The sequence below is a fragment of the Uloborus diversus genome, chromosome 6 (assembly GCF_026930045.1).
Source record: "Uloborus diversus isolate 005 chromosome 6, Udiv.v.3.1, whole genome shotgun sequence".
NCBI classification, from domain to species: domain Eukaryota; kingdom Metazoa; phylum Arthropoda; class Arachnida; order Araneae; family Uloboridae; genus Uloborus; species Uloborus diversus.
The window spans coordinates 2312214-2456392 of record NC_072736.1 but is presented as its reverse complement, the minus strand read 5'-3'; the positions used below and the strand labels follow the sequence as shown (position 1 = coordinate 2456392).

The 144179-nt window shown below is 35.7% G+C and overlaps 2 protein-coding genes across 3 annotated transcripts in view; one reads left to right on the top strand and one right to left on the bottom strand.

Annotated features, from left to right (window-relative positions):
- Positions 1–80123: 80123 nt before the first annotated feature.
- LOC129224146 (rhophilin-2-like) lies at positions 80124–139860 on the top strand. Its single transcript, XM_054858561.1, has 15 exons — positions 80124–80293; positions 81878–82006; positions 89590–89665; positions 94564–94641; positions 103612–103736; positions 104200–104308; positions 108180–108329; positions 110869–110964; positions 113904–114060; positions 121423–121539; positions 125601–125798; positions 129309–129385; positions 132173–132325; positions 135477–135725; positions 137193–139860. The coding sequence occupies exons 1-15, from the start codon at positions 80124–80126 to the stop codon at positions 137307–137309; spliced, it is 2001 nt and encodes a 666-aa protein (XP_054714536.1). The 3' UTR covers positions 137310–139860.
- Positions 139861–143249: 3389 nt separating this feature from the next.
- Positions 143250–144179, bottom strand: part of LOC129224736 (leucine-rich repeat transmembrane protein FLRT3-like) — a 12752-nt gene continuing 11822 nt past the window's right edge. For both annotated transcript variants that reach the window (XM_054859284.1, XM_054859285.1), the window contains exon 5: positions 143250–143488. In XM_054859284.1, the coding sequence (XP_054715259.1) occupies positions 143346–143488 (143 nt within the window). In that variant the 3' untranslated portion in view covers positions 143250–143345. The remainder of the gene's footprint in view (positions 143489–144179) is intronic.

Here is a 144179-nt window from a genome sequence, read left to right as displayed (position 1 = left end):
AATTTAAAAAAAATTTTTTTTAAATGTGTTTAGACTTGAGGGCGCAAAAGCGCATAGGCGGGAGGACGCATCGGCCTTCGGGTGATGGGCCGGCGGTCCAGTCCGCCCCTGTTTCACGCTTTCGTACGTGCATATGTACAAACGTTTATGCAAACGAAATAGACATTTCGACCATCTCCGTGTTAGTTGATCCGTGATCAGATGTCTGTCTGGTCCAAACTCTTGAGTGTTGTGGAATCTTCCCATAATTCGAACTACCAATAACTGGAACGTTTTAGCCGGTCCCTTGGGACTTCGCGTTTTTGAGAGTTGACTGTATTTACAGAGCATACCGTGATGGAATTTGTATTTCTTATCAATCTTAACACTTTGAGGTCTATGCCCGAGCGTCACTCGGGTTGCCGTTTTTGGTGAAGGGAACTAAGCCCGAGATTCTCCCGGGGTCAAATTTTTCCTCTCTTAGCTATAAAAGTACGAGTTCTATACGTTTCTAACCTTTTTAGATACTAATTACGAACCTTTTACTTTCAAAAAAATATATAGATGATAGCACCAGACAGAAATAACTACATGAATCGTGATGGAATAGGGGTTTAAATTCGAGTTTGTGCTTTGAAATGTGTCATACAAATGCAAATTTTAATAAAGAATGTTTATTTTCAAATTAAACCTATTTTCAGATATTTGTTCAAGGTATAAATAAGTTTTTAATTTAGTCTGGGTAAACTTTTATCGTTAAAAAAGATGTTTTCCTATGCGTAACTTTTTTTTTAGTTTCAAACATGCTTTTTTCGACAATTTCTTGCTAAATATTGATATTTATTTCAGTTAAATAGTTCCTTTATTACGAAAGAAAACATCTTGAGGTATGTTATACAATAAAAATTACTATAATACACATCTTCTAAGTATTTTTTAAAAAATCATGCAAAGAGCCAAAAAAACCCAGTCTGGTGGGAGATATGCGGTCGAAATAGCTCAGACCTGAAGTATTAAGTGGTGGGAATTATTAATTTGGAAATGTATGCAGTCGAAATTTTTCTACTTAGATTCATCTATATAGGCGTTTTTCCTTTCTCAGTATTTTTTCTTTATCAGATGGAGCATCAGGGGGGAGGATTCTTAATCGTCCGTCTGCGGCCTAAATTCTTATTTTTACCTCCGGCTCTGCCCCAGTTCGATCATTTTATAGGCAGATGGTCATTTGACGGCTACGCATTAAAAGTGGCCTGCGCGCCCATGCGCGGCCTTATTCAATTACTTTGGTGTGCGGATAACCGTGACTTTAACGGTAGCTTATTAAAATGACCGCATCATCTCACTCCAGCTCCCCGTCGTCCACATTTAAAAAGAGGAATTTTCTGTTGGCGTTGAACATTAACGTAATGGAAAAAACTGATCGATTCGATTGCTTTGCACTTACGATGAATCCTTGATTTCTTTGTTCGGTCAGTTTTTTTTTTTTGAGCAATCACGATTGCTTATTGTCCTCATTTGACTGTTTTCGATGTCCTATGATTTTATTCCCCCCCCCCCCGCCTCCCTCTGCAGCAACACCGTCGACCGGCCCTTCCCGATGCTGATGCTCCAGCGAAAACTGTCTCCTGGTTGCGTCTACATCGTACACACACACGGATACATACACACACCTACACACACACTGAGGCCTGCACACACACTTACACACAGATACACGCACACCTACACACACATACACACACTCCTACACACATACACAAACACATACCCACACACACACACACACACACTCATGCCTGCACACAGATACAAACACATGCGCCTACATGCACACACGCCTACATACACACACACCCACACACTCGTGATTGCGAAAAACATAATTTGAATTCAAGATGTCAAAATTCAAATTAATTTTTAATTTTTTTTTAAGCTTGACAAAGTCTACGGGAGCCTCATAGTTGACATAGTTGATCCCTGAAGCTTTCAGGATGTATTAGTAGTAGTAGTGGTACCCGCAGGGCTTTGGCCTTATTAGAAAATTAAAGGGTCATTTGGTTCGCCTGTATATTTACAAATAATGGATGATGAATTTCTCGCCAATTTGCCTTGTTAATTTTCTCGTCCACGGTCGCGTATGGTAGTTTGCTCGCCCACGTTATGGTAATCTGCTAATCCACGTTATGGCAATTTGTTCGTCTACGTTATAATAATTTCCTCGGTAAAATGTTCTTAAAATTGGAATACAAAAAGAACGAAATCGAATTTTCTAAAAATCGCTTCGAGGTGCTCACCCCTATGCTACGAACTAATTCTGTGCCAAGCTTCATGAAAATTGGGTGAACGGTCTAGGCGCTATGCGCGTAACAGACATCCAGAGACACAGACTTTCATTTTTATTATTGGTAAAAGAATGTTCCATGAGAAAAAGTGAAGCGTCTTTTTTTTTAATCCGATTTGTTTGTCCTTGAGTAGAGGGAGGTCAAAATTAAAGTACTTCGAATGTTTCAAAGCTTGTAAAAAGGTGTCATTTTATAGGATTGTGTCTGCTCTTTTCAGATAAGTACTTGTTTTGACTTAAATCTCAGAAATGTCCTTTTTGACTCATTTTTCTTCTTTCTACCGTAGTTCGGTTGCGATTACGAATTGAACAGGATAACGGGTGGTTCTATGCTCCGCTCGAGCTCTTCTAACACACTCTTTCGTTTGGCAGATTAGGTTAAATTCACCCTGTATAGACAGATAAATATACAAGGTCCTCCGGTTTAACATGCTTGAACTCTATTTTTGCAACCATTAGTATTAGATGCATACTTCCAATTGCAAAAATGTTCAAAATCAGATTTTTAACACTGTTTTAACACTGAAAATAGAGTTGTGTGTTTTCTAGTGAGCAGTTTTGACCTCCCCCCCCCCCTTTTTTTTTCTTCTTTTTCGCCTTTTCTTTTCTTTTTTGTCTTTTTTTTTTTTTTTTTTTTTTGAAGGGGGGTGGGAGGGGCCGACGACATAACTGACAAGGGGCTCTCTGCGGCCCTGACCAGTGCTGTGAAACGGCGGTGCCTGTCATAGTCTGCAGAGAGTGCTCAGTCACGAATATGCGTCCACCCTCTCTTCTCGTTTGCAAACCAGATATGTCTGACAGATTGGTCGAACGTGTCATCTCCATCATCCTTCATCAAAACGCTACTTGGCGAGATCGTCACTCATTCATCTTCACGCGCTCGTCTGACCGACATCTCCTCCCCTTTTCCGAACGAACGTCACGAACGTTCCATTGATGCCTCGGACGTGAAATGTGTCATCCTTTGTCCGCGTGGAGGACACGTGTCATTTCGCTGACTTTCAGAAGTTAATTTTTTTTTTAAATCCAGTGTGTCTAATTTTTCTGCGGATCGGCACCGCAGAAAAGCTGTTTAAGGCTGGGATCCCGGTGATCCGGCAGGCCGGTACCGGTTCGCAGAAAAATTTGAACTGTCCATTTTTGCTCGATCACGTTAAAAAAGAAAAAAAATCCTTACTCAAAAAAAAAATAATAATAATAATAATAATAAATAAATAAATTAAAAAAATAAATAAATAATAATAATAATAATAAAACCGTCACATTAATATCCTACACAACCGATTTTGTAATTTGTTTTCGTAATTTTCTAAGATTGTTCAGAGTGTTTATTAATTATTTAAAAATTATTATAATAATTACCTGCCCTACTCTTAACCTTTCGATATTTTTGCAACAACTCTTCCACACCAACAATTCTATATTTATTAATTCATTTCTTTTAAAGGAAAAAAAAACGCAGCCGTTCGCATTTTTTTTAATTTTTTTTTTTACTGGTGTTTAGCAATTCTAAAGTTGAAAGTCCCTTTTTTCCCCTAGGAAAAAAAAGAAAGAAAAACAGGGGGGGGGGGGGGAACCTCACCGGTCCGTAACAGCACCTTCTGGATTAAGGCTGTCCTTAATCAAAGATCACAAGATTTTAACGGACTGCAAATGCAAGGTTTTTTTTTTTTTTTTTGAAAATTAAAAAAATCAAAGAACATCAGCGGTCTACGCGAATTTTTTCCAAAGCTCTTATCGGTCTGCAGGTCAAAAAAGGTTGAAAAATACTGCTTTAAGGTCTACCTGTCGATAAATTTTTGTTTGATTCCTTTCATTACCTCTCGAGAGATTGCATTCGCGAGAATTGAGAAAAAACGTTCGATTTATATACTACCTTTTTGAGCCATTGGTACTAAAATGAAATCAGCAACTGTACCCTTTGAAGTCAACTTATTGTTACAACTTTGTTTGATTCTGCCAGCTACTTCCTGAGGTATAGCTGGCATGCATAGCGACTCATTCCCATTTCATTGCTCATTTCCCCTTGGACGAATATTTCTTTCGATTTCATGCAGTATTTTTGTTCTCCAGAGCGGCCAAAAAAAAAAAACCGGTCGCACACGTACACAACTACAGACATCTTCCAAAAATGCTCGAAATAGACACATCAAAACACACAAATCCGTCAAAATTAGAAAATTTTCACGAAACCAATATTTTCTTTTATGTATTAGAAAAAGAACAAAGTAAAAATGAAAGTAAAGGAAGGGGAATTTACTTCAAAGCCAGCTCAATCCAAATTTTATAAATCTAAATAATGGGACAAAAATGCTAGTTCAAAGAAGAAAACAGAAGTCGCGTACCTAATCTTTTTTAAAGGAAAAAAAAAAATATATATATATATATATATATATATATATATATATATATATATATATATATATATATATATATATATACTGGGTGTTCCGTTTTAACAAATTTGCTTTAAGTTTAGACAGTTACTGTAGTCGAGGATGGACATCCTTACCCACTTTTTAATTTGAACCTAAGCTAGCCCCTCCCCCCTCCCTCCCTTTTTTGAACTTTAATAATTTTTGTATTTCTATATGTGTCTTCCAACCTTATTCTTCCATGGACTACACTATACTGCTACGATAATACATTACTATGACTTAGAACAGTGGTTTTCAACCCTGGGGGCTAGCTCAAAAATGGGATGTGTAATACTTTAAGGGTGCGATAAGTTCGAGAGGGGCGATAAGGGGCGATTAGTATTTAAAAGACAGAATAAGGGAATGCGGGAGGGGGGCAATTAACTCCCTTCCCCCCACATGACGGGTTTGGGGGGAGGAATGGCTTTTCGATTTTCAACCGCCACCCCCTTGAACAGACTGTAATCCGGGCCTGCAGGTGGGAGGGGGGAGAGTATTGAAAACATTCAAACGTGAATTCAGAACTTCTGAGGGAAAAATGTTAGCATGAGTAGAAGAATGGGGAAAAAACAAGGCCGACGCAGTTGTGTGGGCTGGCCAATGAGAAGTCAATAAGCTATTACAATGTCCTTAGATGAGTAAAGACTGTTCATATGCGTCCAGAACCGATGCTGCGGTTTAGCAAGACATCTTAATGTGATTTCACATTCTTGACGAGTACTCCTTCCATGCCGGATCTCCAAGTGTTTCTTTTAAGGTTTGTTTGATGAAAATCACTTGGTGCGAGGTCGGGACTTAAGTTAGCTTGATCCCATACCTCCCAACGTAAAAACCTTGTCACACTTCTTGTTCCACTGGGCGGGACATGCTTCCGTCAACGCAGCCATCTTCTAACTGACATTTTGTCCTGTTAGTTAGAGATCCTAAATACGGAGAGATTGGACAACTTTGGAACGGCGCACAGTGTGGCATAGTGGGCAAAAATCCACCGAACTCGCGGGTTTTGAGCTAGAATCTTCTATTATGGCTCAAAATGCGGCAAAATTCTTCGACTATTTCGTAGTGGTGCTACAATTTTGAATTTCTTAACCCCCTAAGCCCCGCGGAGCTCAGAATGGACCCAAGTCATGATTTTGAAAACTAAAAAGTATGACCATATTTTTTCCCTGATATGTGGCTCAATGCTTAGTATAAATCGAGGAATCGGATGATAAAACACAACTTCTGATAGCTGCCGGGTGTTTAGAAATGCCTTTTTTCACCGTATAAGTCATTAAAAACATGATTTTTTAGGTTTTTCCGTTGAAAAAATCAGTTTTAACGGTCTTCACAAATCTCTCGCGCAAGAACAATTATATATTTTAATTCTAAACTACTACTTTTCCATCATTTTTCAAAGTTCAAAAAGTAAAAACCTCCCTACAACACCGAAAAATCGCTCAAAGTCCGAATTTCAGCTCGAGATCCTACCATTGTCAGTGTGCAATAGCGACAAACAGCTTATTTTGTATGTATATATTTATGTGTATACATTTCGAGAATAAATCGTCTGCGTTCAAGTAAAGACCTTTACATTCAGAATTTTCAAATACTTTAATTTTTTTTAGAAAATTTAACGTATTAAAGTAACAGTTGAGCAAATGTGTAGACGCAAAATTGGAATGTTTGTCTGTTTCCTTGGCATAATCGTAATAATCGAATTGTAACAGGTATTTTCACTCTTTTACGTAAGTGTTTTTGTTGAAATTCTAATTTAAAATGTAAAAACACATGTTAAAATTTTTATGTTTTTAACTAAACAATTAATTCTCAGATGAACCTTTTTAGCCTCAGTGTTATTCCTAACAACATCATTTATAGGTTATAATGCAACTAAATTTAAAGTAGTACTGAAAGGATAAATGACAGTATGATTTTACTTCATTTTATTTAATTTAAAAAACGAATATTTACAAACATATGTCCATTAGCTTTCACTTTAGAAGTATGAAAAACAGTAAAGACATGTTATTTTAACTTTATTATAAAGTTTGATTGAATTTATATTAAAGTTATTGTTGTTTTGTTAATCTAACACGCAGATACAAATTTTAAAAAAATGTAATTTACATAATTTGTTTAAATACTTATTTATGCAACAGAGGACAAAGTTTTCCATTTTGTATACTTATGTAAAAGAGTAAACATACCTGTTACAATTCTAATATTACGATTAATCCAAGGAAACAGACAAACATACCAATTTTGCGTTTACACGTTTGCTCAACTGTTACTTTAATGAATTAAATTTTCTTAAAAACATCAAAAGCATTCGGAAATTCTAAATGTAAAGGTCTTTATTCGAACGCAGACGATTTATTCTCAAAATGTATTACACATAAATGTATATATATAAAATAGGCTGTTTGCCACTATTGCACAGATGTATTCTCGTGGGCAATGGTAGGATCTCAAGCTGAAATTCGGATTTTGAGCAATTTTCGGTGTTTTAGGGAGGTTTTTACCTTTTGAACTTTGGAAAATGATTGAAAAGTTGTAGTTTAGAATTAAAATATATATTTGTGCTTGCGCGAAAGATGTGTGAAGACCGATAAAACTCATTTTTTCAACTAAAACACCTGAAAAATCATGTTTTTAATGACTTATACGGTGGAAAAAAGTATTTCTAAACACCCGGAAGCGATCAAAAGTTGTGTTTTATCATCCAATTCCTCGATTTGTACTAAACATTGAGCCACATATCAGGAAAAAAATATGGTCATATTTTTTAGTTTTCAAAATCGCGACTTGGGTCCATTCTGAGCTCTGCAGAGCTTAGGGGGTTAAGAAATTCAAAATTGTAGCACCACTACAAAATAGTCAAAGAATTTTGCCGAATTTTGAGCCATAATAGAAGATCCTAGCTCAAAACCCGCGAGTTCGGTGGATTTTTGCCCACTATGCCACACTGTGCGGCGGCCATCTTATGTCCAAGGATGCTCACTCCCCGTAGGCCGTAATGCATCTTCTGCCCCAAATGTCACTGTACATTGTATCGAAAAAAAATGGAAGCTAGTTATGATATTATGAAATGCAATGAGCAGATCACAAATATCTGTTTGTTTTCTATCTTTATGAACAAGTTTTTGAGAAAAAAAAACTTTTCTTTGTAAGCGATATGACGATACGAAATGTATGGCGCCGGATTGACAGACTTGGCGCTCACTCCGTTTAATGAAAATACGAGGAGAAAAAAAAAAAACAGTCTGTTCTTTAAAGATTTCATGTCCTATATTCCGCGAGAAAGCTAAAAATTCACACGGTGCAGCATTTCGAGCTGACAACACTTGGACTAAGCATGGCGGAGATCGGCGCGCCGTTGTCCAATCTCTCCGTATATAGGATCTCTTCTGTTAGTGGACACCCAGCTCTACCTACCGGCTCCGATTGAAAACTCTGACCATCTTCGTTATTTTAATTCATTCAGAGTAACTAAACTACCGTCAGAGCTCTTGTTACCTTTCTTTTTGAAACACCCTCGTATATATATTGTAAAAATAAAGTGGGTGGAACGTGAAATATTTTTTATTTCTCTTTTGCACCTTTTTATGAAACGAATTGACCGGTTTTGGTGCCAAAAGTTTCATAAATGTAAATGATTATCGGTAGCTTTCGAAAGAAAAGGATCCGAAATCGAAAATCGAAACTAAAGTTCGTGACCCCAGACATGTTCGGAAGTTATCACTGGCCAAGAGAAACAGAAGCAATTACGAGCAATCAAGGGAAGCGGCGGGTAACAAAAGACACAACCTGGCTTCTGCACGTCGAGATCTCAATGCACGTTTTTTCACTGCCATTGTCTTTTGCAATGACCTCTGGGATGGCCCGAGGTCAACGCGTCGTGCCAAACAGCTTCCGGGTATCTGAGAGAGGAATGGAAAAAAAAAAATAATTTAGGAATTTGCTTTCTTTCAAGACTGTAAGTTGGAATAATGCAGCCGATGGACGTGAACCCACGTATTTTCAGATTGTGATCTTGCTTGTTGCTGACGTGAATTAACGTTATCTCGAGTAATGGCTGCAACAACTAAAGCACTAGTAATAACAACAGGAATGATGATAATGGGAGGTGAACATTTATCTTTGCGAGAAAGGAAATTGTATGAGAAAAAAGACAATTTTGATGATGGGGATGAAAAATAACATTTTTAGTAAAAGGATAGGTGTAATATAAAGAGTAGCAAAATGATATTAATTATGAATGCGTGCTCAAATAGTAATAAAAATATAATAGTTTTAAATATGAATGTTAAAATTAAAAAATGTAATACTTATAAAGTGCAAATAATAAGTAATAATAGTTGAAAGATAACGATTGTGAGTACGAATCGTGAATGTAATAGTAAAAGAGTAATAATTATACATATGAATGACTAAAAACAATAGTAAAAAGACAATAATTATAAATATGAATGATAAAAAGCAATAGCAGAATGATAATAATTACGAAGACAAATGATTGAGAATAACAGTAAGAGGATACTGATAATTACAATAGCAATAATCATCATGAATATGAACAATTAAAAGTAATTGTAAAGGAATAATTATCAAAATGAATACTAAGATAAAATTGGAGAAATGATAATACTTACTTATAAGGATTAATGATTGAAAATAATTGTAAAATGATAATAGTTTCAAATATGAATAATGAAATTAAAATAATATTTATAAATACGAATGATAAGTAATAATAAGTTGAAGGATAACGATTGTGAACACGAATCGTGAATGTAATAGTAAAAGGGTAATAATTATACATATGAATGACTAAAAAGAATAGTAAAAGGAACAATAATTCTGAATATGAATGATAAAAAGCAAAATAGCAGAATGACAATAACTATGAAGACAAATGATTGAGAATAACAGTAAAAGCATAATGATAATTAAGATAATAATATAAATCATGAAAATGAATAATTAATAGTTATTGTAAAGGAATAATCATCATAACGAATAATAGAATAACAATGGAGAAATGATAATACTTACTTATAAAGATGAATGATCGAAAATAATTGTAAAATGATAGTAATTGTAAAGATGAATGATTAAAAATAATAGTAGAAGGATAATAAATATAAATCTGATGGATAAAAAACAACAGTAAAATAACTATTACAAATACCAATGATTGAGGGGGGGGGGAAACTTTTTCTAAAGATATTCGAAACATACAATTCAACATAATGAAAAAGATTAATAAAATTCAAGAAATGAACATTTTCATGATTTCTTCGATATATTTTGATAATGCATAAGAAAGAGAGCGAAAATTAATAACACTAAAATATTGATAATAATAAATATTAATATTTAAAAGAAAAACATCCAGGATTCATTTGAATTTTCACGTCGTGAGTTCAAGTTATGTTTTTCACAATCACGAATTGTGATAGAACTGTACTTGTAGGGTTTCTTGCTTTTACAAATAGAATGGAAGGAAAACGGCCAAGAAATTTGCACCCGTCATATTATGACTGGTGAGTTTCTAAAATAGGTAATACGAGGCATATCAGTTTTTTTAAAAAAAATTGTTATTAGGGTGCGGTAATAAAGATAAAGATTTTATGGTCGATAATCGAGATCCACCATACGCTTTTTGTAAAGATTACTTGCAGCGTACAACGTAAAGTAGTATTTCTACTTCTTATTAATCTTAAATGATTGGAATAAGTAATCTGGAAATTTTGTATTTAGATGAAAGTTTTGCTGTTTAAGTTCATCTAAGTGTTTTTTCCTAAAAAAAAAAAAACGTAATTTTGCAAATCTTTACTAATAATAAAGCTGAAAGACTCTCTGTCTGGAGGATGTCTGGATCTCTGTGACGCGCATAGCGCCTAGACCGTTCGGCCGATTTTCATGAAATTTGGCACAAAGTTAGTTTGTAGCATGGGGGTGTGCACCTCGAAGCGATTTTTCGAAAATTCGAGTTTTTTCCTTTTCTATTTCAATTTTAAGAACATTTTCCGGAGCTAAATTATCATAAGATGGACGAGTAAATTACGAAATTATCATGACGTGGAATGGGAGAGCGAATGAACATAGCCAATTGGCGAGAAATTCGTCATCCATTATTTGTAAATATACAGGCGAACCGAATGACCTTTTAATTTTCAACTACGGGCAAAGCCGTGCGGGTTCCACCAGTAAATAAATAAATAAATGTAAAGTCTGCTTGAGGTAATCCCTTTAAAAATATGAATAAAATCAAACCGCAGACGATTTTTTACTATGACAACAAAAATTTTGTTCTCTAAATAAACATTAAAAACAACCGTCGTCATGGTAATCTGAAAAATCAGAGCAACATCAACTTTGGTCGAGTGAAGATAATAATCAATTCGTGATTGCTGAATTATATGTAAAATTTTTGAAAGTCAATAATTTTTGCTTTTATTTTATTTGAGGAATGTGAGAGTCGTTACGGTCTTTACGACGTACTTTTGATTCTTGTTACGTCTTCTCCTCCTACGAGAGAAAGAGTCGCCTACGAGATGATGTTTCAAGTCTGATGAGTTTTTTTTTTTTTACAATACTCCTCCGCTTGGCAGAAAGACAAATTTTTTTTCGCCGCGCCCTGTCGTATTTTATACTTTACGACTATTTATTTCCAAGAGATTTTTACCAAGAGAGAAAAATAATAATTTTTCTTGTATATTTCATGCGTTTTAATTTTATCTTTACTAATAATAAAGCCGAAAGTCTCTCTGTCTGGATGTCCGGAGGATGTATGGATGTCTGGATCTCTGTGACGCGCATAGCGCCTAGACCGTTCGGCCGATTTTCATGAAATTTGGCACAAAGTTAGTTTGTAGCATGGCGGTGTGCACCTCGAAGCGATTTTTCGAAAATTCGATGTGGTTATTTTTCTATTCCGATTTTAAGAACAAAACTATCATAAGATGGACGAGTAAATTACGAAATTATCATAACGTGGAACCGTAACATGGGCACAAGCCGATTGGCGAGATACGAAATTATCATAAAGTGGAACCGTAACATGGGTACAAGCCAATTGGCGAGAAAATTCACCGTACATTATTTGTAAATATACAGGCGAACCAAAAGACCTTTTAATTTTTCTATTACGGGCAAAGCCGTGCGGGTACCACTAGTAATTTTATGAAAATGTTTTCTGTATTGTAATTTTATAAATCAAATTATTTATACGTTTTTCAAAAATTTTCTTATTGTGCTTGACTTGTCCATAATTTTTGAGCCCCGACTATTCGAGGACGGAGGTAATAAGTTCGACATGCAGGGGCGTGCAGGGGGGGAGGGACACCTGTTGGCCCAAGCCTGAAGGAGGCCTAATATTTTTAAAACTAGGTATGAAATATAGAGGTAAACAACGTGAAGGGAGGCCTGGAAAGGTCATTTGTGACGGGACCCAAAATTTCTGTGCACGCCCCTGTCGACGTATCTGTGTGTATCTGTGGGACAGATGCTCCAGAACAGATGAACCGATTTGGATAATTTTTCTTTTGTTAGAGAGGAGAGTTGGTTAAGAGTGTTTACTAATTGCACTAGTCTACATTTCTTATTTATTTATTTATTTATTTATTTTTGCCTCATGTTGAAAAATAACTAATAATAATCTTTCTGTAAAATGATGCACTGAAACCAAATATTGCAAACAGTTTTTCTCTATCGCCCGCAGATTTTTCTGAAATACAATTGAAGTTTTAAGGAAATGTGTATATTCACATGCATGATTGATACTAAAAAAGTATCGAGAATTTAGTAACTGTTCATTTCTTTCTGTATTTGGCATCAGGAACATCCTTTTTGAAGAAGCTTGCCAGACGTCCCAGATTTCAGACAAAACTCCGGTGTCCTGGTATGTTTACTTTATGCCCCGGGAAATGATAAATTTGATAAAAGAGGACCAAAAAAGTTTAAAAATAAGAAACTGAAGGATTATTTAGGATAGTTAGTTTTTCATTTGTAACATTGACATAAAATATAAAAATTAACATTGGATTAGCTTGTGAATATTTTTACAACAAGATTAAAATCGAAAAAAATCCTGGTCAGTTAAAAGTAAATGAAAATATTGTTCAAATTTTTATTCTTCATTCAAATAGTTTCTACTTACTTAAGTAAGAAATAAAATGTTTAAATTTATTTGCTTGTTTCCTGGGTTTTGGTTCACCTCTGGTTTTGGTTCACAGTTAGTAACCATTTATTCATAGCATTAAGAAGGAACTACCCTCTAAAATCTATATATATAAAAATGGACTTTGGTAAATTTGTTCCCTAAGATCTCAGAAACTACCCGGCAGATTTTGCTGAAACTTTCACCGTTTGTTCTTTCTGGTACTGGGGAGGTTTGTAGACCAGTTCGATAAAAATCCGATTGACAGTTCCTTTTTTATTCTAATTTGTCCAAATTTTCGCATAAATGCCCCAATATGACGGTTAAAAAATACGTGCACATATTAAAATTTGGTGTCCATCGAAAGCGCTTATTTTTCTGCTGAAGATGGTATCTGTTAAAAAGTTCTAAGTTGTATGAAAAACGAGTTATGGGCTTTTTTTGTTCCATGTTCGAAGGCTTTCCTCAACCCAATTCATTATTTAGTGTATCATCTCAACTCCCAGTTCATAGTTAGAATTGTTGAATGTTTTTACTTTCTTCCATATCTAATACATAGAAGAAAGTATTGGATTCGTGCAAATTTTTGAATTTCGAATTTTGACGGATTCGAACGTTTTGAGGTGTGCTGAGTCCATTTCGACTATTTTTGGAAAATGTCTGTCTGTCTGTGTGTGTGTATGTATGTGTGTGTGTCACGTCTGTGTGTGACCAGTTTTTTGTGGCCGCTCTACAGCAAAAACTACCGCATGAAATTGAACGAAATTTGGTACACATATGTGCCCCTATGTGAACTTGTGCCCATTGGTTTTTGGCGCGAATTCCTCCAAGGGGGGTGGAGCAATGGGACGTTTTTTGAGTTACGCGTGCTTGCTATTCCTCAGGAAGTAACTGGCGGAATCAAACAAAATTTGGTCCATATGTTGCCCTTAACAGGAGCAGGTGCTGATTCAATTTTGGTGTCAATAGCTCAAACGGGGGTTGAGTTATAGAACGTTTTTTGTCGTCGATTGTGACTGCTGTATCTCAAGAAATAGCGAACGGAATCAAACAAAAATTTTTTGACAAGTAGCCCTTAGTGGGTATAAGAGCTGATTTTATTTTGGTGTCAACAGCTGAAAAGGGGGTAGCGCAATCACCCGTTCTTTTTTTCTATTGTGAGTGCCCTATCTCAAGAAGTAATGCTACGTTCTGGTGGAAATTTGGAATATATGTGAATCCATACGTAAACAGGCTTTGGGTCAATTTTGACTCCAATCGCTCCAAGAGGTGTTGATTTTTTTTTTTTTTTTGCGAATAAAAATAGCTTTATTAATGCAACAATAAGAAAGATAAATCATAATAGATTGTCGTCTGCGTATTTCTCGGGATTTTAATCGTATGGAAATGATCGGAAATATTATCTCAATGATTTAAAATTTTTAACTGTTGCCATCTTATGTTTGTTAATAAATAAAATATTTGTAATTAATTCAAGTAAGGCTTTTAAAGTAACTTTCAATTTTCGCTCCTTGTTTTGTTTTTACAATAATTCAGACATTGGGATGGTCGTCAAGTTTCTGCATGTGTAATTTTGTTTTTGGTAGGAATATTGCTTCCTCGTCAAGCATGGGGAGGGATCAGAAAAAGGAAAAATATAGAAGAAAGTTTCGTGATGGCCACAACATACTAGTTGTGTTTCGTCTGACTGTTTGAGGCTTTTCTCAAGTCAAATCTTAAAGTAACGTTTTTTCAACAAGATTGGCTAATAATAACTATAGATTTGTTTGATTATTTTCCATTTAAACGGAACTTTAGGGCAATTAATGGGGTTTTTTTATTATTTGTGCTGATTGGATTTTTTAATCATTATCCAATCTAACAGCAAAAACCTCGCCAAAATTTATGCAGAAAGATTTCAGTAGCGGATGCATTTGGCAGTTTTTTCAACTGTCACGGTTTTTGAAGTCAAAGACTACGTAATAATGTTTGTCAGCTTTCACCATGTAAACAAAATATCGTCAATCAAAGAATCCTTAAAAACTTTTTTTACTGTAAAATAATCCAGCAACTAAATTAAGCAAATCCATAAACAGCACAAAAACTTCCATTAATGTGACTTTGTGCACAAATTCAAACCATCGCCAAATTTTACTACTTATTTTGGAAACATTACGGATGAAATAGTTTAGCGCCATTTTACGGTGACCAAAAGTATCTTAGCATATGGCGACAATATCTCTTTAACAAAAATTAGTAACATACCGTTTTACAGAGTAAGGAGGGGGAGCATTATCGAAAGTGTCCCAAAATGATTCTCGCAAATTTGGTAAGGTTTTAAACCGCACCAAGTGTTCACAAAAATTGAAATTTCCCAAAAAAAAACTAAAGCAAGTGTAAGGGGAACACGGGCGGCTACATTTTTTAAAACAGTTCGTACATCAATAGCCATACAGAGAAGGTTTTAGATTTAAAAAAAAAAAAGTACTAACAGATAAATCTTTTTAAACATGTAAAGTTTAATTTCATATTTCGGAAATTCTCCAAATTTGTACATGCTTAAATGTCGTGCTTTCGTTTCTAATTGAATACTATTTTGTTCTTTATACTTATTGCTATTTTAGTTTAATGAGTAAGGAAGAAGCTCGATTTTTTATCACGTCAAAAAGGTTTGTTTTAAATTCTTTCGCTTAAAACATAAAACAAGGACTAGTAATAATCTAAAAACCAACCAAGAATTTGTACCTTTCTGAATACATGCGACACTGGGGGAGAGGGGAAGAGATGTCCCACTTCTCCTGTCCCGGTTGAACATTTCAGAAATCTGGCAAGCCTACTCTTAAATGTCCGACAATAATCGACATTTCTTCACTTGGACAACAAGAGGCCCTGCAAATGTGTCTTCTTTAAGCTCTATATCACTAAATGTGGAAGTTCTGGAATTGAAATCCAGTGCCAGTGTTTTCAATCGTCTTAACAAAATTTGAAAGTGCCTAATTCAAAATGAACTTCCGGTGGAATAATGGAGCTTCTATATTCTTCTTTTCATTGCTGTCCCATACGCACGGGAAGCGGTGAAACTGCGCAAAGCCCCGGAAGTTAAACCATTAATACATTTCATTTAAGCAAGACTTCATTTTATGTCAGAAATAATTGAGGGACTGACATGGGAACAGGGGCGTGCACAGAAATCTTGGAGAACAGGGGCGTGCACAGAAATCTTGGAGCGCGTCAGAAATGACTTTTCCGAGCCCCACTCCATATTGTTTACCCCTATATTTCACGCCTAGTTGTAAAAATATTAGGCCCCCTTCAGGCTCGGGTCCGGGCCAACAGGTGTACCTTCTCCCCCCCCCCCCCGTGCCCGCCCCTGCATGGAAAAGAAAGTAAGTTACAAATTTTGAGTTTCTCGTTTTTTTTTTCACGGAAAAAACAGTAAACGCTCCAGGCAATGGCATGGAATAAACAGTAAGCCAATTGGCAAAATGGTGAAGTTTCGCCGAGCGAAAGAAAATGGCCCTTGCATGTAGTCCACCATACTTTTTCTTGCATTTTTTGCTCCCCATGTAAAATTTACTGTTTTTGACTTACTGTCTTCCCCTTCCTGTCCTAAATTTCATCGAAAAAAGCTTTTAAATCTTCGTATATTTGCTTCATTTTAACTGAGGCTCGTTATAATGACCCCTGTTGTCCAATCAAAATCGGTCGCTATAACGAGAGGTCGTTATTACGGATTACATTTTTTAAAATACAAGAATAATTTCTGTTATGTTTCGTTTTAATCAAGAAACTAACAAAATAATTTTTTTAAAAATTTGTTAGTTTCTTTCATTATTATTATTTTTTTTTTTTTTTTTTTGCAATGGGGTCGCTTCCAAAGTTTTAAAAGTATTTTTTTTCTGAAAGAACATGCTTAAAAACATAGGATCTAACCATTTTTTAAATAATTTGTTTAAGTTTAATATTTAAAAAAATTACTTAAAACGTTGCGCTTTCATATTTTATAATTCTTGCCGATGACATCACAAATTATGAAATGCCATTCTGTGTTGCTATTCACAGAGCAAAATATTTAACTCGCATCTTTACTCACGTGTATTGGCAACGATATGGTTAATAGAAAGTGTAGAGCGCAATTTTAATTCGCTTTTTGATTATCATAATGTGGAAACGCGGTACAAAATGCGCCAAAGAGCATCGTTTGTGACGTCATCAAGGCCACGCCTTGTTTTCAAAATTGGACATTTAAAAAAATAATTAAAAATAACTGTTGGGAAAATGAAAGAATTTTCTGGGTCCATGTTTTTTTTTTTTTTTTGCTTTTCAATTTCAGTGACTAAAAGTAGTAACTTTGACTGATGGAAGCAACCCCATTGTAGAAGCTTTCCGCTTTTTCGGCTTTTTCAAAAAAAAAAAAAAAAAATCGTAGCGTCTACCATTTGTGTGCGGTTTTCATCACTTTTTTGACTCTATACCAACAAAAAATTCTTTTCAATGGAAAAATTTTACCTTTAGAAACATAAAATGTTTAAACATTAGTTTTCGAATAGTTAATCCTGAAGATAACTCAAAAACTGAAACTTTGTTTTGGACGTTATATTGGAATGAACGGTTCAGTCTGGACGTACTAATGGATGGTAAAATGACGTAGCATCTATGGAATAGGAAACGGGACTTTATGCATCGCTCGCTATAACGGAAAGGTCGCGGTAACGGGAGGTCGTTCTAAAGAGCGTTGACATAACTGTTTTATGTGGCAAAATCTTTGTTTACCAGTGTGATGAAGCAAACTGCAGAGAGCAAATCTCGAAAAAATTTTGAAAAAAAAAAAAAAAAAAAATAGAACCGACTTCAAAATTGCTCTAAAAAGTGAAAAACAATTTTATTCTTTAAATACCATCGACAATGCTTTTAAACATAATTTTTGAAGTTGGCGCAAAAACAAAACGTAAAATCCAGTGTAACCATGCTTTGTTCATATTTTTTTCAGAAAAGCATCCAAAGTTACGAACGAAACATTTATATCGTTATTCAAATATGTTGTCATCAATGCATAATTTATGTGATAGTGAAGAAACTGGGCCTGGTTAAATTTATAGTTGTAGTTGAGTTATGACTGTGAATGATTTTATCTATCGTTTTTGCGCCAACTTCAAAAATTATGTTTAAAAGCATTGTCGATGGTATTTAAAGAATAAAATTGTTTTTCACTTTTTAGAGCAATTTTGAAGTTGGTTCTATTTTTTTTTTCAAAATTTTTTTATTTCATTCTTTTTAGTGTAAATGTAGATATTTCAGTAAAAGTAAGAAGTTACCTAGTAAGAAGTTCGGCTCTATATGTAGAAGTTCGGCTCCACTGTATTGCTTTAGAAAAGCTTTATTCAAAATTATCATTACAATTACTATTAATGTTATATGACACCAAACTTTTATAACAATGAGTTTCATATTGTCGCGTAGATGAAGATAGCGAAGATAATGTGAAAGCGAAATGAAGCGAATACTCGTTAGTCTCAACTCGAGATCTTTATTCAGAACCACGAATGCATGTTACATCTCCTTATATACAACTTGAGAAAATGCTGGAACTTTCCAGACTTGGAAAGATACAGAAATTAATAGAACATTCGAGAAAATACGGGAAACAGTAGAAACGAAATTTTAGTAAAATTCACTTTGTCCTAGTCGGGATTTGAACCCGGGTCGCTCGTGTGGGAGGCGAGAATTCTACCACTGAGCCACCGTTATCCACGGATGAAAAGTGCGTACTTCGCTATAATATCATTTTAATCATTTAATAGGGAAATTGCATAAAATGTACTGTTTTTTGCCCATAACTTTTTTTCTAAAGAACAAATTTGTTCAAACAAAGTAATGGGACCTAAGTTGAGCCATCCCCTATCCATTAAAAAAAGAATCATCAAAATCGGTTCACTAGGTGAGACGCTATGAGTGGACAAACAAAAAAAAAACATACATACGGTATGAATTGATAACCGCCTCCTTTTTGAAGTCGGTTAAAAAAACGGAATCCAGCCGAGCCTCCGTATATCGAACTTCCACATATAGAAATTTTCTATGTATCGAAATCCCAGCAAATTTCAATGTTCATTACATAGGAAAATTGTTTCTATATATCGAAAACATCTCTATATATCGAACTTTTTTTCGAGACATTTGTAGATTTTTTTTCCACTTTAGACTGTTTGTCTCATGAAAAATGAAGGTTAGGGGAGAAAATTATGTTTACTAAAGATTGCTAAAAAAACTCATAAGAAACCTGGGTTTGAGGGATGTGTAGATAGGTCGTTGTTCCGTTCTGGAATTTTTAAATTCCCTCAAGTTTATTTCAAATCTTAGTTGTAACCAGTAACACTGTAAAATCAGTTTCTAGTTATCCTTTTTGTGTGTTGATTATCATTTCTAGTCTTTTTAGCTTCAGTAAAAATCATTCAAGTTAAGTAGATTGATTTTTTACTTTTCTCTCGATTACATTGTCAAAACGAAAATCCCCTCATGTTGCGAATCAAGTTGAACTGCCGAAGAATGAAGATGTATGAAGGCACAAAAATGCAATTTCTGTTAATTTTTCAGTTATTAACTTTCGTTTAACCCGATGCTCGTATAAATTAGAAATTGGGTTTCATGCACGAAAATTAGCTTTAATTTTAATGTTTTAGGAGATTTTTATGATAAAAAGAGATCGTTTCAATATATCGAAATTTCTATATATCGAATTTTTTCCCGGCAATTTGCTGCTTCGACATATGGAGGTCCGACTGTAATTAAAGCAAGAAAGAGTTGTTGCGCATCAGAGGTGTGTCGTGTCAGGGGCCTTTCAACCCTTTCTCCTTTCCACATGCATATTAATAGAGCGGAACGCCCCACTTGTTGACGATCGAGCTGCCCCCATTCACGATGTAGATGGCGTCTTTAACACCGCACGAAAACACGAGGTTGCGTCAGTAATAGGGTTACCACCTCCATTGGCAAGTTCAATAACGAGTCACAACTCGATGAATGGAAATCATCACAATGGAAAACTCAATTGTAACAAAGTATTGAAGCTAAATCGATCGATTTTTATCCCAACTCCCAACTATCCCTGCTAATTAGAAATCACGTGAAATCTAAAAACATGGATAGCCGAACGACTACCTCGTAAACCGCTAACAAGTTCAAAATAAAAAAAAAATCCGAATTTTTCTATGTTCTTGCAGATAAAATTGGATATTGGAACTGTTCTCCTCTGTCTTGAAGCAAGAGATAGTACTAGAAGTCCTGGTAGGTTCTGTTACACAGCATGATCTGGAAAAAAATTTAATGAAAGCCTCTTCAAACGCGTTTTGTTCAAAACTTTAAAATGTCAATTTTTATCCCTTTGCTTCTCGGTGCCTCATATGCCCTTCTCTAGGGACCTATTCAATTGATGATTTTCTTTTAATCTGAAAGCTTAATTTTAAAATTTTTGTGTAAATATAAAGTATATGAATATGAGCTTATTCATTTTATTTTGATACTCAGTACGCGTGACTTGAACTGATAAATTTATCACATTTCGTGATTCGTTTATTGTCACCAATTGGTTATTGTAATCAAAATCGTTGTGCTCGAAAGCAACTACTTAATTCCAAGCGCAGACTAATGTATGTGAATAGAGCGGTTAAAAACGCAGAAATTGTGGTAATCAGAGTTACCCTGGATGACTGTATCACTCAGGTAGGGTGGCAGGAGATGTCACGAAGAGTTCGAAATGTGTCACGACCCCAATCGTCGTTTTCGTTTGGGACACACATGCTTCTCTAAATGGTGACCTTGTGTCGGACGCGGCGCGCGATTCCTGCTCCCCCCCCCCTCATCTTCCCGCCTTTTTACGGTGGCATTGCGTGGGTGAGCGATTTAGAGCCCCGTCGGAACTGGGGACACTGGACAATCCAATTTTCTGCACACGACAGGAGAATTACGGCTATATTTGACATGCGTCAAAGGTTATGGAAAACGAAGATTCATTTGAGGCTTATTAGGCTCTTGTTAATCCGGAGCCTATTAAACCGGACTTCGCTTAATCCAGACAGTCATTTGGGGGGACATACTGTATAAATAAAAGGCGAGTTAGTGTAGTAATGTGTTTCGGTAGGCCTGTGTTATGCACGGCGAGCGAAATTACCGTACACTGTTTTAAAAAATCCCGAAATTTTACGGTACAAATTACTGGCATCCATGTTGCCATTAACTTTTACCGTAAAATCCTATTTTACTGCAAAATTTTACGGTTATAATTAACGAATTAAAAAACGCAAAATGCGAGTTGCAGGTTTGCCTTTTTTCTAAAACGAATTATAACTGGAGAGCCAACAGTCATAACAGATTGATGCTGCTCCCTAGCAAATATCCACACAAGTTTTTGAGCATCAGTCGAGCTTCGGTGAAGCATGCAGAAAGAATAATCTGTTTCTTACCAAGTCGAGTAAATTTTGAGTTGAACGTTTTTAAGCTTATTGTGAATAAATAATACTTAGTTAAGAAAAAACAAATATGTAAAAATTAGCAGAATTTTATCCTTTTTTGAGAATAGTATTTGTATGAACTGAAATGTTATTAATTTTTCTGCACGTTAAAAAAAATTCCAAACTTGGCGACGAGGCAAGTTTACGCGTTGACGTCTGAGCACCTTTAAGCACGTTCTGACTGTTTCTTACTTCTAAACGTGCCCTGACGCCTTTTTCGCTCCGAACTGTCTCAAAACGTTTTAGTACTTTTAGGCTATTTAGTTTTGAAAATCCCCATTTAATTTTTAATTGAGTTACAAATTTGTATCTTATATAGCTTATAATCATGTAGTGCCCCGTGTCCGGGGGAAGTTTACGCAACCGTCTTCGACCCAAAAATGTTTTTCTTAACGGTTAAAAACACAAACTGAGCAACAACTGGATATACCAATTTTGACTCCATTAACTGCTCCATAAAACCTCAGTGTCTAAAATTACCTAAGTTAAAACATAAAGTTTAGAAAATTCATTGAAAAAAATCCGCGTAAACGTGCTACGGTCTACCCTATACAAATTTAAATATCATTGCCAATTTTCCAAACGTGTTTAATAGAAATATGTTTTCAGTAGTTTTTCGCTTGCATGTCCATATGATTTTATCAGAAAATCAGATGTTTTAATATCGTCTCTCATCTGCTCAGCAAGTGCGAGCGGTTAGGTGCCCATCCTCAATCTATGGCCCCTTTTTGAAATGGAATCTGTCTTGAGTGGTAGTCTTCGCTTTCGAGAACGGACAGTACACATATTGTATATCCACTTTATTTGGTTAAACGGCTGGCATGTTCTTTTCCTCGGTATTTTGTTGGTAATTTTTGAAAATCCGAATAATTTGAAATTCCGAAATACCTATGGTCCTAATTAGTTCGGATTTTCAGCGTTCTACTGTGTTTTAAAACCGTGTCTAAGAAGGATATTTTCACAGCTAAAACATAAAAAAGCTAAACACCACTGACGCCAAACTTTTAATCCTAATTTTGAATTCTGTAGCAACTTTGTCCAACCATGTCGGTTAAAATTACCCGAAACCAAAGTGGTCGTTCGGGTAATTTTTGTAAAATGAGTTTTTCTAGGTGTATATTGAAAAATCATATCTAAACTAGGTCAGTTAAAGTAGTTTAATCACTAGTTGTGATGTCTTTACATCGATTGCAAGAATTCAATAACCTGCAAATCCTTAGTTTGCCCACTTTATCCATCTCTTCCATATGTATAAAATTCCTAATTATCGTCAGACATACTCCTTCTTCTTGCTTATCCCTCTGTTCTGAATCAGATCAGATCCATGAGGTTGTTCGCCTTAATCAACTTCAAGACAGAAGCAGGTCTCTTCAGTAGATCCTCGCGTACCAAACCAACACACAAAATCAGATGTTGTGCAGTGGCCTCTTCAGTATGACATTTGGTGCAAATTAGGAAAGTCCTATTACCATGGGAAAATCAGAGGGTTTTTAGATGACCTGTGTTCAGGCGAGTGAAAGCAGTTTGATCTCTCCTGTCGCCCTCAAATCCAAGGGAAGCACCAGGACCCTCGCAAAAATACCATGGATGCTCAGGAGGACATCTCCAAGAGCTGTTTATAGTAGCCTTACATCTGGAGTATAGTTCAAGGTACGTGAGAGGATCCCCACTATTCTGAGTCATAGTAGAGCCCTCTTTCGCCAGTCCATCCGCTATATCGTTATATCTCAAATTCACATCAGATGGAATCCATCGTAAATGGAGGTCACAAGAACCGGACAGACTCTTGAGGTTTTTTAACAATTCTTATTCCCTTTTGATCTGCAAAGAATCTCCAATTTTGCAAGTATTGGAATGAACTGCGGCTGTCTGATAGGATCCATGTCTAGACATACTAAATATTCCGTAGAATCAAAAAAAAAAAATTCTTCCGGTAGCAGTAAATACATAAACAGTCGAGAAGTCATCTTTAACCGACTCATCTTTAAAGTACATAATTTCTAATTATTGTCAGACATATAAACTATTCAACCCATTAAAATAAAAATCACTCAATAATGAAATAAATAAAGAACCGAGAAGGCCCCAGCAGTGTGTCTGTGTGAATTTCACAGGTTTTTTTTTTTTCATCAATACCTTCTGTCACACTTTGAAAATGACGACCCTTTGTCTTGCTGTTGAATTTCTAACCCAAAACTACTTCTCAAAAAGTAAACTCGATCTCACAGTTTTTTTACGAAAAAGTGACGGTCAAGAGCGCAGAGCCTCCGACTCGTGACTGGCTCATTTGCATGTGCTCCTCCTCCAATCGGATGCTTCGACCTTGGCTGCCCGCATCCGACTGGAGGTGGTCATTGGCACGAAATTGCAGTGATTTTTCGCCGAAGAATGGAAATGCTGAGTGGCCGAGAGCTTTCGTCACACGCGGTTGGAGATTTCCCACAAGCAGATCTTCCTTTTGATTTGGATTCTGTTTTTTGTTTATCTTTTTATCTTTTGATTTCTTGATTCTGAGGGTTTTTTTTTTTTTTCTTCTTTTTGTGTGACCACAGCTTATCGAACTTGCCATTTTTTGCGACAGATGTGTGATAACATCTCTGAGAAAAAAAAAACATATGGTTGATGATTCATCTTCAGAAGCTCGTCCGAAAAGTGCGGTAATGTGCCCTGGTGGATGATTAAGACATCAAAAAGGCTGATGAAGCATTAAGTGCAAAAATTTAAATTTTTTAAATTCTAACCAAGCCCCCACAATCTTTTTTTGAGCAATCACGAATTGCTTATTGTTTTCACTTCATATTATCATGTCGGTCAGTTACCGTGATTTTTTTTTTTTAATCATCCAAAATGTATTTCAATAACTCAATGCTCAATGGGGTCGTTTCCAAAATTTTAAAAGTATTTTTTTCTGAAAGAGCATGCTTAAAAATATAGGATCTGACTATTTTTTAAATAATTTGTTCAAGGTTAATATTTTTAAAAAGTACTGAAATCGGTGAGCTTTCATTGTTTACGTTTCTGTCGTGTGACATCACAAATGATGAAATGCTATTTAGTGTTGCCATTCATGGAGCAGAATATTTAATTTGCATCTTTACTCACGTGTATTGGCAATGATATGGTTGATAGCAAGCGTAGAGCGCAATTTTAATTCGCTGCTTGATTATCATAACGTGGAAATGTAGTAGAAAGATGAGGCAAAGTGCATCATTTGTGACTTCATAAAGACCACGCCTTGTTTTCAAAATCGGACATCTTAAAAAAAATAATTAAAAAATAACTGTTGGGAAAATGAAAAAAAAATTCTGGGTCCATGTTATTTTTTTACTCATTCTATGAATTTCAGTGACTAAAAGTAGTATTTTTGATTGAAGGAAATAACCCCATTATGCTATTGAATTCAACTTAAAAAATACTCTTACCCAGTAGAAAAGATGGTTTGCACAACGTATATTTTGAGTTGAATATTGCAAAATGTTATTGCAATTTACGTTCTTTTGCTCCAAAAATGTCAGGGTAACCGGAGGAATTGCCCTGTTATAGTTTTGCAACTTTAAAATCTCAACTATTCAGATCTGCAAAACATGTTTCAGACGCATACTCTGTTTAAGGGTCTCACGCTGATCTTTGAAAAAAAATTTCTTATCCTTTTTGGCTCCCAGAAGATGCTGTATGCCTTTCTGCATATCCACAAAGTGGTTTTCCATGTGAAATGAACAAATATCCTTTGGCAATAATGTAACAATAGTAAACAGTAGGACTCGACCGATTCATTGGCCTGGACGATGCATTGGCGCCGATGGTTCAACAATTTAGCCATCGGCATCGGCGGCCGATGCTAACTTGCAGGAAACATCGGCCTTAAAAAACATAAAAAAGCCGATGGAATTGGCCGATGTTTTCGAAAAAAAAAACGACTTTTGCTGTTTTACTTTTTAATACAAAGTAAAGGGAGTTATTGTTTTCATAAAAAAATTTTTACTTAAATTTCAGTATGAATTTCTATTTTAGTCACCCCTGAAAGAATTTTTAGAACTGCATTCAGGTACAAACAAGTTAATTATTGCGTTTTTTGCGGCAGGATGTACGTATGTATCTCTCATAAGTCATAACTCAAAAATGGTAAACTGTAGAAGATTAAAACTTCGTGTGTGGGGTCTGCGAACGTTCCACTTGTGCACTTCCCTTTTTATTTTCAGTCGGGTGTTCTAAAAGGCCTATTTACTCTTTTTTTTTTGTGGCTTTTAATTACTTATTTCAATGCAAAACTAATGTAGCGTCTTAAACTGACGATCATTTGGTGATATATTGCCGAATTAGAGACGAACTTGAAAACAAATATGAGATGGTGAAACCGGTTTTTGTGTTATTTTGTTAGATTCCCGTTGAACCGACGGTAATTTTTAATTTTTCGAAATTTGTAATATGAATCACAGTAATGCAGTCTTTTCTGTATCGCTTTGGTGGAGTACAAGTTTGGGGACCGTCGAAATTCATTTTGGGACCCTATTTCTCTATCACGGAAGTTGTAAAACATTTATCATAAGCATTTTTGTAACTCCTACGGTGCCCCTATGGTTATGGGGATTATCGCGCTATTGCAACATTTGCGATATTTTAAATCCGCCACTGCACGTCAAAACAAACTGGGTTGCAAGTTTTAAAAGGGTTTTTCTACTCAATGTTTATGATTATTTTGAACTCTAATTTTTACGACTATATATATATATATTTTTTTTGGTTTGTTTCCGAGAACACATGCGCTCCCCCCTCCCCCTCCCTCTAATTCTGAAATTAAACTCTAGTAGTATTTCCGAGTTGTTTAAAACTAACACCCTTCATAAAATTAGATTTTTTTTTCAAGCTTTATCTATTGTTTAGGAAGAATTCAGAGCATTAATGGAAGAAATTGATTAAAGACGTTTTGGATGGTGACATAATTTGGAAATCAAAGAGACTTTTGAATTTTTTCGTTGGAAGTGCTGAAGTAGATTCAGAAACTCTTCCGAAGCGTTGGTGGTAGCAGTTATTTTCTAAAAAAAATGAGGCCGAAATTAGGGCCGAAGTTTCATTTCGCGAATTACTCCAAAATCAGAGGGTGACCCCCCCCCCTCCATCCCTCGTAGTTTCAAACTAGCCATTGTTACCATTTCTGAACAAAATTTTCGACAAAGATTATATTCTAATTTTAGTATAAAAAGCCCAAACAATAAACTGCCAACAAAAATAATTTACACACAAGCAAAAGATGTCCTTTGACAAAGTTCCGCCGATTCTCTAACTGCAACTGTACTCACACCACTTTCAACCTGACGTCGGAGACCATTATTGTTTACAGAGCTCTAACCTTTGAGCCAATCATCCCTTTCTATCAAAAAATGCAGCCTTCTTTTACACGTAAGAGGTCACCTTTTGACCCTTGACGACTGTTTTATTCTGTTTAAATAATAGCCATGTTATTAGATTGTTCTGACCTTTTGTAAACAGGGGTTACGTAACAGTTGTACGTTGGAGAACTGTTAAGTATTTTATTATTCTAGTATGGGGGGGGAGGGGTTGCTCAGACATTTTGTTGCCAATCGCATGCTTTAACGCCATTTTTGTGGAGCAGAAAGCCGAAATTTGGCGCTCTGAAAATGCGTTTCAAAACATAAAGATTAATTGTTTTACTATTACAAAATAATGATTTTATTACGCTCTTTCTGTCATGAACCAGAAAATCATTTGCGTTACTCTTTAATAATTACTAACGGCCTTTACTAATTATCTCTACTTTTTATTTTAATGGAACAATATCTTGATTCGCAACTTCAACGAACTATAGGGGGCACTGCAGTCACTGTCTAATGGCGGACGAAAAAACTAAAACAAACGCATGTGGTAACGAAGAAAATGCTAAAAGTGTTGTGATTTTTGTTCGTATGAATGATTTTTTCGCTTTATTCTTTTTAAATTAATTTTCAAAGTCTTGTGGATATTCTGGCCCACGTAGAAAGAAATGAGAATTCAAGAAGCATTACTAAACGTCAAAGATTAGTGCAAACTACGTAGTTCTAAGCAGCTATTTCCACGATGTTGACTTCGATATTTATCAATTCTTGATAAAACTAAATAATAATTGTGCCCTGACAAGAATAACAATTAATGCTAGAAAATTCAATGTGACATTACAAATTATTATCGAAAGAAGATGATACTTTTTTGCCTTGCTTGGCTAGCGCTTATTGTTTTGCATTTGTAGCTGAGTTATTGCTCTCGAATTCCCAAATCGGTTAATTTAAAATTCTTCTGTTTCGATTTTTCTAATTTCTGAGTTACGATTTAATTATGTCATGTTATGCAAATCATCAACAAAAATTCTCACGGACATATGGTGATAATTTTCTTTTCAGTTGATTGACCATTATTTCTTTTTACTTATCGAATTCTGTAATCTTACTACCATTTTATTCCACTCATGATAAAAATAAAAAATGGTTTAACTAAAAACACAAAATCTCGCCAAGGCTACTTTGCTCGCACAATACTAAAACTATAACCCTAAACAAATTTGGCGAAACCTTTCATGAGCTGAGAATAAAAGGAGAAAAGTAAATTCTTTCTCGGTTAAACATTTTTCATTTTGTTCTACGATAATATATTCAAGAAAATATATTGCATACTGTCCATTCCAACTAAATGCTGCTGTAAAATATGGTTAGTTTAATTAATTTAAGATTTAAAAAAAAAACCATATTCTTACAAATTCATACAAAACAATAAAATTTTTTACCTTGTATAACGTTATCCAAGTTTGCTAATCCAGAATTTTCACTTTCACCATTTCTCAACAACTCATATTTTAGAAGGAAATAATAAAAACTAGCATTATTTTGAGAAGCTCGAGAATACTACTAAGGGACGAATTAATTTCCGTAGGTGAAAGCAAACTAAGACACATCGATTGCGTTAATAAATACTCAGAACAAACTGCCTGTGTTTACGTCAGCACACATACGTGGAACGCAACGTGGCAATGTTTTAGTTTTCCCGGCAGTTTTATAAATCACCGCAAGGTAGCGTATTCGAGCGCTGGAGTTGCGAATAACTGTATATAATTAGAAATAACAGTAATAATAGTAATGGTAGAAAATATTTTAAAAAGATGAAAATACATTTTCTTCCTCATTATCAAGCTTGAAAAAATTAATGTAATTAATCAAGGTAAATGAAATATTCTATTCGTATTTTATGTTTAACTTAAAAATAGATAATTAGCTCCAATGGGGTCGTTTGCAAAATTTTAAAAGTATATTTTTTTTTGTAAGAGCATGTTTCAAAACATAGAATCTGACCATTTTTTTAAATAATTTCTTTAAGTTTAATATTTTTAAAAAATTACTTAAATCGGTGCTCTTTTATCGTTTAACGCTTCTGCGGTTGACATCACAAATGATGAAATGCGATTCAGTGTTGCCATTCACGGTCCAAAATATTTAATTTGCATCTTTACTCGCGTGTATTGGCAACGGTATGGTTGATAGCAAGCGTAGAGCGCAATTGGAATTCGCTTCTTGATTATTATAACGTGGAAATGCAGTAGAAAGATGCGCCATAGTGCATCATTTGTGACGTCATAAAGACCACGCCTTGTTTGAGGAATCGGACATTTCAAAAAAATTAAAACATAACTGTTGGGAAAATGAAAGTATTTTCTGAGTCCATGTTATTTATTTATTTTTTATTTATTTATTTATTTATTTATTTTGCTTATTCTATCAATTTCAGTGACAAAAGGTACTGCTTTTGACAGAAGGAAACAACCCCATTCTTAGGCTCAATTAAATTAGAAAAGTGGATTAAGTTTGAATTTAACGTTTTGCTCTGAAGTGAAAGTTTATGGTAATGAGCCCAGTGTGCGTCCACTACCCGTATTAAAGAAATTTAAACGCCCCGAAAAATTATTTTTATTGTGACTTGTCAAACGACGACACGCCCGCTACTTCCATTAACTACTGTTGGAGGCCTATAAAAGCAGTTTGAAATCCCTTGGAATGAATATTCCGCTTTGACGCAAAATGCTTTGGTATTTTATTTCATTTTCTTTTTCTCAATATGAAGTAGCATACCAAGCGAAATTGAAATAAAAACGTTGAAAGAAGGCTTAACCGGTGAAGCTTATTATTGCATAGAACTTATTTACTTTTAAGATTATTAGAGAGCAGGTAGTTCTTTGGGACCACAAAATGAACTAGCGAATGAACATTTTTTTTAATCTATTTTTTTTATTATTATTTTATTTCATTTTTCATCAGAGGTGGACTAGAGTCCACCGGGATACCAGGGCTTGTCGCGGTACATGCCCATTAGGGACCATTCATTAATTACGTAAGGATGATTTTGCCAATTTTTGACACCCCCTCCCCCAATGTAAGGGTACGTAAGATTTTTCAAACCTCTACCCCCAATTCTTACGTAAGATTCCATTTCGTTTTTCAAAATAATAAAGTAACGAACCTTACATTACTGGAATCGTTATTAAATTCACCTTTTTGTGTCAAGAAATATTTACTAAACAGTTAGAAATTAAACTGAATATTTTTTCGATATTTTTTTTCTTTTTTTTTTTGTATCTGATGTGACACAAATTAAAAATAAAACATGCCATACATAGTGCAATTCTTGTATTACATTTTACACTATTCATTCTTTCCGAAACAAATTTTAAAAAACCGCTCATCGTAATACGGTTTTTTCCTTCCATACGCAAATGAAATACTGCCAAACTACTTGACCGCGTGAATTCTAATGTAAAATATTGACTCGGAATATATTATGTAAGAATGGGTTTGACCCTCGCCCCCGTTCAACGTAAGGGTAAGTAGAGATTTTACCAACGCGGCTCCCCATCGGGGGACCCTTATGTAATTAAAAAATGGCCCCTTAAACACCTCCACTAGGCCATCCTCCGAAAAAGACCTTTCGGGCTCTTTTTTATGCATAAAAAGAATAATTAAGTCAAAAAACCAAGCTTGGACCCTTGACGTCGAACTCGAGCTTTAAAATTATGCTAAATATCGTTCCACTTAACAATTAAAAAATAATAATAATAATTTGAATTTTGACTTGAATTCAAATTATGTTTTTCGCAATCACGAGTGTGTGTATGTAGGCATGTGTGTCTGTGTGTGGGGGGTATGCGTGTTTGTGTGTGGGGGGTATGTGTTTGTGTGTAGTGGTTATGTGTATGTGTGTGTAGGGGCATGTGTGACTGTGTGCTGGCCTAAGTGTGTGGGTAGTTGTGTGTATGAATGTGTGTGGGGGGGGGGGGTTATGTGTATGTGTGTAGGCATATGTGTTTGTGTCTGTGTGCAGGCATGAATGTGTGGGTAGTTGTGTGTATGTGTGTGTGTATGTTTTTGTGTGTATATGTGTGGGTGTCTGTATGTATGCGTGTGTAGGTGTATGTGTGTGTAGGTGTGTGTATGTGTATGTAGGCGTGTGTGTAGGGGTTATGTGTATGTGTAGGGGGGGGGCATGTGTGTTTGTGTCTGTGTGCTGGCATAAGTGTGTGGGTAGTTGTGTGTATGAATGTGTGTGGGGGGGTATGTGTATGTGTGTATAGGCATATGTGTTTGTGTCTGTGTGCAGGCATGGATGTGTGGGTAGTTGTGTGTATGTTTTTGTGTGTGTATGTGTGAGCGTCTGTATGTACGCGCGTGTGTGTGTGTATGTGTTTGTGTGTGTGTGCGTGTGGGCGTCTGTATGTATGCGTGTGTGTATGTGTTTGTATGTGTGTTTGTGTAAGTATGTGTGTATGTGTTTGTGTGTGTGTGCGTGTGTGTGTGTGCGTGTGTGTGTGTAGTTGTGTATGTATGCGCGTGTAAGTAGGATATGGATGCAACCTGGAGACGGCTTTCGCTAGAGGAGCAGCATCGTGAGGAGCCGGTCGACGGTGATGGTGCAGAGGGTGGCGGTGGGAAAATAAAATAAGACGAAAAAACAGACAAGTGAGAAAAATAAGCAATCGTATTTGCTCAATAAGGGAAAATAATTTGGTGGAAAACTCATTTTTGAGCAATGAGAGTTTCTATTTATCCTTACATGGACCTTTTTGATTTTCCTTTGATTTATCATATTATCGTGACAATGAAGATATGTCTATCTCGTTGCGTTTAATATTTATTTACAGAGACCAGTATTCGTCTTCATGTTTACAACCTGTAACAAAGGTTCACTTTTGTCGGCTCGAATGTCTTTTCATCCATAAGCTCACTTATTTTGCATTGAAAAAGGGGTTTCTTGTAACACCAAAACACGTGTCTGTTGTAATCTAAAATGTGTTTCAATTATACGTTGTCATTTCTTATTTTTAAGAAAACACAATGTTTAGGCAAAGACAAACTGTTTAGTTTATGTATTTATTTGAGTTTAAAATTTGTAAAGTAAGTGGATATTATGTACTTCAATAATTCATGAGCATTTTGATTCGCTTGATAATGAAATAACATACATAATGAGGGGAAAAAAACTCTTGTTAGAAACTTCAAATTCGTAAAGAATTAAAATATCGATTTTTCAAATTTTGTAGTTGGGAGTTATTTGAATTCGAAGATGGGCACTCGAACAAAACTATGTAAAGATCATTTTATATTGTACATTGTTTCTGATAAATTGACATATTGCATGTGTCTTTAGAGTAACGGGGAGTTTTATTACTTTTCTTCCACCTGAATTGCAGGTACCCCACGTGCAATTTAAAAACAACAATTTCAAAAATGACGAAACAGCACTCAAATTTGAACATACCGCAGAGTAAAATTGGCTTCGACTATGTGGTATTCAAATTTGAACCATTCAAATGCTCATCAAATACTCAAATCAACATGTGCTCATTTTTGAGGTATTTATGCTCGTTTTTGAATGTGTAATAATTTCAAAATTGAGTATTAACCGAGTTTTGTACTCATTTTTGAGTATGAAATAATTCTCCAGCTCAAATCAACATGTGCTCACTTTTGAGGTATTTATGCTCGTTTTTAAATGTGTAATAATTTCAAAATTGAGTATTAACCGAGTTGTGTACTCATTTTTGAGTTTGAAATAATTTTGCACACTATTTGGAAACATGGGTACTCATATTTGAAACAAAAGATTTTAAGAAAATTTGAGATCATGAATGTACTTATTTTTGAAAACTTCATTTTCCTCAGCGTGGATTTTTGGTACTCATCCCGCTTTGCCCCTCAAAGCTTCCAAGATCTTTTTTCAGAGACAGCTTCAGAATCACTTATTCCATCATATCGGAAGAATCGGCATTCAATTTGAGGTCACCTTTTAGCCTTCTCCCGCCGCTTCATTCAATTTGAATAGTAGCCGCAGTGATTGCATTTACTCTGTCCACAAAAACTACAAGGCTCTTATCGCAGAGGGATGCGTTTGCGGTGGTCAACGGTCAACACCTCCTCTCTCGCGGTGTTCACGGTCGAATCGTTTTCATTGTGTCCTTTCATAGGGTGTATGGTTTGTTGTGTTTTTGAGAGACAAAGGACCGTCTGCGCTCACTCGAGATTTGGAGATCAGCAGCCAATTAATGTTCGTCTTGTTCGATTGCGAAATGAAACACTTCTTGTAGGAGGTGGATGGGTTCACGACCCGCATTTTCGACGATAAAAGTGTGGTCCGACCATGTCGAACAAAGATGACTTTTTGAAATGAAACTTTTTATGGGACTGCTTTGAAATTCTGATCCGCAACCTTTTTGTGTGGCGGAAGTGACGTAGTTGTTGAGCAATCACGATTGCTTATTGCTTTCATTTGACTGTTTTGATGTCCTATGATTTTATTTTCCCGCCAGCACCCTCTGCAGCATCACCGTCGACCGGCCGCCTCACGATGCTGCTCCTATAGCGAAAACCGTCTCCAGGTTGCACACTTAAACGCATACATACACGCACCTACACACACACAAACACATACACACATACATACACACACATACACATACACAGACAAACACATACACACACTCAAACACACACACATACATACAGACTCCTACACATACATACAGACACCTACAGATACACACACACACACACTCGTGATTGCGAAAAACATAATTTGAATTCCAAATGTCAAAATTCTAATTAATTTTTAATTTTTTTTAAATTATTGCCAATAAAAATGAAAAATAATAGTGATCATGAAGTTTTGTTAATAAATTTAACAAATGGATTTCCAGACTGAACCTAAGCAAGAATATATTTGTGGACTTCTGGCAATTTAAACTTTTCGAATAATGCAGGTTTTTAAAGATTTCTTTGATTCAAGTCGTCAGTTTAAAACACCGTAATACACATTGCTTAAGTAATACCTGTACACATTACCTTGGAATAAATTTGTTAACTTTTATCAACAAAATAAACTTCATAATAACAAATTTTTGATTGTTTTCGCAAAAATTAAAAAAAGGATTTTGAGTTTTGTTTAGTTTTCCGGTTGTATGTAATCTATTTTCTTCATTAAAATATACAATTTTGTTGTGAATATGCCTAATTTAGGCGCAGAAAGAAGAAGAACGTGGTGTGAGAGCAAATGCGGGGGGGAAGTGACAGTGCAGAACTAAAAAAAAAAAAGAAAGATAAAAGTTTCATTTCTATCGTTTGTTTGTACGGTACACATTTTTTTTTTTTTTTTTTTTTTGAGCAATCACGATTGCTCATTGCTTTCATTTGACTGTTTTGATGTCCTATTTTTTTTTATTCCCCCCCCCCCCCGCCTCCCTCTGCAGCATCAGTGTCGACCGGCTCCTCACGATGCTGCTCCTATAGCGAAAGCCGTCTCCAGGTTGCATCCATGTCCTACACACACGCGTATACATACACAACAACAAACACACACATGCACATACACACACACAAACACATATACACACATACACAAAAACATACACATACACACATACAGACACCTACACATACACACACACAACTACCCACACATTCATGCCTGCACACAGACACAAACATAAATACCACCCACACACAAATACACACGCCTACATACACACACTCGTGATTGCAAAAAACATAATTTGAATTCAAGATGTCAAAATTCAATTTTTTTTTTTTTTTTTTTTGCCTTAGAATGATTCGGTTGTTTTGGGCTTGGTCTCGTCCATAGCTGCAAATCTGAGCACTTGTTTGGATCAATGCCCATCTAGCACACCTTTAAAAAATATCTAAACTTAATGATATCCAATTGATTGAGCACGCGAAAATAGCGATGAGCATAAGCATCCTCATATAAATAGTAGCCAATGATCGAGTAACCGGCGTGTTTCAACCGTGAAACTCGCGCCACGGCGTGATAATTTGATAATGTGTTTTGGTAATGCTTAACATACAGTGAAATGCTTTATTGTGACAAGGTTCAACTCGATCCGGTAACTTAACCCCTTCAGTCGGAATTATGAAATTTTGGACCGAAAATGTTGATATTTGGTACACATTGTACTATGGTAAAGGGTATCTTATAGACAAAATGTTGAGTTTGTAGGAGAAAAATAAAAAGAGTTATGGCACGTCCAATATTCCGGACTTATATTTTTGAAATCAATACTTCATATACAAAGACGATAAAATACCGAACAAACTTCATTATAAAATGTTCTACAAACAATTATAAAACATAAAATAAGCGTTTGAAACGATTAATTAAAGATTAACTATTTTTTTAAAAAAATCAGGAAAAAACCTCGCTTTTCAGATGAAAATCCATGGTTGGAAAAAATGAGCCACTCCCTATCTCTCAATCCTTATATGTCAGTGTTGTCAATCCCAAAACGACAAATTATTTCACAAATTATAATAAGCAGAATGTAAAGAGTCAACTACAAAAAAAAAAAAAGAAAAACAACTAATTAAATCAATTATTAAATGATTAGCAGCTGTTTAAAGTGTTTGTCCGGTATACCGGACACCAGGTTTGAAGGGGTTAACTGTTTTACTGGTAAGACAGTCATTTTAGGGGAATGAAGAAACGAAAAAGGGGTTGAAAATTAACGCAATCCACTGGAGTTTAAGGTTACTCCACTGGAGTTAAGGTTAAAATGTCAAATATCAAAATATCACCAAACAGGCAATTGCTTCGTTTAAACGTGAAAGCAGAGAAGCAATTTTCACACGTCATACCTTGACTGGCGACTTTCTAGTTTGTAAGAAAAACGGAGCTAATTACAGATGGGCGAGGAACGATTACTTTCTACTGCAGCGAGCGAGGACGAGTGGTTTTCTCTGCATTGACACTACACTGGCAGTAGAGCAACTTTTACAGAATTCGTTCGTTTTTGCTTAATTTTACAAAAAAGGAAGTATTGTATTCGCGAAAAAAAATTTCACTCAAAAATCGGCCTTAATTTCCATTTTTCTCACCCCCGAATGAATGTTGAGTTTTTTTTTTGGCCCGACCACACGTGGATATATGCCTCGGAACGTACAGACACCCGAAATATCCATTTTGACGACCCCCGAGTTAATTTCAACGAATTTTCTCGTGACGGCCGTATGTGTGTATGTATCTCGCATAACTCAAAAACGGTATGTCCTAGAAAGTTGAAATTTGGTACGTAGACTCCTAGTGGGGCCTAGTTGTGCACCTTCCCTTTTGGTTGCATTCGGATGTTCCTAAGGAGGTCTTTTGTCCTTTATGGGGGGAAATCATTGTTAGTTTCGATGCAAACTCAAGTGGTGTTATAATTTGTCGGACACTTGGCGATATATCGCCAGTCTCTTGGTCGCCAAGTTGTCTCGCCAACTTAGCGGCAAATTTGGAGACTTTTTTTTCTTTTTTTTTTAAATTTGGTTTCAATTTGGTCACAGTTGGTGCTATTTAGAGGGTAAACAATTGAATCACATTAAAATTGCCAATAATGGGGAAATGACATTAAATTGGAGTAAGAGGAAGTCATGTGATGCACACATCAGCTCGTTCTGAGGGTATACTCCAAAGTAATCCATTATGCACAATATGTGTATGCGATCCTTACATTATGTCGCAATATGAAATGTTTTGAAGCTGGAGGGCATACGCTATGTGTCTAAAAAATTTTTGAGAGTATACGACGTACAGTGGCTCCCAAAAGTGTTCGTACACTTTGAAATTTTTTAGTAAAACCAAAATAACTCGAAACTGAATTCGAATACGGAGTCCAATATTTTTTCACATCATTCCTATGTCATTCTAAATACAACCCATTGGTTTTTTCAAAATATTAACGGATCTACTTTTTTGAAATGGGTCAGAAAACGAAGAGACAGAGAAATAACACGCCACAAAAGTCATCGTACACTCAAATATTTTCGAATAAATTCATGATTAAAATTATCATATGCCGTTTTATTATTATTTTTGCATTGTGTTGACCCTTATAAGTCATTTGGCTTTAATTTTTTGTTTATTTATTTCTTAATATTGTGCTTATTGCTACAAAATCGCTGGTATTCGTAAAATACCGCAAACACCATTCAAAATTCGAATTTGTTTCCCGCAGTGCGGTAAATTGGTTTGAAATGACTCTAAATTAGTTAATTTATTTGTTTGTATAGTAGATTGCTTGATAAAATGCTTTAAACAAAGGAATCGGACCGAAAACAACGTAAGAAAAGGTCAACTGGCAAAGTTGACAAAACGTGATCAGAGATTTAAAGTTGAAAAAATTATAAAAAATACACATTTGAGTACTGTAAAAGTTTTTACAGAGTTAAATTAAATATTTTACATTTAATTTTCACCTAAAATTTTTCGCCAAGTTCTCTGATTAGCTGGATTAAATGGGGCCTCTTCCCGCAGAAATTTTCTTGTTCGCACGAAAAACACAAAGTTTACGCTTTTCGTCGCAAAATCGAGGATAAATAAGCTAAAAACATTTTAGAATTACGTCTTGTTTACAGATAAAAATGAATTTAACATTTTTGGTTAAATTGCATAATTGTCAGTAGAAGAAAAAATTAGGAAATTAATCTTAAGAACTTAGTTAAATCAGTTAATCACGACGGTGGAGGTGTTCTAGTGTGAGGGTGCATAACAGCATCAGGACTTGGTAGTTTGGAATTTTTTGATGAAATAATGAATCATACTGTTCCTTTAAATATTTTAAAAACCAATTTTGAAATCTTAACCAAAAATTTGGTTATTGGAAACAACTTTGTTTTTTATCAAGATAACGATATGAAGCACTCGGTTTTCAACGTTTGCGTCTAGTGCCTCAAAAATCGTCCTAAAATTCAGAAAAAACCCCTCAATCTCCATATTTGAACTTAATGTAACGTATTTAGAGATATCTATAGGCTAGATTACGAAAATACGGCTTTAAAACGAAAATAGAGCTAGAAACAGTAAGACTCGAAGTGTGGTAGAACACTTACTCAGAAATTACGCAAAAAAAAAAAAAAAAAAAGAAAAAGAATGAAATCTATTCCCAGACGTTTAAAAGGTGTTATGAATATTGTATGATATTCTACTAATTAATAACTTAATCAAAAGTTAGATTATTCAATAATAAATAGACATTTTATAAAGTGTACGAAGACTTTTGTGACATAGAATTTCCGGCACTTTTTGGTTTTTGATTTTTTAAAAATTAAGTTTTAATATTTTTAAAAAACTTTTCATGTAGTTTTGTTAAAAATTAATCATAGATCTTATAATTAAATACCTATTCCGAAACTTTAATTCTAACCAATGGATTGGGGCCTATTTCGTTGAAAGTCGCAGGTGTACGAAGACTTTTGGGAGCCACTGTATATGGAGTATACCCTCGCAGAGTGTGAACATCACTGAGTAGTACTAAATTAAGGGTAGGGAGCAACATAGCCTGCCTCCACGTCGTGTATCCTGGGCAATGGTAAATCTGCTACAGAATTGCTGCTCTTCTTGTTTTTAATGATATCAGTCAAAAATATTGGGTAACTAGAGAGTTGATTTCATAAAAGTCAATAAAACTCGACGTTTGTCAACAATAGCAAGGTTTGGGTGCATTTGCTTAATTTCTTTATGTAGTCATGAAAAAATATTGCTCTATCTCTTTCTTAGTTGTTTCAGAGCAGATAAATTTGCGAGAGGATTTATTTTCCTTAGATAAAAGAGAAAAAATGATTTTTTTCGCAGGTAAAAAATTACGTAATTTTTGTAAGTATGGATGTTTTCTAAACTTCGCGAGAAAAAATAGTATTATCAGACCAATGAAAAGAACTTATTATAAGCATTTTTTTAAATGAATAAAATCAAACCTATCGGAGATTACCTTGCGTGTCGGAAACTAATATACAGAGCTCTTTATTCTTAAAATTGAAATAGCGTGAAGATTTATTTCTCGAAATGCCATGTACAATTTCCGTGTTTGTAGGACGATGGTCGAATTCCACCGGTGAAAGTGAAGCTCGCAAACCGGACATCCCGCGTCGCAAATCAAGGATCGCTTGCACTGTCAAGGACAAATGACAACAAAATAGCAGCTTAGAAAGAAGAATTTTCGATGCTCTTTATTTGTAGAGAAATTCTTTTGGAAAACTCTCCCCTTTATTTTTTTTTTAAATTTTTTTATTATTTTTATTTTATTTTATTTATTTTGAGATTTTTTTTTTTTTTTGAATACCCCCTCATTCATTTTATACTTCCTTTTTTGTAAAAGGAAGTATTGTATTCGCAAAAAAAATTTTCACTAAAAATCGGCCTTAATTTCCATTTTTCTCATCCCGTATAAATGCTGAGTTTTTTTCCCCGACCCGACCACACGTGGATATATGCCTAGGAACGTACAGACACCCGAAATATCCATTTTGACGATCCCCGAGTTAATTACAACGAGTTTTCTTGTGACGTCCGTATGTACGTATGAATGTGCGTATGTGTGTATGTATCTTGCATAACTCAAAAACGGTATGTAATAGAAAGTTGAAATTTAATACGTAGACTCCTAGTGGGATCTAGTTGTGCACCTTCCCTTTTGATTGCATTCGGATGTTCTTAAGAAGGTCTTTTACCCCTTTTTAGGGGGAAATCATTGTTAATTTCGATGTAAACTTAAGTTGTGTTATAATTTGTCAGACACTTGGTGATATATCGCCAGTCTTTTGGTCGCCAAGTTGTCTCGCCAACTTAGCGGCAAATTTGGAGACTTTTTTTTCTTTTTTTTTTTAAATTTGGTTTCAATTTGGTCACAGTTGGTGCTATTTAGAGGGTAAACAATTGAATCACATTAAAATTGCCAATAATGGGGAAATGACATTAAATTGGAGTAAGAGGAAGTCATGTGATGCACACATCAGCTCGTTTTTTTTTTTTTTTTTTTTTTTTTTTTTGGAAAGTAAACATTTCACAAAACTATAATTCACTGGAAAATATTCTTCAAAAGTAAAAATAATCTCAAGACTGAAAACTAAATGTTGGCAAGCATCGTGGTCGTGGTACACTACCTTCTTTTTTTACGTCACGTCTTGGTGACAGGTGACGGGTCTTAACATTCCTTTTGTCTGATAAATATACAGGGGAATGTATGGCAAAGTGAAATAGTTAAGATAACTTCCTTTTTTCAAAATAAACAAATTGGGAATTTGTTCTTCAAATTACGGTACATAAAGAAAGATCATTGTATTTTATAATAAAACTTGCATTGGAGCATTATATTACTCCAATGCAAGTTTTCAAAGTGAAAAATAAAATATTTTTCTGACGAAATATTTTCTATTTGATCATTTAAGATATTTTTGATCAAATAAATCAGTAACTAAAAAAATGAATGAATGAATAAATGAAAAGGAAATTGAACAATAAACGAAAATATAAATAAATGAAGCTAATACAGTTAGACCTCGATATATGGTCACTCGCTTATAGGTCACCCCGCATATAAGGTCACTTTTCTTAAAGTCCCAGCTAGCTGAATAGGAATTCTATGTCATGTATTATCGGATATATGGTCAGGTCATAATACATTCATCGCTTATAAGGTCACTTTTGTCTGACTTCTTTAAATGATTTCATTGCCTAATCGATTCACTGCCAAGAATTTTCCGCGATATACGATCCTTAAAAAGTGAAAAGTCATTTTTCCTATTAACGTAGTAAATTGACACTAGAAAGTGAGTGTTACGACAGTGATACTAAAATATGAAGCACTTAGCGTGGACATATCGCATTTTTTTACCAGTTATTAGAAGCCGAAGAAAATTTTCAGAAGATACTTAGAAACCATTGTGCTTAAACTAAAGAAAAAACGCGTCAGTCCCTTATTAATGTAATTTTAAGTAAGGTAAGTTGCTCATAAGTTCTTTGCTTGGGCATATTTTTTTTTTATTAGACACAAAAAGAAACTCCCTATGCACCACATAGTATGTTTTATTCAAAATGGAAATTTTAAAAAAGCATTTCAAAATTTCCCATTAATTCCAAAAAATTCAATTGGTTCAAATCGATTCAACTATTTTAGTTTAATTAACTAATGTTTTTGGACGTATTAAATTTTAAAAAGAATTAATGTATACATCTTTTTAAGTACATCTTTATTTATCAATAAATATATGTATGAATCGGTTATAAGGTCACCCCGCTTATAAGGTCAGTTTTGTGAAGTCCCGTGGAGTGACCTTATATCGAGGTCCGACTGTATATGAGAAAAAGTAAATGAGTGAACAAAATAGGGATCGAATAAGAAAATAAGTGAAAGGAATGAATGAATAAGGGAATTATTAAACGAAGAAATGGTAAATGAACTAATAAATAAGGAATACGTAAATGAGTTGATAAGAAACGAAATAAGTAATTGAAATGAACGATTTCACTTTGTCCCGTATGCACTTCACTAACTGTACAAAGCAATTAAAATACAAATAAACTTAATATTAAACAAATAAATACTGCAGTGTATATTAGTAAGTCTCAATAGGTGTCTTAAATGTTAATAAAAACAAACTTTATCATTTAATAATTCCAAAAATAATTTTTGAAAGATCAAGTTTTGAAAATTGCTTGTATTATCATATTCTTGGATTTTCAGAGGTAATTTTTTCTTGACTGGAATAGACTATATGTGTTACTACATAGTTAAAATATTACTCCGCTATATAATACTAGTGGTACCCGCACGGCTCTGCCCGTAATAGAAAAAATTAAAAGGTCTTTTGGTTCGCCTGTATATTTACAAATAATGTATGGTGAATTTTCTCGCACATTGGCTTGTACCCATGTTACGGTTCCACGTTATGATAATTTCGTAATTTACTCGTCCATCTTATGATAGTTTTGTTCTTAAAATTAGAATAGAAAAAGAACCACATCGAATTTTCGAAAAATCGCTTCGAGGTGCACACCCCCATGATACAAACTAACTTTGTGCCAAATTTCATGAATATCAGCCGAACGGTCTAGGCGCTATGCGCGTCACAGAGATCCCGACAGACAGAGAGAGATCCGGACAGAGAGACTTTCAGCTTTAATTGTTAGTAAAGATTACAATTACTTCGCTTTTCTCTTTCTGACTTAAGACCTGCACAGGCGGAAGTAAAGGGGGATATTCGAAAGTGGGCTCAACTGGTTGAAATGTTTCACCGCATGCCTCAGGTAAAACCTTAGACATTTAAGTTGACGTCACGCACTGACGTCTTAAGTTGATGACGTCACACGAAACAACATTCACAGCTGATGATCAATGTGTATTCGATTTTTTTTTTTTTTTTTTTTGAAGAACACTGATTAAGTGCGTTCATGAACTCTTTGGTAAGAAGCAACCTTGAGCGCTTGCTCATTCATTTTCAAATGATGACGATGACTATTTCTTTAAAAATGGGGAAGATTTAGTTATCTTTCGTTCGTCCACCACCACAATGATTGCTACATTTAGTTTGCTTCGAGAATTTCAGTTTTTTCTGACAACGTTTTCTGGAGATGGTGGATATAGTTTCAGATCCCGCTGCAAATTTCTCTTTCTACCTGTATTTTAAAACAAAAGGCAATTTTCAAACACAGTTATGACTAAGGGAATATACTTCTGCGGTGTTGCCTTTTAAAATATGGCCGGAAGTATCCTGGATTTTAGGATCTTTTTGTCAGTTTTCGCTTTTTAGCTCTAAAATCACAGTAAAATCATCAGTTGATACTATTAAAGAGCATAAAACTATCATGGGAAAGAAGTTTTTATTTTTATTAAAGCTGCAGGAGGTGCGGAAGTATTTAATTCAAACGCTTGTGAATTTTTGAAAACTAACTATTTTTACGATCTTTCTAATGCTCTTTAATGCATCAATTAATGATTTTATTTGCAAGTAAATAGATTTGAATTGTGAAACGAAAAAGGAATCTGAAATCTAAGAGAGTTTCCAAACTTCCGGTCATATTTTTATCTGCAACCCAGCTGAAAACCTATTCTTTGAATCAATCTATGTATAAGCGAGCTAATGTGTGCATCACATGACTTTCTTTTACTCCAATTTAATGTCATTTTCCCGTTATTGGGAATTTTAACGTGATTTAATAGTTTCCTCTCTAAATGTCACTAACAGTGGCCAAATCAAAACCAGATTTGAAAAAAAAAAAAAAAAGTCGCCAAGCTGGCGACAAAACTTGGCGACCAAAAGACTGGCGATATATCGCCAAGTGTCCGCCAAATTATAACACCACTTGAGTTTACATCGAAATTAACAGTGATTTCCCCCCAAAAAGGGGCAAAAGATCCCCTTAGGAACATCCGAATGCAACCAAAAGGGAAGGTGCACAACTAGATCCCACTAGGAGTCCACGTACCAAATTTAAACTTACTAGGACATACTGTTTTTGAGTTATGCGAGATACATACACACATACGCACATACATACGTACATACAGACGTCACGAGAAAAATCGTTGTAATTAACTCGGGGATCGTCAAAATGGATATTTCGGGTGTCTGTACGTTCCTAGGCATATGTTCACGTGTGGTCGAGTCGAAAAAAATTCGGGGGTGAGCAAAATAGAAATTAAAGCCGATTTTTGAGTGAAAATTTTTTCGCGAATACAATACTTCCTTTTTTTTAAAAGGAAGTAAAAATTGCTGTATGTGGGTGTGTATATGTGTATATTTCTGATACAAATCCAGTTTACGACGGATCTTTGCCATTTTTGGCACAGAGGTCATTTGATGTTCATATATATATATATATATACATATTTTTGGAATTTTAGAAAAATCCAAAGAGGTCTAAATTTAAATTTTAAGTCATACCACAAGTGCTGCCGTCTATTAGCCAAATTCAAAGGATTGTATTGTGGAAAAAAGAATGATAAGTTTGCGTTGGCTCTTTGGCACATAGCTCCATTGATGCACGGGAATTCCCAAAGGGAGGGGGAGGGTGTTCTAACAAACCAAAGAGTTCAAAATTTAGCTTTTGAGTCATAAAATTGTTTTTGTATGCATGTTTCCGGGAGATTTTCAACTATTTTGTTTTCTTTCATTTAAGCCTGATTGTTGAACATGCGTCACTTGACGCAACTTTTATTTTCGAGGTAGAGCAAGCAACGCCGGACAAAGCAGCTAGTTATGTGTAAAATTTGTGTTTTGTTTTAAAAAAAAGATGGAGGTTTACATCACCCCCGTGGGCCCCCTGTTCCTACAGTAGAATCTTAGACTAATCTATATATATAAAAATGAATGTTTGTCTGTATGTCATCCATGAACTCAAAAACTACCCGGCAGATTTGGCTGAAACTTTCACCGTTTGTTATTTTTGGTACTGGGAATGTTTATAGACCAGTTCGAAAAAAATCCGATCGATAGTTCCTTTTTTGTTCCAATTTAAGTCACAATCCATTGGATAAATACGAATAAAATTATCGGCTGCAAGATCTCATTGATAAGAAGTTAGCTGTTGCCATTTTTCTTGAGTTTGAACAAATAAATTCTTTCCTTATTGTTTTATGGCAACGGGGGGGATTTAAAACTTTTTCTATTTGATATTTTTAGCGATTGATTGATCTTGCAAACTGCGTGAGTACAAAATTTGAGTATAGTCGCGGCTTCACTTGATACCTGAACCGATTATTATGAAAATTGCTATATATATATGTATTTTTCCACGGAGAAGGTGCATAATATGCTCATTGAAGCCACTCGCCACCAGGTGGCACTGCAGAGTAGCAACTTCTGCCCCTTTCAACCGATTGTCATGAAAATCAGTATAATGATGTATTTTTTTGTTGGCGTAGCAACGCGCTTCGGGTACAGCTAGTAGTTTATATTCGTTAATTGAAAGTAAACAGAAGGATACTTGCAAGATGACCTGTCATTTAGCAGGATCAGGATGGAGCAACTTCCCGTCCTCTGGCTTTGAGAAATTAATTTATTTACATACATGTGGACGTGTTTTTTTGAGCAATCACGATTGCTTATTGTTCTCACTTGACTGTTTTGACGTGCTATCATTTTATTTTCCCGCCAGCACCCTCTGCAGCATCACCGTCGACTAGGTCCTCACGATGCTGCTCCTCTAGCGAAAACAGTCTCCAGGTTGCGTCACTTTCCTACATTTACACGCATACATACACGCACGTACACACACATACATACACCTACACACATACACAAACACATACACACAAACACTCATACACACAACTACCCACGCACTCATACTTGCACACAGACACAAACACACATGCCTACACACACATACACATACCCCCTACACACATAAACACACATACCCCTACACACAAACACACACTCGTGATTGCAAAAAAACATAATTTGAATTCAGGAGGTCAAAATTCAAATTATTATTTTTTTTCCAACATAATGTACACTTAGCACGTAGGGTAACGGCACCAGTAACAGACAAGGGTCCAGTAACAGACAGTCGTAAATTTCGATTTAAATAATGAGACTTTTAAAGCGGGTAAAACTGACGTTTCTGCGACCCATGAATACGGTGCAATCATCTAGTGTTGTCAGAGTGAATTTCATGAATCAGTATAGGTATTTACAAAACAGCGGTGGAAGTTTATATGAACAGCCACCACGAGGTCTGCTGGCGTTTCATGTTCATTTCAATTTAATAAGGTTTTAGACCTAAAAATAAATAACTTTTGCACATTTTGAAGAGAAAAGGGGAACTCTGTCCATTACTCATCCTTTCCTCGTCCTATCTGTTACTGGGTGTCATCGGAATCGTCGGTGTCTGTTACTGGGGGGTCGGACCTTTTTTCGAATTGAGCAAATAAGAATAGAATTGACTAATTCAGAGGCTCCAGAAGCAGCCAAACGTTAGATGAGATGTAGTTGCAGGAGAGAAAAATGGTTTAAAAATGCTAAATACATTAAAAGGCTCTGAAAATTGAGTTAACCTGAGAGCGATGTCTTAAGCATGTCTGTTACTGGTGCCGTTACCCAGTGTTGGGCATTAATCAATTATTTTTCAATTGCCTTGTTAATTGATTAAAAAAGTAATTGCAATTAAATCAATTGCAATTAATTTAATTGGATTAATGTACGTTAATCGTTTTTCACAATTAAAATAATTGCAATTATTCTTTTAAATTGTTTTATGAAGCAATTAAAACTAACAATTAACTTTGTATTAATAGGTACAGCGCAGGGTACAGAATCCAAAGTATTATTCAATTTCGTTTTTTTCGTTCAGTGCTGATTTCTTGCTCGCCGCGTGAACTAGTCTCGTCTAGGCAAGCTTTTTCCACACGTAAATGTTCGTGTTTTAAGTGTTTTAAGTTTGTGTAAATCAGTTTTAGTTTAACTTATAAAAGGGAAGGTGAGAAAGAAGGACATAACAGGGGACGTGAAGTCTCAGAGACCGCTCTGTTTCATTATTATTTTTTTAAAATCATGTACTAATAGATACATTTCTGAAATTTCTCTTAGATATTATTTAGACTTTATTAGTAAAAAAAAATTAGGAAAAAGATGGTTTTTGAATTTTTAATTGAAATATACCTTTTCTGAGGAAATTTCGCTCGAGATTTTTGGAGAAAAGTCATATGCTGCAGTAAATAATTTATTGCTCGTAATAAAGTTACTGTTGAGCATTGATCTTTTATTTGTTGCTAACATGTGAATTTAAATAGATAATAATATGGTACCCGTCCAGCGTCCACATTCCAAGAAGACCTGTCGCCTGTACTGTATATTATACAAAACCAGTAATTTTTTTAAGAGTTAGTTTTAATTAAAATTCACAAAACAATTGACAATTGTTAATTGTAACAAATTACAATTAACAATTAATTAATTGTTAACTGCAGTAAACCACAATTAACAATTAATTAATTGTTAGTTGTTGTGGTTACGTTTACCAATTAATCAATTGTTAATCTTTAATTGTTCATGCAATTAAAATTTGCCCAATTCCGCCGTTACCCTTCCCTTTGACACCCCCTTCCCTGAAAAAATATGAAATGACGGACCTTCTTGCATGTAGAACTCTAATAGTTACGGTTTCGAGTACAACTGCGTGTAAAAATGCGCGTGTCCGCCACACGAGATGGAACCAAATCTCGCGTCTCCACGAGTGGCGGCTTTTGAAAGAAATAGCTCTTTTTAAAAAAGGCTTCTCTTTCACTCTGCCCCCTCACACATGTCGGAATGCCACGGAACGCGATCTTTTTCTGCCGCGACTAATGCTCGGCGATCCCGTGGCTTCCAAAATGACCGCGTGCCACGCTCGCTTGCATCCGAGACCGTCTGGTGAAAGTTTGTTGCGAAGACGCAGACGATTTTCTCATAATGGGTTTCGCCGCTCCTCTGCCCGCAAACGATCATTAGGAGCTTTCTATTCGATTGTTTACGTGAGCCATTCGCAGTTCGTCGCAAAATGTTTTGACCACAAAGCAAAATGTGTTGGAGGGGGGGGGGGCATCGGCAAAGGAAAAAAAAGTTCTAATGAGGACTAAGATCCTGTGGTGGAAGAGGTGGATCAAAAGGAATGAAAAAGACGAAACCCATAAACTAAGAACAATAGTTATTTACGAAAAGTTTGTATTTTGCTGCTCTTCAAACTCGGGATGGTATTTGAATCGTAACAGGCTATAACAATCGCAGAAGGGAAAATGAACTTGCTGCTTTATAAAAGCTTTAAATAGTCATTGAAATTGGGGTTATGCATTGCATATAATGGCGGAAATGAAGCGAAGGTAGTTATTTTCTGGAAAATATTTAGCATCATTAAGTATAAACTACAAAAGGTCACCGTAATAGACAATCACAAATAACCCTTGCTTTGACTTGATTTGTGCCTATTACGTACAAAATTACAGATAATTCTTTGTGACAACAATATCATTAATGTGAAAAGATTCAAGAAGTAATTCTGTCACAAGTTTTGCTTAGTGCCATCTAATAATGACGGACATTTTAAAAAATTAATTTAAAATGAAGCGTTGGGAAAATTAAAGTTTTTTCTCGGTCCATGTTTTTTTTTTTTTTTTTTTGCTTATTCTATCAATTTCAGTGACTAAAAGTAGTACTTTTGACTGAAGGAAACAACCCCATTCTTGCAACCTAATTTCTAGAAACTAGCCAAAAATCTCACCCATCATTGTGCCTACTCTTAGGTTATAGTACTTCTAGTACGGTTTCAGGAAAGTTCATGGTTTCGAATAAAACTCATAAGAGACGAAGAGAAGAAAAAAAATTTAACAGATGAAGTTTATGAGCTAATTTTTGTCAAATAAAAATCATCGAGAAAGAACTCTTCACTGCACCATTTCGGCGAAAAGGTCTCTTTTGTAGTATTAAATCCACTCGAGCGTTTCGTTTGAGAGCCGCGTAAAAACGTTTTGCACCATTGACTTCGATGCTCCCAAATAACTATTTGTTCGTTTGGAATGTTTTTATTCCAACTGTATTAACCTCCTGCTCTGGAGACTGATATTTGCGCTCTAAATAGTCCATTCCAATATTGTTTCAGAACAGCAAGCGTATTTTCCTGAAATAATTTGGCAAATATTGTTATAGCTCTCGAGACCCGAAACTTCATTCTGTGCGAGAGGAAAGAGCTAAAATTGTTTTTGCTATAAAAATTGAAGTCACTTGGCCAATATCCTGTTTTTAGATCTAAGTTGCTGGCAAAATACATAAGCAGAAAATGGTATTGCACTTAGTTCTACCATAGTAGTACAAATGTGTTTATTTATCTATAGCACACGGTAATTAAAGGAATAAAATGGACTTAAAAATAAAGTTCGGGCCTCGATTTTATTTAGGCAGCGTTTGAACTACAGACACATCAAATGCAACAATTGTTCAGGAATGATATGGACACAATAGTTTAATATTTCTTCAAAGGGTCTTCTTCGAGTTGAAATGAAATAATCCCTTTCAAATGTCAATGGGGTCGTTCCCAAAATTTTAAAAGTATTTTTTTTTTCTGAAAGAGTATGCTTAAAAACATAGGATCTGACCATTTTTTAAATAATTTGTTTAAGTTTAATATTTTTAGAAAAATACTTAAATCGATGAGCTTTCATTGTTTACATTTCTTGGCGATGACATCACAAATGATGAAATGCCATTCTGTGTTGCCATTCATAGTGCAAAATATTTAATTCGCATCTTTACTCACGTGTATTGGCAACGATATAGTTGATAGCAAGCGTAGAGCGCAATTTTAATTCGCTGCTTGATTATCATAACGTGGAATCGCGGTAGAAAGATGCGGCAAAGTGCATCAGTTGTGACGTCATAAAGACCATGCCTTGTTTGAAAAATCGGACATTTAAAAAAAATAATTAAAAAAAAAAACTGTTGGGAAAATGAAAGTATTTTCTGGGTCCATGTTATTTTTTTTGCTCATTCTATCCATTTCAATAACTAAAAGTACAGTAAAACCTGTAAAGTTGACCACCTGTCTATTTTGACCGCTTTTGCCAGGAACGGAATTTATCCTATCTTATATAATGAGGGAAAACCTCTGTAACTTGATCACCTCTCTATCTTGACCACCTGTTTATCTTGACCACTGATGTACACCAAATTTGGTTTGGAGTATTGTAAAAACCCTTTGTAAGTTGACCACTTGGTTTATTTTTTAAAACTTGATGTAGCAAATTATTTTATTTTATATTATTATTTATTTTATAGCTTTCCAGGAATATTTTCGATGCCATACCAGCATTTTACCAACTAAATAAAACAGCAGCATAACTAGATCTCCTTGTGAGTTTAACAACATGGGAAAACTACTAAGAACCCTTTCAGTCTCCAAACTTGTTTTTCTTTTCTTCTATTTGAGATTGCCTTTTGTACTCTCTGCTCAATGAAAACATGTGTCAATAGAAAAGTACAAAGTCTTTTTTTCCAGTTGCAATATTTTGTGGCAACACTGGAATTGTGCTAAAGAGTCAAGTTACTTGCATTGCAGTATTCCTGGTACAAGGGATTAAGAGATAGGACATTTTCATTTTCAACTGCCTTTTTGAACTATGAAAGTCCATCTTGTTGTTCTTTGTGTTATAGTTTTACATAAAATGGTTTCAAAAAGAAAGATAGTTGAACTTGAGATTGATAAAAAGTATGAAATATTAAAATTAATTGAAATGGGAGAAATCCAAAGAAAATTAGCTGACACATATGGAAATTCTAAAACTAGTGTCTAATAAATGCGCAAAACTTCAATAAGGAATTATTTTGTTGAACAATAGATCATCATTGTTATAAATGTATATGAGAAAAAAATAAAGCAAAATATTTGTTATTTTTGAACAGCTATGAATTTTTAGGAACTATTAGTATCAAACAAGTAACTTTTCATAAACAATAAGATATAAAATTTTTTTTTTTGATCTATTTACTGAAATTTTAAATTTGCATGACACATTATACGCCATTCTGGGAAAATTATCTCTAAAAATATTTGAATAGCATTTTATATTTTTGTTTCAAAGTAATGTTGAACAATGAAAGTGAGTTGAACAGAAAGAGTAAGTGTCAGTTAGTCAAGAAATGAAAAGATGGTGCAAGAAATGACAAAAAAAAAAAAGTTACCCCCTTTATAAGTTGACCAGCTGTCTAAGTTGACCACGAAAGTACTGCACCGCAAGTGGTCAACTTACACAGGTTTCACTGTAGTACTTTTGACTGAAGGAAACCACCCCATTCACACAACCAGCCGTTTTCAGCAAATATTTGAGGAGTCATTCATCAAAAGGGAACATATCCACTTTTTAGAAAAAAAATCATTTTATGACATTTTCTAAATCTTTCAGATGACCTTTATCAAATCACTTGCACTCAAGAATTCCAAACGTGGAAAATATTTTTTTATTTAAGGGTGGTAAAGTGTGGCTTTTTGATGAAAAGGTAACAAATCCGTGCTCTGCACGATTTATTTTGAACAGAAGGGGACATATCCTGAAAGAATCAAGTACGAAGACTTTTAGATCCAGAGGAATGCATGTCCAAAATCCTCAAATTTTAATCCACTACTTTTTCGTTCATGTACTTCAATAAGAGAATATGAGAAGGTGAAATATTAGGATTTTGGTGAAATTGGAATTCTAAACATTCAGGTTTTCGTTCAAAAGGGCACGTATCCAAAAATAAGATGGCGATATCTCCTTGTTTTTTTACCCAAACATTTCTTATTCTGGGCCATAATTTGCTATCCTTTTGTGCTCAATTCTGTACCCTGATAAGTTGATAAAACTATTTTTCTCTTACCTTTATTGTTTTTCTCACCTCTTGAACATTTTTGGAAAACTGATATGATCCTTTTTGATGCATTAGTCCTCATTTTTATTGAGAAGTGAGGAATTTTAAAATGAGTGATTGATATTTTTGCGCATTGTATTTTTACTGCCACGGATACTGCTAGAAATGTTTTTAAACGTAAAACTTTTTTAAATGAGTTCTTGAACATATCGAAACATCTAGTTTTGATTAAATTGGCAAACTTTTTCTCATTCACACGGCAGATGTAAAGATCGTTTTAAACAACATAGCAAACCTGGAGGGGATTAAACCTTCCATGAAATCCTCATATAAATAATAACCTTTGATCGAGTAACCCGCGTGCTTTTCAGCAATGAAACTCGCGCCACGGCATGATAATTTAATAATGTGATTTGGTAGAGTTCAACGTGCAGGGAAAGGCTTTATTGTGACAAGGCTGAACTCGATCCGGCAATTTAACAGATTTACTAGTAATACTGTGTCATTTCGGGGGGCTTTTGAGGGGTCTTCAAAACCCCCCTCGCGACACCCTTTGGATTTTTTTCCTTTCATAAACGCCATTTTCAGTTTTCGATGCTAGCGCCTTCTACATGTCTTTGTGTCGTATTCTACCAGTTGGAAAACAACTTGTTGACAGAAGAATCAAAATAAAAATTAGTGTATAAAATCATAGTTTTTTTTTTCAATTGAATGTTCCTTATTAGTGCAAACGATTATAAAATCCCTATGTATTCCTAGAACAGCAATCAGAAAACAACAAATAACAAAGTTGTCAAATCACAAAAAGGAAACTTTAAAATAATTTGGACGGTGCTTGGTTCTAACAAACGCAAAACAGCATTTAACTAAGGAATGGGTTGTTCCCTTCAGTCAAAAGTACTACTTTTAGTCACTGAAATAGATAGAATAAGCAAAAAAAAAAAACATGGACCCAGAAAATATTTTCATTTTCCCAAAATGTGTTTTTTAATTAATTTTTTTAAATGTTCGATTTTTTCATACAAGGCGTGGTCTTGATGACGTCATAAATGATGCATTTTGGCGCATCTTTCTACCACGGTTCTACGTTATGATAATCAACAAGCAAATTAAAATTTTGCTCTACGCTTGCTATCAACCATATCGTTGCCAATACACGTGAGTAAAGATACTAATTAAATATTTTGGTCTGTGAATGGCACCACTGAATGGCATTTCATCATTTGTGATGTCATCGGGCTGAAACATAAACAATGAAAGCGCACCGATTTAAGTAATTTTTTTAAAAATATTAAACTTACAAATTATTTAAAAAATGGTCAGATCCCATGTTTTTAAGCATGCTCTTTCAGAAAAAAATACTTTTAAAATTTTGGAAACGACCCCATTTATGTGTGAAGAAATATCAAATTTGAAAGAACTCAATAAAATAAAACATAATTTTAGCAGATTGCTTTTAAAAAGCTAAAAATCTAAACTGAAATGAGACAAAGTATTTAGAGTGGCATCGGCCGAGCGCGAAAACTGGAATTCCGCCGCCATTTGATTGAAACAATGATAATAAATTCCAAACTGGGCAGCTTACTTTTACCATTTTAATCTACGCTGCAGTTCATAACCACACAACCATGAAAAACAGCCGATTTCATGCTCTGAAATACCGAACTGTTGCCACCTCACTAACAAAATTTTAAGATTATGTTTTAGAGTACAGTTTATGGATATTTTTTTAACGAGTTTGATTTCACTGATTTTAAGTGTCTAATGCTACTTAGAATTTAAATAAGGAAAGTTGTTTAGATATAATCCTGTGTTCGTGAGATAACTCAAAAATATGAACGTTCTTAGCGTCTAAAAAAAGGTTGTTTTCATTTTCTTATCATCCAAAGGCCTCTTATAACTTAGAAAGAAAACGTTTTAATCAGCAAGCCACTGATGTCCTAAATAGAGCAATGCTGATATTTCTGTAAAACGCTGATTTACAATCATAAGACGAATATCTGACTTATTTTAGTTGTTGGTGACCGTAGCGGGGAAAAAAAATCTATTTACTCATTTTCTGTAAAACGTAAACAAACGGCGGTAACTTACTGTTTAAAAATTCATCGTTTATTATAAAGCTATAAAATTAATCTGTTGTTTGCTTTATTTAAACGATAACTGGAGAATAAATTCCATTTTCAATATCTAATCCCAAGTTTTAAACTTCAAATACAATTCGTTTTGAGTGCAAACAGTCTTTTGTTCACTGGTCATTCTCACGAAAATAGTACAAATAATAACGAATTGAATAAGTATCTTTGTACTTGAAAAGTTATCTTCTTTCTTTATTATCTGGGGGCACGGCAGTGCCCCCGCCAAGTCGAGCGCGAAGCAAACACTGCCATACCATCCTTTACTGGAACCATTTCGCCGCATTTTCAGACTCCTATTTGAGAACCTTCTGATGAGACCAGCACGCAGAAATTTTCGTCATCCGGTAAGCTATAATCACATACTTAAAATCCGAAATTTCTAGTCTGTAGGTCATTTAGTTCCGAAGTTATGCGAAAGCAAAGTTTCGCAATTATGACACTCACTCACTCACTGACTCACTCACTCATGATCATCAAAATAGAACTAGTACTTCCCATAAACTCAGAGAGGTGAAATTTGGTACAGAGTTAGGGTTTAATGGCCACATAAAGGGAAAACTATAAAAACTAGGCTAATCGAAGATCTAGAGTGATCCTTATTAGAAAACACAAGAGCCCAACCAAACTATTAGAGATCGACATACAGCCTTTACAAAAAATATTCAACTCGGTGGGCCGCTTCATTTGATGTCAAAAATCGAAAGTCTGAAGTATCTAATGAAGAACCCTCAGCTGATCTCAGCCTCAGCTGTATTAGAGATATGGTAATGCCCCCTTCTACTGTTGGTACATAAAAAAAATCGACTGTCATTGTAAAAGTCCAGCGTAGTGGGACCCATCTTCCAATTTAATCTAGCATAGCTTCAGTCTACTCGAACATTACACAAATTAAATGTTTCTACAAAAAGAAGTGAAATCCCACCAAAAACATTCTGTAAAAAACTAGCCAAGTCTCGATGGAGCTGCTTGTTTATCTCTAAAAAGTAATGAAATCTAGACAAAGTCATGACAAGTCTAAGGTTCCTTACTGCGATTTCTTTATTATTATAGTTAATGTTGTGTGACTTGGCCGTTAAAGGGTACACAAGGGTACAAAACCAGGTGCTCCATGACACCATTGCACCAATCTGTCGCCAGAACCGCTACCCATTGACGATGGAAAATTGCCACTTGAAAAACGTATAAACAAAATTGACTTGTACCCACTAACGTATAAAGAATGTTTAACGGCCAAGGCACACAACATTAACTATAATAATAAAGAAATCGCAGTAAGGAACCTTAGACTTGTCATGACTTTGTCAAGATTTCATTACTTTTTAGAGATAAACAAGCAGCTCCATCGAGACTTGGCTAGTTTTTTACAGAATGTTTTTGGTGGGTTTTCTTTGTTACTAATAATAAAGCAGAAAGTCTCTCTGTCCGGAGGATGTCTGGATGTCTGTGACGCGCATAGCGCCTAAACCGTTTGGCCGATTTTCATGAAATTTGGCACAAAGTTAGTATGTAGCATGGGGGTGTGCACCTCAAAGCGATTTTTCGAAAATTCGATGTGGTTCTTTTTTTATTCCAATTTTAAGAAAAAAACTATCATAAATTACGAAATTATCATAACGTGGAACCGTAACATGGGCACAAGCCAATTGGCGAGATACGAAATTATCATAACGTGGAACTGTAACGTCGGTACAAGCCAATTGGCGAGAAAATTCACCATACATTATTTGTAAATATACAGGCGAACCAAAAGACCTTTAATTTTTCTGTTACGGGCGAAGCCGTGCGGGTGCCACTAGTTACTAATAATAAAGCAGAGAGTCTCTCTGTCCGGAGGATGTCTGGATGTCTGTGACGCGCATAGCGCCTAAACCGTTCGGCCGATTTTCATGAAATTTGGCACAAAGTTGGTATGTAGCATGGGGGTGTGCACCTCGAAGCGATTTTTCAAAAATTCGATGTGGTTCTTTTTTTTTATTCCAATTTTAAGAAAAAAAAATATCATAAATTACGAAATTATCATAACGTGGAACCGTAACATGGGCACAAGCCAATTGGCGAGATACGAAATTATCATAACGTGGAACTGTAACGTCGGTACAAGCCAATTGGCGAGAAAATTCACCATACATTATTTGTAAATATACAAGCGAACCAAAAGACCTTTAATTTCTCTATTACGGGCGAAGCCGTGCGGGTGCCACTAGTTATTATTATTACTAATAATAAAGCTGAAAGTCTCTCTGTCCGGAGGATGTCTGGGTGTCTGTGACGCGCATAGCGCCTAGACCTTTCGGCCGATTTTCATGAAATTTGGCACAAAGTTAGTTTGTAGCATGGGGGTGTGCACCTCGAAGCGATTTTTCGAAAATTTCTATGTGGTTCTTTTTCTATTCCAATTTTAAGAACAAAATCATCATAAGATGGACGAGTAAATTACGAAATTATCATAACGTGGAACCGTAACATGGGTACAAGCCAATTGGCGAGAAAATTCACCATACATTATTTATAAATATACAGGCGAACCAAAAGACCTTTTAATTTTCCTATTACGGGCAAAGCCGTGCGGGTACAACTAGTTTTCTATAAAACGTAAACAAACGGCGGTAACTTACTGCTTAATAATTCATCGTTTATCATAAAGCTATAAAATTAATCTATTGTTTGCTTTATTTAAACGATAACTGGAAAATAAACTCCATTTTCAATATCTAGTCCCAAGTTTTAAACTTCAAGTACAATTCATTTTGAGTGCAAGCAGTCTTTTGTTCACTGGTCATTCTCACGAAAATAGTACAAATAATACGAATTGAATAAGTATCTTTGTACAATTCATTTTGACTGCAAGCAGTCTTTTGTTCACTAGTCATTCTCACGAAAATAGTACAAATAATACGAATTGAATAAGCATCTTTGTACTTGAAAAGTAATATATGATATAACAAACATTTTATTTTCACAAAAGTTTCAGATTACTGCGGATACGTGTTTCGGATTTTCAAGTTGGCTCTTTTTCAACGCAATGGAAGTGTAGGTTTTAGGATAAAAAAGGGGATCGAAAAAGGGGTTCTTTGAAGCCCCAAAACACGTGTCTGCAGTAATCTGCAAATTTTGTGCAGTAGAACTTTGTTATATCTTATTTTACTAGTATAAAGCGTGTACATTGTTTACTAGTATAAACCGTGTATATTGTAAAGTGTATAACACTTTTGATTTTTGTTTATCAATTTGAATAATTTCCACTAACTAATCATTCTTTTTTATTGGTTCTCCATACTATTGTGTATAATAAAGTACCATTGTAAAATAATAAACAGCAACGTTTAATTTCACAAAATTGCAGCACTGCTTACACAAGTTTCGGGGTTACCAGAAACCCCTTTTTCAATGCAAAAGCTTATGGATGAAAAGACCTCCGACAGAAGACTTTTGTCTTTTCACCCAGAAGCTCACTTATTTTGCATTGAAAAAAGAGCGCCTTGAAACTCAAAAACAGGTATATGCAGTAAACTGCAATTTTGTGCAATTAAACGTTGCTGGTTATTATCTTCAAGCACAAATAATTATTTTTTCAACTTTAAAGTATCATTGGATCAGGCACGTAGCTAGGATTTTGTTAAGGGGGGGGGGGGGTCCAAGGTTGCACGAACGTTAAAAATGGAGCATGCTTAATCAGAAGCATTAACTGTTAATTGTATAAATTAATACTATTCCAATCAAAACTACAATTAATAAGTATGATAATTAGCTTAATTAAGTAATGATGTAATATAAGTATGATAATTAAAGCTTTGCAATATATTTGCTTTCAAAAAAAAAAAAAACGTTCATATTTATTTAAACTACATTATCAACTGTCTAACTCAATAAATGCTCCATAATTCCCCACTCCTGACTGTTTCGAATTGGATTTTGGACTGCATTTAATGCTTCTATGGACGAAAATATCGCCAAGGCTCATTTAAGAAAAGCTCGAAATGTTTCTTAATTCATTTAAATTTTTAGAATTCATTCAACGATAAGAAATGGAATGATACTTCTAATCTTCATCTTTTTTTATAGTATTTTCATATAAAAGCTTAGGAAAACATTATTAAAGCTGTTCAAGCAAGTAAAATACATAGAAAGTGTCGTTGCTCGTTAATAAGTATTTTATTGTGATGTATTCCTAAAATGGATATCTAAGGATCAGTTATGGTATTTACGATGAATTAAGTTAAACAATAAAATTTCTATGTCAAAATTTTGAAGAAAATTTGAATGGTAATTTGTTTATAAATACTATTTTTTAGGCTATCAAAGATATTAAACATTTTTCTTGGACATTTTCTATTTAAGGAGTTTCGCATGCAGGGTCATTTAAGGGTGATAAGAGGAAGTATTACTTTTAGACTTAGGAAAATGAATGAATGCACTTACAAACACATTGTATATACATAGTATTTTTTATGTATAGTCTTTATCCCTCTTCAGGAAAACTAATAAACTAAATCAAATCCGTAGTTCTGTTCATTAAGCTGACTCAAAACAACTTCTGTGCAAAATGTTCCATTCTAAATTTAAAATTTCAATTTAAGCAGCAACTGTAGGGGAAATGACCGATAGTAACACTAATGAATCATCACAACAAAATTTGACACTCTACACCTAGTTATTTTACTAACAATATGGAAATATAAAAATTTTAAATTTCTACATTTGGCGATAGTCATCCAATTTCGATCCTTTAAGAGGTAATCTTTGCTATATTTGTGATAACACGGCAGCACCAAAATTAGGTATAGTGTAAAAAGCTAATCATATTTCGGTGACAAATATAAAAGGTTTATAGGTAGTTTGAAGATTCAATTAGCAAACATTTTGCTCTAAGTCATCAGATGTTATAATCTAAAGGTTTAAAAGAAGACAAATCTCTTGTAAAAACTCTAAGAAAAGTTGTAAATTAAAAATCTAGATACGATTTAAATTGATATTTTGAAATTATATAACAACTAGAAAATCGCCCGTCAAGATATGATGGATGAAAATTTGATTCCACATTCGAACGAAGAAATTTGCCTGTTTGGTGACATTTCGATAGTTGACATTTTAAACCCTAACTCCAGTGGATTAACCCTAAGTTTCAGTAGATAACGATCATTGTTGACCACTTTTTCGTTTCTTTAGTGCCCTGAAATGACAGTCTCATCAGTAAAACAGTTAAGTTACTGGATCCAGTTCAGCCTTGTTACGATAAAGTCTTTCCCTGTATTTTAAACATTACCAAAACATGTTATCAAATTATCATGGCGTTTAGCGAGTTTCATTGTTGATAAGGCCAAGAGCATTACTCGATCATTGGCTATTATTATATATGAGGATAAGAACAACAACTATTATTCTTGCATTCAGAGTCGACTGTGCTTTTTAACCATGAATGTACAGATACTTATTAAATAATCTTAAATACAAAGAAGTCAGTAAATAGCTATCAAAAAATTTGCTAAATGAAGCATATGCACGAATATTATATAGTATTTTATTCGGAAAATGCAACTAGAGATAGAAGAAAATATATATTTTCAGTTAAACTAATAAAAAAACTTTTCCTTTTAACCTCGTGAACACAATTCAGTTAGTATTTTAAAATAATGATTTAAAATAATTTCATTGTGAAATATACAGGGCGAGTTCGATCGAATCTGCCATACGGAAGGGGGTGATAAAAGAGCCCAAGCTGAGCATAGAACCACCCATTATCGTGTCCAATCCTTAACCGTAACCGAGTTTTGGTAAATTTAAGGAAAATGAGTAAAAAAACAAATTCTGAGAAAACGACCGATTTCTGAAATTCCTGCGTTACCTACAAGGAAAATAAGTACATATTTGGAAAGAGCATACTAAATCCTACAAAATGATACCTTTCGCATTAAGATAGTCGCATTTTACCGAGAGCTACAAGCTTTGAAACATTGTACACACTCAGAATTAAAATGGTGCCAACGTTTTTAATCGACATTTTCAAAACAACCGTCAGAGCTACAATCGGGCAAATCTACCAAAAACTGGCCCATTTTATTAGCTTTCAGATATACAACAACAAATCATATTGGGCTTCAAGTTCAGCTGAAAATCAGGCTTTTGTTTGAAACAGTGTAAAAATCTGCATTCGTTAAAAAAGGAAAACCAGCAAAGAGTCGTACTTTTCTGTTTTGAATTTTCTGTTTCACGATAGCATGTTGCTTTCTTTGTTTAAGAAAATGATATTTTTATATAAAAATAATAGTTTTAACATTTAATTTAGAGAAAAAACACATGAGATAACGATTCGTAGAAACAAAAGAAACATTACTTTCCCATTCTTTTCACAAAGGGAAAATCAATAACAAAAAATGTTACATCAACATCGATTAGTACATTTAATAATCCTTCAAAATTTACAATAGCTGCTGAAATTCGTCGCCGCCACACCTGATGCGCGCTCTTGCCCTTTTGCGAACGGAAACAACTGTTGCTCTTAGAGAAATTTCATTCCTTAGTTTCCCTACTGCTTCATCAAGCCGGTCACTCAATTCTTGCAAACTTGCTACTTCTGTTTTGTAAACGTCTCGTTTTAAGAACCCCCAAACAAAGAAGTCCACTGGCGTCAGGTCTGGGGATCTAGGGGGCCAACGGATGGGGCCCGTACGACCAATCCATTGGGGATACTGTTCAGTTAGAAATTCCCGAACGGCATTTGAAGAATGTGCAGGGGCTCCATCGTGTTGGAAAATGATTTCTGCTTTCTCCTGAATAGGAATAGTATCGAGAAGGTCAGACAAATGATGTTCAATGAACTCTTAATATGTGTTTCCTTTTAGGTTACCTCGAAACACATACGGACCAATTAAAGGATCTCCTATTATGCCAAGCCAAACATTTATGCTGAATCGAGTTTGGAATGATGAGTTTCGGGTTAAGAAAGGATTATGTTAGCATAATGATGCCAGTTACGCAAATTTATGATGCCCCCTCTAGTGCACAACGACTCATCTGTCCACAATATATTTCTTAGAAAATGGTGATCTTCAGTGTCTCGGGCTAATAGCCATCTGCAAAATGTTACCCGCTTTTCTAAATCTGAATTGCGCAGTTCTTGTACTAGAGTAAAATGATACGGGTGATACTTGTTTTCATCACTTTACGTTGTGATAGTCCACCTTTTATAGCAATCGAGCGTGAACTCACAATTGGGTTTTCCACTACTCGGTCCAGCACATACTCCTCAACATCGGCAGAACGGTGATCCTGGCCCCTCTCGAACAACGTACCAAATGAACCTGTCTCCCTGAGCTTTCGATGTATAGAGGCAAACACAGCTCGATTAAATGCAGAGCGATTTGGGTAACGAAGACGGTATTCTTTCTCGGCTCTGCGAGCATTACCATCACAAAATCCGTACACGAAATGCATATCAGCATACTCTTCGTTAGAAAATCGAGACATACCCAAAAATCGAGAAAAGAATATAGCAACTTATCTTTAGAAACTTTAACGAAAACTTTCAAAAACTACAAACACACTCTCTACTGACTTACTGTAAAAACAATCATAATTCTAGCATTTTCCAAAACACATTTACAAAATATCAGAAGATTAAAAAGAAGCAAACGGTACATAAAATATTATGACAAATGAATAATTCTGTTTAGTTTTTATTATTAATTGTTTTGTTAAACAAATGCTTTTTATTTTGAGACGATATTTTTCACAGTCATAAATCGTAATCGGAAATCATTTGATGGGTCTGTATACGTTTTAAGATCTTATAATGCAGGAAGCTCATATTTAGAGTTCATTGAACATCATTTGCCTGGTCTTCTTGATACTATTCCTATTCAAGAGAAAGCAGAAATCATTTTCCAACACGATGGAGCCCTTGCACATTCTTCAAATGCCGTTCGGGAATTTCTAACTGAACAGTATCCCCAATGGATTGGTCGTACGGGCCCCATCCCTTGGCCCCCTAGATCCCCAGACCTGACGCCAGTGGACTTCTTTGTTTGGGGATTCTTAAAACAAGAAGTTTACAAAACAGAAGTAGCAAGTTTGCAAGAATTGAGTGACCGGCTTGATGAAGCAGTAGGGAAACTATGGATTGAAATTTCTCTAAGAGCAACGGTTGTGTTTCCGTTCGCAAAAGGGCAAGAGCGTGCATCAGGTGTGTCGGCGACCATTTTCAGCAGCTATTGTAAATTTTGAAGGTTTATTAAATGTACTAATCGATGTTGATGTAACATTTTTTGTTATTTATTTTCCCTTTGTGAAAAGCACGGGAAAGTAATGCTTCTTTTATTTCTACGAATCGTTATCTCATGTGTTTTTTCTCTAAATTAAATGTTTAAACTATTATTTTTATATAAAAATATCATTTTCTTAAGCAAAGAAAGCAACATGCTATCGTGAAACAGAAAATTCAAAACCGAAAAGTACGACTTTTTGCTGGTTTTCCTTTTTTAACGAATGCAGATTTTTACACTGTTTCAAACAAAAGCCTGATTTTCAGCTGAAATTGAAGCCCAATATGATTTGTTGTTGTATCATCTGAAAGCTGATAAAATGGGCCAGTTTTTGGTAGATTTGCCCGATTGTAGCTCTGACGGTTGTTTTGAAAATGTCGATTAAAAACGTTGGCACCATTTTAATTCTGAGTGTGTCCAATGTTTCAAAGCTTGTAGTTCTCGGTAACATGTGACTATCTTAATGCGAAAGGTATCATTTTGTAGGATTTAGTATGCTCTTTCCAAATATGTACTTATTTTCTTTGTAGGTCCTGCAGAAATTTCAGTAATCGGTCGTTTTCTCAGAATTTTGTTTTTTTTTTACTTATTTTCCTTAAATTTACCAAAACTCGGTTACGGTTAAGGATTGGACACGATAATGGGTGGTTCTATGCTCCGCTTGGGCTCTTCTATCACCCCCTTTCGTATGGCAGATTCGATCGAACTCACCCTCTATTCTATATGTATAAATAAACTTATACATCTTTACACATGTGTTAATCATTCCAAACTTAAAACCTCAGAAAACCAAACACATCCAATTTTTTTTTTAATTCAATTTCTTTGTTTTTTTAAACTTTGATATCACTGAAATCAATTTTGTTACATTAGTATAAACCTTTATTTATTCATCTTTTTTTTACTACCTCCAGATACATTTTTTTTTTCCTTTTTTATAAATCATATATAAAAACGCAAGAGATAAAACATTCGCAAAAATTCTAGTTCTTTCCGGTACATTTTTGCTCAGAAAGAGTGAAAGAAAAAAAAAACTCTGTTACCTTGTGATGAAAATGAACTAATATTCAGAACGAATTTCCAGACATTATTTTCATGGTTGTAGAAAGGCAATCTACAACCATGTTGTAGAAAGGCATTTACAACTTTTCTTAGAGTTTTTACAAGAGATTTGTCTTCTTTTAAACCTTTAGATTATAACATCTGATGACTTAGAGCAAAATGTTTGCTAATTGAGTCTTCAAACTACCTATAAACCTTTTATATTTGTCACCGAAAGATGATTAGCTTTTTACAGTATATCTAATTTTGGTGCTGCCGTATTATCACAAATAGGGCAAAGATTACCTCCTAAAGAATCGAAATCAGATGACTACCGCCAAATGTAGAAATTTAAAATTTTTATATTTCCATATTGTTAGTAAAATAACTAGGTTTAGAGTGTTAGATGAATGCTAAAAGTTGCGAGCTTCCGGGACACAATGATATAGGTAATTCATCATTGTTGCGAATGAAAATTATAAGTGAAATAAATCGAATTGATTGGTTAAAAAATGAAATGATATTCGATGCTATTTTTGTCTGAACAAAATTTTAAACAAATGAGAAAACAATGCATAAAATTGCTCCTACTGCTAAAAAAAAAAAAAAAAAAAACTACAATACAACTTACCCAGTGGCGGTTGGCTAATTTTTTCTTATGTGTTTGTGGTTTTGCTCCTAATTTTCCCCTTTAACTTTGGAGGAAAACATTCGTGCAACCGACCCATACCAATGGCAGCGATAGAGAAAGTGAATGTGCGACTTCTGCTATCCACGACTCTAGGAGCCTTATGTATGTGCGTATGTGTGTATGGATCTCGCATAACTCAAAAACGGTATGTCCTAGAAAGTTGAAATTTGGTACGTAGACTCCTAGTAGGGGCCTAGTTGTGCACCTTCCCTTTTGGTTGCATTCGGATGTTCCTAAAGGGGGTCTTTTGCCCCTTTTTGGGGGGAAATCATTGTTAATTTCGATGTAAACTCACGTGGTGTTATAATTTGGCGGACACTTGGCGATATATCGCCAATCTTTTGGTCGCCAAGTTTTGTCGCCAACTTGGCGACAAATTCACGATGTTTTTTTTTTTTAATTTTAAATTTGGTTTCAATTTGGCCATTGTTGGTAATATTTAGAGAGTAAACAATTGAATCAGATTTAAATTGCCAATAATGGGGAAATAACATTAAATTGGAGTAAAAAGAAAGTCATGTGATGCACACATCAGCTCGTTTCATCAGAGAAAAGCGCTTGATTCACACAGTGCCAACTTTTGTTTACGTCTTAAGTACGTGCACGTGCGTGTTAATTAATTTTTCCACGACTAATTCTTATGATCCAAGCATGACGCGAAGCGTGAAGAAATCCTTTTCGTACAAACGATGAGCCATCGTTTTAATATTCTCCACAGCAACAGCTAACCACTTGATATCTGGAATGACCCTTTCTGGAATACCACGCACCAATATTCAAGAAGAAAACGAAATCGGAATATCCCACATCGGCGCTAATTAAACTCGTCCCACGCTCCGATAGTCGAACTATTTCGAAAATCCAGCTCCCTTCGGTGGGCGGTCCCGAAGAAACTGAAAGGGATCTTTTGGAATTTTGACGCAACAGGTTGTTTGCTACCCGATGACGCCTGGATGGGCGTGAATGCAATGGGGTCCTCTCTGCTCACTGACCGAGTTTGCCGAATATTTCGTCTCTGTTGGTTGCCGGCTATGACGTCAGAGCCGGATTCCAAGGAGTTGATGGGATGCCTTTGGTACGTTACATGCTTGTCCAGGTAATTTGCGAGACAGAGAAGATGCTTCCATTTCTTTTCAAGTTATCTTCGAAAAATACGCGATTATTTGTCTCCCTTAACCCCTTCAGTCGGAATTATGAAATATTGGACGAAAAATGTTGATATTTGGTACACAGTGTACTATGGTAAAGGGTATCTTATAGACAAAATTTTGAGTTTGTAGGAGAAAAATTAAAAGAGTTATGGCGCGTCCAATATTCCGGACTTACATTTTTGAAATCAATATTTCATGTACAAAAACGATAAAATACCGAACAAACTTCATTATAAAATGTTCTACAAGCAATTATAAAACATAATATAAGCGTTTGAAACGATTAATTAAAGATTATATATTTTTTAAAAAAATCAGAAAGAAAACCTCGCTTTTCAGATGAAAATCCATGGTTGGAAAAATGAGCCACTCTCTATCTCTCAATCCTTATATGTCAGTGTTGTCAATCCCAAAACGAAAAATTATTTCCCAAATTATAATAAGTAGAATGTAAAGAGTCAACTACAAAAAAAAATCAACAAATTTAATCAATTATTAAATGATATGCAGCTGTTTAAAGTGTATGTCCGGTATACCGGACACCAGGTCTGAAGGAGTTAACAACCAGGGCTGCGTAATCGGGGTCGGAATCAGGAGTCAAATGCTTTAAAACTCCAAAAGTCGAAGTCTGTCATTTTTCCTCAGTGTCCGAAACTTGGCCAGGGATGCTGAGTCAGAGGTGTCGTTGAGTTGGAGTCGGACTGATTTTGGAATAGAGGAGTCGGAATCAAAGGTTCTAAAATTTCCGGAGTCGGTAATTTTCTCCCCTACCCCGCAGCCCTGATTTGCATCAAAACGAGCACTGAGGAGTAAATAATAAAATTAGCGGTTGCCAACTGGTGACAGGGCGACTAAAAAAAAATTTATAGTAATTAAAAAATCAGTAGTCAATTGTAACTCGATCGCCACCACAATAAAATAAGTTACTGAACTTAAAGAGTACAAAGGGGAATTTTAGGAGAATTTTAAACCAAACTGCAATCTTTACGAACTAATTTATTAAAAACTAGTGGTACCCACACGGCTTTGCCCGTAGTTGAAAATTAAAAGGTCATTCGATTCGCCTGTATATTTACAAATAATGGATGACGAATTTCTATCGCCAATTGGATATATGTTCATTCGCTCTCCCATTCCACGTCATGATAATTTCGTAATTTACTCGTCCATCTTATGATAATTTTGCTCCGGAAAATGTTCTTAAAATTAAATTAGAAAAAGAAAAAATCGAATTTTCGAAAAATCGCTTCGAGGTGCACACCCCCATGCAACAAACTAACTTTGTGCCAAATTTCTTGAAAATCGGCCGAACGGTCTAGGCGCTATGCGCGTCACAGACATCCAGACATCCCCCAGACAGAGAGACTTTCAGCTTTATTATTAGTAAAGATAAAGATATATTACTGATTATTCAATATGTTTCAGATTTTTAATCTCACCATGCCAAATTTTAAAATTATATCGTTTAGTATATTGAGTTTAAAAAAAAAAGTGACAATGAAATTGTTTCTACTGAGTAACTCGTTCAAGGTCAGACGTTTTGTAATTAGAGCCGTACAGTACATCTTAATAGATATATCGACAAATGTTCATTAGTAAGTTACACTGAGGCATATAATGTACGGATGCATATAGAGGGATGGTTTTAGGAATAGCAATTACGCCAAAGCATTATACGTTTAAAGAAGTAGTTACCTTTGAATGACATTTTTTTCTTTCAATACTTCCAAAACCCAGTGGGGGGGGGGAGGGGGAGTTGCCCCCGCACTTCTTTCTGCAAATGACTCGTCTGTTTTCAAACTCTATTTTAAGTTAACCAATAAAGTTTCCTATTTCGTTTGCTACATGTTTTCCAGACAATAAAAACCCATGTTTTACCTAAAAATGCCAAAATAACTCAAGTTTTCTACTCATTATTTAATTATTTGATTTTTAATTATGACATTTATTTATTGATTTCTTTACTGTTTCTAAAAATGTAACTCCTTAAAAACAAAAGGGCAAAACGTTTTAGATCGGAATCAAGGGGAATGAAAATTTACCTGGATTTATTTTAATAATGGGCATAGTGACACCTATAAATAATTTATCCTGGTAGTTCTCATCTACTAGAAAAGAAGTTGTTCTCAAAAGAAACTAAACCGAACCTGTATTCTTAAGAAAAAGATGGCAACACATCTCATCAGTGAACGCCCGCCTTCCCATTACATTTATAAGCACTTTTCCTCGATATCTTTTTTTTTCCTGCATTTAATGGCTGCTTAGAAAAAAGAGAGAAAACTGCCGAATAAAAGAAGGTGAGGCTCCACCGGAAGTGGAGGCCAGCGTTCCATGACTCTTTGTTGTCGTCTGCCAGTCTTCAGGTAGGACGCTCGCAGCAACCACCTGCTCTCGGCATTGCAGAACTTGCCGTGGATGCGGCCGTTGTGGATATATACTCTGTTAAAGGATGAAGCGCTTTGAAGGTGCTAAACTTCTCTTTTTCACCCCGGTCAAGGATAAAAGCTTTGTCTTCGGGAAAGATGTAAGTCTGTGACATTTTCTTCTCTCTGTCTTTGCTACTGCTTTGTTGAAATTTCCGAAACAAGAGATAGAATCGTTATTTAATTTAGTAGTTATGGGAAACATAGAATGATTTTTTATTTTTTTCCTCAGCGACTCTTAAAATATCGTCTGTATTTAAAGATGAGTTGAGATGTTTGTTGGTATGCACGTTATTATTTTTCAGTTCCTCAAGTTTATTTTCACTCTAAATGCATTTAACTTAGTTTATTAATGGATGCGACTGATGATGTAAAGATTAATTCTTAATTTATTTTGATTTTTTTTTTTTTTTGGTGAAAATACAGTAAAATGTCATTTATACGTGCATCGGTTATACGTTTGTTACATTTTATGCGACGTTTTCATCACGTTCCGAGTTATTCCTATTCAATTAATGCGAAAAATGCATCGTTTATACATCACAAAATGTCGGTTGCCCGTCGTTTTCCCCTCCCTGAAATTCGAAAAATTTATTAGATATCTTTCTTAGTTTCTATTAAGGAAGAAATTTTCTCAGATATCGAAAGTCAAATAAAGGAAGAAAGGGGGGAGAGAGAGAGAGCTTATTTCCTTTATCAAAGCGAAAGTGAGAAAAAAATCCATGAACTTAAGTCATCTCATTATGGTCTAATCATCGTGCAAAGTCAATCAGTACGTCAGAAGACCATAATTTTTTTTAATTAAATACCCGCATGTACATTTCAGTGATGTTCCCGTCGATTCTTCTGAGGGTATACTCCCAGTAATCCATTACACACAATATATGTATGCAATCATATACATAATATGTCATAATATTAAAAAATTTTTGAAGCTTGAGGGTATACGACGCTATATGTCTAAAACATATTTCAGAGTAGGGGAGGGTGGCGCAAAGCGGGTATGTCGCCCAAAGCGAGTAGGCCTTCGGTTGCCCCTCCCCCCCCGCCCCCCATGATGTGTAAGCGGCGATGCATACCTATGTTATGTTGACCTGAACACCCCCGAGTTTTAATCATTCCCTACGAAGCAGCATAAAAGGTGGCATGGAGCAACCAGGCTTAAAATTTTAAAAAATGATACATAACTTTTTAAGAAAAAATGAAGTTTTGTAACTTGTGACTAGTCGGAGACCAGCTTATTTATTTTTATTTATTTATTTTTTTTTTGATTGTCAATAATATTACGTTATTCTGACACCATCCACCTACAAACTACGACGGTCATTTCGTTTGTTTGTTTTTAAATTTAAGGTTATAATTATTGAAATAAAAAACGTGCCTTCGGGCAAAGCGGAAAAAGGATTTAATCATATATTTATTTATAATTTCTTGACACATGTGCTGACTTAGATTTTCTGTTTCAATAGGATAAGTACAACTTAAAAAAAAAAAAAAAATAGGATGGCAATTAATTAGTCGATTAATTTAATCAGTTATTTCTTTATGTTTTAAAAAACAAATGTGCTGACTTTAAATTGGATAAATAAAACATTTTTTTTTATATAATGGCGGGTAGCTAGTTAATTATTTTAATCATTTATAACTTCATATTTGATTGGCAAATGACCAAATCCCAATTAGTTGAGCTTACCCGCTTTGGGCCTCCTGGTAGGGCAAAGCGGGTTTTTCAAGTGTTTGTAATGTATGATAATAAATAAATATTAGATTTTAAATAATAGAAGTCACTTTTTATTTTGAAGTTCAAGAACCCTGCTAGGAAATAAAACCGAAATTGTTGCGATAAAAATCCAAAAACTACCATTTTCGAGCGTTTTTCGGAAACCTACCCGCTTTGAGCCACCCTCCCCTATACGGCGTATATGGAGTATTATACCCTATGGCTACATCCTGGTACATTTATGCATAGCAGCTATAAAATTCCATTAATAAATGGAGAGAAGATATGCTGGGTATTGTAAGTATTTGAAACATACAATGAAGTTATGATTTATTTCACATAAAACTTTTATTTAGAAATTTAATAAGTGTCTCTAATATATATTTCAGACCAATTTATATTAGTTTCAAAAAATAAACTTGATTAAAACCTTAGAACTGTCTTATTTGCAAGAGTAAGGTTAAACTGGCAAAAATCAAAGTGGTTTGTCAATATTTCGATTGTACGTCGTTTTCATTTATACGTCGTTTCTCGTCAGTGCGTTGAGAGACGTATAAACGATGCTTTACTATATTAAATAACATAAAAATGTTCTTTTAAGTGTTAACAAAATATCACGTAGTGTTTGCTATAAAGTACAAACTGATGAGAAATGTATGTAGACTCATTTGGTATAAATACCAGTGTCCCCGTGGCTGACGTTCAGTTCTCCCACGACTTTCTGATTGTGTGTTGAGTTTTTGCACTGATGAAGAGGCTCCATTGTAACCTTTAAATAGCTATATACTGTATTTTTGGGTTAATTTGTGCTTTATTTACGTTGGGTTTTCAATTTAATCTTGGTTAGAAATGTTTAACCCTATAGAAAGATAATAGTGAGCTAAATGTAAGCCCAGATGTAGCAAACCCTCAATAATCCGGATCCTATTAAACCGGAAATCACTCGATCCGGACAGCTATTTAGACGTACGTACTGAGTAAATTAAGGGCGAGTACGAGAAATCAGAGCCAGATCATTCTGATATTTGAAATGGGGCACATTTCCATTTTAGCCCCCTTCCCCCCACCGGAGAGGCTCAAAATATTTGAAGACACTGGCATACAAAATTCATTCTGTGCCCCCCACTCTATCCCCCCCTTATACTATTCCCCGAAGCAATAAAATTTTTCGATACTTGCGCATTAACACAGCTGTGCTAAATTTGGTGGTACCTCATATCACAATATAGTATAAAGGTACATTTAAAAAAGTAGAAGAGATAATATATTAAAATTATATAAGATGTGGTTAAAATTTGCCCCCCTAACCGTAAACCGTAAACATAAAAATTATCTATGATATAACTTTTAATAGTAAATACAGACTAAACTGGGAGTGGGTTTTGGTATTTGCAAAAGATATCAAATTTTTAAGGGGAAATTTTATTAACAAATAAGAGTTTTTTTCCTTGTCTTGGCATTTGCAAAAATATCAATGATATCATTGTACTCTAGATTCTGAGTGAAATTATCATTTATTTTTAATTACTATGATAAATTAAGGGGATTTTTGGCCCCCTGAAATCTAAGAAGAGGGGCCTGTGCCCCACGTGCCCCTGCGATAATCTGGCTCTGCGGGAAATAATGTATTTTTGTAGGTCATATTTTCGTTTTTGCAATGTATCTTTTTTTTTTCTCGTCTGCAGTTTTGTATTTCCTTCGCTTAAATTCAAAATACTGTTTTTTCCGGTGTACAGTAATTTGCGTATGTACTTCGGCTCAATTTACAGGTTATTATGTTCAATCCGTACTATCATTAAATTGGGCAACCTGGATCCCCTATTAGTTCAGATGAATAAGGATGCACTGTAAATCAACAGAATGAATAAACACAAAGTAAAGAACATGTGCCCTTTTTGCTACTACTGTTTAAGCCAACAAGACAAGATCCGCCATGTTTTACCACGGCTTCCTGCAGAAGGTAGCCAGGTGGTTGCCTCTAAATAAGGGGGAAGTGTTTTTTTTTTACTCACGCTACCACACACGCACTGTGGGAAAAACGGGTTCGTTTTCATTCCGGGCGGTTCCGATCGTCTCTTTTTGCACGACAGCCCTGTGTTTATAAGCAGTTATTCGAATTAGAATGGCTCTGTTAAAGGTCTGAGTCGTTCGATTCGCAAAGGAATTCCCACGTGACGCTGTTTTGGACAGGATTTCGGAGTGGGGGAGGGGGGGATGAGACACCAACTTTAGAGCCTTCTACTCCGATTCTTTTCCACCAAAATCTTCGACTCTGACTCCTACTTCCTGGACTAAGGGGGAAAATGACTCGCTTTGACTCCGACTCTGGATGTTTTAGAGCCTTCCACTCCGAATCCGACACTTTTCCCCAAATTCCGTTCGACTCCATGACTCCGACTCGAACTCTTAAGATCTGCCAGAGCTACGAACTCGGAGAGAAAATGGCTTACTCCGACTCTCTGATTTTTAAAGTCTGACGTGTATGACGTCATAGTATATTTGACGTGTGGGTGTATGTAGTATAAATCACTGAAATGTCGTAAACAATTTATAAGCCTCATATTAGCACGTTTACTACTAAGATAAATACGCTATTTGCCAAACAAAATTTCATTCAAGATGCTGCATGAAAATTTTGTACGAAGAGTGGGGCAAATAGTAGAGGAGGATTACGGTATTTTTTTAATGTATTAAAGCTGAATAAATCGTCTGCTGCCAGAACAACCGAGTCATGGAGAGTCGAAATAGAGTGTTCTGGCAGAATCGTTCCTTGAAACGCGCGCATTCAGTCGAGAAATTTGGTACAAGGAGATGATTCTTGTCGAAATGACAAAGGCCGTTACAGAGAAGTGAATAAAACCTTCAGAGAAATATGTGCTCCAAAACGAAAAGGAATGTTTCTGCAGGTTGAATGACTCCTCGAATATTGCTCGTCACTATTTTTTGTTAAAGTTCTAAAAACTGGACATTTGTGGCTAGTATTTGGATAGTTAATGTGTGCTTGGAAAATGTTTTGAATTCCAACCGTGAAAAATAAAGCAAAGGTAAACCGTATCTTTATTGCGTTTGTGAGAAGATGAATGTAACAATAATGTATTCAGTAAGTTACCGCCCTATAGCCAGGGCTAAGGCAGAAATACATGAAATACACCGCCAGCTCAGTCAATTCCAGCCGAGGACTGCAGTTTCGTGCTTATTAGCACTCATCAGCCCGGCATAGGACTAACTGAGCTGGAGGTGGAAAACCTCTTAAGGAAGCCTGGAGTGCCAAACAAACTGGTAGCTAATACAGAATTAGCACTGACCAGACGAGTGACCGAAACAATGATTCAGTTCAACTCGAAGATTGAAGGCAAGGCAGGTATATTCAGTAAGTTACCGCCCTATAGCCAGTGCTAAGATAGAAATACATGAAATTTGAGTTGAACCGAACCATTGTTTCGGTCACTCGTCTGGTCAGTGCTAATTCTATATTGGCTACCAGTTTGTTTGGCACTCTTGACTTCCATGAGTGGTTTTTCCACCTCCAACTCAGTCACTCCTATGCCGGGCTGATGAGTGCTAATAAGCACGAAACTGCAGTCCTAGGCTGGAATTGACTGAGCTGGGGGTGTATTTCATGTAACAATAATGTATTCCGCAAAAATATTTGCGAACACAATATTTTATACAGGTTATTCAAATTATCTATTCATAGTCTAAGATCCCCATGCAGATATCTACCCCATCTGTTTTTTAAACTTTTTATGATTAGAGGATTATTTTGCTGCTGGGTTGCCGATCAAAATATGGCTACAAGTTGGAGGTTAGGCGTTAGCTGCGTTTATTCAGTTTTCGTTTCATATTCTAAAAGCTATGCATTGGAGAGTCAGGTCATTCATTGGTAAATATAAGAGCGCAAAATTACTTTTCAAACGGTTTTTACTGCAAATGTAGGAGGTGCAGAAATATTTAATTTCAAAATTCGTGGCTTTTTGAAAAACTGACTATTCTCCCCCTTCTTTTATATTTGCGAAAGAAAAATGTTGACTGGCTAGCTGCGATTATATAAAAAATTGTAAAACAGTTGTACTTATCCAATTTGAAGTTAGCACAATTGTTTATAAAAAAAATAAAAAAATAACTGATTAAATTAACAGACTAATAAATTGCCATCCTAAAAAAATAACTTTTTTAAGTTGTACTTATCTTATTCAAATAGAAAATATAACTCAGCACACGAGTCAAGAAATTATAAATAAAAAAGGATTAAATCCTACACCCACTTTGCCCAAAAGCACGTTTTTTATTTCAATAATTACAACCTTAAATAAAAAAAAGAAACAAACGAAATGACTATCGTAGTTTGTAGCTGGATGGTGTCAGAATAATGTAATATTATTGGAAATTAAAATTAAAAAAAAAATCAATTTGAATTTTGACATCTTGAATTCAAATTATGTTTTTCGCAATCACGAGTGTGTGTATGTAAGCGGGTGTGTTTGTATGTGGGGGTATGTGTGTTGTATGTAGGGGTATGTGTGTTATGTGTAGGGGTATGTGTGTTATGTGTAGGGGTATGTGTGTGTAGGCATGTGTGTTTGTGTCTGTGTGCAGGCAGAAGTGTGTGAGTAGTTGTGTGTATGAATGTGTGTGTATGGGGGGTATGTGTATGTGTGTGTAGTATGTGTGTGTATATGTTTGTGTGTGTGTGTGTGTGTGTATGCGCGTGTGTGTAGCATATGGATGCAACCTGGAGACGGTTTTCGCTATAGGAGCAGCATCGTGAGGAGCCGGTCGACGGTGATGCTGCAGAGGGTGCTGGAGGGAAAATAAAATCAAAGGACATCAAAACAGTCAAGTGAGAACAATAAGCAATCGTGATTGCTCAAAAAAAATAATAATAATAATTTGAATTTTGACATCTTGAATTCAAATTATATTTTTCGCAATCACGAGTGTGTGTATGTAGGCGGGTGTGTTTGTGTGTGGGGGTATGTGTTTGTGTGTAGGGGTTATGTGTATGTGTGTGTAGGGGCATGTGTGTTTGTGTCTGTGTGCTGGCATAAGTGTGTGGGTAGTTGTGTGTATGAATGTGTGTGGGGGGTATGTGTATGTGTGTAGGCATATGTGTTTCTGTCTGTGTGTAGGCATGAATGTGTGGGTGTCTGTATGAATGTGTATGTGTTTGTGTGTAGGTGTATGTGTGTGTGTGTGTGTGTATGTGTTTGTGTATGTGTGTAGTGGTGTATGTATGCGCGTGCGTGTAGGACATAGACGCAACCTGGAGACCGCTTTCGCTATAGGAGCAGCATCGTGAGGAGCCCGTCGACGGTGATGGTGCGCAGGGTGGCGGTGGGAAAAATCAAAAGACCCCAAAAAACAGTCAAATGAGAACAATAAGCAATCGTGTTTGCTCAAAAAAAACGGGTCTTTGACTAATCACAAGTTACAAAACTTTTCTTTTTAGAAATGTATCTTTTTTAAATTTTTAAGCTTGGTTGCGCCATGCCCCTTCACTGCTGTTTCGCTAGAACTGATTAAAACTCGGAAGTGTTTATGTAAACACGACATACGTATGCATCGCCGCTTACACACCATGGGGGGGAGGCATATGGAGGCCTACCCGCATATCGGCCACCCGAAGCGGGTAGGCCCTACGTGAGTCTGAACTTCGTTGAACCAACTCCAGCTTATAACAACACATTGTCAAATCAGTCTTCATTATTTTACACGCCGCAATCTGTTTTACGAGTCTCGAAACAAGTCCGCCGAAATCGGATTTGAAGTGACCGATTGCTTTCGTCAATAGGAGCTGATTGTTTGAGAGCCGTGAGGAGCCTTTGCCCGAATAATAGCCTCTACTAATTAAATGAAATGAGTCGGGGGTCCGTGACAGAAGCATTAAACAACACAACTCCGCTCATGCAGGAAGTGTCGGAAGGATGGACCCGACACAATGATGAACAAATGCAAAGCTGTCATTAGAATTGTTTTCCTGGATCACTCTCTGGGGAAAAAGGAAAAAAAAATCTAATCTTGCAACATTGTAGAATGATAACAACAGAAATGTGTTGTTTTATGCTATTGCGCTACTTAAAATTTTCGAAGTTTGTTTACTTGTGTGACTTAAACTACGTGTGTTTATCATCCAATCGTTCCAATTTTGAACTATGTTAATGATTATTAATATATAATGTATTGCTTTTGAAGGCCTCAAAAATGAAATATTGTAAGGGCTTTTTTATTCTCTGAATGGTCGGTCAGAAATATTCTCATGAGTTTAAAATACCTGATAGTTCCACGCAGTTTTTTTTTTTTTTTTTTTTTTTTTTTTATATCAGTATTGCGTTTTTACGTCTTTAAACTGACAATTTTTCGAAGTTTTTCAGTTGAAGTGAGTAAGATAAAAGTAATGAACTCTCAAATTTTTTTTCGTAAATACAATATTTATTTAAAGACTACTTCTTAGTTTATCAGGGTTCGACTCGCCCGCCCCTGTATCCTCTTAAATCTTTTCTAATAATAAAGCTGAAAGTCTCTTTGTCCGGAGGATGTCTGGATCTCTGTGACGCGCTTAGCACCTAGACCGTTCGGCCGATTTTCATGAAATTTGGAGCAAAGTTAGTTTGTAGCATGGGGGTGTGCACCTCGAAGCGATTTTTCGAAAATTCGATGTGGTTCTTTTTCTATTCCAATTTTGAGAACAAAACTATCATAAGATGGACGAGTAAATTACGAAATTATCATAACGTGGAACCGTAACATGGGTACAAGCCAATTGGCGAGAAAATTCACCATGCATTACCTGTAAATATACCGGCGAACCAAAAGACTTTTTAATTTTTCTATTACGGGCAAAGTCGTGCGGGTACTACCAGTACCTTCATAAAGGCGTCTCTCTAAAAAAAAAGAAAAGGAAAGAAACCTTTTTCTATCTTTAAAAAAAAATTCCATACATCAAATTATAATACTTTCATAAATTTACCCAGTATCCCTTCGATACCAAATTTTACCCTTTGATACCCAGATGTATAATTCTCCTTTTAAAAGATTTTGAAAAAAAAAAGAAAGAAAGATAGAAAAGACGCTTTTTCAAAAAAAAAAAAAAAATTGTGAATACATATACTTGTATTCACAATTTTTACATGTACTTGTACCAAATACATATACTTGTATTGTGTGGTACATATACTTGTAACCAAAAGTATTGGGACACTTTCAAAAATTCACATTTTTGTGGATTTCTCAAGAAATAAGAGTTCAATTGTTCCATAACTTTTGTCACATCAAACGTGTGCTCCAACTGTCCTTTTCCAATAAAAAATAAATCACATACGTATTTAGGGCACTAGGAACAAATTCAGGAAAACAAAAATGTTTTTTGATCCTCCTTCATCGTAGACAGCTTTGAATAAGTTGTAAATGTCAGAAATTAGTTTACTTTCTATGTACAATTATTTTACATACTTCCGTGAAAGTATCGCTTATATTCACAAAGATATAAGCATTTCTTTTAAAAAACGAATCTTATTCGAAGAATTTCCGGCTTAACCTGTGTACGCAAAAGGTTAAATTGCTCAACTATATGCATATTTTTTTCAAAAAGTGTTAATAACAGAAACTTACAATTTTCACAGTAATTTTGAAAGATATTTGCGAACCAAATGAAGTGAAAATTTAAGCCAATGGGGTTGTTTCCTTCAGTCAAAAGTACTACTTTTAGTAACTGAAATTGATAAAATAAGCAAAAAAATATATATAAATAATAATAATAATAACATGGACCCAGGAAATACTTTCATTTTCCCAACACTTATTTTTTAATTAATTTCTTTTAATGTCCGATTTTGAAAACAAGGCGTGGTCTTTATGACGTCACAAATGATGTACTTTGCCGCATCTTTCTACCGCGATTCCACGTTATGATAATCATGAAGCGAATTAAGTATTACGCTCTATGCTTGCTATCAACCATATCGTTGCCACTACACGTGAGTAAAGATGCGAATTAAATATTGTGGTCTGTGAATGGCAACAGGGAATGGCATTTCATCATTTGTGATGTCATCGGCAGAAGCGTAAACAATAAAAGCGCACCGATTAAAGTAATTTTTAGAAATATTAAACTTTGTCAAATTATTTAAAAAATGGTCAGATCCTATGTCTTTAAGCATGCTCTTTCAGAAAAAAATACTTTTAAAATTTTGGAAACGACCCCATTTTGTTTATTTCGGGATTTGTTAATTTTTAATTTATATAGTCACTTTTTAAATGAAAAAAAAAGAACGTTTTCGACCATAAAAACAAAGGTTTAGGAAAACGTGTGAGTCCTAAAGAAAATTTTTACTTTAGTATAATTATAATCATGTAAATAAGATGTGGTGAAAATTTGAAACTAATAAGAAAAATAGTTTTCTAGAAAAAAGGAACACAAGTTTTTAAAATTGAAGTTTTGAGAAAATCACGTTTGAAAGTAAAATACGTACATGTCAATGCATTCCTAGCCCATTAATATTTAAATTAAGTTACTTTTAATCCAGATAAAACCTGAATTTTATGTCGCTTGAAAATTCTTGGTTTGAATATTTTGAATATATATAAAAACTGAAGTTTATTAATTTTTTTAAAGGTTTTAGCGTACCAACTCCGTTTCAAATTATTTCCCGCTTTAATATATAGACGGCCTCTAAACACAATTTTGTTAATAACAATTTGTGCTGCTTATAATTCCTATTAATTTGACATACTTTATGCATCTCTAAGAAGTATTCTAATAAGAAGTGTTTCAGTCTTTTTTTTTTTTTTTTAGCAATCAGGATTGCTTATTGCTTTCATTTGACTGTTTTTGGCGTTCCTATGATTTTATTTTCCCGACAGCACCCTCTGCAGCACCACCGTCGATCGGCCGCCTCACGATGCTGCTCCTCTAGCAAAAACCGTCTCGAGTTGCGTCCATATCCTACACACACACGCATACATACACACACATATATACATACACCTAAAACACATACACACACAGGCATACATACAGACACCTACACATACACACACAAACACATACACACATGCATACAGACACACAAACACATACAACCCACAGATACCCCCCACACACACACAAACACACATACACACAACTACCCATACACTCATGCCTGGACACAAACACACATGCCTACATACACACACACAGTCGTGATTGCGAAAAACATAATATGAATTCAAGAAGTCAAAATTCAAATTATTATTATTATTATTTATTTATTTATTTATTTATTTATTTATTTATTTATTTATTTATTTTTTTTTTTTTGAACCGTACTTACAAAACGGAACAGTTATCCTCAATCCGAAGAGTGTCATCTCGTTTATTTTACTTAATTCCCAAGACAATCGTTTGAATATTTCAATCAAAATGCGGCTTAATAGGATATCATTCATACCCCATTGTTTCGACAAATCTCGGAATGCGGGATTAATTTTGCAAGGCTGGGACATAATTAACCTCAACTGTAGCCCTCACAAAGACATGACACTGGATCATCTGGACAAAGTCCAGGTTATTAAACGATCTTCATGCTAACTTTTTCGCTTTGATTCATTTTATTAAAACTAGGCCGTCGAATAACGACCTTCGCAACAATACGGACATTAGGGATTGTCCTCTAAAATTTGTTCTTCTGCTGTGGAATATCTTGCGTAACCTACATTCTTGTACGAATTGTCATCGAGTCAGTTTGGAATGGCTTTACTAATAGTCGAGAATGCACGGTGACATAATTTGTCCTGGGATTTCTTACGTAAATCTGTCATAAAATATGTGCTGTGTTGAGGTAACAACCAAATTTAATGAGCATTTCCAGTGTTTTTTCATTCTTGTATGTTAATATGAGACGATGACACATGGTGTAGACGTTTGTGGCATCTTCCATCAATGTGAAGGCCACTCAGTAGATTTCTTACTTGGACGGGTTAGAATGCTGCCAGTACGAGTTATTATCAGTGATGGGCCGGATCATTAAAAAAGTAGATCCGCGGATACGGATCCGGATCATTAGTGTCAAGATCCGCGGATACGGATAACGGATCTCTCTTTTTTTTTTTTTTTTTTGACCAATTCAACTATCCAAGTTTAAACTTTATTACAGAAGGTATTCCCGTCTTAATAATAACACTGTTTCTTCAAAAAATGTCATCTACCGCGAAAATATAATAGAGACTACGAATTACTCTTTAAAGAAATTTCCTTTAAAATTGAGGAAGAATTGGAAGGAACGGGTCAGTGCTACATTAATGTTTAGGTAGAATGTGAAAAATTATTTCTAGCTTGCTCGGTAGATGTAGGATACAGGAGCAAGAATGTAAAGCTGTTACTGGATAGGCTAGAAATAATTTTTCGCATTTTATTTCAGCATAAATGCAGCGCTGACCCATTCCACCCAGATTACTCCGACCGACGGTATAACAGAGCGGGGAACACCTTTACAAACAATAAATAGAGAATTTTATCTCACCTTTTTTTTTTTTTTTTTGAAAGATGCCGAGGAAAACCAAAATGAAGTATAACAGAAACCCCAAATCAATATCAAAAACTAATATTAAACTAAAAATTAAAAAAAAAAAACATGTCTCAGAGGGCCGTTGGCGTTTGAAATGATACCTTATAATTTAAATAGGGAATAAAACCTAATTTAAACGGAATTTAAGAGTCTTTTATTTAAATATTTAAGAATTTTTAGAATAGAAAAGATCCGTTTAAGATCCGTCAAAAAAGTAACGGATACAGATGCGGATACAGATCTTTATTTTTTCTCGGATATCCGCGGATACGGAATCCGGAACATCACTAGTTATTATATGAAATCATCAAGAAACAAAGAAAGTTCCATAAAAATTTAAAATAAAGCAAGAGGGGAAAAAATGGCAACTGCATTTTGAGCAATCGAAAGGGTTTTTTTTCGCGAATTCGGCAAATTCCACGTTATGAAACTTTTCCCGATCATTTTCTTGTGGGTTATTTTATTTATTTACCAGCGGTACCCACACGACTTTGCCCGTAGTAGAAAATAAAGAGGTCATTTGGTTAGCTTGTATATTTACAATGGATGAAGAATTTCTCGCCAATTTGCTATGTTCATTTGCTCGCCCATGTTCCACGTTATGATAATTTGCTCGTTCACGTGATGGTACTTTGCACTCATCCACGGCATGATAATTTGCTCTGTAAACTTTTCTTAAAATTGGAATAGAAAAAGAACAAAATCGATTTTTTTAAAAAATCGCTTAGAGGTGCACACCCCCAAGCTATAAACTAATTCTGGGCTAAATTTCATGAAAATCGGCTGAACGGCGGTATGCGCGTCACAGACATCCAGACATCCCGACAGATATCTGGACAGAGATCTAGACATTCAGCTTTATTATTAGTAAAGATTTATTTTTGCTTTTGAGAAAATTATGTACATATACATAATTTTGATATACTTGTATTGCTTTGTAATTAGTGTCTTTATATAAGTAATGTTTTGAGTAAACCTTATGCTTGGTTGATTTCTGGCTTGAATTGGTATAGTTTAGTCTTTTTTTTTGGTATACAATCTTGCAGAATATTTTACATGTCCTTCAATGCTGAATTAAAAATGGAAAAATCAGCTTTTTGGAGCATCGGTTCCTTTAAAACTATGATGTACCAACTAGTTCTATTATTATTTTTACATTTTTTTTCTTTATTTCAGGGCACAGATCCTCTGGCAGCGACATGTAGGGGTCGGCTTCAGGTACAGAGGGCAAAGCTGAATCAGGAAATCAACTACCAGACTATGATGAGGAACGGCGCAGAGAAACTCTACAGGTTAAAACCCTTTTTTATACATATAGTGGAAACTTCCAACTTTCTCTTTTTAAAATTTGTCGTCATTCAAAATTGGAGTGCAAAGAATTTCACTCAATCATAAACTAGTTTATTTCTACGTAATGACCAAATTTTGTAAGATGGGCGACTAATTCGCCTTTTCTCCCGAATAGCGGTCAAGAAATATTCCAAAAATTGTTTTCGCGATATTCGGTCAGGTATGCCTCATAGTCTCAAGACAACTAAACATATTCTTATGTCCTCATGTGCTCTGTGACGCGGGTGCACTTATTACGCCACCTAGCGGAGCATATAATTTTCTGAAAATACATTGTGCTGTATGAAAATATTTCGATAATTGCGAGTTTGGGGATCTTTATCCATTGGCATACGTAACAAAAAATAGGGAAATAGCAAGTCTTAAAGGGTTACCATACAGCAACAAAAGGTTGGGGGTACCAAAATAAAATTATCTCCAGAACTTTGATGATCGCTGCAAACGCTCAAAGATCGGAAGATCCCCGTCCTTAATAGTAACTTATGTTTCTTATAGAGAAATGACCGAAACAGAGAACACTTGTGCTTTTTCAAAAAAAAAAAAAAAAATCTCTAAATAGTCAAAAAAAAAGCGCTTTTCTGCTCGTCGTCAAACATTGCTAAATACAATGTTGCTTAAAGTTAAAATCCAGCAATTCATTTTTAAACAGAACAAAAGCCATTAAACAAGACTAAGCTACGTCAAAACGGGAAGAAAATTTTGCCAAAGAATTCATTTTTTTAAATTTGAATATAAAATAGTTCGTTAGATAATAATAATAATTAAAAAAAACAATAGCTCATTAACTAACTTGAAAAGTTCTATTAAAGTAAAATTAAAACATGAGGAGCAAAAAGGTTGACAGCTATTTCAGTTATGTCATTAGTATGTATAATACTTCATAAGCTTACGGGGAAAGAGCAAATTCTGTAACATATAAACAACATCCTTTTTGGTGCTTTGTTCGTTTTAGGGTGATTCAAAAAGAATGATGGATTTTCAAACGTGTAATATTTCTGACAGTAACAATGGAACAAGAACGAAATTCTTCTGTGCCCTCTTCCTGACATTTGAACAGTCTTACACCTGGATTTAAACTCTCGTCACAGACGTCCACAGGCACGAGAGAATTATTACAGTGTGATTCAATTTTTCATTTTGTTAAGATCAACGGGCAGGGTACAAACAGAGTATTCTCTATTTATTCCCACAGAAAAAGAAACCACATGGTTTTAGAACTTTCCAAACCGGTGGCTTAGTGGACTATCTATAGAGTGCAAAAATGCTAAATTGAATAACAACAAATGAGCAAATACGATAACACGTAAGAGACATCTAGCTGGAGCCAGTTGCATCTTTACAACTCGCTTTTTCATGCAAGCTCTTCCAGAGAGCTGTATGTCAAATACCCTCCAAATGGGGTTTGTCGTATGAAATTCCATCGTTCTTTTTTAATCATTCTGCATAACAGAATATTCACTTAAATGGAAAAGAACAAATCTTGTGACAAATTAACAACTTGCTTTTTGGTGTGTCGTTGTTTATAGGGCTACGTCCAACAAGAAACTAAAAGAGACCATAGCCCTGGAACTGAATTTCGTCAACTCAAGCTTACAAGTTCTGAAAGAGCAGCTAGCAGAATTGAACAGTTCAGTCCAGATGTACCAGAATAACAGGTAATTATTTTCAATGCGTTGTTTGATCTTAATTTATCTTAGGCTGCACTATACAGTTTGGAGAAAACCAGACGGCGGAAAGTTAGTAAAAATTTATTGTCAGCAGGGTAAACTTTATCAATTTTTCATTCCAAAATGTCATTCGTACTACATTTCTTGCTATAGGACACATCTAAAATACTTTCAAGCTATTTGAAACATCACTTTATGGTTCTTCTCGTAAAGTGATTTCCAAAACTAGATACTTGGGCTTAGACTTACTTTATACTTCGATTCTTTTGTAAACTGAAGGAAAAATTTGAAGGTACTTTCAACTAGAGCAGTTTTTCCTGGAGGGACATCTTGAAACGATAATTGGCGCTCCACTAAATTTCAAAACCAGGTAATAGATGATGTAGTGTTTTTACAGCACAAAGACAGTACCGCATCTATTAGCTGGTTTTAAAACTTACCAGGGAACCACGAGGATAGTGTAGTAATGAAGAAGTTTAGATAGGTAGCAATTGAATGAGCACATTGAGATGTTCTTTTGACGCAGAGCTTATTTGCCCTAGTGGCCCCGTTATCGAGATATAAGGTCCTACAGTCTGCGATTTTTTTTTTTTTAAAGCGCCGAATTTCAAGACTTGGCGAGAGATTGAAAGTACCATGCGATTTCACCGTCTGCATGTCAGCAAAACATATATCTGCAAAATGCGTAAACGCTGTCTTACATTACTCTTCAAAACTCGCTAAATTCGGCAACTTTTCTTATTTTGGAAGTCTTTAAGACTTCATGTTGATTACAGCAACACGAGGGTAAATAATGTATGCATCCAGAAACATGTTTTACTACGCTCCTTCGATTTCTACTTTTTTCATTATTGCACTATCGTATGGTTTCCTGATTATTTGCGTGTCAAATGTTATAGCTTTAAAAAACCAGCGAAGTTATCCTGTAGACAAAACTAAGACTTGTTAAATGCGGAACAATATCCAGAAAAATTAAATCTTGAAACACCGAGTTAATAGATCAGGAGCTAGTAGGGAGAGCGGTCATATAACGATTCCTTAACTTTCACAAAATTTGCTCAACTCAGAAACTTTTTGCTCAACGCAAAAATTGGATGACGAAGTTTGTAGAAATTCTCTGCTTGTACAGCAATTGCCCTTTAACCCTTGCGAATGTTCAACGTGAATTTTTCTTTTGGGTGTTGCGTTTCTAGAGGGCCTCAAATCATTCAATTAAATCTGCCTTCTGGAAAAAATTTAATTTGCTCACGTTGATAAATTTTTATTCTAAATTTAGCTAACAGTCAAACAACGCACATTGTTTCAATTTTTTGAGACTCATATCGCCTAACATCCCTTCTCCTTTTCCTGTTTTAAAATTGTTAGAATCATTACTGTCTGGCGAATGCCCGAAAACCAAAGAGTTGGTATCGAACCCTGAACTTTTGCTGTGGCAACTTGTTGCCTTTATCCACACAGCCACAAGAAATTTCACACGATTTCAGCAAATAATATTAAATGAAGGATGATTCCGTTTTAAGAGAGTTTTTTTAATTAAAACTAGAAAGTCGTCCGTCAACATTTTAACGAAGCCATTGCCTGTTTGGTGATACTTTGATAGTTGAAATTTTAACCCTAACTCCTGTGGATTAACCCTAAGCTCCAGTAGATAGCGTTCATAGTTGACCCCTTTTTCGTTTCTTCATTCGTTTGGAATGAGTCTTACCAGTAAAACAGTTAAGTTACCGGATCGAGTTTAGCCTTGTCACAATAAAAGCCTTTCCCTGCATGTTAAACATTACCAAAACACATTATCAAATTATCATGCCGTAGCGCGAGTTTTACTAGTTGAAACAAGCGGGTTACTCGATCATCGGCTATTATTTATATGAGGGTGGGTAGTGAAGTGGGAAAATTTAGCAGTTATCGATTGATGCAAAAAGAAAAATTGAATTTTGACCTCTTGAATTCAAATTATGTTTTTCGCAATCACGAGTGTGTGTGTGGGCATGTGTGTTTATGTGTGTGTGTGGGGGGTGTGGGCTTTTGTGTAAGGGGGTATGTGTATGTGTGTAGGCATGTGTGTTTGTGTGTGTGAAGGTATGAGTGTGTGGGTAGTTGTGTGTATGAGTGTTTGTGTGTGGTGGGGAATGTGTATGTGTGTGTAGGCATATGTGTTTGTGTCTGTGTGCAGGCATGAGTGTGATGAGTGTGTGTGTATGTGTAGGTGTCTGTATGTATGTGTAGGTGTCTATATGTATGCGTGTGTGTGTATGTATGTATGTGTTTGAGTGTGTTTGTGTGTATGCGTTTGTGTATGTGTGTAGGTGTATGTATTTGTGTGTGTGTGTAGTTGTGTATGTATGTGCGTGTGTGTAGCATATGGATGCAACCTGGAGACGGTTTTCGCTATAGGAGCAGCATCGTGAGGAGCCGGTCGACGGTGATGCTGCAGAGGGTGCTGGTGGGAAAATAAAATGATAGCGCATCAAAACAGTCAAGTGAAAACAATAAGCAATCGTGATTGCTCAAAAAAACCGTTTGACACATGTTTTACATGTATGCTGTAAATGGAGAAAAAAAATAGGTACGTACGTATTATAACATCGACTTTTTTCGCCAAATAAAAAATCGCCATTTTGCGACAGACCGGCATTGTTGGAGGCCCTTAACCTACTCGACTCATTTTGAAAAACCTTCAGACGGAGATAAGTGCATTTGGCAAAATATTTTCTCAATTTTCATTTAGCGAAAATTTTGATTTTGGGAAAATGATTGACGGAAGGACACACAAGTACCAAAAATGTTTCCTAGTTCATCATTGCAAAACGTTTCACCTATTAAAAACATTTAAAAAAAAGTTATATTTCAAAATTTGGTGTTATCACTGAAGAACATTACCCAAAGCAGGGAAAGTTTACCAACTGATCATATGAATTTAACTGCGCTTCGCATAAAAATAGTTTTCTAATTTTATATGTGATACATTTTATTCAAGTGCTCCATAATTCAATCCCTGCTGTGCCTTTCTTTTTATGACATTGTAATCAATTCCAACCAATCAGCAGATGGCTAGAGTGAGATAACCACGCCCCGTTGACTCGCGCACATCATTATTTTAATTGCTCCTTAACTCAATATCGAAGAAAACATTTACATCCGGGTAATTGGAAACCTCAACGGGTTATTCGATCTTTGGAAATCGACTTTGATACTTTTAAAGAGCCTCCAACAAAAACTAATCTCGCTCTTGGATCTTTCTGTGGCCATTACCTATTTTGAGCGAACGTATCCATCTTTTTTCTAATTTTGTCCGTCAAGTAGCGAGTCAATTTAGATAATTGATTCACACTGATGATGACTCAAAGAGGTATAGCAACTTTTGTGTTGTCATTCTACGTAACGCTATAAATAAAGCGGATTTGTTAGCTTATCGTGGTTTCATCTAAATTGGAATTCTTTTAATGGTTGCAGAAAAATTATTTCTTACGCAGATAAGTACTAAGCTCTTTATTTATCTTTGCAGATGTAATGAAAAATTTGTCTAAATTATTCCTCGGGTTGTTCACACCTAATTAAAACTATTATCTGGTCCTAATAATTGGATTTATTAGTCTGTCTTTTATGTATACAATAAATTGAAGCTCTAAATGATATGTCTAATCTGGAAAACCAGCTAAGGGGTTGGTTTTGTTGTTTAATCAATAACTGCAAGTAAATAATGAAACAGCTATTAGTTGCAGCAACGATAACATTGTGAAGGCTATGAAAAGCCAAATCATACTATTAAGTTCGCTGCCATGTTAGTTTTGACGCAACTGTAGTTGCAGCAATGCTGTAATGTACAGTAGGGTGGGCCGAAATAAGCCGAAAAACATTTTTTTTTCGAAATCAATTTTTGGATAGCGCGCAAAAGTTGCGTAGTGAGCTAGTTAGCACTCACAAAAAATTTCTTGAATATTAAAAAATATCTAGCCGGCGCTATTTGACACTGAAAAACCGTAAAAAAAGAGAAAAATGAATTTTTGTCGAAATTTTTTTAAAAGAATTAAATTCCAAATATTTTGCTGGAATACACTGAAAATGTTATATAATAAGCCAGTTCGAGCCCATAAAATATTTCATTGATTTTAATGAGCATTTAACCGCTCCTTTCCGACATCAAAAATTGGAGAAAAATGAAAAAATATTGAATTTCTTTAGAAACCAATGTGGAAATTATTTTTCAAAATTAAATCATAGACAAATTAATTAAATAGCACTATTAATCATAGCAATTATTATCACGCAATAGTATCATACATTTTCCAGAATTACATATATAGATAATAAAATTTTAAAACAGAAATCTTCAAATTTGATTTATAATACCTCAAGCATAATGAATATTATATTTTGGAATAATATTGTCCCTTGTTATCAAATGATGGAAGTTCTTTCCTAGCTTGAAGTTCGGCATGAATGTATCCATCTCGTGCTGTTTCACCACGAACTTTTATTGCAGCTTCGGTTATTAGTTTCACACAACGTTCCACAGCTTGAACTCGTGACAGGGAAATTTCTCGAAAGTAAACTCTGTAGAATGTTCTTTGCACATTTCTTTCCATCGTTGGTCTTTTAGATGCATTGTAAGAGGTGGCTCTGTCTTACAACACAGTTTGCCTAATCAACTAAATCAACATAATCAACGGCTTCAAAATTGAGTTTAGGACGCTTAAAAAATTGTACACCATCCGAGCTCTTCGTCTTCTTATTTCTAGAGTTCAGAATGCGCCTAACAGCTAATTCCCGAATGTATTTTCTTGAGTCAAACAACATTGTCAACAGTAGCTGTTCAGGACGAGCGAAATATGCTATACTTGAGAGAACTTTGAAAATTATCTCCTTGACGTTGTCTGGAAACTGCCTTCCAAGAGAAATCATTTTCTTAAAATGTTGGGCACCGTACTGGCAGTTCGGTTTCATTTTTATTTCAAACCACATGGAGCATAAACTAACATTACATACTTTACAAGCATTGTAAGATTTTCTGATGGAGTTGAAGTGCCTATACACAAGCGTAACAAACGGTTTGCAGTTGTCAGCCATCGCGCATGACTGAGTTTGCCTGGGCTACAGTCAGCCACGCTTGAAGGACAACTACCATCTTTTACGGCAAGACAGATTCTATACAAATATTGTTGTGCAGTACTTAAATTTTTTACATCTTCCATGTCCAAAACCAGAAGATTGCAGTCAATTTTATCAAATTTGACCACCGGATTTTTTTCACAATCTCTAAGAAGTTGTCCGATAGCTCCAGAATATGAATGTGGTCCCTTTGTGCAACCGTCCAATTCCAGTATAAGATGCCTCAGTGGCAACTAATTGTAGACATTGGACACAAGAGAGGAGTCCTTTAATTGCTTAACTCCCAGCTGTGGAGGTGTAGAATTACAGCATTTCTTGTCAGGTAAGAAACGGCTTGAGAAAAAGAATACTTGCGTTCAATTCATTGGTCAGTTTAAAGGACTTCAGAGGATTCACATTTTTTCAATACTCAAGGGCTCTATTTGTCAAACATATATAAAATACGTGAAGTACACCGCCAGCTCAGTCATTTCCAGCCGAGGACTGCAGTTTCGTGCTTATTAGCACTCATCAGCCCGGCATAGGAAAGTGACTGAGCTGGAGATGGAAAACCATCGCTTTAGCCCTGGCTAATGGGCGGTAATTTACTGAATATATATAAAATAGTTATAAAATAATCTTAGGAATAATAGAAGTAGTTGAGCGCCGTTTATTATCCAGGAGAAACAATTGGAACCGAAGATTAAAAAATTAGCATCTTATGTAACTATTTCTTTTTTTTTTTTTTTTTTTTTTGAGTGCGTGCATTTTTTAAAATTGGCGTACAAATGTCGCATAAAATTGATTGAATTTTCACTGTTTTTTCAAAGTAACGTATTGCGTAACATTTCAGTACTTACTTATTTCGAAACTACTTTTTTTTCTTTTTTCCAATGTTTCAGTCTTAAAAGAGCGTAGCTAAATATTCTACGAAATGTATAAAAGTATTTGAGGATTCCAACTATATCACTGACAGATACTTCTAATGTTTGCTGAAACTGGCGTCAAACTTTTATTTTTGACCCCCCCCCCCCCTTTTTTTTTTTTCAAGGTCAAATAGCGCCGGCTAAATATTAAACAAATTTAGCGAAATTTTTTTTGGGTAATAACGGGCTCACATAGCAACTTTTCCGCACTATCCAAAAACAGATTTCCAAAAAAAGTTTTTTCGGCCCACCCTAATGTACAGTCCTTTTTAACCAATTTTAGACTTATTCAAAAAAGATTTTGTAAGAAAAAATTGATCCAAATATAAAGCAGCATATTCAGAGTGAAAAATGAAATGATCATTCATATAATGGGGTCGTTTCCAAAATTTTTCTGAAAGAGCATGCTTAAAAACATAGGATCTGACCATTTTTTAAATAATTTCTTTAAGTTTAATATTTTTAAAAAATTACTTACATCGGTGCTCTTTCATCGTTTAACGCTTCTGTCGATGACATCACAAATGATGAAATGCCATTCTGTGTTGCCATTCATAGTGCAAAATATTTAATTCGCATCTTTACTCACGTGTATTGGCAACGATATGGTTGGTAGCAAGCGTAGAGCGCAATTTTAATTCGCTGCTTGATTATCATAACGTGGAAATGTAGTAGAAAGATGCGCCAAATTGCATCATTTGTGACGTCATAAAGACCACGACTTGTTTGAAAAAGCGAACATTTAAAAAAATTAATTAAAAAAAAAACTGTTGGGAAAATGCAAGTATTTTCTGGGTCCATGTAATTTTTTTTGCTCATTCTATCCATTTCAATGACTAAAAGTAGTACTTTTGACTGAAGGAAACCACCCCATTGCAAAATTGCACTAAAAAGTTTCTAAAAATGGGTGCATTCATTAATGAAAGTAATAAACTTTAAATTCATTTTTTTTCAACATAAATGTTTACTTTGAGCAACCTTTTAGTTAAGAGCGTGATTTCAATACGCAAAGAAAATGATAAGCTGCCGTGCTAAGCACAGCTGTGGTATCTGCACATTTTGCCAAAATTGAGTTATTGTCACCGGATGGTTATTAGTAATTTAGTTTACATAAATCTCAAGTGTTTTGGCGGTTTGTGAAAGCGAAATATTAAAAATATGAGATGAACAATTTGGGTCCTTATTTTCACTTGTAGCATACGGATGTGAACAACAAAATGAGCGCTGCTTCTGTGGCAGGTTTTATCCGCAAACCCCCTATGATAGTAACCCAGTGATTTACTTGTAAGCCGAACGGATCTGAAGGCCCTTGAGCAAAAGTTGGGTTAAGTGTTCTCTGAGTATACGCCACTCCCTAATTTAGAAGTATCGAACAATAGAAATATTAAATGACTCAAGTGCGTCGTCAGTTCCTCAGAAAACGATTTAATTACTACATTTTTTTATGTACTGATTCTTAACTCAATAAAATTAGCTCCCCATTTTGACCGTATTAAGTATTATGGATTTTCTTTATTATTACTATTATTTGCACATTAACTGGTTGTTTTTTTCAAGCTCTATACCGACGACGCCAATGGTACCCCTTGGGCTGAAAGAGACCAAGGAAATAGATTTTAAAGAACCATTCAAGGTAAATAAATCTTTTTCTAATTTATTTTCTATGAAAATTTGTTTTATTATTATTTTTTTTCAGACAAAGTCATCAGTCATCATATTTAAAAACTTTCTGGGATTAGAAAACCTTTTAAAAATTCCTTTTAGCGAAGTTGTCTTTATGTTAGAATATGTATCTATGAAAATATTTTAACTCATCCTATCATCATCAAGGACTAGGCAAAAGGCCTATTCCGGCTTCTTGGTCCAACCTCCCCTCTACGGTCCAAACACCGTTTTCTAAACCTTTTACGGTCTAACTTGTCTTTTGGCTTGTAGTAGAACGCGGTTCTGAGAAATATTCTTCGTTTCATTCGTTAGACGCTATCTCTCCAACCAATTCGCAACTCCAGAGCTCGAATACGCTACCTTGCAGTGATTAACAATACTACCGAAAAAGTAAAACATTCCATTCCACGTGTTTTCTTTGGGGTAAATTACAGGCTTCAGACAGTTTGTGGTGTAATGTAATTTCAGAAGAATAGAAAAGAAAACTTCCCACAAACACGATGAAAAATTACTGTCATTCACAAAGCGTCAAAGCAAGTTATAAGTTACGGCATTTGTTTGTTTTACCTTTTTCATCCGCCATTAGACAGTGACTGCAGCGCCCCCTATAGTTTACTGGAGTTGCGAATGCGATATTTATTAATTTTACTACTTCATTCCTTATGTTATCCATAAGTGTAACCACCTTTTATAGATCTTAGGTACCGCACCTCTGCTGCCTGTAGGACCAGATTATGGGCACGTGGGACACAGGCCCAGGGCACCAAATGTAATTCTTGCCCAATTTCATCAAAAGTTACAATCGTCCTCTAGCTACCTGGATTCTACTTCTGTCTTGAGCACTCAAGCATATTTTATTAAAATTTTATGTTACCCGTGTGTAAGTGTTTGTTACGCATTGAAGCCATCCCGCTCTTACTCCAAAACAATTCAAGAAAAAACTGGGTTTTAATAATGATATTTAGGTCTTAGAAAAAGCAGTATGAGTCTTGAGATATAAATAAAACTTTATACAGTAGACTCTCGTTTTATGCAGGTTTATTTTACGCGAATTTGATTAAACGCGGTTTAAAATTTGACACCTTTATTTCACTTTTCGCGGATGAGTTTTGATTTTATGCGGATGCGGCATTGCAAACAGATAAAATTTTCCCCTCATTCAAAACCGAAACTCCTGAGATTGAAAATAACACTTAAAAATATACATTTTGGCTTACTAATAAGAGACCTTGGGCTACTGGAGACATTTTTTGAGGTTGGTTCCGGAGCTCTTTCCAGACTTTAAGTTTTAAAGATCACAAAGTTCAGAGCTCACTGGAAGAGCTTTTAGAACTTGCAAAAGAAAACGAAATTAACGAGGATACCGACATCGATGACACACAACCAAAAAAGCCTTTCACATTGAAAATTTTGAGCCATTCTTTGACAATGGCAAAGAATCTTTCTGATTTGTTAGTGAAGGAAGATCCCGTCATGGAAACGACGCGTTTGATCATGGAATGCTCTACAAAGAACTACAGAGAAAAATAATTAATGACTGCCAAAAGAATAATCATAATCAGTTCTTTTATGTAAACACTAAGTTAATTCACTTTTTCTTTAAGCACGTTGTGCATATGTATCGGAACAGTTACACATAAAACCTATCTTTAATAATAATAAAGCTGAAAGTCTCTCTGTCCGGAGGATGTCTGGATCTCTGTGACGCGCATAGCGCCTAGACCGTTCGGCCGATTTTCATGAAATTTGGCACAAAGTTAGTTTGTAGCATGGGGGTGTGCACCTCGAAGCGATTTTTCGAAAATTCGATGTGGTTCTTTTTCTATTCCAATTTTAAGAACAAAATTATCATAAGACGGACGAGTAAATTGCGAAATTATCATAACGTGGAACCGTAACATGGGCACAAGCCAATTGCCGAGATGCGAAATTATCATAACGTGGAACCGTAACATGGGTACAAGCCAATTGGCGAGAAATTTCACCATACATTATTTGTAAATATACAGGCGAACCAAAAGGCCTTTTAATTTTTCTATTACGGGCAAAGTCGTGCGGGTACCACTAAATATATACACTGGAATGAGGTTTTTTGTTTTCGACTATGGAACCTAGCCCATATTTTAACACTAATATTAAGTCTTCATTTTAAAGGTTTTGATTTTCGTGGCATTTTCGTGGAACGTAACCCCAACGTCAAATGAGGGTCTACAGTGATGACAACGTTTTTTGACAATGGAGAAATAAGCTGATCCCAAAGGAAGGAAGAAGTTTCCAGCGCAGCGCAGTGCTCGAATTTTGAACAGTAGCGTAACTTCAAATTTTCGCCCCCCCCCCCCCTCCCAGCAATATCCGATTTTGGGCCTCCTCCTAAAAATTGTATTAATCTATACGTTTAGTACAATCGCGAAGTCCATTTAGTCATCCCGAGGTTAAAACACTGGGAAGGGCGGGGGGCGAGTAGGTCGCAAGTTTGGCAGACTCCGAATATATATATATATATATATATATATATATATATATATATATATATATATATATATATATATATATATATATTATAGCGAGAGAAATGAAGCAGGTTCAGTTTCTGGTTAAGAAAGGGCTCATTACTTGAATATGAGACACAGAAATCAAGAGAATTCGTCACATACAGGGTTGTCATTTCAAATTTTTCCGGAAGAGGGGGGGGGGGGAGCAAAGGGCGTACATTTTTTTAACCGGAAAACAAAAAACACGCTCATTTTTATGTTAAAATCTACCAGCAGAATTTTTTTCAGTAGTTTGCGACGCAATTGTAAAATCTGCAAGATAAACTGATATTAGTTAAATCGTTAAATCTAAACGAGCACCGAGCAATGTTTAAAAATAAGTTGCTAAACTTGAAAAATACACGGGCTCATGAGCAGAAAAAAAGGCATTTGCCATGAATGTAATATGCAAAAGCTCTATTGTTGTTGTTGCATGCCCCCATGGTCAGCAGTGCTAGACCAGGTCCATGAGTTTGTTTACCCTCAAGAAATCCAGCACCGTCACTGGGTCTTCAGTCAAATCCCTCCTGGAGAGCCCCAGGCACGACAGTATATGGTCAGGCGAAGTCTGCTCAACGGAACATTTGGAACAAGTCTGAAAGGTCTACCCCTCCGAAAATTTTAAAGTTTTAAGATGTCCACTACGAAAACGGGCAAGAGTAGTTTGTTCCTGTCTGTCAAATCCAGGGGCCAGGGAGCCACCAAGTCGTGAACATCTGTACCAACGGTGTTCTGGCTGTTCTGTACCAATGGTGTTCTGGCTGTTCTGTACCAATGGTGTTCTGTGTCTAAGGAAACCAAACCACAAGCTGAAGACTTGCACTTCCCTCAAAATCAAGGGTTACAACATATAGCTATAGGGTGGATGGACAGAGCATGAGTGGCGGAGGATTGACTTTTCTTCTCAGAGACATCAAATATCGGAGTATAGATATAAAAAAAAGCTCTATTAAATACTGCAGGTAAAGATAAGAGTAGCTCGTTTTTGTATTGTATTTTCTTTCTTTTTCAAGACGTGAAATTGCTTTGTAGAGTTTCTTTTGTCTCCCATATCTCACGATGCTGAATGTTTTTTGTAAATACAAAGAAGAAAGTACGATTGATTAAAATTTTTTAATCGTTTTTTTTCTGATTTTCACTGAAGCGGCGGGGACGTGAAATATGTATGTGGGCCGGGCACGATAAAAATAATACCCACCGGTTGGCGTCTCATAATTAGAGGATTCTACTCGCCGGTCTCTGATCGGCGAAATCAATTTCAAATCTCTACTGGTCGCGGATCAAAAAGAAAAGGTGGGGGGGGGGGGGGGTAGTACTCTGGTCTCGGGATGTTTCAGCAGATCAACGACATTAGAGCGTTACTGGTTTTTCTGATTACTATCCGCCCACGTAATAATGTTCTCTAGTTCCAAGAAATCAAATCGTTCTAATGGCGTTATTTTATTCTTTTTCAAAAAGAAGTATCGAAGACTTTCCCAGGAGTCTGAAAAATAAAAGGAGGTGAAGGGAAATTGTTATTCAGAAACTCATCAACTTTGAATGTAAACACTGAAGCTGCAGCAAAAATAAAAACGCTCGCTTTCGCGAAAGTAATTTTTTACTCTTTGATTTTGCTTCGAAATTAATAGCTTTTGAGATATAACAGAAGAACTGAAAAAAAAATTATAATGTAAAATCAAAGTTCATGGCGTGTTTCCTTGGCATCGCGTCGTCTTGAAATTCCTAAGAGCTATGGGGGGCAGTCACGGATTGAAAGGAGGAGAGGTGGGGGCGATCGCTTTTTTTTTTTTTTGGTCCATTTTTTGTAGTCAAACTTTGTACATTGTACTCCTTTTCAATTTTATGAGCGGCGAAGTGCGGGGTAGTACATACATACATTTAGAATCGCGCATCAGCCAATGAGAGCTCACAGACAGTTGACGACCTCCTCTAATGCGCCAATTAGGTAGCTAGTAAATATGACGTTCTTTCCGTTAATTCGGTTTTTCTTGGTTTTTCATTCATGAGACGTGACATCATTGTCAAGAGACATTATTAACATGCATAGCTTAAAAATTGTACAGCAAAATAGGTAATGTCTTCAATTACTCTCTCTTGAAACGTAGCCTGCCACAACTTCTGTTTAAAAAAATATCTTACGGAACAATAGTTGGAGATATCTTGTTCTTATACATACTGAAAGAGTTTTTTTCCTTCATTTATTTCAATGCAAAGCCCAAAACCGGCAAACGGTGCAGCTACACCCTTCCTGCACTAGAGGTCTTGTTATTTTGTTTGCTATGATAACGGTACGTCCCTGCCTCAGGTTAAATATCTCATAATGTTTCTTCGACAGGACTTCATCTTAGAGCACTACAGCGAAGACGACACCAAATTCGACAGCGCCATCCAACAGCTCAATAAAATCCGACAGGTAAATGCATTTCATTCAATATCTTCTTCTTTCTCTCTCCCAATATTTTTCTTGAACGGTTTCGCTGGAAAAACGAGCTGATGTGTGCATCACATGACTTCTTTTTACTCCAATTTAATGTCATTTTCTCATTATTGGCAGTTTTAATATGATTCATTAGTTTCCTCTCTAAATATCACACACAATGGCCAAATTAAAACATACATACATACAAAAAATAAATTTTTTTTTAAATTTTTCACCAAGTTGCCGACAAAACTCGGCGACCAAAAGACTGGCGATATATCGCCAAGTGTCCACCAAATTATAACACCACGTGAGTTTACATCGAAATTAACAATGATTCAAGGAGCAAAAGACCCCCTTTGGAGCATACGAATGCAACCAAAAAGGAAGGTGCACAACTAGACCCCACTAGGAGTCTACGTACCATATTTCAATTTTCTAGGACATTCCGTTCTTGAGTTATGCGACATACATACGCACATACATACGTACATACAGACGTCACGAGAAAACTCGTTGTAATTAACTCGGGGATCGTCAAAATGGATATTTCGGGTGTCTGTACGTTCCTAGGCACGTATCCACGTGTGGTCGGGTTGAAAAAAAACTCCACATTAATTTGGGGGTAAACAAAATGGAAATTAAGGCCGATTTTTGGGTGAAAATTTTATCGCGAATACAGTACTTTCTTTTTTGTAAAAGGAAGTAAAAACCTTAAACATGGTTCAACAACTGATCACGAAATTGGTTCAACATATCACTAATATAACGGTATTTGAAGCAGTATAAAATTAGTTAAACTGATCACCAATATCATGCTGGCAAATAAATTATTACTACGGGACAAACCTAACCTGGCAACATTGGAAAGGCAGCCCAGATCCGAATCACAGCATTACGACTCGCCCAGGAGAGGTTTGCCCCATAGACTAATAATAAGAATAGACTGAGCTATGGCAACCCTTTTGGTGCTCATAAACCAAACCATGTGACTGGTGGATATCCTAGCAACAGCGGGCGTTGATCGTAGCAGACGATCAACGCCCGCGAGAAATAAAATAAATAGAATTGATGGAACTCGGAAGAATGATCTTTTATGGAGTCCGATTTGTAAATTTGTTATTCTAAGTTGGAAATATTTTGTTAAGATAGTGAGTTTTTCGTTTACATAGTACTGTGCATTTTCTTTAATCAATTTCAATAACTCTCTAAGCAATTAAAGATGCAAGCGCTCAAAAAGAACCGGCAAACGGTAAGATTTTTACCTACAATTTCAATTTAAGATTCCGATTATTACATTTTTGCGTTAACGCAAAACGTTTACGCCATTACGTTCACGCCAACGCTGACGTAGCAGTTCCAAATAAAATAAAAGTTACCGAAAACTGTGATCAAAAACTAATTACTAATGTCAAAATAATCCATAACTAAAAGAAAAACAGTTCAATCTCTGCACCTGGAAAAAAAATTATAATGAAAACACATTACGTCTTAAAATACATGTCGAGTGCCAAACTATAGATAATCCTGCCATCTAGCAACCATGCTGCCAAAGTTTTCGCCAAGCCTCCCACCAGTCACATGATGTATCCATGAACCAATTTTTTCATCAGCAAGTCTGGGAAAGCTCGGTTTACTCTTATTATTAGTCTATGGTTTGCCCCAACTATAGATTTAATGAATGCCTTGATGAAATAATAATGAACTTAATTTTTAACAGTGTGCTTGAAAAATCTCAAAAAAGTTATTTGTTCAAGCATTGTATTAAATTTCATATTAATGAAAATATAGCAAAATATCAGGGCGTGCACAGAAATTTCGGGACTCGTCACAAATGACTTTTACGGGCCCCTCCATATTGTTTATCCCTTCGAATCTACTAAAATTTCACCCCTCATTTCAAAAAACTCGGGCCCCCGTCAGCTCTGGCCAATAGGTGTCCCTTCTTCTCCCCCCTGTGCACGCCCCTGCAAAATATTCATGTACCTGCTACCGATACATCGATAAAGACTTTGCTTTACAAGCATTACATCTACAATAACATTGTTTAATTTATTTTACGCATGAATTAATGAGAACACTTTATATACACATGGCAATGTGTCAACTTGTTGTAATAATGGTGGACGAATGTTTTTACAAGGTATACGGATAGAAGTCACGAAAATGTTTATGAAATGAGGAGATCACTGAATGCAATTAATATGGCATGAGGAATGTCGGTAAATTTTCAATATAATACTTCTTTTTTTTGAGCAATCACGATTGCTTATTGTTCTCACTTGACTGTTTTGATGTCCTTTGATTTTATTTTCCCCCCGCCTCCCTCTGCAGCACCACCGTCGGCTGGCCGCCTCACGATGCTGCTCCTCTCGCGAAAACCGTCTCCAGGTTGCGTCACTTACTTGCCTACACTTACACACACACACCTATACACACGCATACATACAGACACCTACACACAAGCGTACATACAGACACCTACACACACCTACACACAAGCGTACATACAGACACCTACACATACGCGTACATACAGACACCTACACACACGCGTACATACAGACACCTACACATACACACACACCTACACACGCGCGTACATACAGACACCTACACATACACACAACTACCCACGCACACACACAAACACACATGCCTACACACATACACATACCCCCACACACAAACAAACATACACCCCCCATACACACAAACACAAATACGCACGCTTACACACACACACACTCGTGATTGCGAAAAACTCAATTTGAATTCAAGATGTCAAAGTTCAAATTATTATTATTATTATTTATTTTATTTTTTGAGCAATCACAAATTGCGATAGTTTTTACTTTACCGTTGAATGACGTTCGCGTCCTTTGATTTTTGGACCGCCTTCCTCCTACCTCCATGCACCACCGTCGACCGACCCCAGCAAGAGCTGCTCCTCCAGTGAGATCTGTCTCCACCAGCAGCACTGTCCACCGGAATCCGCTCCTACTGGGCGGTTGCATCCCTATCCTACACACACACACGCACACGCCTACATGCACACGTCTAGACACACCCCTAGTAGCACAATCGATTGGGAGATGGTTGGCCAACGGTAGGCATGTCCGCTTTGATAACTCTTACGTAACCATTTGCCAACGAAGGGCCAAAGATCTGCTACATTGCATAGCAATTTCCCAACGATGGCCTATCGAAAATATTCACGGTTGGCCCAAAGATGCCCAGAAACTGTAAGAAAACATTCTCAACGTTCATTGCCGACCCTCCATCCCCTACCGGTTTGTACCATTAGCCGCCGTTGGTCAACCATCTCTTCACCGTGCGTGTTGCTTGGGCCACACCATTCACACCTACACACACACACACTCGTGATTGCGAAAAGCATAATTTGAATTCAAGATCTCAAACATTCAAATTTTCGGTTTTTTTTTTTTTAATTTTTTTAACTTATTGGGTTTGTAAGAGAGGAAAATGCATGCCTGATTTGAATTTTTACACACTCCATACATGTTTGACGGTATCATTTTCGAACCTACTTGTAATACTCTATTACAACAACGGATATTGGATCTGCACCTGATTTGAATTTTTACAAGCTCCGTACATGTGGAGCGATATCATTTTCGAACCTACTTGGAACATTCTATTACCACGACGGATATTGGATCTACACCTGGTTTGAATTTTACATTCTCCATACATGTAGGGCGATATCATTTTCGAACCTACTTGGAACATTCTATTATGGCAACGGATATTGGATCTGCTCCTGGTTTCAATTTTACATTCTCCATACATGTAGGATGATATCATCTTCGAGTCTACTTGTAATACTCTATAACCGCAACATACATTGAATCCAGGGACTGATTTACGGTGGGGCATTCGGGGCCCGGGGCACCAAAGGAAAGGGAGCACCAAATTTCTGTCATCATTTTTTTTTTTTTTTTTTTTTGGAGCAAAAAGACATGCAAAATGACAGAAAAAACTCCAAAACAGTTTTATGATGGACAATGTGAAGAAGGCATATTAGACTCTAAGCAAAGTTTCAAGGTTTCCTGCTTTTATGTAATCAGTGATAATTTGATTACAAAACAAAAAAATTCAGGATGTCAGCCTATGATGGCATATTAAAGAAATTTTCTTGCTTGTTTGAATGCGACAAGCAAAATATTCGAGAAAGTGCAAAACATCTTTAAAAATCTTACTCCTGTGATTTGGAGGAATCCTTTCCTGATGAATTTATTCATATTAGTTTCATTTCAATTATCGGGAAAGAAAGATCAGTCACCGAAAAGTAAAAAAAAATCCATAAACTTGGTAAATGGATACTTTTGTAAATGTAGATACATTTCCTGAAATTCTTTTTGACTTTGCCAATATCCAATTGTAGTGGAGAACGATCATTTTCGCTATTGAAGAGAACTAAGTGTCCTTTGCGTACTCTCATTACTGATAGTAAATTATCTTCATTAGCTCTATTATTAATAGAAGGAAGTTTGACCGCAAAACTTGGTTATAAGGACATTATAGATGAATTTACTGCAAGAAAACAAAGGAACGCAGAAAGCACATTATGATTTACCTTAACCATCATAGTTTCTCCATCTGCGATTGTAAAAAAAAATTCTTATATGAAAATCAGGAATTGATTTTAGTTTTCCTTCTATCAAAATTACCTTCATATTTTTGTGTGTGGGGGGGGGCACCATATTTGTCAGTGCCCCGGGGCACCCAGGTGTATTATAAATCGGTCCCTGATTGAATCTACACCTGATTTACGTACAGATGACGTTGTCTTCAACAGCAAAGCGATTGAAAGTGGTAACTGCACAAGGCATCCCATAACGTACTTCATAGCCGGACACGAGACTTCCAACGATGTTGCTTGCCTTGTGCCAGATATCTTTAAAGGAAAGTGAAGCTCTGCTGGATGCTTTCGGTTGGCGGCCATGCGCGACAAATGCTCTTATGCGTCTTCACGTGCTGTTGAGCACCTTCCTGCGGAAGAAAGGGAGGCCTCCAGGAGGGGTATTTCAGGAATGGAAAAGAACACTTCCCTCTCTGTAGCATTTTCGAGTTTTTTTTTTTTTTTTTTTTTGTTTTTTTTTTTTTTTTTTTTTTTTTTTGAGCAATCACGATTGCTTATTGCTTTCATTTGACTGTTTTGATGTGCTGTCATTTTATTTTCCCGCTAGCACCACCGTCGCAGAGTCACCGTCGACCGGGTCCTCACGATGCTCCTCCTATAGCGAAAGCCGTCTCCAGGTTGCATCCATATGCTACACACACGCGCCTACATACACAACTACACACACACACAAATACATACACCTACACACATACACAAACACATACACACACACAAACACATACACACACACAAACACATATACACACTCAAACACACACACATACATACAGAAACCTACACATACACACAGACACCTACACATACACACACACCTACACACAACTACCCACACACTCATTCCACTCATGCCTACACACAACTACCAACACACTCATCACACTCATGCCTGCACACAGACACAAATACATATGCCTACACACATACACATTCTCCACCGCACACAAACACTCATACACACAACTACCCACACACTCATACCTGCACACAGAAACAAACACACATACACATACCCCCTACACACAAACACCCCTCCCCATACACACACATAAACACACATGCCTACATACACACTCACACTCGTGATTGCGAAAAACATAATTTGAATTTAAGATGTCAAAATTCAAATTATTATTTTTTTTCGGTGCTTGGGTCTACCTGAAAAGAGAAACTTATTTATATTATCATTTGCTGGATGGATCGGACCGATAAATCGATTCGCTTAAAAAGTAATGAAATCAGACCAGGGCGGCTGCGAAACACTTCAAATTACTGAGCCACCGTGGGCAATGGGAAGACAAGTTAGGTGCCAACCGACATCGATTAAAATATTCTCTTAAATTATTGAAATGAAGTTACGGCAGACAGACCGTATTCACAATAAAATGACAAATGAGCTCAAACTTGGAATATTCTGATCCATTTTGTCGATTCCCGAGTTAATTACAACGAGTTTTCTCGTGACGTCTGTATGTACGTATGTGCGTATGTATGTCGCATAACTCAAGAACGGCAAGTCCTAGAAAGTTGAAAATTGGTACGTAGACTCCTAGTTGTGCACCTCCCCTTTTGGTTGCATTCGGGAGTTTCTAAAGGGGTCTTTAGCCCCTTTTTGGGGGGAAATTATTAATTTCGATGTAAACTCACGTGGTGTTATAATTTGGCGGGCACTTGGCAATATAACGCCAGTCTTTTGGTCGCCAAGTTTTGTCGCCAACTGGGCGACAAATTTAGCGATTTGTTTTTAAAAATCTGCGAACGTTACTGTTCTGTTCTGATCAAGATCTGTTCTGTACTCAGAATCTGAGAACGCTCACTTCTCGTTATTCTCTGAAGAATAAATTTTAACATTTGAACAGCAAGGTATTTTTTACCATATTTATCAACTTTTTAGAAGTATTTGACTGTAAATCATTTGTTGTTTTTACTTCCTTTTACCAAAAAGGAAGCATTGTATTCGCGAAAACATTTTCACTCAAAAATCGGCCTTGATTTCCATTTTGCTCACCCCCGAATAAATATTGATTTTTTTTCCAACAAGACCACACCTGGATACATGCCTAAGAACGTACAGACACCCGAAGTATCCATTTTGAGGATCCCCGAGTTAATTACAACGAGTTTTTCTCGTGACGTCCGTATGTACGTATGTATGTGCGGATGCGTGTATGTGTGTATGTATCTCACATAACTCAAGAACGGTATGTCCTAGAAAGTTGAAATTTGGCACATAGACTCCAAGTGGGGTGGGTCTAGTTGTCCACCTTCTCTTTTGGTTGCATTCGGATGTTCCAAAGGGGGTATTTTACACCTTTTTGGTGTAAAATCATTGTTAATTTCAATGTAAACTCAAGCGGTGGTATAATTTGGCAAACACTTGGCAATATATTGCCAAGCTTTTGGTCACCAACTTGGCGACAAATTTGGAGACTTTTTTTTTTTTTAATTTGGTTTCAGTTTGGCCACTGTTGGTGATATTTAGAGAGTAAACAATTGAATCACATTAAAACTGCGAATATTAAGAAAATTTATCTGTATAAAACGTTTTCTTTGCTTCGGTTCGCAACAGACTTGGAATGAAAGTATTAAATGTGTTTTTTTGCTCACTCCGAGGCACTATTATCTTTAAATTGGAGTAAAAGGAAGTCATGTGATGCACACATCAGCTCGTTTCAATTAAAACCCAATGGTTTAACGACATCTGAACAGAAGCTTCTTGTCGGATTTTTATGTTTATAAGCTAACTTCACATCTTTTTGCATTGAAAAACGAGCTGGTGTGTGCATCACATGACTTCCTTTTACGCCAATTTAATGATAATAGCGCCTTGGAGTAAGCAAGGAAACACTAAATATTTTCACCCCTAGTTTCTTGTGAACCGAAGCAAAAAAAAACATTTTAAACAGATTTATTTCCTCATTAATGGTAATTTTAAAGTGATTCAGTGGTTAACTCTTTATATATCACCAACATTGGCCGAATTAAAACCAGATTTAAAAATTTAAAAAAAAAATCGCCAATTTTTTTTGCCAAGTTGGTGACAAAACTTGGCGGCCAAAAGCTTGGCGATATATCGCCAAGTGTTTGACAAATTATAAAACCACTTGAGTTAGCATTGAAATTAACAATGATTTCCCCCAAAAAAGGTGTAAAAGACCCCCTTAGGAACATCCGAATGCAACCAAAACGGAAGGTGCACAACTAGATCCCCACTAGGAGTCTACGTACCAAATGTCAATTTTCTAGGACATACCGTTTTTGAGTTATGCGAGATACATACGCACATACGTACATACACACATACGCACGTACATACAGACGTCGCGAGAAAACTCGTTGTAATTAACTCGGGGATCGTCAAAATGGATATTTCGGGTGTCTGTACGTTCCTAGGCATATATCCACGTGTGGTCGGGTCGAAAAAAAAAACTCAACATTCATTTGGGGGTGAGCAAAATAGAAATTAAAGCCGATTTTTGAGTGAAAATTTTTTCGTGAATACAATACTTCCCTTTTCGCAAAAGTAAGTAAAAAGGTGCCTAGTAACTCAGAAAAAAGACATCTGCATTTTTAATAAATTTGTGCTTTTTTAACGCTGTGGTTGATTTTAATTTTACTGTTAGCGCAAAGATATTTATTTATTTATTTATTTATTATTAATTTCATAACTTATAATAAAAATTAAATTAATATTTTCAACCACATATGGCATGTTTTCATCATGTCAGATCAACGACAATACAGGAAATAATAGCATTGATTTTTTTTTAAGTTAGAAAATACAATTTGTTGCAAGTATTTGTTAATTCAAACGGTTGTTCACTTTTTTCTCTTGACATATGGAACATTCATGGCTCAAGTGGATCAAGATTTGAGAAAAGCAATGTTAAAGTTTATTGCAACTTGAACCCTCAAAGAGATTTAGGGGATCAACTTTTTTTATTATTATTATTATTAAGACTAACTAAAATAGGGATTTTAATTTAAAAATCGATAACAATAATTCAGTTAGGAATTCCATTTTTAATTCAGAATATACGAAATTGATTTACTTTGATCCTGTATCTATAGTAGTAAGTATCAATTTCGGAAACTTCACTCGTTATCGCTCCAAAAATACACAATGGACACATATCAATCCACACAGAACATGTTTTTTATAACTTTGGTCTTGATTTACTAAATTTCAGAACTCTTCATATATTGATTTTTGTGATTACTGAATACGGACCATCCAATCATCAGGCAACCATGCTGCGAGCAATTTAGTCGTGTCATGCTTCTTCTTTTCTTTTTAGGCCATCAGGACCCCCTCCCGTGATTCCTCTGGGGTGAAGTTGCTCTTCCAATATTACAACCTCCTGTACTTCATCGATAAAAGGTTTTTTGCCTCCCACAGAAACCTGGGCCTCCATTTCGAATGGTAATCCCCGATTCTCTTATTCTAACTACAATCTAATGAAATTATGTTGAACAGTTATTCCAAGATCTTTTAGCAGGTGACGAAATCAAGAATCTTGTTCAATTTTATACAAAATATTTTATTTACACGTATTTATAGTTTCCAGAAGTAATTGAAACAAAATATTCAACTCCTATTGTTTCCACTATGACGAAGTAGTCAAGCATAAATTCTGCACTCCCATCAGGAAAAATAATAGCATTCAAATCTAAAAAGTTGAAAAGATATTTTACAAAATAAGTCATTGGTTCAATAAGTCCCGCGTTTTGCGTCGCTAATGAAAGTAGTCGATTTTTAATCTAGCAAAAGTTTTAATTTTATTTGAAACAAAATTAATGCGTCATTGGAACCTCTTTAATATCTGTTAAGTTAGAAGATTTTTTTTTTTTAAATTTGTGAATAATACTTTTCCTTTTTCTTTTAGGTTCGACAGTTTGACGGGTCTTCCTAGTATGCAGAAAAGTATTGCATTCGAAAAAGCTAGTGTACTTTTTAACATAGCAGCCCTATACACCCAAATAGGCGCAAAGCAAGTAAGTTTATACTGAAAATTTTATTTTTGCAACAAAACCCGATTTGACTCGAGTTTTCTTCAATATGTCACAGCTAACCATCGGTATTTAAAACTAGGTACAAGGGTAAGCAAAGTTGTAAACAATGAATGCACAGTGTTTCACCTGTCTACCAGAAGGATTAGTCCACAAAAAAAAGAGTTCGAATTTCAAGTTGTTCAATGCCTTTGAGAAATCGCAAAATTAAACCATCATAAATGAACCTGATTTTAAACATTTGATCTCCAATTGAGCGATTAATTTGAGCAGACGCCTTGAAACTTGAAATCCTGAGCGTCCAGTCTGTGTGAGACAGCTTTGCATCTGGGATCAAGATAATTTAATTACTTTGATTCAGCTTGAAACCTCCAATCTCTGCCATGTAGAATCACCTTGTAACCGCTTGAGGTTGAATATAAAAGACGACACATTCTTTTGTAGCATCTTCAAAGTGATATGTTATAACCTGCATTGGAATTTAATCTTTATACATCTCGCTTTGCCGAGACGCATATAAGCAACCTTTACCCAGCTAGGGACTTAGTAATAGTTGTGGGACTCTTGATTGGCCAGCCGACACGAAAGCTCCACCCATGTTTTTTTCTACATCCAACGCATGTGAACAAATTTTGTTCCTCAAAAGTTCTGATTTCACGTTTGAATGTTCTTAACTTCTTCCCTTCGAATAATGTCTAAAGATCTTGTTTCTAAATGAAACAATAATTACAGCTTTCAAAAAAGCTATGAAGGAGATGGATGACGGTTTTACGACGAAAGCCAATCAAGCAGTCTCCAAGTTTTTACACGGCTACTTATTTGATTTTTTTTTAATTACTACACTGTCGTGTAGTTTCCTGGTAAGAGCTTAAACTTCTATCTGTTGAAATATCTGGTGTAAACTTTTATTTGTTGCACAAGAGTCTGTTTTTCCCCTCTTGAACAAAGAGGAATTCCCGGAGAAAGCGCAGCAAGTATAAAATTTGTCACAATCTGCACTATTGGCTGTACTGTCAATCATGGGGGGATTTTATCACAGCTCTGCCATGGGCAGGTAAAGGGCAGTAACTGCAAGTTTTTCATTTTGCATTTTTTTTTTTTTTGCATTTTTGTCATCTGTTGTACGTTAACTTTATTGTACAAGCTTGCTTATTTAGTTTCCGCTGAAAAAAGGGCACGAAAAAAACATCTCATTCAAACATTTCCCTACTGTTAGTATTGAATCAACACACATTTCTTCAAATATCTCGAGAACTCATTTCTGCAGATACTGCCGTTTACCTGCACACGGCAGCGCTGCAGTGTCAATAGGGAAGTTTTCGATTTTTCAATTATGCTAGAGGACCCGACAGACGTTGTTCTGTTCAAACTTTGTAAGTTGAAAAGTTGAAAAAAATAAGTAAATAGAAAATATGTTAAGTCGCTTGGTGTCAGAATGCGTATATTTATTATAACTTGATTTGTCTAGTGCCCACTGATCAGTTGTTTTATCAACTATTTTTTCTCGCGTACTTGAAAGATCTTCATAGATTGTATGGTTTGTTCCTTCAGACATACTCAAAGGATAAAAATTATCCTCAGATATTAAGTATAAAAAGCTAACTACCCATCTAAAAAAAAACGGGAAATCCCGCTGCAACGTCCCCCATATGAAAAAGAATAAAACAATATGGATATCGTTTAAAAAAAATGATAAATGTAAAAACAGTTCCCTGAATTAGCGAAAATCACCCCCCCCCCCCCTTTAAGATGTAAAATAAACACGTTCTTCAACTAAGATGACTAAACACTCTTTAAAAACCAAAAAACAATTCTTTGCAATTTAAAATAATTCACCAAATGAACACAAAATACAACAAATTACATTAACAGTAGTAAACAAATAATCACGCAACTCTATTGTTATGGCCAATGTCGCCAAGCCACCACGTTCCTGTAATCCAGTCGATCTGTGAGCGATTCGAACGATGACCGATTAGCGGTCCCATCTTTTGAACGAAAACTTCACATATTTGCCTAATTTGTTCTTTCCACCAAAGATAAAAATCTTCCACTTCACTGATCTTGTGTGTACAGAACTACCCTGATGTAATTTATCTAGACAAAAAGAAAATTTGTTTCATCTTCAAATTCCACCATGTTTTCCTTTAAAAATGTACTGATTAGTTTGATAATCTTTAAAGTATTCTTGCCATTGGTGCCAAAACTCAGATGGATTTGAACCGAGAAACAAATGTTGTTATGTACGGTACTTTCCGATCATTTGGTTAGGAAAACCTAAAGCACCGATCCGGTGACATGGTTTAACTACGCCGAAAAACACGCGTTTTGCGTGAACCCGATTTCTTCTAGTACTTTACTTTGAAATACATCACTGGACCTAAAATTGTTGCTCTCAAGAAATGAAGACTTCACTCTCTCTCATTATCACAGTGTAGGAAATTTTATTACAAAAAGCAGAGCTGGCTTTCTTATTGTCCTTTGGAAACGGGTTAAATATTTATTTCAGTTCTCGCTCAGCAATAGGTTAAAATAAATATTAATCATTTGGGATATATAAGCATCCAATGTTTAAATTAATTAATTAACAGAAACGTTTCCGATTCGATCCATCGCGCTTCGAAACCATGCTTGCCACAACTTAATTACACACAAAAAATTTGATCAAAATCGGTCCAGCCGTTTAAAAGCTTTATGGTGACAAACGTCCGCACAGAAAATTTTTATATATTAAGATTTTTATATGATAGAGTAACATGTATAAACATCATAGGTGAAAAAAAAAATGCGATACGATAAGTAGTTTTTTTTTAAATTAATTTTTAAAGTTCAAGCGCTTGTGACGTCAAATGGCACGGGAAGTGACGTCATGCGCTGTTCCGCCGCGGGAGAAGCCGAAGAACGTGCAGTTGGCTTCGAAGACTAAACGTAAGGCTTACCTCATCGCGTTTAACTCCTCGCGTCTCTGGAACATTAAACCTCTCATCCCTCTCGGAAATATTCGAATATCATCATTGATATTACTTGAGGAAGATTATTTAGATTGTGCTTTAACGAATCCGGCCTCCATATTGCGTTCAAAAGGATTATTGAATTTCTAAAAAATAAAAATATCAGCGCGCTCAAAATGTCCCTAGCGAAAACAAGGGATCTTCGGCGGAAGGCTGCCCATTAGTGCCCTGTGACGTAAGCTCGTGCCGTTTCAGAAGAGCGCACTTTGGCGCGTGGATTTTTAAAAATTCATCAAAAATCAATCACAGTGTTTTAAAATTCGGCGATGGTGAATTTTTTAGTTTTAAGGGTCCATTAACAATATCCAATAGTCAAAATGGGAACATTTAACAGGTTGCAACTTCCCTATTATGAGGTGACTATCTGACTATCGCAGATAAGATAAGATTTATTAACAAAACAAAATACACATACATAACAGTAAGCAAAATAAAATAAAGTTAAAAAACTTACAAATTATAAAACACAAATTACAAACGTCATAACAAAACATTAAGAAAATCTTGACTATAGTTCAATATGAGTTAGTAGTAAATTCAACACTAAAGAGCGCCAAAGGCACTGTCCGCAGTGTTTTTTGATTGGTTTAGTATGGAGTACAAACACAAATATGTATTAACAGTAATATTTACAAATTAATTTTACACAAGTAATAAAAATTTTACGCAGAACAATTATTGGACTGTTTGACTCCAGAAAAAAAAAAACACAATAACTCGCATTGAAACCATTCAATAGTATAAAAAATACAATGATAGACAGATAGTCAGATACATTGCTTTCTATGAGATGTACTACCGGGTGGTAGGGCTTTTGATGATGAAGCTCTCTCTCTACTTTTCAGGACCGGACGAGCAGCGACGGCATGGATGCGGCAGTGGACAGTTTCCTGCGCAGCGCCGGTGTCTTCCACTACCTGAAGCAGAATTTCAGCAACCCCCCGAGTACGGACCTTTCTCCGGAAGTGCTCGACATGCTCACGCATCTCATGTTGGTAAGCAACAATGGGGTCGTTTCCAAAATTTTAAAAGAATTTTACTTCATTTTACAAAAAAGGGAGTATTGTATTCGCGAAAAAATTTTCACCCAAAAATCGGCCTTAATTTCCATTTTTCTCACCCCCGAATGAATGTTGAGTTTTTTTTTCGACCCGACCACACGTAGATATATGCCTAGGAACCTACAGACACCCGAAATATCCATTTTGACGACCCCCGAGTTAATTACAACGAGTTTTCTCGTGACGTCTGTATGTACGTATGTATGTGCGTATGTGTGTATGTATCTCGCATAACTCGAAAACGGTATGTCCTAGAAAGTTGAAATTTGGTACGAAGACTCCTAGAGGGGCCTAGTTGTGCATCTTCCCTTTTGGTTGCATTCAGATGTTCCTAAGGGGGTCTTTTGCCCCTTTTGGGGGGGAAATCATTGTTAATTTCGATTTAAACTCAAGTGATGTTATAATTTGTCGGACACTTGGCGATATATCGCCAGTTTTGTCGCCAACTTGGCGACAAATTTTGGCGATTTTTTTTTTATTTTTTTTTTTTAATTTGGTTTCTATTTGGCCATTGTTGAGTTATGTAATTCTTGAGTGCATATTTAGAGAGCAAACAATTGAATGACGTTAAAATTGCCAATAATGGGGAAATGACATTAAATTGAAGTAAAAGGAAGTCATGTGATGCACACATCAGCTCGTTTTCTGAAAGAGCATGCTTAAAATCATAGGATCTGACCATTTTTTAAATAATTCGTTTAAGTTTAATATTTTTAAAACATTACTTAAATCGGCGCGCTTTCAATGTTTATGTTTCTGTCCGATGACATCACAAATGATGAAAATGCCATTCTGTGCTGCCATTCACAGAACAAAGTAGTATTTAATTCGCATCTTTACTCAAGTGTATTGGCAACGATAGGGTTGATAGCAAGCGTAGAGCGCAATTTTAATTCGCTTCTTGATTATCATAATGTGGAATCGCGGTAGAAAGATGCGGCAAAGTGCATCATTTGTGGCGTCATCAAAGACCACGCCTTGTTTGCAAAATCGGACATTTAAAAAAAAATAATTAAAAAATAGCTGTTGGGAAAATGAAAGTATTTTCGGGGGTCCATGTTTTTTTTTTTTTTTTTTTTTTTTTTTTTTTTTTAAATCAATTTCAGTGACAAAAAGTAGTAGTTTTGACTGAAAGAAACAACCCCATTGAAGTGATGTTGCTTGGTTAAAAGAATACAATGTACGTAACTCTTAAAACAAATTCAGTGGGCTGCAATTTGTTTCACGGATAAGATAGTGAAAAGCAAAATTTTTGTGTCATCATTCGTTCTTCTTGGAGAGACTATGTCATACAATTTTTCTTTACGTCCTCCTCCTCGCTATTTTCTAAGAACAAAAAGTAAACGAATATTAGAAGATTTTGAAGTAATTTAAGAGGAACCATTGAAATGTTTTTTGTAAACAGTAGTCAACATAACAAATTTCAAGAGATATGAGGCTATGCGTGCAACAAAAGCGAACTCAGAGTTTGCCCTTGTTGAATGCATATAGCCTAATAATCTTTCTTGCCTACTTACAAATCTGTTTATCAAGTTCGAAAAAAAGCTCGAAGAAGGAAAAAGCAAAGCCTGACTTATCTCTTAAATATGCTACAAAAACTAAACAGTTTGCAAACGTGGTTCGTATGGAAAACAAATTGAGGGCGGTTTTTTTCTTTTAAATACATGCTCCCCCCCCCCCCCTCTCAGCTTTTTTTTTTTTTTTTTTTTTACTTCATCCTTTTACAAAAAAAGGAAGTATTGTATTCGCGAAAAAAACTTCACTCAAAAATCGCCCTTAATTTCCATTTTGCTCAGACCCAAATGAATGTTGAGTTTTATTTTTCGCCCCGACCACACGTACAAATGTATCTAAGAACGTATAGACGCCCGAAATATCCATTTTGACGTTTCCCGAGTTAATTACAACGAGTTTTCTCGTGACGTCTGTATGTACGTACGCGTGAGTATGTGTGTATATATGTCGCATAACTCAAGAACGATATGTCCTAGAAAGTTGAAATTTGGTACGTAGACTCCTAGTGGGGTCTAGTTGTGCACCTCCCCTTTTGGTTGCATTCGGGTGTCACTAAAATGACTTTTTGCCCCTTTTAGGGCGGAAATCATTGTTAATTTCGATGTAAACTTAAGTGGTGTTATAATTTGTAGGACACTTGGCAATATATGGCAAGTCTTTTGGTCGCGATGTTTTGTCGCCAACTTGGCGACAAATTTGGCGATTATTTTTAAAAATCTGGTTTTGATTTAGCCACTGTTGGTGATATTTAGAGAGTAAACAATTGAATCACATTAAAATTGCCAATAATGGGGAAATGACATTAAATTGGAGTAAAAAGAAGTCATGTGATGCACACATCAGCTCGTTTTTTTTCAGTTATGCAAACATTATACTTTTTCCTCTACGTGTATCTGTGCATTATGCTCATGTAATGATTATGGTGTTTTGGCGAACATGATGAATATATTTCCGACAGGCTCAAGCGAGAGAGTGTCTGTTCGAGAAACTCATCGCCGATTCCGAGAAAAGGAACCTGTCCCACTGCTTGGATATTGCTCAAGAGGCTGCCCAGGTAAAAATCTTCGCATTCTCTTTCGTAGCATATTACCAATAGCGAATTATTTTGTTAATGGATGAAACGTCCTTCAAAATTGCCAAAGGAAAAAAATGCCCCTACATGCCACCCTATGTCGTCCATGTTTTTCTTTTTCTTTTTTTTTTGTTAATTTTCTTATTTAATTAATAGCTCTAGAAACTGGATTTGGCACCTAGCGGTGATTTAAGAAAATAGTCAAAGAGGCAAAATATTTAAATTGTACGGGCAAGACAAATGTTTCTTTGGGCAGATATAAGTGGCTGGGTCTTTATTTTACCGCTTTCATCAGCCACTGGCCAGAGATTGCATAGCGCCTCCTGTAGTTTATTTGAATTTTGAATTGCATTTCGCTGCCACCTAACAGAAATTCTTATACATAACAGAAAAAAGTAAAGAAAGAAAAGAAAAATGAAAAGGATTCCAACTTTTTTTACTACAATTGTGAAGAGGATCTTCCTCACTTCTTCTTTCTCACATTTTCCATAAATCAACTTATTTTTTAGGAGAGAATTACTTACACACAATTCACAACACACAACTAATTTATTTTTCTACTCACTGACACAGTTTACATGATGGGCAGTCAATTTGCCCTTTTTCCCGAACAGCGGTCAAAAGATATGTCATAAAGTTATCCAGCTATTCGTTCAGGAGGTTTGCCAGTCATACGTTTACGACAGTCTATAGCCATATGAACTCAGGCGCTCTCATGCATCTGCTCAGTAAGCAACCGCAGAAAGCCCCATTACGCAATTATGGAGATCCCAGTTCTAAATCATGGGATCCCTTTCAAGTGTTACGCAATGTAACCGCGTGGAGCATATAATCTCTACATAGAATAAAATGAAGTCTCCAAAAAGCGTCTATGTGTTTGAACTCGCAAAACTCGAGAACTACCCGGCCGATTGCGCTGAAATTTTCACAGTTCGTTCCTTTAAGTCCTGAAAAGGTTTGCAGACCAGTTCGAAAAAAATTCGATGAATAGTTTATTTTTTTATTCCAACTTAGGCCCAATTTTCACATACATTTCTGAATATGGAGGTGAAAAATTACTTGCACATTGTAATATTATACATCGTTAGAAAGAGTAGAATTTTCCGCGTTCTACGTAATCTGTTTCAACGCTCTAACGTAATTACGGCGGGAGTTATTTGCGTTTTCAGCTCGAACTTTTTTAGGCTTAGTTGAAATTTAGGCACTACTTTCTTCATTAAATCCATTAATAAAAAGTGAAGGAATTGTCCCACAGTTTTCGTTTTGACTCCATTGGAAAGAGCTGCTTTTTTTTATTCCAGATCTAACTCGATCTAAGGTCGAAAGTTTAACCCTCTATCTCCATTAGAAAAAAAAGTTACAAGCGAATTAAATGAAGTTCAAAAATCTGTTCTCTATTCAAGTTTTTAACCATTTTATTTTGCGTTTCCACGGTAACGCTTTTTGAATCCATTGTTTATATTTCCATTTTTTTCATTTTCAATTCTTAAACTTATTTTGTTTTGTGTTTCCACGGTTACACCTTTTAAATTAATTTCTCATTTTGTTTTAATTCCTTAAAAGTATTTTAGTATCTGTCGTCATTGTTTGGTGGGGAAATTTGGATGATGGTTTTTTTTTTTTTTTTTCATTTAATCCTGGTTATTGAATATACTTGACACAACAGTTTTTTTCATTGTAGACCGGGCAAAGCCAGGCAACGCAGCTAGTTTCTTACAAATTGTAACCATTCTTTAACGTCCTCAGATGGCCAAACGATTTTTTCTTCCATATAAAACACATTAGCTACCTAGTGGCAGTGTGTCGATGTAGTACAACTAGATGCACACCTTCGTAGTGAAAGCCAATGACCACCATTGAACGCGCGAAATTTGAAATAAACGGGCAAAAACGTAGCCCAACGTGGATGCAACGTTGTTTGCATTCCATCGCGCTACGGCAAAAGTTGCTGCGTGCATGCGCTTTTCGGACATTTGCTCGTCTGTACTTGAAGAGCTCGTTGCCCATGGAACCGGTTTCTAGTTTCGTATCTAGTTAATACTACATCAATGTGGCAGTGACACTGGAGGTAAAGCTCCTGCGCTATCGAATTAAGTTCGATTGCAATCCAGGGTTGGGATGCTGTTGATCGGTTTGGCACTTTTCCCCACCATATCCTAGTGGTTCGGACCACATCTCAAGCAGTAGGCCCCTCTACCATCGATATGGTCGCATCACACCTTTAGCCAAATATTAGTGCATAAGACGTTTGTGGAGTTCGACCCTTAGAGCAGGAATTAAAATGGAGAGAGCAGGTCCAATCATTGGCTTATCAGAAGCTGATCCAAGTACCCCAAGTCACATGACTTAACCACTTCAGTCGGAATTATGAAATACTTGACCAAAAATGTTTATATTTGGTACACAGTATACTATGCTAAAGGGTACCTTATAAACAAAATTTCAGGTTTGTAGGAGAAAAATTAAAAGAGATAGGGCACGTTCAATATTCCGGACTTATATTTTTGAAATTAATATTTCATATAAAAAACGATAAGATACCAAACAAACTTCATTATAAAATGTTGTTTAAACAATAACGAAACATAATATAAGCGTTTAAAACGATTAATTAAAAATTATATATTTAAAAAAAAAAATCAGGAAAAAAACATCGCTTTTCAGACGAGAATCCATGGTTGGAAAAATGAGCCTCTCTCAATCCTTATATGTCAGTGTTGTCAATCCCAAAACGAAAAATTATTTCTCAGATTATAATAAGCAGAATGTAAAGAGTCAACTACAAAAAAAATCAAGTAATTTAATCAATTATTAAATGATTAGCAACTGTTTAAGGTGTATGTCCGGTATACCGGACACCAGGTCTGAAGGGGTTAAATATGACATCATGGGTTTGCAATGTTTTCCGCTTTCTGCCGCAGGTTTCCGAGGTGTACAAACAGCTGCACAAACTCCTCAGTTCTACGGCTATTAAGGACTGCGTGCCAAGCTCCTGGGGAGGTCTGATGCACGTCAAGACCGAACATTACGCAGCCATCTCGCATCATTACGTCGCCTTGGGTCTCATCGGACAGAAAGGTCAGTGACTTCCTAAACTTTCCCTAGTAGCACAATCGGTTGGGAGATGGTTGGTCAACTGTGGAGCTTATAAATTGGCCAGCGGTAGGCAATGTCCACTTTGGTAATCTTAACCCAACCAACCATTTACTAACGAAGGGACAAAGTGTAGAATACATTACCGCTAATAGCGTTTATAACTTACATCCACCATGATAACTAAATAACAATTTCTGTCTGTTGAGATCAGAAGACACTTATTTAAAAGCAAATCTTTTATTGAGGATGTTATAATGTACAACATGAATTTCATGGCTACGAGCTTAGTAGCTAACAAAAGTTAACGGCATAACCTTCTAAAAAAAAAAAACACACCTAGTTTCCTTACCTTATAAGTACAGAACATTTGCATAATTCAGAATTTTACAGTTCACGGTTTACAGTGATACTTTTCACTTTAAATATATAAGAAAGAATAAGCAAATGCGTTTACTTTCAAATGTATGTACGAAAAAAAACGATCAAATAAATTAAATAATTCTAACACAAAAGTTTGCTACAGTGCCTAACAATTTCCCAACAATGGCCCATCGAAAATATTCACGGTTGGCCCAACGATGCCCAGAAACTATAGGGCCATCGTTGGCTCATCGTTCGTTGCCAACCCACCATTCCCCGCCGATTTCTAACGTTGGCCACCGTTAGCCAACCATCTCCCCACCGTGCGTGCTACTTGGGTTCCGAACATGCCTTTGGTGATATTATCATATAATGTCAGCCTGTACAGGTTCCTTTTATGCATACGAGTTGAATCTACATATGTTGGAACTTTCTTGAAAGCGTATCCACCGGGTGTGTAACGACAGGAGTTATTCTCATTTAACTAGCTTGTGAATTGAATACATGTTGTAGAGAGTTAGCTTGCTTACCTACCGCCAGCGACGATCTGATTTTTAGGCTTGAAGTTTAATTCAAATAGTAAATATACTTATTATTTTACTATAATTACTTTTCAAGATATTTAACCTCTTTACAAAAATGTTCGAGGGCAGAATAAAATCCCGACAAGCAGTATTTCCACTGACTGCTAGTGATGCTGAAATGCCCTCTGAGCCAGTGTTTTACATCCTTTTCTCATCCGTAAACCGGTAAAAAATTTCTAACAAAAATTCACGAAAAGGCAGGAACTTTTTTTTTTGTAAAAATAGGAAATTAAAGAAAATAAAACACTTTTGTGAAGGACAAAAAACTTATGAAAACATTCGCAGTATAAGGAGGTTCTTTTTGGCATTTTTTTGAGCAATCAAGATTGTTTATTGTTCTCACTTCACTGTCCTTGGCGTTTGGTTCCTTTTTCAGCTTGGACCAAAGGCCTCTGCTGCACCACCGCACACTGGCCTCTGATCCTGAGCACTGTCCCCTAGAATCCGCTGCTCCTGGTCGGTGATGTCCATGTCCTACGCAAACTCATACACATGCACACTCTCACACGTACAAACTCACACACATGCCTACGCATATACATCCAGTCTACGCACACACACAAGCATTCACACGCACGCACACGCGCCTTTACACACCACTATACACACGTAACCGCCCAGGAGGAGGGACAGGAGCCGTTTCTAGAAACAATAACTCCGATGACTAGGGTCGTGTCGCATCTCGTGATTGCAAAAAACATAATTTGAATTCAAAATTTCAGAATTCAAATTATTATTATAATTATTATTGTTTTTTTTTTTTTTTGAGCAATCACGATTGCTTATTGTTCTTATTTGATTGTCCTTAACCTCCGTCTCCCTCTGCAGCACCACCGTCGATCGGCCTCTGCAGGCGAGGCTCTTCCGGTACTGAACACTGTCCCCCGGAATATGCTTCTTCTGGTCGGTGGTGTCCATGTCCTGCACACACGCACGCTCATACACATACACACACGCCTCCGTGAATACACACAGGTCTACGCACACACACAAGCCTACAGATGAACGCACGCCCGCCCGCCTACACACACAACTATACACACGTAACCGCCCAGGAGGAGGGGCAAGCTTGGGGGGACAGGAGCTGTTTCTAGAATCAATAACTCCGATGAGTAGGGTCCTGTCTCAACTCGTGATTGCGAAAAGCATAATTTGAATTCAAAATTTCAGAATTCAAATTATTATTTTTTTTATTTTAAGAAAGGAAGAAAAACACACACACAAAAAAAAATAAATAAAGAGATAAATAAAAATGTTTAAGGTTACAAAACTGTGTCGAAAAATATTTAAAGTTAAAGATGATAAGAGAAAAGTCCTTGATAAAAATCATTGAAAACTATAAAAAGGAATCACAAAAGTGCCGCAAAAATGTCTTAAAGGATATTTATACTACGAGGATCGATACAAAGGTAAGGTTCCCATCAATTTTACATATACGCAGCATTCTCATTGAAATTTATATCGTTGGAAAGAAAAAACGTTTTTTTTTTTTGAGCAATCACGATTGCTTATTGCTTTCATTTGACTGTTTTTGACGTTCCTTTGATTTTTCCCACCGCCACCCTCCGCACCATCACCGTGGACTGGCTGGCTCCTCACGATGCTGCTCCTATAGCGAAAGCCGTCTTCAGGTTGCATCCATGTCCTACACACACGCGCATACATACACGCACCTACACTCATATACATATATACACCTACACACACATACATACACCTACACACATACACAAACACACACACATACACACAACTACCCAAACACTCATGCCTGCACACAGACACAAACACACATGCCTACACACACACGTACCCCCCCCCCACACACACAAACACACGCTTACATATAAACACACACACACTCGTGATTGCGAAAAACATAATTTGAAATCAAGATGACAAAATTCAAATTAAATTTTTTTTTTATGCATAATCGCCGTCTTTTTCTGTGCATTATTGTTGACGGTGCCTTAACTTCTGTATCGAGTGTCACAGAATTCCACCGCCAGAGTGGGACATGACAGTCAACAAACCACTCCGTTCCTGATTGCAGTCCGGAGCTCGAGTCTAGTGATTACTTTTTGTTTCCTAAGTTTAAGGAACACTTTGACGGCTAACGTTTCTGGAACGACGACGCAGTCAAAACGAGCTGATGTGTGCATCACATGACTTCCTTTTACTCCAATTTAATGTCATTTCCCCATTACTGGCAATTTTAATGTCATTCAATTGTTTACTCTCTAAATATCACCAACAGTGACCAAATTGAAACCGAATTTAAAAAAAATGCCAAATTTGTCACCAAGTTGGCGACCAAAAGACTGGCGATATATCGCCAAGTGTCCGACAAATTATAAAACCACTTGAGTTCACATCGAAATTAATGATGATTTCCCCCCCCCCCAAAAAAAGGGGCAAAAGACCCCTTAGGAATATCCGAATGCACCCAAAATGGAAGGTGCACAACTAGGCCCCACTAAGAGTCTACGTACCAAATGTCAACTTTTCTAGGATATACCGTTTTTGAGTTTTACGAGATACATACGCACATACATACGGACGTCACGATAAAATTCGTAATAAACTCGAGGGTCGTCAAAATGGATATTTCGGGTGTCTGTAGGTTCCTAGGATCCACGTGTGGTCGGGTGGAAAAAAAAAAACTCAACATTCATTCGGGGGTGAGAAAAATGGAAATTAAGGCTGATTTTTGAGTAAAAATTTTTTCGCGAATACAATACTTCCTTTTTTGTAAAAGGAAGTAAAAAGTGTGAAAGACTTCCTGAACGGGTTGGCGGTGAACTTCTGTGACACTCAATACAAAAGTTAGGGCACCATCGATAATAATGCACAGAAAAAGATGGCGATTATGTATAAAAATAGAGAAACGTTTTTTTCTTTCCAACAATGTAATTTTCAATGAGAATAGACAGTGCTGTATATTTGTAAAATTGATGGGAACCTTACTTTCGGATAGACCCTCGTATTATTTTTACTTCCTTTTACAAAAAAGGATGTATTGTATTCGCAAAGAAAATTTTCACTCAAAAATCGGCCTTAATTTCCATTTTACTCACCCCCGAATGAATGTTTAGTTTATTTTTCAACCCGACCATACGTGGGTATATGCCTGGGAACGTACAGACACCCGAAATATCCCATTTTGACGATCTCCGAGTTAATTACAACGAGTTTTCTCGTGACGTCTGTATGTACGCATATGTGCGTATGTGTGTATGTATGTCGCATAACTCAAGAACGGAATGTCCTAGAAAGTTTGGGGTCTAGTTGTGCACCTCCCATTTTGGTTGCATTCGGATGCTCCAAAGAAGGTCTTTTGCCCCATTTTGGGAGGAAATCATTGTTAATTTCGATGGATACTCAAGTGGGGTCATAATTTGGCGGTCACTTGGCTATATATCGCCAGTCTTTTGGTTGTCAAGTTGTTTCGCCAATTCGGCGACAAATTTGGCTATTTTTATTTATTTTTTAAATCTGGTTTCAATTTGGCCACTGGTGGTGATATTTAGAGAGTAAACTATTGAACTACATTAAAACTGCCAATAATGAGAAAATGATATTAAATTGGAGCAAACGGAAATCATGTGATGCACACATCAGCCCGTTTAGTAAGGAAAGTCGTTTAACTCAAGCGTTCAAAAATCTGCCAAAATTTACCGCGTATCGGCTGTTGATAATCACTTCTTTAAGTGACGTCCCCTTAGCTAATAATATTGGTGAATGTGCTTTATAGTGCTTAAAATGTCACTCTTGCGTGATTTATTTTTTCGTTTCATCAGTACAGTGAACTCTCGATAACTCGAACTCCAAGGGACCGGCTAAAACCTACGAGTAATCGGTAGTTCGAATTATCGGAAGTTCCTTAGCCAGCCTGCTCAAAAACAGGTTTTATTTTCTTTTTCAGGTAGAGTGCATAATGGATTTACTATAACACTTATAGTTTGAATAAAATTAATTTACGCAAAAATATCTTTACATAGAATACATTTTATTAAGCTACTTCGAAAAAGGAGGCAATTTTTGACTGCTTATATTTCTGATCGTATCTTACTACGTCATTAATTTTGCATGTCGTAGATCCTTTTGATTTGATTTCGTACTGCTTTTAAACGTCTTTTCGTCCTTAAAGCAGATTATTTGAGTAAGATTAGCCAGGAGTAAAATGTTTGGTCGTCAGCCACGGCAAAAAAAAATAGCCCAATCGGCTACTTTGCAAATAAGCAGTATTGTAAATAAATTACAGTAAAACCTGTAAAGTTGACCACCCTTGTAAGTTGACCACCTGTCTAAATTGACCGCTATTTTCAGGTACAGAATTAGATCTTATATAAATCAATCTCTATAAGTTGACCACTAAGCAGTTCACCGCAAGTGGTCAGCTTACACAGGTTTTACTGTATCTTCCTCAAACAAGTTGATCGGCCAAGCAATGTGTTAAAGGGAGAAAAAAAACTCTTTTTTTTCCTTATTTTGGCTGCACTTTTATGCACATGGAAACGAAACTAGTGTAAAAATTTCGACTTAAAAAAGTACATTCTAAAAATATAAAGACAACTTTGTATTTAAAACCCTAAACTATTTTGGGACCGAATGGAAACTTGAATTTAAAGGAATATTCGAGTAATGAGGCTTCGAGTTATCGAGAGTCGTTTACATTAGGGTGGGTGGAAATAAGCCCATTTTTTTAAATCCATTTTTGGATAGCGCGTTAAAGTTGCGTAGTGAGCTAGTTTGCACTCAAAAATATTTTTTTTTGGATATTAAAAAATATCTAAGCCGGCCCTATTTGACACTGAAAAACCGAAAAAATAAGAGAAAAATACATTCTTGTCAAAAAATTTTTAAATAAATTCCAAATATTTTGCTGGAATGCAACGAAAATGTTAAATAATGAGCCAGTTAGATCCCATAAAATGTTTTATTGATTTTAATGAAAATTTAACCGCACCTTTCTTACGTCAAATATTGGAGAAAAATGAAAAAAAATTGGATTTCTTTAAAGACTAATATAAAAATTATTTTTAAAAATTAATTCATAGACTGATTAATTATATAGCACTATTAATCATAGTACTTATTATCACGCAAAAGTGTCATACGTTTTCTAGAATTATATATAGAGAGAATAAAATTTTGGTAAAAAAAAATCTACCAATTTGATTTATAATACGTCATGCAAAATGAATAATTTGAACTGAAACCAAACTCTCTCAATTATTTAATTGTTTTGTAACGTGTTATTCAATAATTTCGTGCATTAAATTGGTATTTTTACCGAATCATTTGACTACTTTGTTCATTCATTCATTTTTCTCTTATTTTTTCGGCTTTCCATCGCCAAATAGGGCCGGCTAGATACTTTTTAATATCCAAGAAAAAATTTTTGAGTGTTTACCAGCTCACTACGCAACTTTTGCACGCTATTCAAAAAAGTATTTCAAAAAAAAAAAAAAAAAAAGTCGGCTTACCTTGTTATATATTGCAGCAATGGTCTGTTGTTTTCTCTGCATTGATTGTGCTCTGGCAAGAAAACAACTTTTACAGAGTTTATTTATTCATATTAAAAACACATGCTAGAACAATGGTTCTCAACCCACATACACTGTTTGTGTAGCATGATTTATGAGACCCCCCCCCCCCAAAACTGTGGCTTTAAATAATATGTGTTGAATGGGGTGGTTCCTTCAGTCAAAAGTACTACTTTTAGTCATTGAAATGGATGGAATGCGCAAAAAAAATTACATGGACCCAGAAAAAACTTTCATTTTTCCAACAGTTTTTTTTTTAAATTAATTTTTTAAAATGTCCGATTTTTCAAACAAGGCGTGGTCTTTATGACGTCACAAATGATGCAATTTGGCGCATCTTTCTACGACGTTTCCACGTTATGATAATCAAGCAGTGAATTAAAATTACGCTCTACGCTTGCTACCGACCATATCGTTGCCAATACACGTGAGTAAAGATGCAAATTAAATATTGTGTTCTGTGAATGGCAACATTGAATGATATTTCATCATTTGTGATGTCACACGACAGAAGTGTAAACAATAAAAGCGGACCGGTTTAAGTATTTTTTTTAAAATATTAAACTTAAATAAATTATTTAAAAAATGGTCAGATCCTATGTTTTTAAGCATGCTATTTCAGAAAAAAATACTTTTAAAATTTTGGAAACGATCCCATTAGTTAAAGCTTAACTGTTTTACTGTTAAAGTTAAGTGAAGAATAGGTGAATATAACTAAAAACAAGACATTTTACTTTAATAAACATTTTATTACTAAATTTCAATGAGACGTAAGCTTTAATCAGATCGTAACATCATAGCTCCTGGGCTGTATCGATGAATTCTACTTATATCGATCTATTTCTTTCCAGATGAGATCAGTTCGACGGCGCGGGAAAAGTTGGAGCACCTGCATGTCGATTCAAAGTCGAACGAAAAATCCGAAGCCAAATATGTGCCACAGAATGCCAACGAGAGGTTTAGACTAGGTAAGAGCTGGTTTCCATGAAAAAAAAAAACAATCTGATGTTACTATTTAATTTCAGTCTAACGTTTGGATATCCTGTTTGAAAAATGGGGGGAAACTGTTAGGGTATTATTATTTTTTCTCTGCATTAATGAGAGAATTTTTTTTAACACGCTTTTATTAGCTTCACCTGTATGTATGTATGTACGTATCTTGTAACGGAATCTTGCAGCTCAAATTTCGCCCACATCCTGCGATTGGATTCTTTTGAAATTTGGCACGTGACCTCAGACCCGATGACAATGCAATATTCTATAATCAAATTAATTAATTAACTCTTTTAATTGTTAGTTTCCTCCAATTTTAATCAATATTTTGGAATAAATCCAACAATGTAAAAAAGGAAAAATTTAAAAAAATACATTAAAAAATGCTCGCAAAAATTATTTAAAAATATCTACAAAAACCTTTAACTTTTCTGCATCTGACAAAATTTGTTCCAATGTTCCAAGGTAATTAGAACGTGAAATATAATTGTTTTTAATTATTTTCATGCCCAAATTTAGGTGAGCCTTCAATTGGAAATTCATTGCTGATCAGACCATTGTTGAACAAAACTTTTATTCAAATGCATCTCAAATTTTCAAAGTAATGTAGGTATGATTTCCGCAATCATACATCGATGACTCACAGTAGCTTCCCATCGGGGTGCCCTTTTCTTAACTTTAAGATATTACCTCGCACTCGTTTTATAAATAACTTCGTCAATCAAGTCCCAATTTGATTTAAATTTTCATTTACCGCAAAAAAAAAAAAAAAAAAAAAAAAAAAAACTTTGCCTGATAATTCTCCAACATAAGACTAAAAAACAGAAAAATAAAATAATAGTTTAAAAAACTAAAAAAACACGCTTTCGTAGCAAAATGAACTAAAAAGTGAAAATAATCTTTGAATGATAGTAGTTTACCAATCACTTAATTTTAATGTAATACAAAAAAGCGTGGGGGGCTTCTTATCAGTTGTCTTGAATTTCTTCCATTCGTTGTCCAAGCAAAAATGTAAATAGACAGCACCCCACGCTTTTTTGTATTACATTAAAATTAAGTGATTGGTCAACTACTATCATTCAAAGATTATTTTTCACTTTTTAGTTCATTTTGCTACGAAAGCGTGTTTTTTAAGTTTTTTAAACTATTATTTTATTTTTTATTTTTTGCAGTGCTCATTAGATGTTAAATGACGGGTTTTAATAATTTCTGACAGAAAATATTAGCTATTTTATACAGTTTTATGCATTAACTAGGATAAAAATGAATAATACTTTTAAATTTGACTAACAGTTTAATTCTTAGATAAAATTTATTTTAGAACGACAAACAGAAACTGTTAATTTGAATTACTCAATGTTATATGTAACGAAATAGAAAGAAATACCTTTCGTAATAACTAAATTTAGTAGTTAATTATCAGTAGGAAAAATACTTATCCTGGGCTGAACACATTCGGAGCAAATTTATGTCCGCTTTCTTTTCGACGTAGCACATTCGGAACAGATTTTAGTGCAAATTCAGACAATTGGAACACTTTTTTCTGAATTAAAGTCTTTTAAACGTGTTTCAAATATGTATAGGGAATTTGGCATAAGGTGGTCTGCATGATCTTACAGCCTTGTATCTCGAGGTCAGGGGTAATTTGGTGCCGGAACGCCGCTCCGGCACTGCTTTTTCAGAGCCCTTTCACACGAAACTGGTTATGACTAAAGATTCAAGAGTATTTCTGATTGGTCGTCTGGTACTCATAAATTTACGAAATCACCGCTTCTCGAGGTGTTGGTATGTAGTTTTCATAGGACAACTCTATACTTCATAGGTGAAAATTCTGGTTTTCAGATGCAAAGGAATTATTTAAGTACCATTCAACGTTTTTTAAACCCTTTTTTTACTTCCTTTTACAAAAGAGGAAGTATTGTATTCGCGAAAAAATTTGCACTCAAAAATCGCCCTTAATTTCCATTTTGCTCACCCTCGAATGAATGTTGAGTTTATTTTTCAACCCGACCACACGTGGATATATGCCTAGGAACGTACAGACACCCGAAATATCCATTTTGACGATCCCCGAGTTTATTACAACGAGTTTTCTCGTGACGTCTGTATGTACGTATGTATTTCGCATAACTCAAGAACGGAATGTCCTAGAAAGTTGAAATTTGGTACTTAAGTGGGGTCTAGTTGTGCACCTCTCTTTTTGGTTGCATTCGGATGCTCCAAAGGGGGTCTTTTGCTCCTTTTTGGGGGGAAATCATTGTTAATTTCGATGTAAACTCAATTGGTGTTATAATTTGGCGGACACTTAGCGATATATCGCCAGTCTTTTGGTCGCCATGTTTTTGTCGCCAACTTGGCGACAAATTTGGCGGTATTTTTTTTTTTTAAATCTGGTTTTAATTTAGCCTCTGTTGGTGATATTCAGAGAGTTAACTTTTGAATCACATTAAAACTGCCAATAATGTGGAAACGACATTAAATTGGAGTAAAAGGAAGTCATGTGATGCACACATCAGCTTGTTTTTCACGAAATTGGTGGCGGATCCCTTACTAAAGTGCGGCGGACCCCCAAAGAGTCCGTGAACCACAGTTCGCGAAGCCCTGTATTATGGAATACTGTCCTTATTTTAATGGGGATTTTCAGTCCCTTTTGTCTTTATTATAATGTTGAGACATGTTTTACAATATTTAGAGACAATTTGGAACATAATGCTCCCAACACCAAGGTGAAGGGAAATTATAATTTAAATTTCGTTAGAAGATAAGTTGGGGCTAGTTATATATAATACATTGTTATTTCAGAAAGTAAATTAAGTTTATGATAAAACTAGTGGTACCCGCACGGCTTTGCCCGTAAGAGAAAAATTGAAAGGTCTTTTGGTTCGCCTGCATATTTACAAATCATGTATGGTGAATTTTCTCGCCAATTGGCTTGTACCCATGTTACGGTTCCATGTTATGATAATTTCGTATCTCGCCAATTGGCTTGTGCCCATGTTACGGTTCCACGTTATGATAATTTCGTAATTTATTCGTCCATCTTATGATAATTTTTTTCTTAAAATTGGAATAAAAAAAGAACCACATCGAATTTTTGAAAAATCGCTTCGAGGTGCACACCCCCATGCTACAAACTAACTTTGTGCCAAATTTCATGAAAATTTGGCCGAACGGTCTAGGCGCTATGTGCGTCCAGGGCCGGATCAAGGATTTCGGGGCCCATAGGCATTAGAAGTGATGGGGCCCCCTCACACATCCCCAATTTGAGGGAGTCCGGGGGGTTTTCCCCGGGGGAAACTTTGAAAAACAGATATCAAATTCTTTATTTTTAGGCCTTATGTGGGGGAGGGACTTAATCCCCTCCCCCCGTCTAATTCGTTTGTTTCTTTGGATGTAATTGGTAGTATTCATAGTTTTACAAAATAAAATAGAACATATTCCCTAATAATATCTTTATAAGCTATTATGTGCATACACATACAGTTGATATTACGTTTCATGATTAGAAAATTTTCAGCTAACAGGTAAGCAAAATAAATTTTAAAAAACTACTTACGATTTAACAGAGCTGTTGTGGGACGAATCTTTGAAAAATACAACATACACAAACCTACATCACAGTCACTGCACATTGTACGTACATCCTTTCGAACTCTTTTAAAATTATCAGTTCCTTTCCTTGCACACGCGATACAGTTCAAGTGCTTGAGGAGAACAGGGGTGGGGGATGAGGAAGTTTTAACTTTTTCACCTTGAATGCTTGAAAATTTTTGGTTGGAAAAGAAAACCATTTTTTCACTTTTAAACTTTAATATTTCTTGGGGCCCCCAAAAACTTTCGGGGTCCCAAGGCGGGTGCCTACATTGCCTATTTAGTAATCCGGCTCTGTGTGCGTCACAGAGATCCAGACATCCTACAGACATCCAGACAGAGAGACTTTCAGCTTTATTATTAGAATAAAGATAAAGAAAACGGTACTTATCTTTGTCGAGAAAACTCGCTATGCGTTGCGTCTCAATTCCATCTTTATTCGCAGGTCGTTCGCACCTGCACCAGAGCATCGCGCTGCACGAGGAAGCGCTCCGGACGTACCGCATGTGCCGTCAGCTGCAGCTCATCGACAGTCTGCACGACCTGTTGCAGAGGGCGAAGGAGAACTCCGTCAGCCTGCTCTCCAGGCTCATAGAGGACTCGGATCAGTTCCAAGACGTCGCCGAGCCCCTCCCCATACGAGGTGAGTTCCACGCTGCCGATCCTTGAATAGGGAAGTTTTCGATTTTTCAATTTTATTTTTATACTAGTAATACCCGCACGGCTTTGCCCGTAATAGAAAAATCAAAAGGTCTTTTGGTTCGCCTGTATATTTGCAAATAATGTATGGTGAATTTTCTCGCCAGTTGGCTTGTACCCATGTTACGGTTCCACGTTATGATAATTTTGTATCTCGCCAATTGGCTTGCGCCCATGTTACGGTTCCATGTTATGATAATTTCGTAATTTACTCGTCCATCTTATGATATTTTTTTTCTTAAAATTGGAATAGAAAAAGAACCACATCGAATTTTCGAAAAATCGCTTCGAGGTGCACACCCCCATGCTACATACTAACATTGTGCCAAATTTCATGAAAATCGGCCGAACGGTTTAGGCGCTATGCGCGTCACAGACATCCAGAGATCCTACAGACATCCTCCGGACAGAGAGACTTTCAGCTTTATTATTAGTAAAGATGATAGAGTAACATGTATGAACATCATAGGTGAAAAAAAATTTGCGATACGATAAGTAGTTTTTTTCTAAATTAATTTTTAAAGTTCAAGCGATTGAGACGTCAAATGGCACAGGAAGTGATGTCATGCGCTCTTCCGCCGCGGGAGAAGCCGAAGGACGTGCAGTTGACTTCGAAGACGAAACGTAAGGCTTACCTCCTCGCGTTTCTGGAACATTAAACCTCTCATCCTCTCGGAAATATTCGAATACCATCATTGATGTTACTTGAGGAAGATTATTTAGATTGCGCTTTAACGAATCCGGCCTCCATAGTGTGTTCAAAAGGATTATTGAATTTCTAAAAAATAAAAATATCAGCGCGCTCAAAATGTCCCTAGCGAAAACAAGGGATCTTCGGCGGAAGGCTGCCCGTTAGGGCCCTGTGACGTAAGCTCGTGACGTTTCAGAAGAGCGCACTTTGGCGCATGGATTTTTTAAAAATTCATTAAAAAACAAATCACGGTGTTTCAAAATTCGGCGATGGTGAATTTTTTAGTTTTGAGGGTCAATTAACAATATCCAATAGTCAAAATATGAACATTTAACAGGTTGCAACTTCCCTATTGCTCTTTTAACCTATCGCTTTAACCCAGTGATTCCCAACTTTTTCACTACTGGGGGCCACTTGGTGTCCTTCCGAATCTTAAGCGGACCACATGTGATAGAAATAATACAGAGTTAGCATAAAAGAATATCCCGGTTTTAAAAATTCATATTTCATAAACTATTACACTTACCACTATGAATGATACATAAAAAGAAACATTCCAAGTTTTTTTGAACGTACGTGATTACTTAAACATGCGCGTTCCACAACGGTGGAATGGACGTGATGGTAGATAATGATTTACCCTATATGTGTTGGTCAGTCAGATCCCTAGACCTAAACCCGTGTGATTTTTTATGTGGTTTCGTCAAAGATAGTGCTTATACACCACCATTGTCTACAACATTGCAACAACTGAAGGATCGCATATCGCATATGTGTAGCATTACGAAAAATTGACAGTGAAACACCTGAAAATTTAAAAATTAAACACTTGAAACACTTTATTTTTCGTATCAATTACATTAAGTGATAGAGATGAAACACTCAAAAATATATAGAATGAACTAGAATACAGGTTAGATGTGTGTCGCGTTACGAAAGGCTCACACATCGAACATTTGTGAGTTAAAAAAAAACTTGGAATGTCTTTTTTTTTTTCCAATAGGGAAGTTGCAACCTATTAAATGTTCATATTTTGACAATTGGTTAATTGACCCTCAAAACTAAAAAATTCACCATCGCCGAATTTTAAAACACCGTGATTGATTTTGAATGAATTTTTAAAAATCCACGCGCAAAAGTGCGCTCTTCTGAAACGTCACGAGCTTACGTCACAGGGCACTAATGGGCAGCCTTCCGCCGAAGATCCCTTGTTTTCGCTAGGGACATTTTGAGCGCGCTGACATTTTTATTTTTTAGAAATTCAATAATCCTTTTGAACACACTATGGAGGCCGGATTCGTTAAAGCACAATCTAAATAATCTTGCTCAAGTAACATCAATGACGACATTCGAATATTTCCGAGAGGATGAGAGGTTTTATGTTCCAGAAACGCGAGGAGGTAAGCCTTACGTTTCGTCTTCGAAGTCAAATGCACGTCCTTCGGCTTCTCCCGTATTGGAAGAGCGCATGACGTCACTTCCTATGCCATTTGACGTCACAAGCGCTTGAACTTTAAAAATTAATTTAAAAAAAAAACTACTTATTGTATCGCAACATTTTTTTCACCTATGATGTTCATACATGTTACTCTATCATGTAAAAGTAAAATTGAAAAATCGAAAACTTCCCTATGGGGCTGTGTAAGAGGCCATTTAGCCTTTACCAGACCTAGTGCGCTCCCCGACAAGGAATCAGTCTTTCAGGTGCCACCATTTTGGCGCTGATGCACCTGGGCTCTCTTTGATGCGAAACTGCACTAGGAATTTAATTTTACCGAGGGAATTCAAAGCCAAACGAATACCCGAGGGAACTTTCACATGAAGCATAATCATAGGACATGGGTGCTAATGATTTTCTGTGTCTCGAAAATCCACCGACTGGCGACTTCAGATTACTTAGATTGTTTTAAAGATGGAGTGTTTTTATGGAAGGTATAAGACAGCGGTCGGCAGCTGGCGGATCGCGGTTGGACCAAAACCTGGACCGTCAAACATGTTTTGAAATTATAAATTACACAAATAAATTATTTTAGAAAATTTTTATGCAGGTTACCATACTTTCACCACCAGTTATATCACTTTTTCTAGTATTTAGGAAGTAATGGTGTTACTGATTCCAGTTTTTAATGGATAGAAAATAATATTAAGTGTTTTTCTAAAATTTCCGGACCCCAACTAAAACTACTTGCATGCCCCTGGTTACAGGGGCGGATCCAGAAATTTTTGTAAGGGTGGTCAGGTTTTAATGAGCAACATTATACCACCTGCGAAAAAAAGCATGAGGTATTACGATATATTTCATTTGAAGCACTAAATATCATGTTGTAATCACAAAGATTATTTTTGCTGATGCTCAATGCACAGAGATAATGTCCACAAATGTCGATTTGATAAAAACCCTAAGTCGGGACCCAATTTTCGGAATTTTTGTAGGGTACAAAAATTTTTTTATGGAAGAAAAGAAAAAATACGTGTCTTCTAAAAGCATTCGAAGAAACCACTGTAAAATTTTTAGCGAAAAAAAAAAAGACATGTATCTGACCTACCTGACTCTTATAAAAACTGGCTCTTTAGTAGCAGTGACAATTTTCATTTTGACGACTGTTTAGTGTCAGAAGCTCAAAATTTTCGTCTTCGGAAAAGGAGTTTCTTGTTGTATCGAAACACATTTTTACAAATTTACTTTATAAACATTTATTTCATCGATTAATGGTTTATATTGTTTTATGTTATAGAAATATAACCATTTTGTTCTTTTTTTAGCTTCTACAAAATTTCAGCTGAAACTAACCGATCCTGATCTCAGCCAATACAAAGCCTCAGACTTATTCAAAGCTCTTGTAAGTATTCTTACAAAGTTTTCTTCCCTAGCTGCACCAATAAATGATTTCTAAAAAAAAAAAAGTGAAAACTTTTTTTAGAAAGTAAAGGAAAAAATGAACAATGTAGTCAAATCATTCTTTAAAAATACCAATTTATAAATGAAATTATTGAACACGTTACAAAACAATTATATAATGGGGTCGTTTCCGAAATTTTGAAAGTTTTTTTTTTTTTTTTTTTTTTTTTTCTGAAAGAGCATGCTTAAAAACATAGGATTTGACCTTTTTAGCCTACTTTCCCTGTAAAAGTCAGAAAAAGAAGAAAAAAGCATGAAAGAAGGCTTAATGCATCTTAAAAATATCGTGAAAAACAAAAAAAAGTCAAAAATAAATAAAATAATTAAATAAATATTGAAAAATTAAAAATTGGAAAGTAGGGTATTGAGATGGGGAAAAATGTCTGTCTCTCTGTCCCCCCCCCCCCCTAATAACTTTTGAAGGAATAGTCCGATTCGAAAAAACTTTTTTTTGTTCAAAAGATCTCGGCGAGGACACCTCATTCCCATATTTCACTTTTTGATTTGAACTATTTTTTGTTCAATTTTGAACAGTTCAAAAAAACTTAACATTAGCGCCTACGGGGAAATTCAAGGCAATTCCGAACTGTGAGGCGAATTTGCTTCAAACAAACTTTGTAGGAAAAAACTTTTGATGAAAACCTTGTACATAAAATATCTTTTTGATTTGAACAATTTTCCGTTCAATTTTGAACAGTTCAAATCCCTTAACATTAGCGCCTACGGGGAAACTGAAAGTCAATGTAGATTCCGTACTTGAAGGCGGATTTACTTCAAACAAATTTTGTTGGAAATAGCTCTTGACGCCAGACTTCGACTCCGAGAATTTAGGGGCACTTGACTCCGACTCCTGTGCCCGACAATTAATCGGACTCCGACTCCCCGACTTCGACTCTGACTTCGTAGCTTTGGCAAAAATTTATACACGGAGGACAAATGACTGACTCCGATTCTTAGATATTCGACTCCGACTCCTTTACCCCAAAATGAGATTGACTCCGACTCCGCAGCTATGGTTTTGACTCTGAAATAATTATTGTTGATCTGACTTGTTTTTATTTTTACGCTAAAGATTTAATTTAGGTATTCAGTTTTCGGCGAATAAACTGGAAGTCATTATGTTTCTACATAAAGATATGGGCAGACGATTTTTTTTTTTTTTTTTTTTTTTTTTTGACAATGAAAATTATTTCTTTAAGTTGACATTTTATTGTTTTCATTTATTTTGGTACGTGCATTAATTCATTTAAAAAATTGTTTTTGGCAACAGGGTAAAAAGAAACGATTTTTTTTTTTTTTTTTTTTGATATGATGTATTTACGTTAATGAGCTTATTAATTTAATTATTATTTTTTCGTTTTGAAAGCTGTTAAAGATTTTTTAATGGAAAAAAGTGTATTAGCTGCTTTGTTTAAAAGTTGCTGCTTTTCTTTTTTTGAAAAAATTTGGGATTTTAGCTATTTTTGAGAATATTGATCAGGTACTAGAAAGTAGTATGGGTATACGGGAAAGTAGGCTCGTCTAGTTCTAGACAGAACTTCTTGTTTACTTTCTTTTACAAAAAAGAAAGTATTGTATTCGCGAAAAAATTTTCACTCAAAAATCGACCTTAATTTCCATTTTCTCACCTTCGAATGAATGTCGAGTTTTTTCTTTTTCGACTCGACCACACGTGCATATATACCTAAGAACGTATAGACGCCCGAAATATCCATTTTGGCGATTCCCAAGTTAATTACAACGAGTTTTCTCGTGACATCTGTATGTGCGTATGTATGTAGCATAACTCAAGAACGGTATGTCCTAGAAAGTTGAAATTTGGTACGTAGACTTCTAGTGGGGTCTAGTTGTGCACCTCCTCTTTTAGTTGCATTCGGGTGTTTCTAAAAGAGTCTTTTGCACCTCATTGGAGGGAAATCATTGTTAATTTCGATGCACACTCAAGTGGTGTTATAATTTTGCGGACACTTGGCGAGATATCACCAGTCTTTTGGTCGCCAAGTTTTGTCACCAACTTGGCGACAAATTTGGCGATTTTTTTTCTTTTTAATGTGGTTTCAATTTGGCCACTGTTGGTGACATTCAGAGAATAAACTATTGAATCACATTAAAATTGCCAATAATGGGAAAATAGTATTATATTGGTGTGAAAGGAAGTCATGTGATGCACACATCAGCTCGTTTTAAAATAATTTGACTAAGTTTAGTATTTATAAACAATTATTTTAATCGGTGCGCAGACTCAGTTTCATTTTTTACGCTTCTACGCATGACATCACGACTTATGAACTACCATTCTCTGTTGCCATTAACGCCGAGCACAGTATTTAATTCCCTTCTTTACTCATATGTAGTGGCGACGATATAGTTGATAGGAAGCGTAGAGCGCAATATTTAATTCACTTCTGTATTTTTATAACCTGGAAACGCGGTAGACAGCAAGCGTAAACATTCAGCTCGGCAGTGGAGTAGCGCCAAAGTACATCATTTGTGACGTCTTAAAGACCATGCCTTGTTTGAAAAATCAAGCATTTGAAAAAATTTATTCAAAAATAACTGCTGGGAAAATAAAAGTATTTTCTGGGTCCATGTTTATTTTTATTTATTTTTTATTTTTATTTTTTTCTTTTGCTCATTCTATCAATTTCAGTGACTAAACTTTTGACTGAAGGAACAACCTCATTCAAAGAGCTTGGTTTCAGTTCATAATTCTCTCGTTTCTGTATAGGGTCCTCTGAAATTTTTCTCTGCGAAGCGTCACTGGACGGCTGCTCGAATAGTGGAGTTGAAGAAAACGAATGATGACGTCAGTTTTGGATTCAGTGTCAAAGAAGATTCACCAGTTGTCGTCACCAGGGTCGAAATTGGAGGCATCGCCGAGGTAAGTTCATGTCTTCAGAAACATCTTCCCACAAATTCAGAGTAGTCCTCACTTGAGTTTGCTACAATTCCCTCAAAGTTGAGGGTTTGTGTTGCCGTCCTGTCCTGTTTCCACGCCAATTGCGACTAGGATTAAATATTTACAGTCACTTTTCTATCTACATTATTGGCTCTACATAATTAACGATTCTCTTATACTTATTTATTGGTTGTCCTTTATTTTATAACTAGTGGTACCCGCACGGCTTTGCCCGTAACAGAAAAATTAAAAGGTCTTTTGGTTCGCCTGTATATTTACAAAGAATGTATGGTGAATTTGATCGCCAATTGGCTTGTACCCATGCTACGGTTCCACGTTATGATAACTTCGTATCTCGCCAATTGGCTTGTGCTCATGTTACGGTTCCACCTTATGATAATTTCGTAATTTACTCGTCCATCTTATGATATTTTTGTTCTTAAAATTGGAATAGAAAAAGAACCACATCGAATTTTCGAAAAATCGCTTCGAGGTGCTCACCCCCATGCTACATACTAACATTGTGCTAAATTTCATGAAAATCGGCCGCACGGTCTAGGCGCTATGCGCGTCACAGAGATCCTGACAGACAGACAAGAGATCCGGACAGAGATCCTGACAGACAGAGATACTTTCAGCTTTATTATTAGTAAAGATGAAGCGCTACTTTCTTTCATTGGACCATGATTTGTTGTAACTCGTTGACACAAAAGAATCAAATATACGTTGCTGTTGCTATCAAGACATGGCAACAACCTACAGTAACGAATAGAACAACAATGTATTTTTCAACTGTTACCTAGGTGTGAAATCAGTACTAGGCTTTGTCGTCAACGTTACCCCTTGTGTAACAACATGTTTATCAGGTAAAGGTAGTTTTGAAAACTTCTACCCGTTGAACGGTCAGTCTAAGGTACGTGCAGCATGGATAGAGTGAATTCTTCCAGAATAAAGAAATGTTTCGCTGTGTATTATTAGGTACACGAAACGTTAACATACATGCTGCCGGAGAACTGATAGTTTTCCGCAGGAATCATGCAAGATACCCTCCCATCACTTTGTGTGTGTCATTCTGGTTCTATGGGTGCCTAGACGTATAAATAGGCTTGCCGGACGTAAGCCTAAATACGTTTTCAGACAGACCCTGTTGTCCCGGTTACTCATACTAATGAATGATATTTCAATTGTTTTTACTTTTTTTTACAAAAAAGGAAGTATTGTATTCGCGAAAAAATTTTCACTCAAAAATCGGCCTTAATTTCCATTTTGCTCACCCCCGAATGAATGTTGAGTTTATTTTTCAACCCAACCACACGTGGAAAAGTGCGCAAGAACGTACATACACCCGAAATATCCATTTTGATGATCCCCGAGTTAATTACAACGAGTTATCTCGTGACCTCTGTATGTACGTATGTATGTGCGTATGTGTATGTATGTCGCATAACTCAAGAACGGAATGTCCTAGAAAGTTGAAATTTGGTACGTAGACTCCTAGTGGGATCTAGTTGTGCACCTTTTTTTTGGTTGCATTCGGATGTTTTTAAGGGGGTCTTTTGCTCCTTTTTGGGGGGAAATCATTGTTAATTTCGATGTAAACTCACGTGGTGTTATAATTTGGCGGACATTTGGCGATATATTGCCAGTCTTTTGGTCGCCAAGTTTTATTGCCAACTTGGCGACAAATTTGGCGATTTTTTTTTTTAAAATTTGGTTCCAATTTGGCCATTGTTAGTGATATTTGGAGAGTAAGCAATTGAATCACATTAAAATTGCCAATAAATAGGAAATGACATTAAATTGGAGTAAAAGAAAGTCATGTGAGGCACACATCAGATCGTTTACATATTATTCTCCCACTATAAACTACATCCATCACTAATTTCATTTATTTCTGTCCAACATTTCTTGAGAAACTGCTTTCCGTCTTCTAATTTTGACCACCAGTATAATTGAAACCAATCGTTTCAAAATTGTAGACCTGCTAGAGATGAAAATGTAAGATCACTGAATTTTAAAAAGCAACCTTTTTAGAATGTCTTTTGTGTGTTACCTAGTCCCTATTCACCTAGAGTTTCATTTTAGAATTTATCACGCATGTGGCAATAGAGTTTATTTCCATTGCCCCATGTTTCTTTTTAACCGACTTCAAAATGGAGGCGGTTATCAGTTCATACCGTATGTATGTTTACTTTTTTTTTATTTTTATTTTTATTTTATTTATTTTTTTTTTTTTTTTTTTTTTGTCCACTCACAGCGTCTCACCTAGTGAACCGAATTTGGTGGTTCTTTTTTGATGGATAGGGGATGGCTCAACTTAGGTCCCATTACTATGTTTGACCATATTTGTTCTTTAGAAAAATCGTTATGGGCAAAAAACAGTAAATTTTATGCAATTTCCCTATTAAATGATTAAAATGATATGAAGCCCGTTGTTATAAAAGTTTGGTGCCATATAACAGTAACATTAATAGTAATTTTAATGATAATTTTGAATAAAGGCTTCTCTGAAGCAATACAGTGATATAGAGCCGAACTTCTTACTAGGTAACTTCTTACTTTTACTGAAATATCTACATTTACACAAAAAAGAATGAAATAAAAGAAATTTTGAAAAAAAAAATAGAACCGACTTCAAAATTGCTCTAAAAAGTGAAAAATAATTTTATTTTTTAAACACCATCGATACTACTTTTAAACATAATTTTTGAAGTTGGCGCAAAAACGATAGATAAAATCATTCACAGCCGTAACTCAACTAAAACTATAAATTTAACCGGGCGCAGTTTCTTCACTACCACATACATTATGCATTGATGATAGCATATTTGAGTAAGGATATAAATGTTTCGTTCCTAACTTTGGTCGACTTTCTGAAAAAAATATGAACGAAGCATGGTTAGACTGGATTTTACTTTTTGTTTTTGCGCCAACTTCAAAAATCATGTTTAAAAATATTATCGATGGTGTTTAAAGAATACAATTATTTTTCACTTGTTAGAGCAATTTTGAAGTCGGTTCTATTTTTTTTTTTCAAAATTTTTTTTCACCCAAATTGAACCTACTTTACTAATGCTAAAACAGAAACTTTGTTTTAAGTATCCCTAACTTTTGTGCCCAATATTCTCTCTAGGCTTGTGGACTGAAAGAAGGGGATTACATCGTAGCCGTGAACGATCAGGACACGAAGTGGGCATCTCACGATGACATATCTCGCCTCATCAAAGGGGCGGGACATCAGATATCCCTTAAAGTGGTCACGCCCATGAACTGGAAGTACCTGCACTCGAGGGGCGGGACGGCAGGCATGTCCGTCTGTTCCAAGTCTACCTCTTCCAGCAGCTCGGGAGTAAGCTCTTCCTCTTCCAGAAACCCAAGCCCGGTAAGAATCCTTAGTTTGAATGACCTCGAACGCAGAGTTCCATTTTACGCGGGGGTGATCGGTAAACATATCCACGCGCTTCTAAATGAGACAACTAGACAACTTTAACTTGGGCAATTCAATGTACAAAAGAAATCTTAATGTCCTTTACATCACTTGTCTGTTGTTATTTTAGTTATTCTTATATTTTAAAAACTGCTGCTCTTACAACAAAATGCTATGATCCGAATATACCTTCTGCCGAAAATAAGGCCCCTATATATACGAGCCGGTGCATCAGTTTAAGATCAGCCATTTTGGATCGGAGTGCGTGTTTTAGTGGTTGTCTTTTCTGGCGAGTTATCACATTTGGTGATTGTTCACTGCAAGCGGTTATTAGCGACACGTCAATTGTTTGTTAAATAAAATATTGTTTTCGGCAAATTTGGCGAAACCCAAAACTTTACTGTGGTAACCCTAACAGCGCAACAATGAAAACTCCGATCCAAAATGGCTTAACTTAAGCTGATGCGTCGGCTTATCTATATAGCGGCTTTAACCGAAAACAGCGAAATAGTATCATCGGATACCACGTGACGAAGGAGGAGCCAATTGCCTTCTTGTGAAAAACGGACAGTACTGTTCTCACTTGATGTTTGACGGTAAATTCCAAGTTCGGCTTTTCTTTTCTTCTGTGACAGTTGGAGTTATCCTGAGCTAAAATGCCTGGCCATTGCTTTGTTAGCCACGCCTTAAAAGCGCTATTATACCCTATCTTTCGAAGTCTTCTTAGGGTAGTTTGACCGTTAGTTGAAGACCTAAACACAACTTCACTTTCAAAATTTAATTCTTGAAATTAAAAACATGTTGATGAGTGTAATTATTCAAACTGAACTGAGAGAACTTTTATAGTTTTGCATCCGGATTTTGTGAGGCTTAAATGAAAAATAGGGTGCAGCAAGTCATTCAATGGACTTATCTAACCAGTGGATAAACACAACATTTTCCGGCTGTTTACTTTTTTTTAATTTTTATTGAAGGAAGTGACTGTTGCCTGTTGGTCTATAAGAAGCACTTTTAGAACCTCATTTTAAAAACTCAATTCTGAACTGTTTGCACTGGTCAGGTACAAACAGTTGTTCGGTTTATAGTTTTAAGGCGCACTGGTCATGCCACCTTAAAACTATACTTTAATCTTCTATGAACTCTTTCATCTTCCTGATCAAAGAAAACTCATAGATAAAGAAGCCACACATCAGCTAGACTTCTTGACTTTCTGGTACACATTTCACAGTACCGTAATACTTCTCAGTAGCCACGTGGGTATCTTGCCCCTAGGCATTAATGTTTGAAAATTATTTTAGTTTCGTAAAGTCAGGAAACGGTTCCCTATCCAGATGTTCTTCCTGAATTTGATTTTTCATATCGCATAACATTTTGATAAACGTTGGACTTATGCTTTCCCTTCTTTTGTTTCTTTTTTCCAAGGTAGGAAGTGTGTGTAGCAAGGAAAGCGACAAGAAAGGCAGTTGGAATCCATTTAGGCGACGCAGTTCGAAAGACCCTCTGGAGGCAAGCTACATAACCAACGTCCTCTACAGGTGATCGAACCTAAGTTACATCCCTCGTCGTCATCATCATCATCATAAAATCTAGCTCAAGCAATAACTTTACTTCAAATTTTTCAGAAATGATTTTTCTAACAATATCTACACCTTTATTGTGATATCTTCCTTGGATTTCTTTCTTTCCTGAAATTTTTTTTCAAATATTGACTTTTTTTACGAGAAGCCTACTGGTGAATCTAAATCCTTACAGAATAACTTTCTTCCGAGTTTGTAGGCCACAGTCTATACAAGATGTTTCAGGATAACATTTCGGCTGACATTTCTTCAGTCTTCAAAGGACAAATGGTTTTTCAATATTTCATAATGTGCTCTGAGGAATCCTGAGACATGTCAGGTGGAACATTAACCAGAAACGTTTTGGGTCACGACGCATAAACTACATGCAAAATATGGACACTGGCCACGAAAGCTGAAGTTTTCCTGACTCCTTACATTTGTAATTCGTCGTATTTTTCTTTCTCTCTGATACATGCCTAAAAGGGGGGAAAGCAAGTGTGTTTTGAAGTTGTTTTTTTATATATTCAAGTAATTTTTTACTGCAATTATGCCATCAGTTTTGGATCGAAAAACAAACTCTATTTACTAATGAGGATAGTCCGTGAACAGAATTAACGCATTGAAAATGAAGGATTATTAAATTAAGCAAAATTACTTTGAGGAAGCAATCTTCTTGGAGTACAATGTTATTGTAGTATCCTGTATTACAAAAAAACATTACTCCATTTTCTGCACTTGTTCTTCGATTTCTTGAAATTCGGAATTATTTCATCCCACTCTCTAGCCCTTGATGTTTTTTCAAGTCTACTTGAGTGGACGCTGCACCTTTTTACTCGGTTGTCAGTCACTTCGTGTTCTGAAGTGTTCTTTCATGAACAACCTTTCACAGTCTTCTCACCTCCCCCCCCCCTATCCCTCATCCATAAGGAAAAGGTTCATCTGATTGTTATTAATGTTTTTTTCTGCATTGGTTTTTCGGAGTAACTTTTTTTCCCCCGACTTAAGGTTAATGTTTTAGTATTGCTTGTGCACAACTTAGTAAAGAGAAAACTTTTACACAAAATAATTACTCTGTATCTTTCATTTAATGTATTGAGATATTTTTTTAGTTTGTTTTTGGGTAATGCATGGCTTAGGAAATGATATTTTAATTATTTAAATACCTATGGGTAGCACTAAAATGGTTTTCCAAGAGCGTGGACTTTTTTGACTTCGGTAATTTAATTAAATAATAATAAAATGAAGATCATACTTGCGCACTTTGAAGCAAAGGGGTATACGTTCCAAAGATAAAAAATTTGGAGATAACTAATACAAAAGGTGGAAGAAACTCTCGTCTGTTTTGTGACTAGAGATGTAATAGTAGCCCTGGTAGGTACTACCGAAACTAAAAAACTGTTGTACTACAAGAAAATGTCTAGGAAACTGGATTTCTCCATGAAGGTTTCTAGTAACAATGTTGCTTCTTTCTAAGTAACGTTGACAATGGTACTTAAGAAGAAGCTGTATCGTTACTGGAAAAGTTATGGAAGCCCAGTTTCCTTGACATTTTCTAACAATACCGCAGTTATTTTCTTTTCTTTTTCACCTTTTTTTTTTTTTTTTTGGTGATTTAGAAAAAAATTCAATGCAAGCCTATCAAGGATCTGAACTTTAAACGCGTTTTTCTCAAAACTTTAAGCAGTCCATTTACTTCCCTTTGCTTCTCACTGTCAATTTCCAAAGAGACATCAAAAATTTGACACCAACTCTGGGAATTTTTGCCATATTTATGAATTTTTGTTCAAGATTAGAAATGTGCTTGGTTTGTTTCTTCATATAAGTAGTTTTCGTGCTTAGAATAGTTTTACTTCTTTATGTTTTTAATTTTTCAGAATAGTTTAAGTATTTTTCCTTTTCAAAAATATATTTTTCTTTTTAAAACCGTGCATTATGAAACTTGGATTATAAAGAAAAAAATATCCAATCGAATTAAACACATCTAAATATCTTTGTTTTATTTTTTTTTTTTGCTTTCTAAAAGACTACTCATACAAATCTAAAAAAAGTTTATTGTTTGTTAGTGTTGCATCTTGGAATTGCAATTATTTTGTGACTTATATTTTATCGATTCCGAAATTGTCTTCAATATGCTTTCGATATGCGATCAGATTGAAGTGCCATTTTCCACTCTTTTGTTTTATAAATAACCATGCATTTTAAAAGGTTTTCTTTCTTTTTTTTATTTTAAAACTTGAAATGTAATATTAAAATCACGTGTGAACTGAAAATCCATTCGCACCCACTCAATATTAGCCTTTATAGAAGAACTTTAATGTGTCTGAAAATTTCTATGAATAAAGTAAATCTTTGGAGCTCCTAACTGTAATGGGGTGAAAAGAAACTGACTTGCATTTCATGTAAAAATGCATCTGACGTTCATCTTGTGGATATTATTTCATGTCTAAGGGTGTAAACAGCCCTTATTTCTAGTCTCGTCATGCATTGGCTGTACATATTTGCATTGAATAAATTGTTTAATTTCAAATGTGTGTGTTTTATTAGTTTTTTTTCCCGTCCCTTTATTTAATTACTAGTGGTACCCGCACAGCTTTGCCCGTAATAGAAAAATTAAAAGGTCTTTTGGTTCGCCTGTATATTTACAAATAATGTATGGTGAATTTTCTCGCCAATTGGCTTGTACCCATATTACGGTTAAACGTTATGATAATTTCGTATCCCGAATAGAAAAAGAACCACATCGAATTTTCGAAAAATCGCTTCGAGGTGCACACCCCCATGCTACAAAATAACTTTGCCAAATTTCATGAAAATCGGCCGAACGGTCTAGGCGCTATGCGAGTCACAGAGATCCAGACAGAGAGACTTTCAGCTTTATTAAAGATTTTATTTTATTTTTTTATTTATTTTTTATTTATTTATTTATTTATGTTTTTTATTTATTTATTTTTATTTATTTATTTTATTATTTTTTTTTTTTTTGTGACTGGTTTGTGTCTGATACTTTCCACTAAAATGGATGAAGACTAATAGCAAATAGAGCCTATTGTGAGCTGAACTACAGTCACAAATCTAAGTTTTATATTTTGTGACTGAAGTTTGGCTCTCATATTTTGAAATAAAATGAACGAAGAGTAGTCACAAATAGAGCGTATTTAGAATTATACTGCCGTGGGCAAGTAAATGGCAGTATCTGCAAAAATGAGTTTTCTAGATATTTGACGAAACGGGTTTTGGATTCCATACCAACAATAGGGAAATGTTGTAATTAAACCTCTTCTTCGCGCTTTTTTTTTTTTTTTTTTCGGCTGAAACCGAAGAAGCCAGCTTGTACAATAAAGCTAACGTATGATTGGCGGCAAAAGTGCAAAAAGAAAAAAAAATGAAAAAATTGCTGTTACTGCGCTTTACCTGCCCATGGCAGTATAGATAGTTAGAGCCAAGCTACAGTCAAACGTTTGAATTTTATATTTTGTGGATGAAGTTTGGCTCTCATATTTTGAAATAAAATGAACGAAAACCAGTCTCAAATAGATCCTGTTGAGGACTATGTAGATGGATAGAGCCAAACTAGTCACACGTTTGAATTTTATATTTTGTGGCTGAAGTTTGGCTCTCATATTTTGAAATAAAATGAACGAAAACCAGTCTCAAATAGAGCCTGTTGAAGACTACGTAGATGGATAGAGCCAAACTACAGTCACACGTTTGAATTTTATATTTTGTGACTGAAGTTTGGCTCTCATCTTTTGAAATAAAATGAACGAAGACTAGTCTCAAATAGAGCCTGTTGAGGACAATGTAGATGGATAGAGTCAAACTACAGTCACACGTTTGAGCTTTATATTTTGTGACTGAAGTTTGACTTTGATAATTCTAACTCCGTAGGAGGACTAATCAGAAATTTAATTTTTTAAAATAGGGGTGTGGAAAGTCAGTTTGCTTAGCCAATAACGTACTGCCATGGTTATTGATCTATTTTGTCGGAAATTAGTTCCTCTTGATTCTCTTCAAGAAGAAATCAATTTTCTTTAGGTCAGATCAGAGCCATACTATACAACTTTCGTTAATGAAACATTTGTACGAACATCGCTTACAATAATTTTATTTCCTTACCGCACAAGCATAAATTTTATAAACATTTGCGAATATTTTACTGTACCTCGATTTGAATGTAATAAAAGCAAACTTCTTTAACCTCTGCCAATATATTTTATCAACATTAACTGTTTGCGATTGTTTGGAGTTTTCTTTTTCAATTACTTATGAATAAATTTCAATTTTGTACATATTAAAATTCAGTTACGACAAACTTCAATTGACCGCAAAATTTTGTTGGTTGTAACAGAAATTCCGTTTTAATGAGATTCAAGCAATGTAATGGCCAATGAAACGGAACATTTACTTCGTTGAAACGGATATTTCTTTGTATTGGTATTCGCTGAGAGGATGTGTTACTGAATCAAGAATTGTGTTTTTAATACTATGCTGAAATTTTCCGGAAATGACATTGGGCTTAGGTATCCATTTAATAGTCACTTACCCTAGGGTAATGGCACCAGCAAGACATGCTTAAGCAACGCTCTCAGGTTGACTCAATTTTCTGAGCTTTTTTGTGTATATATTTAGAATTTTAAAACTATTCTCCTCTCATGCAACCACAGCTCATCTAACGTTTGGCTGCTTCTGGATCTTCTGAATGAGTTAATTCTATCTTATTTACTCAATTTCGAAAAGAAGTCCGAACCCCCAGTAACAGACACCGACGATTCTGATTATATCCGTACATGCAAGAAGGTCCGTCATTTCATATTTTTTCAGGGAAGGGGGTGTCAAAGGGTAGGGTGACGGCACCAGTAACAGACATGCTTAAGACATCCCCAGAAACAGATACCGACGATTCTGATGATACCCAGTAACAGAAAGGATGAGTAATGGACAATTCCCTTTTTCTCTTCAAAATGTGCAAAAGTTCTTTATTTTTAGAGTTAAATTCGTATTAAATTCAAATGAACATGAAAAACCAGCAGACCTCGTGGTTGCTGTTCATAACCTTCCACCACTGCCTTGTAAATGCCAACTGGCTCATAGAATTCACCCTGGTGACACTAGATGGTTGCACCGTATTCATTAACGACAGCAACGGCAGTTTTATCTTTAAAAAAAATTCTTATTATTTAAATCCAAATTTATGACTGTCTGTTACTGGATCCCTGGACCCTTGTTTACTGACTGAATTCACAGAAGGAAAACGAGCTGATGTGTGCATCACATGGCTTCCTTTTACTCTAATTTAATGTCATTTTCTCATTACTGGCAGTTTTAATGTGATTCAATATTTTACTTTCTAAATATCACCAACAGTGGCCAAATTGAAACTAGATTTTAAAAAAAAATTAAAAAAATCACCAAATTTGTCGCCAAGTTGGCGACAAAACTTGGCGACCAAAAGACTGGGGATATATCGCCAAGTGTCCGCCAAATTATACCACCACTTGAGTTTACATCGAAATTAACAATGCTTTCCCCACAAAAAGGGGCAAAAGCCCCCTTTGGAGCATCCGAATGCAACCAAAAAAAAGGGAGATGCTTAACTAGACCCCACTAGGAGTCCAAGTACCAAATTTCAACTTTCTAGGACATTCCGTTCTTGAGTTATGCGACACACATACGCACATACATACGTACATACAGTCACGAGAAAACTCGTTGTAATTAACTCGGGGATAGTCAAAATGGATATTTCGGGTGTCTGTACGTTCCGAGGCATATATCCAAGTGTGATCGGGTTGAAAAATAAACTCTACATTCATTCGGGGGTGAGCAAAATGGAAATGAAGGCCAATTTTTGAGTGAAAATTTTTTCGCGAATACAATACTTCTTTTTTTTTGTAAAAGGAAGTAAAAAATGTGAAGCAAAATAAATATATTCTTTTATTCAGAACAAATTTGGTCTTTTAGCACAAAATTTCCTTGCAAAAGTACACAATTTCCACAGTGACTGAAACTTCGTGTTTCAGCAATCTTGAAGCAACCAATCAAGATCTTTGACCTTCTTCCCCTTCAGTGACTCTGGCGAAGCGCATTCTCCCATGTTGACGATGAACTTGTTGTTGTTGAGGATCCACATCAATCTGCAGTCACATTCCCAGGGATTATCTGCGGAAATGGATAGGTAGAGTTAAACAGGGCTTCATTTGCATAGCAGATCACAGGAGTTGACCTCCCATAAAACGTTTCAATTTTATACGAATTTTAATTTTTTAGACGAAATTCAGGCTATTTACTAGTAAACATAAGTTGTAGGTGTTATAGAGCCCCAGCAGGCCAAGTGGTCTGATGGGTATGGCGTCAAACTCGTAACCGAAAAGAGGGGGGGGGGGGGTATGCCAGCCGGTCGAAGATCTCCGTGTTTTTTAGTGTTGGGTCTTAGTTGACTGGGGCACGTTAAATACGTTGTGGTCGCAAAGTCCTCCAAGTGAATTAAAACCTCTGGGGGTGCTGGACCAGAGATTGCTTGGTTTCTGGTCTGGATCAAAAAATGAAGCTGTCTTCAGGGCACCCCCCCCCCCTTTGGGGAATTTGACCGCATGTGCGATCAAACGACAAATAGTGGTAGGTAAGGGGATTCTGGAGTGTGATATAGAGCTCCTGCACTTCTTTTGGCAGAATTCAAGCCCTCTGTACGAAACAAACATTTTGATTGATGCAGTAATTGTCAGCACCTCTAACTTGACTATTCCCTCCGTCCTGAACTAGTCATTATATTTAGGTCAAATATTGTGTCCCAAATAAGTTGCTACTGTCCGATATTTCAAAGCGAAACCTTATTTGAATATGCGCATGCGTC

What these genes read in the sequence shown, in the direction of transcription:
- LOC129224146 (XM_054858561.1), top strand. Translation starts at nt 80,124, where the DNA reads ATGATGTACCAACTAGTTCTATTATTATTTTTACATTTTTTTTCTTTA. An exon ending in AGCTCAATAAAATCCGACAG is followed by an intron (nt 94,642 to 103,611) that starts GTAAATGCATTT and finishes TTTTCTTTTTAG; the next exon opens with GCCATCAGGACCCCCTCCCG. An exon ending in CGAGCCCCTCCCCATACGAG is followed by an intron (nt 125,799 to 129,308) that starts GTGAGTTCCACG and finishes TTCTTTTTTTAG; the next exon opens with CTTCTACAAAATTTCAGCTG.